Source organism: Cygnus atratus, chromosome 16 (genome assembly GCF_013377495.2).
Source record: "Cygnus atratus isolate AKBS03 ecotype Queensland, Australia chromosome 16, CAtr_DNAZoo_HiC_assembly, whole genome shotgun sequence".
In the NCBI taxonomy this organism is placed as follows: domain Eukaryota; kingdom Metazoa; phylum Chordata; class Aves; order Anseriformes; family Anatidae; genus Cygnus; species Cygnus atratus.
In genome coordinates this window covers 7983898-8105204 of record NC_066377.1, presented here as the reverse complement: position 1 = coordinate 8105204, position 121307 = coordinate 7983898, and the positions used below count along the sequence as shown (strand labels likewise).

Below are 121307 nucleotides of genomic sequence, written 5' to 3'. Positions count from 1 at the left end.
TGCCATTTTGTCTCCCCCAGCCGCCATTTTGTCTCCCCCCAGCTGCCATTTGTCCCCCCAGCCGCCATTTTGTCTCCCCCTAGCCACCATTTTGTCTCCCCCAGCCACCATTTTGTCCCCCAGCTGCCATTTTGTCTCCCCCAGCCGCCATTTTGTCTCCCCCCAGCTGCCATTTGTCCCCCCCAGCCGCCCTTTTGCTGCCCCAGCTGCCATCTTGACTCCCAGCCGCCATCTTGTTGCCTGGCCCCACAGCACTGACATCCCTGTGCCTCACTCCCTCTCACAGTGCCTTGCCTGTGGCAGGACGCTGACCTTTCAGCTTGCCCAAATTCTTCTCCTTTTTCCTGTAGGGCATTGTTTTGTGCAGATTTTCTACAGCTGGTGGTTTTCATCCAGGATACTAGGCTTTAGTGATGTAATTCCACCAGTCCCATCTCTGCCCTGCCTTCCTCTGTGAGCATGTGTGGTGTACTTACTGCAGCTTGTTAGAGAGCGTGTTTTAATAGTTGAAAATATTAAATGACTGTGTGGTTGTAGGGCAAACCACAGACCTCAACAGTAAATAGCTAAATAGCTATTAATAGCTAAAATCTTATCACTCTTTTCTTGTTCGTTGTTTAGACAGCATCGATATTAACTACAGTCTCTGTATGGAAAATCTACTAATGTATTCACTATCTTCAATTTTTAGGGTCCCAGTCCAAGTGGACTGGATGTTTAAAAGCATGTAATAGTTGGAGGCTGCAGCTGCAGTGTTTTTGTGTTCAGCCCTGCTGAAAGCTGGCAGCCGTGTTTGTACAGGGCACTGAGCAGCTGAGGGGACTGAAGCGCCAGTGGTGATGCCAGCAACAGCCGCTGTGTGGGCTTGGGGCTGCCACCCCCTAAGGAGTGATGGGCTCTTGTCTACCCTACATGGAAAGTGGAACACGCAGAGTTTTAAATCACTGCCTGTTTAGTCCTTTGGGGACATTTTTAGGGAGCTTGGGTAGCTTGATATGCCTTCTGGGTAGATGTGGTGGTATCTGTTTCTGCCTTCCCTGTGGTGTCTAAAAACCTTCCTCTTGATGCTGTTCATGCTTATGTCCAGTATATTCGCCTGTGTATCTGACTTAGGCACCAATGTAGGATGAGAAATTTTAGTTTTTGAATTGAAATTTCTTTCCTTCCTCCATGCTTGGCCTTCGGATTTTTTTTTCTTTTTCTGGAAGGAAGGAAGGAAAAGCATTGAACTTCTGTTTACCTCATTTTGTTTGAACAGAGCCCTGTGTGTTAACTCTCCTCCGCACAATGAAACTCTGTACAGTGAATTGGCTAAGTGGGTCCTTATTCAGGATCATTCATCACCATGGCATGGCCTCATGCATACATGGCAGATTTACATCATTGAAACTGAGGAATAAAAACAAAAGGCCCATGATCTGAAGGAAGGGCTGTCATTATTTATGAAGCGCCAGTAATGTGCTGAGGGTGAGATGAAGATCTGATCAGCCTGGCCTCTCGGCTCGCCCTGCAAGGGTGCTGGTGGCAGAGTGACACACAGCTGGTGGCTGCAGCAAGGACAAACATGCTCAGCAACTCAGGGCTTCTTAAAGGCGTTTTGAACACTAGACGCTCCGCTTCAAAAAATGGGGCACGTGTATGGGAAGTAAGTCTAATGGTGAGTACAGACAACAAAATGAGTTAAAGGAAATAGTGTTACTGTTGCACTTCCTTGTTTGAAACCTCAGCACCTTAACGAGGCCAGGGAGCCCCAGTGATAGTTCCAAATCCCTGTGTTTCTTCACCTGCTTTTGATCTCACTGTAGCAATGTTCATTTTGTCCAAGTAAAATAAATGTCCTCGCAAATGTCTGAGAGGAAGTGAAGAATGGAAAACATGCTCGTTGGAGTCAGCAATTTGCCCCATTTGGGGGCTCATATATATATATATATATATATATATATATATACACCTTCTCTTCTGTCTCTCTGCTGTGTGTTATGGAGGGACCAGCAGCAGCTCTTGCCCATACCTGCAAGCCAGGCTCAGGCCAACTTTATGAGGAGCATCCTTAGAATGCTGCTGGGCTGGGCGCATGGCACTCACTGTCAGCTAGCACATGCTGCTCATTCACAAATTCTCAGCTTTTTCATAGCAATGGCAATGCTTGCTCAACAACCCACTGCCAGGCCTTGAGGAAGCCCGATCCCTATCCCTGGATCCTCATGGTTTTTGTTAAAGGAGAAATTGCATCTTTTGGCACTGGTCGGGAAGAGAGTTCTTCTGTTTTCCGAGGCATTGCTTTTCAGTGAGTGTCTCCAGCTGCAGCACACCCCTTCAGTCAGGGCACTGACTCATGCTTTTTGCCATCACAATAAATCTGTTTTCATAAACAAAATTAAGTGCACTGTGTTTATTCGTTAGGGAGATTTAAAGTTAGATGTCTCTCAGCAACCATGAAAAATGTTTCATGGGATGAAATTCTCCTCCTTCCCCTCTTTTCTCTTTTTACAGCTAATGAAAATAGATTTGGGACACTAGCCCGATGCTATCAGTGGGCTCTTTCTGTGCATGCTGATGTGCAACACGGTGACTGAAGAGACGGTGCTGACTATTCAGCTGCAGTACATCTCAGAGAGTCACAGCTCTAGAGAGGTATACTTAAAAATTACACAAAGATGAACAAGAAAAAATGTGACAGGTTAATGAAATAGGCTTTAAACATTGCTCCACATAAGCACAGTGCAGATGAGGGGTCCTGGCTTGCCGGTCAGGGAGAGAAGCTTGTCTGGCACATGGTGCCAGCTCTCCAAAAGCCTCTGTGCCAGTGGCTCTCTTATGGATGGTTTTGTGTAGGACTGATCCTGCTTCTGGTCCTGGGTGAAGCCAGGTGAGGCAGCTTGCTGAGAGAGCCCTGGGGGAGCAGCCGGCTCTGCTGCTGTTCTCCCGACCGTGCCCATATCACCCCCAGCCTTCTCCTCTCCTTCCCACAGTGGGAATGCAGCTGGACCCAGCCCCGTATGCTAAGTTTGACAAAATGCAGTTTGCCTCCAGTGTTGGTAAGTTCTGGGCTGGGTCTGCAGCAAGGTGAGAAGTACGTACAGCACAGACTCCCCACTTCATGGCTCTCACTCCCCACTGCTGAGGCTCCTACACTTGCTGCCACCTGTGATTACTGATGCGGTGGTGACATCAATGTTTTCCTCATTAAGGACTGGACTAATGTCCCCAATACAATTTGAAAGGAAAGAAAAGTCTTCAATGGTTAGGCCTGAAATAAAATTAAATCACATGGAAACTGTATGAGAGAGTTCATGTAATAAGGTAGATAAACTGTGGGACTAAAACAATCCCTGTGCTCTCATACAGAATAAGTGTAAAGGAAAGTAGGAACCAAGAGATGGTATGAGGCATGTGAGAAGTCAGAATCCAATTAAAGTAATAAATAAGCCTCTGTAATTCATGCAAGTTTTAACTCAAGCTTCCAGACCAACAGATTCTGCATCTTGGTCAGCTATAGCAATGCAGAGGGAAAAATGCCAAGTTTTATTAAGCATTATTAACACGTATAAATTCTAATGCAAGCTCAAGAAAATGAACTGGATCAGAATGAGCAAATCCGTACAGGGACATGTCTTGTTCATTTCAGCCTGCTAATACAGATTTACTCCCTAACGTTTGTTGCCTAGTACCATATTTTTCAGTGTACCACTGTGATGGGATACCCCATTCTCCCTTGGAAATTTGGTTTGTACTATAGAATCCAAATCAGAGACTTGCAAACCATCTCCTGACCTGAGCTCATGCTTCCATTCAGATTGCTTTAATCCTGTAGAAGAGAAGAAAAAAATAATCCGCAAACCAGTGGTGAGCAGCAAGGGAAGCAGTTCAGCTGGGCAGGTATAATGTCAATATACATGGAGCGTAATCCCAGCATCTGAAAGAGCAAGATCTGGGACTTAACACTGATTAACAAAACCACATTATTACAGGGTGGAAAATATATCTTGAATTTCTACTCATAACAACTCCCCAGTGCCTTCTTTATTAGCATGCAAATTTTGTACCCATTGAAGAGGAAATAAACTTGGAATTTGCTGTCTTTGCAGCAAATGTAGAAGGTATTTTGGCCATTCTCGCAATCCCATTTTCTACCACATACCATAAGTAAAGTGAATACCTTTCACTTGTACTTGAGAGCCATAAATCAGAAACAAAAGACAGAAGAATAACAGGGTGGTGTTTCTCCTTCTCGTGTACCAGGCACCTGGTGCCAACAGCAACAATGTCAATATGAACTGTGGTTTCCGTGCCAGACTATTATACGGGTCTCTGGTGTGGCGGTTGCTTACCTTTCAGCGCTCAGCACCAGCCCATGCTTGCCAGCCCCATGTCTTTTTTGGGCCATTCCTCAGTACAAGATGCTTGCAGCCTTCTCATACTTAATAAATCGGGGGCAGGAGGAGCATGGCTTTTGATCTGGGCTCAGACTACGGTTAACTGGGTTTTGTCCCTGGTTATTCCAGTTGCTGGAGCTGGCACTTTGGTGAGTCCCTTCCCCATGCCTCAGGTTTGCCATCTGTGCAACCAAGGTTATAACATTTCCTTGAGAAATTTATGCTGTGTGGATGAAGAGCACTGGATAAGACCAAGGAATTTTGTAATTTTAAAATTTTACAATGTTTTCATTTCTCTGTGATTGACAGCTAACGCAGGGGGGTCTTCTGGCTTAGGTTCCCACATGGAAAATTGGGTATATTGATTCATATAAGAGTTTATTGGCTAGAAGAGCATCTTGTCTCCAAAAGCATAACCAGGTGGACTTCCTACTAAATACTTACAAGCATGTGAATGTGCATAATTCTTTTAGGGAGCCATCTTATCCTGCAGCCATTCTTAAATTGTTGCATCTCCAGACAGCATTTCAGGTCTCTTCTGTTGCAGTTTCACTTGGATTCTTCCATCACTGAACAATGTGCTGAGTAAAGTGGTGGTCAGGTTAATTTTCGGCTGCCACCAGGTCAGCCCCTGACTGCAGTTGCTTATGAACCATCTGCCAGGTGACCCTCACTCAGAAGTGAACCATCCTCACCTTCTGTCAGTTCCACGCCTGGAGCCGTACCAGCGCCTGGGGGACACGAGGCGAGAGCCACCACCAGCTGCGAACAGGAGGTGAGTGGCTCCCAAAGGCCTTTGACACCTTTTCTAAAACAGCCTGTCAGGTTTCAAACCTTCTTATGTCTGAAACTAAAGAAACACAATGCAGAGGAGATCTCATCAGGCACATGATGGGCTCCTAGTCCCCAGACGGGGCTGCTTCTCTGTCAGGGGCAGGTCCAAAGGTTTCAACGGGCCAAAGCATCCAGCAGGGTTGAACGTGGTACCCTGGAGTGCCAGCCAGGGAAAGTTCACGCTCAAACCTGGTGTCACATATTTGAAACAAAATTTGTCACTCAGGTTTGGAGGATGGAGAAGATGCCTGGTTATTCTCCATGCTGCATTTTTTTTCTCGACTGAGAATAAAAACCAGTATGACACTGAGCAGGTATTGTCTCAAAAAAAAAAAAAAGCACCCTTGTCCTCAGATTTTCTTTTTGCTCAGCAAATCCCTTTTATTTCCTAAGTTCTTCTGATGGAGCTCTCGCCATGTCCCTGGGTAAGAAAAACAAAGCAGCTAAGCCTTCTTCATTAGTCGTATTTCGGAGGGCCTGAGGCTGGCCAGCAAGATCTGGCTTTATCAGATACAGCTTTAGGAAAGCAGATTTGTCCTGGACCATAATGAATACAAAATAGATCTTGTTTAGATGTAGCTCTTTAGTTATAAAAAACACATGTTTAGTTTAACCTGTCTCTAAAGAATGGAGGGATAATTAAAGAAAAGGTTAATTGCTGCCAAACCCACTTGGTTTTCTGTGACCCAGAGAAATTGTGGGGGCTGAATTCAGAGCCTGTCCTTCTTTCATTCATGTTCACAACAGCTCTGCTTTGCACCACCACTGGAGGCTGTGGCAGCCCTCCAGCCCGCAGCGCTGCGCCTCCTGCCCCGCGGCTGCGGTGTGTCCCGGCTGGCGGGCCCTTCCCCTACGGTTTTCCCATCTGTGAAATGGGGCTATTGGCTCCTGGCGGCTGACAGGAGTGTGCGGTACGGGGGAAAGGAGAGGAGAAAAAGTCCAGGAAGTCACACAGCCATTGCAGCAGCTGTGTAAACAGTGGTTTAATAAAGGGCTGCTGCAATTAATAGAAAAGGCATCACCCACTCTCATCGCCCGCTGCCTGCTGCATGAGACATGGTGGCAGAGCTCAGCCCGGTGAAACGCGCCGCTTTCTTAGGAGGGAACTAACCGGCACGAGGTAGATCAAGCTGCATGGAAGACTGGAAAAACAAGGTTTTCCAGACAAAATAGTTTTCACAATCATGAAACACTTACTAGTCTTGGCATGGCCTTGCGCGAGCTGGGGAAGGATGGCTGGGAAGCCCTGCAGGGGCGGGTGGGGGGTTGTCTGCCTGCCCACGTCTCGGCATTGGAAATGCAGTGTGTCCGTGCCCCGTGCCTGGAAAAGTGGGTGTCTGTCTGCAGGGGGAGTAACCCCCAGAGCTTCGCCCGGCAGTGCTGCTTGCTGCCTTTTTCTGGGGAGGAAGCACACTCCTTCACCAGCAAACGCAGCTGGGGCACGGGCTGAGGGTGCAATGTGTGACGGCGCAGCGTGCGAGGGTGCTACATGTAAGGGTGCTACATGCAAGCATGTGGGGTGCAAGGGTGCTGCATTCCCCCGTGCAGAGGTGCTCCGTGCACCATGCAGGCTGCACCAGGCGTGCTGCCAGCAGGCCCCGTGCCCCCGCCTGTCCCTGCACGCCCGGTTGCAGCGGGGCCGGGGGTGCCGCGGGCGGCGCCGTGCGGCAGCTGTGAGCGCTGCCCTGCAGGTGGCAGTGCTCTGCTGTGCTGCGGCCGGGCGCCGAGACGCTGCCTCGTACTGCTTCCTTGCTGGGGGGGGGGGGGGGGGGGGGGGCAACAAAAAAAAAGGACGACCTAAAGAGCAAATTTTATACAGCCTTTGCTTTGGCCCCAGCCTCAGCCCAGAGGGAGCAGTGCTGTTGTAAGGCACGGGATTACATGTCCCAGTCCCGTACAAAAGCCTTGGAAATGTAAGATATGTGGGCATGGTTCAATTACATTTCTTCCTTCCACTTATTTCTTGTATTATATGGCCTTTTGAAAAGTAAATGAAGCCAAAACGATTTTTTTGCAAAAGCCCTACATACATAGCCAGCAAGGATGCCGATTTATGGAACTATTTGAGTTTAGAATGGGGAAAAAGAAAAATAATAGGGAAAGACGGGCACTTCAGTGCTTAATGGTAGACTAAGCTATTCGGTAGAGATTTCAACTCCGAAAGGAAAGGTCTCTGCTTCCCTCCTCCCTTTGCCGTTAGTGAAGCCTGACATGAAAAAGCTTAGAAATTAAACATCTGTTAGGCTCAGATTTCAGTGGCTTGCCCGTGCTGATATAATCAGCCATCTGAGAAGGTTTTCCTGACAATACCCTGCTTTCAATAAGGTTATATAAAGTGTCCATGAAAAATTTACTTAGGCCGACATAAACCGTCCGGACTGTTCCTCCCGCCAGCCGTAAGGCCCCACCAAGTATTTGATAAATGAAGAGCAGCCACAGGGAGCAGGTCACGCTGGAGCCCTTCGTATCATGCAGAGGCAGGATCCTGGCAGTCAGCACTGCTTCACTTCCACTGGGCTGTAGCCGGTGGCATAGGAAATGAATAAATTCTCCTCACTGTCAGGGCCGTGTACTCTTACCCAGCACTGCGCTGGGCTGGCATAGCCCATTTGTCATGCTCTGTGAGGCCCAGCAGCTGTGCTGCCCTTGGGGGTCCCCATACAACACCCAAGCAGGCTCCTGAGCTGCTGGCTGTTAGCACCCGCAGCACCTGCGCTATAGGCCGGGAGGAATCCACTCTATAAATTAGCCTGGGAAGCTTTGTGAATGAGCAGGACTAGCCCAGGGCTCCCGCTGCACAGAAATGACACAAATGAAGCCCCATTTCCCATGGGCTTTCTCCATAATCTGGAAATCCTTTAATTTTATTTTGGGATGGGCAAAGTTTGATGGTAGTTGCAGCAAGCCTGCCAAGCCCGTTTGTCCTTCCTGCACAGGCAATGAGACGTGAGGATGCCTGTTGGCAGCTGGGAGGGGTTACAGGCTTCTGAATTTTTGATGGCCGTGAATGCCTCAGGTTCACTTGGTGTGAAAAGTTGTCACATGGATTTGTGACAACTTCTGCCATTACAAAAAAAGCAAAAAATGATGTAGTTGACAAAAAAGTCACTGATATCACCTGTCAGGACTAATACGGATCAAACTCGCTTCCCCCTGCGGTTACCTCAGGCTGTCATTAAAGCTCTGCCACAAGCTCACAGCACCCGCGGCGCAGCTCAGCACTGGCAGATTTCCCCCAGCAGGGACGGGGAGGGCTCCGCACTGCGTGTCCCTGTCTGCTGCCAGCCTCCAGCAGCACATCGGGAGAGGAGGGTCCTCCCATCGCAGGGCATAAATGCCACAGCTGGTGGAGGAAGTTTTGTTGCACTTTTTGTTTGGTTTCTCAAGGAACCGAGGCTGCTCGTGCCCCGTGCCCTAGCTGTGGCCTGTAGGTTTGGGCCTGAAAGTCCATTTCATCCAAAATCCCTAAGCAAAGGTGAGCTCTCAGAACTAGTTAGCAAACTGACTGTAATGCACAAATAAATCCATCCTTTTACTATTTATATGCCTGTGGCAGATGTTGTTTCTGTTTCATTTGCCTGCCTTTCTTGCTGTGCTCTGGCTCTGTACTCTCCCACTTGATTTCGGCTGCAATTTCGGTCCTACCCTCGGCTGAATAAAGAGGTGCCTTTGTACTGCAGTCACCTCCAGTGGATATATTTGGCCAATTTGTGTGCAGCGCTGCTCCTGCCAGCCTCTCCCGCCTCCCGCTTCCCCCAGGCCTTTAGGTTAAGTGGTTCCTCACAACCTCAGCAATTTTGCTGTGCCAGCAGTCTTGCCCTTTGGTTTAGCAGGAGCTGAAATCCTCTGTATGGGCTCCCCTGCCCTAAGTCTCTGCATAAATAAAAATAATTCCAGCCCCTGTCCAACATGACTTCACGGAGATGACAGCTGCCTGCAGAGCAGAGGGTCCAGACAAGAAGGGGTTTCAGCAGGGACAGAGATGACAAGAATAGGTTCATGGGGAGCTCATCTTTTCTGAGCCACACACTGTTAGGGGTTGAGTGTGGCCACCTGAGCAAACCAGTGATGATGTATTTAGAAAAGAATCTGGTATGAAGCTGAAAGGCAGCTTCTTAAATCGAGTAAATTACATTTGTATTAAAAACAACAAAAAAAAAGAACTTGTAAATCATGTGTTTACACAATTGAGCACGCGAGCAAACAAGGTCTCATAAGAAACCCAGATGTTCATTAGAAATGTGAATTGTTCTTCCTTGCTGCTACCATGAAAAGTAAACTGGGAAAAAAGTCAGCTATTTTGAAGGGATATAAAGGAGTGAGTTAAGTCTACAAAATCCAGGAAATTTCCCGTTAAGACTAAAAATCTGGGGTACTATGGTAGTTTTGTAATTCGGACCCAAGATATAAATTAAAGCCAGAGTATCGGGTCAGGTGCTCAAGTTCTCAGCCCTTAGCTGTGGAATTTCCAGGTTAAGTTACTTAAATTTTCCTGTTGCTGAATAAAGCTAAAATCCTGTGTGCCATATATTTGCTCATCATAAAATGTTCTCTCCTAGCCAGTAACAGCTTCTTTGTTGGCGAAGCCTGTCTGGTTTATGAGCTTCCCAGCCTTTGTACAGCGTACTGGGAGTTAAGAACTTCCACATGGCTCTTGCTCTGAGGCTTTTGTGAATAAGCAAAGCAAAGCGCTTGCTCTATGTCCAACAAACGCATCAAATATGGTTTGAATTCTCTGTTTTTAAATGCAAAGGATAATATTGATTCTGTTAAGGTAAATGTCTTTAATTGTATGCTATATAAACTTGACTCTTACCGAGACATAATGGGCTCTGGGCATCCTTCCAGCACAGCAGTATGAAAACATGTCTCTTGGTGTCTCCAATACCGAAATGCAGAATTAAGATTTAGTTGAACAAAAATTTAACAGAGCACATCCCCAGTCTCTAAAAAACTTAGACGACTATGGAAGGACACTTACTCAGACAAATTAATGCTATAGCAAGGCAAAACCCCTGTGGAGTACCTGCTGATGTGGATTGTCTCATGCTTTTTACTGGGGTGGGGGAATAGCAAATGAAGAAGTTCATTAAGTTAACGGTCTATGAATCAATCTCATCTACAGAAGCTGAATGGGATCTTAATTCACGGGGATACTGGGCATCACATTTACAAAGAAGGACTCCATACTCTGAAATCCTAAGGCACGCCATTGTGTTAAGAAGGCTGGTGAAGACAAGAAGACTGGGTGACTTGGCATTAGTTTATAAAGGAAGATAAAGGTATTTAAGAATAAACCAAACACTCATGCAGCAGATGATATCCTCTCATTTATTGCTAAACTACCATAGTACAGGCAATATATAAAAAATATTTTACAGATGATAGCAAAAAAATTATTACATTGGAGGTTAACAATGTTGTCATAGGAATGTGAATTATATAAACCCTTTTTCAGTTCTTAAAATTAGTCTTTCAAACAAACAGTTTAATTAAAAAGACATCTGTTAGAATAATTTGAGAGATGCGTATCTGTTAACTTCGGGTTTTTCCTTGACATATGGGCAGGGCTTCAACAAGGACACTTGGACTTCTTGAGGTGGGGGGAACAATTCATAATTACACGCACACACACACACACACACACACACGGGTCCCAGTTAGGCCACCACTATTAAGACTCTGCAGTACCTTGACTATGTTCCCAGGTCTCACCGCACTCCTGTAGTAAGGCACTGAACCAGCACCGGTAAAATGATGGCAGTTTAATCCTTAGAGCTCTGCAAGAATAACTGGTTATTCTACCATCACGTATCTGGGTACGTGTGACATAATACAAACACAGGGATCATTATCCATTTTTGTGACTCAGTCATTCCAGAACTTTCTACCCAATTTCCCTATTTTAAGAGAGTTATTGAAAAGAAACTTAAAATATTAACTTCTCCCCAGATAACCACTCACTCACAGCCTATTATGAAGTATTAGATTATATGATGTACCAGCATCTTCATTTCAAATTTTTATTGTAGCGTGGGTCAGGTCCCCATTTTTTAAATTATTTCATTATTTTTTATCTACATGAGGAACAATGAAAATGGTTAAACAAATCTTAAACAGACCATAATGGTTTAGACACTGATTGGCAGAAATTACTACCGGCTATCACCTGCTGCAGTTATAAAGTAGCAGACATTAAAGACCGATGCCAACATTCAAAATGTGGGTTATTCATTCTGAACTGAGATGAATAAAGAACTATAATTTCCCATGTTTGGTGGCAGATAGCTGCCTTACATTTACATGTACGAAATCATTGCAATGTAAACGACAAGGAAAACAAACAGTTGATTTCTAGAGAATTTGCAGTTCACCCGTTCTTCACCTGACGTAGGCACCTCTTCCTATTGCATAGGAGTATGTAATATAAATAACAAACACTTGGAATTGCAGGTAAACTGGAACTTCAGGTGATTTTATGTGGTGCAAGATTTATGAAGATGTGAATCGACTTAAGATTTGAAATTAAGATACTCATTTTCTTGAATCCCAGATGGCAGATAATTGTTCTCTATTAAGAAGCAATTTGGAAAGAATCGTAGGGAAAAAAGTCAGATTGAAATATTTAGAAACATACTTCCAAAGTGTTTAAAGCTGGCTTTGAAGTCTTTGGAAAATGTATCAAATGCATTTTTTTAGGACAATAACAATTCAACAGCAATTGCATAGAAAATTAATACACTCAGAAAAATGAAAATTGATCCTTTATAAATACTATTCTTAATCCAAAAGGTGTTGCATATTTGGTCAGACAAAAAGCATAGACTTTTTTTGTAAAGATATGGATTACAAAATATACTTTAAAAACATGCTAGCTAATTTGAGAACTGTTTTAGATATGTTATCAAGCAGCAGCATTTTATACAATAGAGAATAACATAGTGCTGGTTTTGGAAATATTCTACATTCAGAAAATGCTGTATTCCTACCAGAAGAATGGAGTGATACATATTTACATGGATACAAATAAAGCAAGTGCAAAAACCATGGCTCTTCTACATTCTTTCTACCAATAAAAACACATACATTAGACACTTTCAATCCATTGCTGTTCAGATCTTACATTTTGCTCATTCTCATGGAGAAAAACAAAAACAGGACTTCATATTTCATTGCAAGTATCTTCACAAGCAATTACTCTTCTGGCAAACCGTTCTTCCAACACCCATAACTGACAAAAAAAAAATAAAAAATCTTCCTGATATCTGTCCACTCCCATTCCACTCTTAGACTGTTTACATATCATGAATGATGATTTTATTCTACGTATTCATATATTTGATGCAGACGTTTATAGAAGCTCATCCTGTATTTGCAGCCAAAGCTTTGATGGAAAAATGGAAGTTAAAAAAAAATGCACACACACGCACAAAAAAAAAAAAAAAAGAGATGAACTTTGAGTTCCAATGAGCCCCATGCACTTCACATGGTATAACTTTGATGGAAAATGCATTAGAGTTGTTCACCCTGTAGACAATATATTTGGAGGCCTTTGGTACAATGGCAGGAAGGCACTGTGGTGAAACATTCAGATAACTGAGGAAAGACAGAGTTTCCTCATGTGCAAATATGGCTATCTTCCAGATAAAGTGAGAACAAATTACTCATAAAATGGTATTAACTCTTCCAAGGTTAAGCTAATGCTTCTACAGAAAGAGAGCAAGGTGTATTATGCAACAAAATATTAATACTGGAAAAACACTGCTCAGCAAGAACAGGAAATAATTTAGTACTGTATATTTTGAAGTTCTTCAGCCTAGCTATATAATTTTAACATAGCAGTTTTCTTTTTAAAAAAAGAGACAACAATGCATAACGCTATGTCTGAGGATACTCCTTTTCTTCAGAAATAAATATAAAGCTGATTAAAGCTGTATTATTTAACTAATGGTGGCACGTAAGAGCAGATAGAGTAGCACAGCCTGACCTCATGTAGCTGTAAATAAAACCACTAAAATGTAGTCTATATTATATACATCTTATGAACACTTGATCCACTAGCTGGCTCCATGTGCCTGCATAGGTCTGCCTGACTGGAGCCAATTTGTGTAGGATTGTGATCGAAGTTTGTAATGCTGTGTGTGTTCATACAGAAGCATATAAGTGTGTGTATATATATATTATAACCATATATACTTATATGGTTATATTATATAATTATGCATGTATATGCACGTACACAAACACACATCCAGATTAGTATCTATGCCTTAAAAATGAGGAAGAAATACTGCTAGTGCAAGCACGAGTAAAGCACTTGTAGCATATATATTTAAAAAAAAAATAAATTCCTCTCTCTCTCTCTACAGCAAACTGCCTGAAAGAACACATACAAGCAGTGTATATCTTATCTTTCAGTTGTAGATCTCATGTTTAATGGTGCATCCTGCACAGTAGCTTCAGTGGAGCACTGCAGGGGCTCAGGGCGTCTGCCTGCATGCATCCCTTTCAAAGCTTAAAAGCTTTTGCTATGGGTCCGTACTTTTCTTGTCTGCTTTACACATTTATGCTTCATAGAAAAAAGGGGAGAAGGATGCTTAAATGATCACCAGGGGACAGAGGCAAAAATTTAAAATTAAAGTCAGTCCAGATCCTGAACACACATACTACAGTTGCATGTTGCGGGAGGAAAGTTGCTAGTGGATTTGGTGTGCAGCTATCTGACTTAAAGAGCAGATGTTCATCTGTATAAAGAGGATTATTGACAGTCAGTTACTATTGGCAATCACCAAATAAGCAGTAATATGTTCAGACCACATCTATGTGTCTAGAGATTTGCAAAGAAGTTCACATTCTTTGATATTTTATTTGAAATCCAGCAAGAGAAATGTTTCTGTCACTTATTTGGGGATTTATTTATTTATTGTGAATGGGTTTGTTTTGTTTTGTTTTTTAAATTTCTCCTATACCTTAATCTTGCAGGTTGGATTGGGGAAAACTAGATGGTCGTTTTTGGCAGTGAACCCTGTGAAACTGTTCTTTTGCTCAGCCGCACTAAAGAATTTCTGACAGGCAACTTTTGTCCTTAGGAATTTTTCAAAATTGTCCAAAATGTCAAACTGCATTAAAAATCCATAATATATGGCAGATTCTGGCAATATGGCAGTTTAAAAACAATTCAAAATAGCTTATTTGAGGCATGTGAGCCAGCTGAAATGCTATACAGTATAAGTGCTGTTTAACAATCACTAACTCCCCCATACAGAGGCCATTTCAGCTAGTCCAAGCCTCAGTTTTGTTCCTGCAAAAGTCAGTAGAAAAAAGGCCATTGACTTCTGCAGTGACAGGCTGAGGCTCGGCTCCGCTGGCAGCTGTACTTCCCGGTGCAGCACTTGGTGCTCACATGAGCACCAGCATGTGTCATCCTCAACCAGAGACCTGCAGGGACCTCTCCTTGGTGTTGCTGAAATGGGAGCCAGGGGACTTGTTCTGCGACAAAAGATTTCAGTCTCACCAAGCAGGTAACGCCTGCTTCAAGGGGGAAAAGAAGCAAACTTCTCAAACCGTGATATTAATGTGAGTTTGGGATTTGCAATGAAGAATGGCTCTGCTCTGGTTATGGATCTAGGCTTAGTTGAAACCAGAGCTTAGAGCTGCTCTTGTGAAATTCAGCTTTCAGGTTAAGATTGTAGCTGAGGCTAGGGTCGGATGTTCTGGAAAGTCTCATGCTTCTGTCCCTCACTTCCATCTCTCTCCTTGCAGAGTTTGAGTGTCACCTTTAAGTGGCAGAAATTTTTTTTTCTCAATACTCCTGAAAAGATTTCTGTTGAACTGAGTCTGTAGGGTTTGTGCGAGTAGGCAGCTGCTCTGCTGGTCTTCTGTACTCATATAACCTAATTCCTACTGTGAGCATGTGGGCACATTGGTAATCAGCAAAGTCTGCTGTGAAACAACTGAGAACAGGGTAGTTTCACCGTGTTTTCTAGAACAGAGCTCAGGCTCTGCACTCATAACAAATACCAGCTTTCCTCTTATACAAAACCACTAAAGATTACTATGTACTGCCTACAATATTATGGTGACTTTTTACTGCAGATTTTTTATTGACTCTGGATACCTTTTTATAACAGTGGGGTACCAAAGACACACCGAAATGTTATAAACTTGCTAGCTGTACAACTGCAAGTGGCAGAAGTTCTCTCTTATTGTGATAAGCATGTGTCACTACATTATATTCAGACACATGAAGCAAAACATAACAAACATACTAACTTGTGTGGAAATTTAACCTTTCCAGAAGTTGCTGGTAGCTTTTCAAAGCTAAAGAGACAAGGTGTATATAAGGAAGTGTATACTTTTTCTGGAACATATGGCTTCTGTAAAATGCAAATATTTTTGCAGCTTTGCGGCTTTGTGTGGTTAAACATTACAGCTGCTGAGACAAGGTACCAGCCAACAGCAGGTTCTGTGTGAAAAGAAACAGCAACAATTTGTAAGGGAGAAAATATCTAAGATGTGTTGATACACAGCCTAAATATTAATGAGAGTAAATCATAAAAATCTTTGGGTTTACTGTAACTCCTATATATTAATTTCTGTTTTATGTGAGTTTATTTTACCTTGGGACGGGTGTTACAACTAATGAATTGCTCTTTTCACTGGTTCTCTGCAAGCATCCTTCTCTGTCAAATTCCTATCCAGTCAGACAAGAAAAAAATGGAGAAGACTCCTGGATTCAGCTGATAGCTACTGTTTGAAATACTGATCACAGTGCTCAGGGTCAGAAAATACAGCTTTTGCTCCCAGGTTGGATAAAGGCCGAGTAAGCTTGGGCTGCCTCAGTTTCCTACAACAAAAAATTTTTTCAGAAGGGCTTTGTGACCTGGAGGGCAAATTGTTGTTAGTGAACTGCAAAATGTTGCTATTCTGTTATGGAGTATGTTACTCTTTCTTCCCTCATTTCCCACCCCACCCAAATAAGCACTAATATATAATCTCCCTTGCTTTGTGTGGCGTTCAGGAGTGACATCTTACTTCTCCCTTATTAGTCAGATAGATTGATTGATACATAGCTAGATATTTTGCAGCAGGCTTGAAGAGTTTCCTCAGACAGATGCTCCGTTACATGAGAACAATACGATCTTTGGACAAAAGGAAGGGTGTCCTTTTCGGTGTTTACAGAGAGAGGTGGCGAGTTGCTTAGTCAAGGCTGTCAGCTTGATGCCAATACATTGTTCCTTGCATTGAATTGCTGCCTTGAGATGAACAGTTAAGGAAGCAGGAGGTTGCAGGGGCACTGGAAGGATCTAAGAGGTCAGTTATGGAAGGATTCGGTAAAAGTTGTCTCACAAATCTCTTCTTCTATGTCTGATTTCTGGCAGGGAGTCCAGAAAATTCCTTCCTGATAATTTCATTAACTGTGAAGTAAAAGAAAGAGGAAGAAATGTTAGAGCACTTTCAAAGTCATGAGAAGTAAAAGCAATCCTTGGGCAGTTTGCTGTTAAGCTGAAAACGTCCCCTCTCTATTGATAACGTAATTCTTTTGATTTAAATGTTAAAATTTTAGCCTAATAATGCAGGCTACATGTTTTTGGTAAGCAAGGGGGAAGGAGAGGAGAGAGAGGGTTTACACAGTGTTTGCCATGCTTCAAGTACCATGAAAACACAACTGACAACTTGTACCATGTGTCCAATACATGCTACGTCCCCTATGTAACACAACTCCTTCACAGACATTTCCTTTACCCGCATAAAATAAATAAATAAAAATCTCTAAGTGTCTGAGCATTTTAACATTTTTCACTAGGATGAAATGAGAGTATTCTGAAAAGAGAAGGGCCAGATTTGGACGAAATATAGTGGATAGTGCTGAAAACACTGAGACTGCAATTCAGGTGCAAAAAAGCATTGGCTTTTTTGTGTTCATTTTCTTTTGAAAAATCTCACTGTAGACTTTATTTGATCTACATTTTCATTCTAGTTTGTTTGTAGATTGTAGCATAAGCAAACTTCCATACAATGCTATAAGAGTCTGGGGACAGGCTTGGAAATAAAGCTCAAGAGAAGACACTGAATCACTTCAGTCTCTGTTTAAAAAGAACTGAACAGTATTACATTTTGTACACAACAGCTGTCCTCTCCTGTACACCTTTCACATGCTTGCCTAAAGTACCCTTTGGTACCTCCTGGCACAACTTTTCTTTCTAGGCAGTGATTTTGTTACGAGAGAGACCTAACACATGAGTGTGTTGGTGCAAAACTCCAGAACTGCCTGTCTGGGGGCTCCATTTCCATGTAGCTCCTTGGCACTGTATTCACAGGGGCAGGGGGGGATTGCCAACTTTGGAAACTGCTTATTTACTCTAAGAAATTTGCCTTAAAAACAAAGACCAAATTTTCTAAGGTTTCAGATCCCGAATCTAAATGATTTCACCCCATTGATATTTCAGGGCTAAGACAAGGACTATGTCAAAGCTGAGCAGATCCTCACCCAAGCCTGATTAACTGTCAGGTATGAAGCTGTAAGACTCCACAACACTTAAGCTTGTTTCTAACAAATGATTACGAAAAATAGTAATTATCATAGTATTTCACCAACAAGTAAATATGGTGCCCAATCTTGTATTGTCTCTGGGAGAACACATGCATTAATTTATAACAGTAAGACTAATACTAGTACTAGCAGTGAGATAAAAGAAGCGGGCACCCACTCTCACGGGGTCATTTCCTTTCTAACAACAATGGAATTTATCTCAGAAAAAAATAAAATCTATGGTTTATGCGAAGCTCAACACTGTTGCTATACAGCTATCTGGTGTGGCTGGATGTACTTCTCAAGGACTGCACATCTGCACAGAGCAGTGTAGGTGCTGGGTGGGAGGAGCAGGGCAGCAGTCCTCTGAGTTTCCAGGTGCCCCATGCCCTGTGCTGATGGAGGATGAGGAGGGGGCTGAAGGCTCTGCAGGGTCTCACTGGAGAAGCCCACCCATGGGCTGGGGAGCACAGCAGTGCGGTGAGCTGCCCTGGTCTCTGCCGTGTGCTCTGACACAAGGCTCATTCCATCCCTCCGGGCTCAAAAATCCCCCTGTGAGCAGCCTGGATTTCAGCTCTTCTTTCTCATTCCAGCCAGGAATGCCTGGTTTCAATCAGATTGGTGCCTGCTGAGGAGCACATGGACCAAAAATAGGTGTCTGACAGCCTGGCCTCTCCTGCTGCCCAGCTTTCTGCTGCCACTGTCACCTGGTGGCCTCTGCCCTCAGCCTTTTGGGTGAATCCATGCCCATGAAGCACATCGCGGTGGGGGATTTGGTTATTGCTCCTCTGCAGTGCAAGCAAGCAACCAGAGGGAGGTGAGGTTGGTCTACTTTCAGGCCAAGCCCTCCTGCAGCTCAGTCAGAAGAGCTTCCTGTTTGCTCTACCCAGGAAATGAGAGGAGCAGGTCTTCAATGGAAATTTTTCAGTCTCAGCTAAAAATAGCAGTGAGGTAAAAGAAGTGGGCACCCACTCTCACAGGGTCATTTCCTTTCTAAAAACAAGTGGGCTGAGGCTGCAGGCCGATTTATTTATTGACAGGTTTGTTTGAGCTGCCAGCACACCAAAAATGCTGTGTACGAGTTTCCTTTCATACAATGCAGCTACCACTTACGGAAACATCAGAGCCAAGTCATCTTGGTCTAAGATGGGTTAAATATTAGGTGAACGAGCAGGTAATTAATGGCGTTTGCTAACCCCATAGCCTTCTGAGGGGTCCCTTTCTGGTGCATTTCTCAGGCTGAGCTTCAGGCGAAGCGAAAGCTGTCGAGCAGCAATAGCAAACCGCGAGCGCTGAGCCCAGCCAGCGCAGTCCCACTCGCGGCTCCAGGCAGGTGGGACGATGTGGTGACGGGGCTTACTCAGCCTGCAGCCTTCACTTTCCCTCCTGCATGCTGCCTTGGAGGTCAGCGGTAGGTTTTGTGGGCTGAGGTTGTAGACGGACAGCAATCTGAAGAGAGCTAGAGTTGCAGGGGGATGTGGAACATCCGCCCTGTAGAGGGGCTGCAGGACCACGCTCGAGGACACAGCTGGGCTCTCTCTGTGTGAGCTCTTACAGGTTGCAAATTGGGGTTTTGTTGTATCTGAATGACAAGGTCGCTCCCTGTCATCAGTTGGCCTGAATGTCTTGTACTCACCCTGAATTCCAGCTAAACCCATGTGGTGAGGGGAGTGAGGGGCAATTTAGGCTCGGCTACACTGGAGCTCCAAGGGAAGGATGTGTCAGTCAATGACTGCCCAAGCACAAAAAGCTCTAATCTACACCCAGAGCCCCTAAACCTAATAGCCATGTTACAAGTGGATCCCAAGGCAGGTATCGCTTTCCCAGCTTGGAGTCACTTCCACACAGCCTGGTGACATCACCCATCTTCAGCGCATCTGCTCCAGAGATTTTGGGAGCACTTGGATCCAGACTGAGGTGTAATCTCAGCGACTTGGGTTTCAATAGCAGGGTGAACAAAACCAGCAAACTGAGACATATCTAAACTTCAGAGGAAGCTGAGATCATGCACGGAACTTGCTATTCTGAAGTCCCACCTATCTTTTTTTGGTAACATGGTTAAAATGTCTCTCAAGTATCGGTTCTCATTATTTGCTCATTTCTAGCTGCGAGGAAATAAATAGAGATAACATGATTAATAAATAAAATGTTATTTAAGGTGCCTGGCATGTGGCAGCTCTGGAGCACACTGTTGTTGATCCATTTAATGAGCGAGAACTAATTACATGGGGACATGAGGACATATGCGAAGATTATGAAAGATTAAATCATAAAAAATGTATTGAAATTACAGCTGACGTCAGCCATCCAGACCAAGGAAATGCCTAGTGTGGCCTGAATCTCTTCAGCATATCCTGTTAGATACTGCTGTTGTATGGGTATTGCAACAGCTCTGGTGCTTGGAGATCCCCAAGTCAGCTTGGGAGACTGGCTAAAATCACAGAGGGATGTCTGCGTTATTCTAATCACCCAGCTTTGATGGGTTACAGTCAGTCTCTCAGGCTCCGCTTCTCAAAGACGTTTAAGACTCTAATTCGCATCCTCTCAGATAGAAATCTGGAGTGTATTCGCCTGTGGGATGATAGTGGGTTGTATTAAATACCGAGCTTTGACTAGTAGTCCAGAGACAGAAAACAGTCTCCAGTTTTAGCTGGCAAAGAGTCAGGCTCCTTGTAATTGATTATATACATGCACACACTCATATGCATGCGTGCGCGTGCACACATCCACACACGCATTGGAATAACAACTCTACTAGCGTTATTCCGTGTATGTGTCTGGAATAACACCAGCGGAGTCAACGCTGTCACAGCACTGTATCCGCTGCAGTGTCTGGGGTTTTGGGATCCTCTTAGAGCGAAGGTCCCATCGGAGGAGGCAAAGCCAACCTCCCGTGGGTCGTTCCCTGCACCACGCTGCTGGGCACGGATCCCACACATTCCCCTTTGCTCTGCCAGTGTGGCCAAGAGGCATTTTATGTGTGCAGCCAACACAAGGCTCACGGGGAGGGACTGATGGCATTTCAGGGACCAGGGAGGGAAGTTGAACCCTGAGCTTTTAGCGTGCCATGAAGACGTGACCAGGCAAACTGTGGTCCTAGCGTGGTTCTGGGTGCTGCCTGGGGACAGCAGGATGCTTCGGCCCAGCATGCACAGCCCCGTCTCTCCTTTCCTGCCCACCAAGCCCCAGCTAATGCAGGACAGCTCTGTGGTACACACGTAGGGAAGAAAAAGAATGAAAAAAATTAAAGTAAATTAAATAAGATTTTAAACCCTCTAAGCCAAATAAAAAGGGGCATGACTTTTTAATTGAAAAAATAAATAAATAAAGGTTAAGAGAAACACACAGCTGGAGAAAAGGCAGAAAAATACCAATTACCTTTCTTTTTGATTGCTTGGATCAAAGATCACAGTCATTCTTTTTCATATAATGTTTTGTATCCAGCTAAGGTGTGTATCTATCAGCTCTGAAAAAGATTTGCAAAACCATTTTTGAGAAAAAAAAAGTAACCTTTGGCCTATGTTGCAAGGCCAAATGTTACAGTTTTCAGCTACTCTTTCATTTTGTGCTTTAATTTATTAAAAGGACATTTCAGCATATACAATACATAAGGCAGAACGTAACCACTGACCTTTGTTTGCTCAGATCCAGCACTAGATTTTACTTTTTTTCCCCTCTTTTCTCAACTGATATTATCTAAAAATAAGTATGCAAAAAATTACACTCCTAAATTGATCAGAAAACATACGAGAAATGCTGGTAATTTGATCTGAGACTTCAGAGGCACAGGAGGTCCATGTGTCTGTGAGTCAGGTCAAAGACTAGTCACTGCCTTTTGCAAAACTCAGTTGTATTATCATCTTTGTGGCCCAAATAAAGCATGACACATTTATGCCAGATCAAAAGTCAGTCCCTTCTTTCAAATGAGAGATCTAAGCACAGTGGCTGTGTAAATTACACTTTGCTTGAGTTGTAAGGAACAGGAAAGATATGTGCAAAGAAGTTATGCAAGTTACAGTCTTTCCTTCAAATACAAATGAAGATTTTTTTTTTTCTCACAAAATGGCAATATTTAAGATTCTGAATCTTTTTTTTTTTCTATCTGATCTTTTTAGATTTCTTCTGAATGCATCATGAAAGCATTTGGCACTTCCCACAAAACCATGTGGAAATTAAAAAATTATTCCAATATTAAGGAGGAAAAAGTGCTTCTTAAAAACTAAGCTAGTTTTGAGTACAAGATTCAGAAGTGCCTCTGCTGCTGGATTTCAGGTGACTATATATAGAAGAGAAATATTTTAGTTGGCTCCCTCAGATTGTGCAGCCACGTATCATACACTGGAACCTACCACTCAGTACACAGCCTATTTTATATTCTGCATCCTGGAAAATCAGCCTCTGCACATGCAAGCAGAGCAACTAATTGACTGGTAAATACAAACTTAGGTGTATCAGGCACAAGGAGCCCAAGTCCAACAAACTGTCTTGGGGAAAAATACTGGGGTGGGGGGATGTTTTTATAAATCAACAGCAATGAAAGGCTTTTTCTGGAAAATTGGGACAGATAACTGCCAAGAGGTGCTCAGCTGTAAAGCTTTGCTTTAATTGCATCTCCACCTCCCCAAAGGTTTTTTCTCCTTATTGAAATAATGTCAGGAGAAGCACCCCGGAACTTTTTTGGCCTGTATTGTAATCTATCTCTGTGAACTATAAGCCTCTTTAACGCCATCCAGCTCAACAGCAATCGTGTCATCTCTGTTACTTATGCAAACTCTTGGAAGAAGTTACTGATCTCAAACTAAGTGAGCCCCAAACTGATTCAAGTCCCGTGATGCATTTTTGCTACAATAGTTTCAATAGACTGAAAACCCATCGGCATCTTTCCATGAATTTAACATCATAATATAGATATCTGATGGAAAACAGAATCTAAATAAAATACATATTTTTGGCTAAAGCCTGTCCCAACTGAAATCAATAGCTAAACTCCTTGCGATTCACAGGATCTGTATTTCGCTCACGCCATTTAACTAACCTCCCCTTCTATTTCAGTAAGCTTCCAGAGTGAGGTGTAAAAAAAAAAGATCGCTATCTATGGTACCATCCTACCCAAAATCTTTAACAGGAAGCTGCGTGTTTCTGCAGCAAAAGAGCAGAAAATAAAGATAGCATTGCTATTAAAAAAAAAAAAAAGTGTCCTAAATTCACTGTACATCAAAAGTATCAAGAAGGAAATACTCAAAACACACATCTCTCCATGACGACACCCCAGAACTTTTAAGGATTTTCTAAGCACTTCCACTATTGTCAGCCTGCTTCCAGAAAAGACCAAAAGCCTATTGCTATGAAACATCTGTGTTAAAACTGTGAGGAAAAAGTGTGACCTAGTGGTTAAGGCACAACTGGACAGTGGGACTCGCAGCCTGGAGCTCTGCTATGCCGTCATCTTGCCATGTCGCGCTGGCCAAGTCCAAAGTTTTCCCAAAGGACCAGCTCTATCAAAGGTTTGCTTGAGTCTGAAAAATGCAGACAGACTGTGAAGGTCACACTTGGGGAACTTAAATACTTCACAGAAGTATTTAACAAAAGTCTAACAGAGAAAAAAACAGCCTGGGATGATGATGACCTGGAAGGAAAGGAGCCTGTGTGATGATGACACAGAACGAGCCTGTACGGAGCGTGTGGACATAGTGGAGAGCACTTCATTTTCAAAATACTCCTACAGGGATGCTATAAAGTCCTTAGGTAGCTTGAATCCCAAACTACCAAAAGCATGAGATGCTGAGCTCAGGCACTCTAAGCATCCTTATAGCCACCAAGGTAAGACAGCAAAATAACGCCTCTAAACCCACAATCATCAGTCAGTGTTGGAGCACTCACTATCTCTAAAAATTAGGTCCTAAGTATTTCTACTGGGGTGATCAACATTGAGCCAACATAGGTTACCAGGAGCACACTGAAGACAGTGATCTGGCTTCGTTTTATGGCATCCAAAGCCAGGAGACTACGGAGCATCCCTCACCCCGGGGACGCCATGTCCTGGCAGCCCCTGGGTACCACTGTATGAAGCTGGCTGCTCTCTCCACTGACGGTGTGGGAAGCCGGGGCCTGGCATCCCAGGGCAGCAGGTACCGAGTACCTTCCTTGAGTACCTTCCTTCAGACGGGCATCCCCCTGCTTTTGTTTATCCATGCACAATCCTCAGGCAAAGTTGCTACTCTGCAAACGGCGCCCTCCAGGCACTTTCTTCCCAGTGATACAAAGCAAAGTGAGCAGTTCCAGGGGAAAGAACACAGAGCACTTTGCACGCGTGGAGATAATGTGGAACCCGCGCTGCTTTCCCTGTACTACACGCCATGGGGTCTGTCCCGGTTTGCCATGCTTCACTTCAGCCCGTTACACAAATGGTTACAATCTTGTAAATCAGTAATAAGTTGCACCTGAACCTGTAAGTGATTAGTAAAAAATCATTACACTTCCATGGCCAGAGGACTTTCACACAGTTAATCAGTTAAGAAGAGAACTGGGTGTTAACGGGTTGTTTAATTCCCTGGTAGACCAGTTTATTGAGACCCCCATAACAAGAGGACTGAAATCAGAAGTGCAAACAATGTATGGAAGAATTATATTGCCTACAAACGACATTCTGTCCTGGAGAAACAGGTACCAAATGTTGCACTAAGGTGAGCTGAAGGAAGGAATTCGAGGACTGATCAGGTGCCATCTGTGGTGGCTTCTCCTACTGAACCCAGTTGAATCCTTGTTTCAATCTATTGGAAATCAATGAGTTGAGTTTTCTAGGCACTTTCTCCATGAACCAGGAAACAGAGGTTATGTGGTATCTGCAGGATACACACACACTAGCTTTCTCATCCTGGGTTGTTGACTGGAATGGCAAGAGAAAGAGCAAATTTTGCTCCAGAGTGTGATTTCCTGTTCGCTTGATGAATTTCACTATTTAAACATCATTTTTTTAATCTGAAGATTCTAAGATAGGTGCAAACTCTGTTTACACATCGACTGGAGGAGGAATCTGTGCCAGCTGGCAATGAGAAAAGTGCACCTTCAGGCAAAACACTGTGCACTTTCCCTCCTGCCCTGGGAGCTCTACCACTGCAGGAAGCCTTTGGAGCTCATCTGCAGGGTCACTTTTCACACTGGTATAAAAACCCTTACTGTAGAGTACCCCATCTCGGTCACTGCATGGCTACAATGAGGAGAGGCGCCCCATCGAACTGGGGTGTTTCTGTAAGTACCAGTCTCAGCACCCTTTTTCTGCCTCCTCCTCAGCACTGCACATGCTGAAACCAAATCCGAGTGATGGCAACTGGGGTGGTCCCCAGCACCAGGCCTGGGTTACCTGACACGGGACTGCCTCTGAATGTTAATGGTGACGCTGCCAGGAACCATATGAATAAAAAGGAAAAACTCTTGTATTATTAAATTTGCTGAGAGGACAATAAATATGCTGTTTGTTTACCAGATAAACCCTTTAAGTCTGCTCGGTCACTCTGTGTAAGGCATTCCATAGTGTCTGACAGCTTGGTGAAGTTCTTCCAGGAGTCTAAGTAGCCACTTTGGGAAGCATACCTTGAAAGTGGAAAACTAGATCAGCCTGGGTGTGAGGAGGAACTCCAGGCCACCGTGGATTTGGTTTGTAGTAGCTTTCCATAACAAAGTCTTTTTTTAACTGACTTTCTTTCTGCTCACATATATTTAGATATGACTTTCATTCTGCAATACTCTGGTGCCAGATAGTTTTGGCTGAAACTGTAAGGGGTGGACACGTGTTTGAGTCATGCAGTTGGCTCTCTCTAGTTGATAGTTAGTAAGTTACTGAGAAAAAATGAAGTTTGTATTTAGTTTTAGTTAACATGCAATGAGACCAAGTGAAATATTCCAAGCAGAAGATGCACATCATAAATACATATACAAAAACTTATACCAGAACGGGATGGAGTTCATTTTCTTAAGCCACATTAGTTGGCTAAACAAATACAGAAATTCTGCACTGATGGACTGAAGCTTGAAAAATACAAGGCAGGAGGCTCCGCTTTCTCACTCCTAACTCTTGATCTAACTCTGTGGCTGCTGCTGCAAAGCACTGCGGGGGGAACTGTGCTCGCATCTATTTCTGTGAGCGGGCCTTGGACCTTGTGAATTTGCTACAAAACTGCTGAGATAAGCAGCGCCATTTGGTATTAGTATCTATTTCTTTTAGATTAAAAACAGCAAAACCAAAGGAGGTTGGTGATGATTTTTTTCTACAGTAGCTTGCACCTCGTGGTCTGAACACTAATGAAATTTGTAGCAGATACCGCAATGCCTCTAAAATAGTACCTGCCGGCAGGAAAAGCACACAGGAGACAGCACTGTTTATTCACATGGCACTTTGCAGTTTTATCGTTCTCCTAGACTTAACCTATTTACTGAGAGGTGATATGAGTCATTCAGCAAAGTGTTTGAAAAACAGACAGAGAAAAAAGAATGGACGGGAGAAAGCTATGTTTTACAGGAAATAATTGGGGGGTAGGAACCGAAGAATAGTTACAGCATGTTCAGGATTAGTTGAAAGTAACGAGAATAGGCAATGCTGCTGCTTTTTATATTTCTGTCACAAAGGAACTACCAGAACAAATATTTAATTGAGGGGAAACAAACCATTTAACAAATATTTAATTGAGGAGAAACAAACCATACTACCCTTCCCTTAAGGCAGTTTTGCAGGGGATGAACAGTCAATAATGTAATCTATTTTCCTCCCTTGAGCACTTGTGCTTATGTCTATTAATCCAGACAACTATTTACTGGCTCTAATTCTCTGGCATCTTATCTTCTGCAGCGTCTTAACTTTGTAAGAGTCCCTGCTGAAGGGCTTGTGGATTCTTGCAGAATCTGGTCCTCTCCAGCAAACCAGGTTTCCTTCTGAACGTGTCTGAACTGAGTTTTGAAGCTGGTTCTCAGGAGAAAACAGCCAGCAGAAAGCCATTGTCCAAGGGAACAGGAGAGATGCGCAAATGGCCTATGAACAACTGCGAGATAGACCAAGCCTTCCTATGCAACAGGCATGCAAATGACCTTCTGCTTGCAATTACTCTGCTTTCACAAACAACTTCGCAACAGCGAGCACGAAGAAGGCATATGTTTCTGATGTGCCTTATTTTAAAGAGGATTTGGGGCAGTAGGCATACTGTTCTTAGTGCAAAACACTGAGCATGGGGACATATGAAATCACTTTTGCATAGATTACTTTTCTATCACAATTCCACATCCTTCAGCAAATGCATGCTTGGGAGCAGGTTCTTCCCCTCTGCATTAGGCACTGAGTGGTGAGTGCTGTTTTCAGAGCACTGCTGTCAGGAAAGTGATCACTGCACTGCAGGTGATGGAAAGGGACAGGGTAGGGAGGTCTGCAGGTCTGGGTAATGGGAGCCCATGACAACAGAGCAAGTAACTTTGGGGCTACAGTTACACGCCCCAAGTTCACTGGAAAGAAGCCAGACCATTAAGTATTTAAGTGGTTACTGACAGAGTGTTACAATTCACATAAAACAATGTCAAGGAGGTGCCACATACAACATGCTGCCTGTCGGCCCACATCCATCTGTTAGCTTTTATTTTGCTCTTTGACTGTAAGCCCTTTGAGGCAGCAACTGTTTGTTGTTGTGTTGGTTTTTTATCTTAGGAGTCAATACAGCATCTGTCACAATGGAGAGCTCATCCATGAGGGGTTTTCTACCATACCAAAATACAATGATAAAAATAATACTATGGAGCGTACGGACAGAATAGAGACTGTGATGAAGTGAGAGGGAGAACTAATTATAAGAGACACCTGTAACTCCAAACAGAGTGCAAAGAGTACGGGGAGCAGACACTGTAGCTCACTTTGCATCTCACCTCAAGAAGGCCGGGAAGCTCTGACAGTAAATGGCCTGAGAACATAAGAAAAATGCATGTGCATCATCTGTAGACTTAAAACTTTCAGTTTGAGTCAATGACACAAACAATAAAACTTTTGTTCTCAATATGAAAAGAAAAGAGAAGGGGGGATATAAATTACCAGAAACAGAGCTGAGCTCCTCCATGTCCAATAGCTGCTGAGGTGACTATCTTTAGCTGAAGAGCAGCCAGAGCTATGGAGGCTGGGCAATTTCCAACTTCACCACAATAGCAATAACCTACATTTGTTCAGACATTAGTCCTCAATTATTTGCAGACCTCCCATCCCAATTCTAGATCAAGACATAGGAACAACCACCCAAAGAGACTGCCCCAGGGAATCCTTCCCCGGATGTAATGAGCCGTCCTGAATTTTCCAACTGTGAGGTCTCCGAGCTGTGTGGATCCCCGTGCGACCCAGGCAGGATGCGAGGCGCTCTGCTCAGCGCTGCGTCTCAGGGGCACGCTGTAAGTACCTAGCAAGACTGTCCTAATCCGTCCCAAGTTCTCATCAGCTGTATGACAACGTTCTCCTTTATGCACGAGTTTGCACAGCCAGCTCACGAGCCCCGCGTCTGTAGCTCATATTGAACCTATTAGTTTGCATTTAACCATCCATTGCTACATTTCCTGGGTGAATTCCAACCAAATGGCGAAGGCTTTGGAACCACATGGTGATAAAACACCCTCTTGCCTAAAATAAAGATAAAACTTTCTTACGTGTGATATGATCTCATCTGACTACAGAACACTTTCAAAAGCAATTGGCAGGCCATTCCTTCGGCAAGGAACGTGGACTGAACGGGAACGCTGCTCGTCCTGCAGTTGGGGAACCAGCCACAGACAGCTGGAAGACACAGCAGTAGCAAATTTGAAGGCCAAGCTCACAATAACTCTTTCTGAGTGGTCTCAGAAGGAGAGCAATTGCCAACACGGATGAAATGCCCTGGCTAACACACACAGCATAACAGAATAATATGAAGCCACTGGTATCTTCCTCAAGGCCAGATTTTTAAAGCTATCTGGGTAGCTAACTGTCAGCTAAATCACTGTGGATGAGACAACTACCCACTCTAAAAATAATCAATTATACAAAGACACGAGCATGCATCGCCTCTCAGAATCTGGCCCAACCTCTACCACCATGACAGAGAAGATGGAACAAATGTTGGTGAACAACAGAGAAATCCTACAAGAGGAACTGAGGGTTGTCTTTTAGGATGCCGAGGAGAGATGGGAAGGTTTTTGTAGCAGCAAGGGCTGAATCAATGCTGCCTCCTTGCACGCTCCTTGCAGCATCACCACGAGGAAGGCTCACAGTGCAGCACCACCACAGACCGCCACTGCACAGTGCTGCCATAACCTGAGTGCAGCAGCAGGAAAACAGGCAGGTGCCCAGTAAAGGGAAGGGAAGTTTTCAGGTATGAAAAAACGCCCCCTCAAGAGACCTAAAAATGAAAGTAATTACTGGTGGGAAAAGATAAACTGTCCAAGAAGCTGGGTCTTTCCCTTTTGCAGCCAAGAAGATAAAACACGTTCCTGGTTTTAGTGGGTGGCGAAGCCACAACGATTTCAGAGCAGGCTCACACTGCCGTGGGTGCCGGGAGAGGGTGAAAGGAGCCTCGCAGAGCTGAAAACTCCCCACGCCGTGCTGCGGGTGCCCGGTCAACTGCGGGGGGCTCCGCTGAGCAGCAAGCATTTCGTCCACAGCCAAGCCAGCAGCCGGCATCCCTGTGGGGCCGTCAGCATGCGGGGTGATGCCCTGCAGGTCACGAAGGGAGCTTTCCTCCTGGGGCTGCCCCAGGCACGGCTGGAAGCAACACTGAGAATAACGGCACAGTTTATACTGGGGCTGTAAATCGCTGCTGCAAATAGTGACAGCCAGCTGAGTCTCCAGAGAGGGTTTGGTCACTGCTGACCCTGGCTGAGATCTGAAGGGTGACCTAGATACAGAGGGCTGCAGCCTCTCACCTGCAAAGACGGGCAATTTTTATGGTTCAAGAGGCTGGCCATCTCCAGTAGGCACTCCCCGCTTCTCTCCCAGATGGGGTGTCCCAGAAACGTCCCCTGGTTGCAGTTCTTGTTTGCCTGCCTGGACAAGGCACTCAACTGCATGGGGGCAGCATCAGAAGGGGAAAAGAGCAACACGAGAGTGGTTTGTTTGGTTTGTTCTTTTTTTTTTTTTTTCATTCCGAAATGTCATCTGCATCCAGCTGTTAGTATTTTGGAAATCTGCTCGGTTTTGTTTTCCTCGTGTGGTTCAGCATGGCTGATGCTCCAGCTGCAAAACCTCAGCTGCCAGTGAGCCTGCTTAAAGCAGCTCTGCAGGAAAGTCCATGTCCCAGCCAGCACCTTCCTCTCCTGGGGTCCTGGGGGCAGCCTCTTCATCACCCTAAGGGGAACGGTGCTCAACTCCACCATAACCACACAAGAGGAGAGCGAGGTGGTCAGGACCTACACAGTAGGTGTCTCCAGCAAATGACGTGGCAGAGAAAGTATTTCGGTTGCAGCCAACTGCATCTTGACCCCAATAGCTTCTGCTTTTTGTGAAAGTATCACAATGCCTACACCACGAAATGCAGCATAATAAATGCACTGCAGATTGATAAACTTTCAAACACTGTGGCATTGCTTGCAGGTTTTCTGATTCCTTTTTTTTTTTTTAATCCCATACTGTTATGAGTATAATCTATGTTATCTGTAAAAAGGCCATGATTCAGCAGCAGGACAGGTTATACGTGATGAATTTACCCAGCACACGTCCCTTCCAGTACTTCTCCCACGCCCATTGCAGTTGCCTGCTCTCTCCTGAGACCACAACAGTATCCTCATTTTTCCCCTGACCCCGGAGCAGACACCCCCTGCTACAGCCAGAGAATAGCAGGAGAGCGTGCAGAGTGCCTTGAAAGGGCAGGAGAGTGTGCAGAGACTTCCAAGGAATGAGCTTAGAATGGGGTGTGGGTTACACACGTGAAAACACCGTGATTAAGTAAAGTTAAGGGATGGGGCTTTATTATTGAAATAACTTTCATGTGACAGCTGAACCCCAAGTACCCAGTTTTTATCCACACAACTTTATTCTATACTAAGTCTCTCAGTGACATGGACGAAATCATCCTGCACTGAACAGTCAGGTAAACGCAACCCCTGCTAAATGTAGCCTGATCACATCATCGGCCCTTCCACGTCTTTCCCGTTCGTCCCAAGCAATGATGGAAACAAAGCGGGGTGATTACTAACCCCTGCTGATGAGATTTACCAAGTAAGCTCTAAGAGAAAGCATAAGCTGTACAAGTGCCTTTGTTGCAGGAGAGGCATTCAGAGGCGTGCTAGGCGGGTGCTCAGCACTATCCTGCAAACCAACAGGAGAAATGCTGGGAAAAGAGCAAACTTTGTTTTCCACGTGGCTGGAGAAGCAGTACCTGTGCATCCCTGGCAGGGGTAGGACAGCCCAGCAGGCAGGGATGTGCCCCCACAGCCCAGCCTCTGAGTGCCCTAAGTCCCAGGGGAAAAGGAGTAGACACAACCCTCTTTAGCGAATCCCTGCCTCCTGCAGATAAGCACATCATAGCAGAAGATAAACAAAGCTGAAAAGTAAATGCGTAAATATATAGTGTGGGCTGCTTGGAAGGTCACTAACCCAGAGGAGAAGGGATTACTTTAATTTCCCTTTTACCTGGAAACAAAAATAAACTGAGAAAACCAAATAACTTCAGCATCACTTTAAAGAGCTGGAAAAAAAACCCTCTCTGAGAAGGGGGACAGTCGAGAACGCCTCGCTGGACGCGTGCTCTTTGCCTTCCCCCATAAGCAGGACTTTGTGTGTCTTTCACCGAGGCTGGCCTGGATGCATGCACAGCGCGGGAGAGGCGGGCCGAGGAGTGAGAGGACGTGAAGTTTGCTGTGCTGTCCAGAAGATGAAAACACTAGTGCTGTTTATAGAGGGAAACCCAATTCGTCAGCCCAAATGAATTCCTGTGCTAATCCATGCAGGCTTCATGTTTTCCACCAGCCCCAGCCACTGTAAAGACTATCTTTAGGAGGCACAGTGTGTTTGGAAAGGAGCAGCTGGAAAGAGGGGACGTTTATGCCAGCTTGGAAGGCTTTCTGGTATGGAAAAAGAGGAATGCTCTCTTGGGTCTCCCCACAAAATTAAAGCATCTTCATCCAGAGCAAAACGATGCCAAGCACAACAAACAAAAGCGGCTTTCCCCAACTCTCCTGGGCAGCCTCGCTCCAGGGTTCACAATGGTTTCCATAGAACTTGTTTTGCTATCAAAACAAATTTGATCTATCCAGGCACGATGGCGCGCACTGTTTTCTGAAGAAAAGAAAATTAATTTTCTCACTTCTTTGTCAGCCAGAGAATTTTTGTCCAGGTGCCACAGACAGGGACTCCCCAGATAACTGGTGCATCTGCCGGTCAGCTGAAGGCAGTGTGCATCTCAAAAAGAAAAAAAACCTCGAGAGGTTTTGGTCCGTGTACACGGCATGACGGAGCTCCCTTCGCTGCAGAGGCAGGGGCAGAGCCGGGCCCTGGCTAATTGCTCTCGTTCCTTGGCCTGGGAGGCAGCCCGAGCAGAGCGTGGCTGTATGGCAACGCGTGCTTCCTGTAATAAACCAGCCATCAACTGCGTGCATCTCTCATTGCATTCACGGGAGGAAATGAATGTCTTGTTCTATTGACCACAGTCTGTTGAAATGCTTGTAAATATTACAGTCTAACTGTGATTAAGGGCTAGATTGCTCGCATGGCCGGGGTACGCGGCCCCTCGAGAGCTGCGCTGGAATGTCACATGCAGGAAAGGCTCCTTCCAGCCCTCCTGCACGGACACTCACGCTCAGCAGTGGTTTCTGAAAAGCAGAGATGATTTTCTGCACGACAGACTAGGCTGGAGGAGCGCTAAAAGCTACATCTACACCAAGACCATTAGCAGAACCGCCTGAATTTTGGGTAAGTCTTAATCTTGATCTGAAACTTGCACTAGTCTGGAAGTTGGGAAGAGCTATGAAATGTCAACAAGTGTAAAACAAAGCTCCAGAAGTAGTAATTTTAAAAACTGACATAACAATCATTTTGTGGGCTTTTTATTTTAATAATAACCTATAAAAATTATATGGAAGAAAAAGTGTATTGAAATCCATGGTATTTTTTAAAAGAAAATGTCTGTAGAAGCTACTTGAAGACATGAGGCTGCAGGAAGACCTTAGGAGAGGCCCAAGGCAGCCCACCTAGCCGAAAATCTTCCCCCAGAGTTTGTCCGCTGGTAATCAGTACCCTGGTGTGCTTTCCAAGGAAGAAAACAGCACCGCACTCAAAGCAAATGTATGTGTGCATTTCCTTGTGCACAAGGAAAATTGAAATGATTTTAAAGAAAAAAGATGCACAAACCAGAAGATAACTAAAAAACTACAAATCTTTAAAGTTCTGCTCTGATTTGCCTCAGTCCTCTGATTTCAGCCAAGCCAGTTTGCTCCCCAGACCTGCCCTGAGTGGTCAGTGCTCACGTTCACAGACTATTTCCAGCCTTTTGCAAGCACCAGTTTGTACAAATTTACAATTACTTCATATCCAAGGACTTGAACCAGGGGACTCCTCAAAGCCATACAGACAACTTCCTAGGTTGGCGACCACTTACCTACAGAAATGCTGGGCCTTATTTTGGGGTTTTGGCTGACCTGTGAATTGGGTGCTGTGCCCCACGTGCCCCTTCCCCTGCAAGCAGAGGCTGAAGGTGCTGCCCGTGGGCAGTCTGGATGCAGAGAGCTGCACAGAGCGTCTGATTTCAGGAGCCCTCCAACACCAGGACCTTCACAGACACCTCCGGAGAAGCGCCCTGCTGCCTCCGGGTAGGAGCTGGAATCCCAGAGGGGGCTGGTGAGTACCTGGCCCGAGCACCGGGAGGTGTCTGACCATAAAGCAAGGCAGTGCCTGGCACATCACTTGGCTTCCTCTGGCCTTGTGGCTCCCGAGGCTCCCGGAGCTGAGCTCTTACAAAATAACCGATGCCGCGTTGCTCATAATGCCAGCCATTTCACCCAGGGAGGTTTAACTGTCACAATACTTTCACCACCGACTCCCATACTTCTGAAGTGGCTCCCCCTTCATTTAGTCATTCTCACTCTTTCCAAAGAAACTTAGAAACCACCTAAATAAACCAGCACCAATTGAGACACTGCAAATGTCATAAGAGTCATTCATGTGTCTCACTATTTGTCCTACATTTGACTCGATTCATTCACGAATGATGAAGTCATTCATCATTAAGAAACCAAACCAAACCACACCACAATTTGGGAATCTTTGACTAGGCTCCCCTGGCAGAGAAGATCAGAGGGGATGATTGCAAACTCACACTCCTCTAATTTACTGCTTCTTTCGCCCTGGTCCAAATTATTCTTTGCGCGTTAAAAGTGAAGGTTCAGAGTCCCTGCACAAAGGAAGAGCAAGCATAAGCACTGGAAAAGGACTAAATGATGCTGTCACTTTGCTGTGATATCACCTGGTTATTTCTGCACGGCCTCGAGGTTTTCTGGTCAAGCAGTGCACCCTGGTGCACAAACAGGGCTGGCATGTCTGTGCTGCCAGTGCCCCCCCACCAGCCAGGAGTCAAGGCATGGCCAACACAGGCAGCTGGATGGCAGCACAGCACGGCCCGCTCTGACCTTTACTTTGACACCTGACAATTATCCACGTGGAAAAACTCTCCCTCAGATGCAAACGTATCCCTCCAGCGTCCATGGGCAAAAGTCAATAAGTTTTCTCACTAAATCTAGTTCAATTACGATTTCACTCTAAAGAAATCATGTTTGTTCAGCTAGCTGTGGGCAGAGTTTAGTCTGTATTTTGGAATGCAAACAGACTCCAAATTAAAAACCCACAAAAGGACATGGCATGATTAAAATGGGAACTGCGTGGATTAGGAGAACCTGCAGGAAGATGAAGAGTGTTAGGCCAGCTTCTCACTTAGCGAGTTAGTGTTGCTCTGCTGAGTCACATGGGCATCACCCTTGAAGTCCTTTGATCCTCAGTGCTCTTACTCCAGGTTAGAGTAGCTGAAGATTTAACTCTTCTGTATCTCACAAAATCCACTGGCTAAATCTAACCCAGGTTCAAAGTCAACGTTATCAGGCCATTAGTCACGTGAATAGAGAGCTCAGATATTTAATTGCCGAACAGAATGTAGTCTTCGTAGCAGACGTGCACCTAAACTGGAGAACAGGAAAGCTTCCAAAGTCGGGAGTACTTGGATTTAGGGTTTTTGCACAGACCCCTTTCAGAGAGAGGATCCATCTGTGAAATTCACAGCTGGATGTACGCCCAGATTTCTGTGCTTGCAAAATTGAAGCATGGGGACTTGGAGTGATGACTCAGACACAACTGCATTGTTTATGCATTTTAGCTTGGCTTTTACCTTCCTCTGTTTTCTTCTTGGTAAACACGGAGAAAGAGTGTGAAAGTTAGCAGCTGGATGGAAATTCAAATTAGAAGCTAATATGCTGGGAAGGGAGTTTCATGGTCTTCACAAATTTGCTTTGCTCCCCTATCTCTGCCTCGCCTGCTGGCAGGACTACAGATGTGCTGCTTGTTTTTCAAATCACAGAAGTAGAAATGACCTATTAGGTCATTTAGTACCTCTCATAGCCAATGCAGAATTGTCTTCTTGTGCATTTGTCCAGTCTGCTTTTAAAATTCCTCTAAAAACACACTGCATCCAAATTACAGCAGAGAAATCTCTTGGAACTGGTGAGTAAGCAGCACTATAAAATGATCTGCGAGTATAAGGCCATAGCAGCTTCTGCTGGGCAGAAAAGCTCTCACTAATTAGAGCTAAATTAGCTCTCATTATTTAGAGCTCTTGTAAGAATATTGTGTTTCATGGGAAATTCAGATGATTTATCCTCTTTTTTTAAGTGCTCAGGGATTTATAAATAATCAGTATTGTATTTTTTAAGAAATAAAGTATGAAAACCAGGTGGAAAAAAAAGAAAATTTTAAATTAACCACCTATAGGACTTCATTCTTGTGTGAAAAAAAATCTATATGGACCAGAAGCCCCACACCAGCTATCCACGCTGCCTGGCAGTACTCAGCTGGAAGGGTTCTGTTTGTGTGAATAACGCTGCGAATCCAGCTATTCTTCTGTAGCTTTAGACTTTATAACTGGCTTTCAGCTTGCACCATAAATAGCCTGTATATCTTTAAGATGCTTAATTTTGCCAGGCATCTTATTTCACAATAGTTAAACGCGCAGATGTTGTCCAAATTTTTCAAAGCAGCAGGGCTCTTTGCAGCTGCTTGCAAGATTTCAGAAGTGCAGTTTGAAGATGGCTTGAGCTGCCTTTTCACTCGCCCTCTCAGCGGGAGCAGAATCCTCCCATTATACTGTGCTGGAAGGGGAGAAAACTTCCTTCTCCTACCTTTGCACATTCTTAACATGAACTCAATTTGTAACAAATGAAACTGCAAAGAGCAGCAATGCCAAATGCAGGCGCTCAGGGCTCATGAGTCAGGCACCTAATAACCATGAGATTGGTTTTAAAAGCAGGCAATCACCCCCCCCGCCCCCAAAATTGCATCATTTTTGCATGCCTGGGTTTTGAAAGATCAAAACACTGAGGCTCCTAATTTTAATGTTTTATATTTTCTTGGCTTAGATTTGAAAAGATCACTAAGAGCAAAAACCTCTCATATTTTGCTGCAGTCACCTGCACAGGGACTTTAAATCACTAAGAATATTCCAAGGCTCACAATGAAATTGCAAAGAATGAGCAAAATCTTTGAGCTGCCATGTAGATGCAAGCCTGTTCACATGTATATGCAGTTACATAGTACTAATTTTAAAGGGGAGATAACAAGATAAACCATGAGGACAAGTACACACCTAGCTGCTAGTTTAGCTCTCAGGGAGGGCACAGCTCCCCCCCGCAGCGCATCTTTTTAATAAACGAATCCAGCACGTTGCATCATCTTTGCTGGGAGTTACCAACATCAGGATTCATTTTGAGGTGGTAAAGGCACAAAGCTGAGCTGGTGCAATTACTGCCCATGTTGCGTATGCGAATCCATTGGGTTATGTAGGCTGCAGCTACCCCTACAAGCTCAGCCAGCTGAGCGGCACTGGTGCTGCCGGTGAAGCCCTCCCCATGCGGATGTACAAAAGGCTTTCAGTGGAGCAGCTGGTGGTGGTTCCCTGCCTTGGCACCAGCTGTGCTGATCCCAGCGCTTTTACACCAACGGAGCTGTGTCTATACAAGGGCTCATACCATAATAGCTGTGTTAGCAAAAGAAAAAAAATCAACCACCTTAACCAGCATAGTTCTGTGGTAAGCTGCCTAAGTGTAAATCAAGCCTTGTTAAAGGCTTCCAGAAAGCACTCCTCTAGTTCAAGGCAAAACGGTGAATTCAGCTCTAGGAGTTAACCCCCTTTCCTGCTTTTGCACACTTTTCTTATGAAAGTGCTATCTGCACATTTCTTGCGTCTCATTTCCAAAGGCCCATTTAAAAATAATATTGTCAAAACAGTCATGACTTTGCCTGAACTAAAAGACTTTCTGTGTAGAGCCCTCAGTGTCACCCCTAGCTGACAGGAAGACCACTGATTCATTTTTCTTACACCCTGTATTTGCTCGTGTGACAGCTTTGCTCTTTCTCCAAGCTTTGCCCTAAGAAATGAGGGTGTTTCTAACAGCCACACCTGTTCTCAGTGACAGGTAACGTACTGCTTGCCAGCAGTCACTCATTCACTTCTAGAAAGCGGATAGCACACTTTGATATACACGGTATGAAAAGAGTGAGTCTGATGGAAAGACAGAAAAAGGAGCGAGTAGCTCTGCCGTGCCTCCCGTCGGTACCTCAGTGCTTTCACAGCCTGGGGGGCATTTCCAGGCAATGGCCCCAAGGTGCTGTTGGTACCCCCACATCTGCAGGAAGGACGTGGCTGGGGGACCTGGCAGCGTAGGATGCTCGAGGCTAGTTTGGTTTTAGCAGCGCCATTCTGCATCACCTTGGGCAACTCAGCAGCTCCATGCCCCCGCTTTGTCCAACTTGTAAGAGCTGGGGGAAAGCCTTGCCTGCTTCCTTCTGCTGTGGAATTGTTTTAATTCATTACTGTTCCTCTGCACTGAACGAACAGTGTCACTGGACTGAAAAATGTTATTGTTGTTATCCCTTTAAACTGAAAGTGGATTGAAGGAATAAAAGTAGATGTATGGTCTGTTTTGGCAGATGTCTTCCAACAGATGGGTGTCTATGGTCGTCTTTATAAGAGCTGTCTGCTGTCTGTGATTCAGACCGTCTAAGGAATGCCATGAGCGTGGAGTAAATGGACAGCAAGTCTGGGAAAGGACTTTATTGTGGTTTAGAAGCTTTCAATTCCCAACTGCATGAACAAGTTCTTTTTTTCAAGTAATTCTGCCAGTATTTCAAAACTATCATTGAAAATTGCTTGATGCCTTCTGAAAACTAAGTGCTTTCTGCTGATAACAGTCCGCTGTTTAAGTCTTCAAACGGTGGCATGCCTTCCACCAGCAAATCGCCAGGATTGGGCTTTATTGTCTTGGTGCATGGGTTGCTGGTGGGACCCTGCCCACTGAGGCACGGAGCAAGCTTTCACGTACCCATCCTGCACTGTCAGTTCTTGGCGGCGGTGCCTGTGGTCTCCTAATGGAGTCTGCATGTTCTTTTGAACAGGAAACGCTTTGTAACACAACTTGCCTGTGGGCACTTACTGCACCAATTAAAGATTCCTGAGCTCGAGAACAAAGAGGTGCCAGTGGAACTATGGTTTTAATCACTTGATTCATTTTCTTCCTTCCTCCACTGCTGATTTTAGATGTATGTGTTGTTTTTTTTTTCTCACTTTTCTTTGTTTTGCATGTTTTTAGGTGGCAGGACAGCCACTCAGAACTACTGGGAAAAGAGCGTTTTTGAAAAAGGGCTGAATTTTCAAATAGTGAATTATTTCTAGAGGTGAAGAGCAACATCAGATGCCTGTCTGCCATAACAACACTAATACTTAGCTCTTATTCAAGTATGCAGCCATTTCTTTTCTTCCTGAGAGTCCATGTGAGTTTTAGTAACATGAATTAATTAAATGCTTAACTGTACTAGAAGAAAGGATAACAAGATTCATTTTATTAATGGTAAACTGAGGTACAGAGAAGTAAAATATGTTGCGAAAGACCATGCTCAGACACAACCCAGGAGACCTGCCTCTTGATAGAAAGATCCTTCTACTTCCCAACAGCAGACCACGGGCTCTGGGGAGCAGAGCCACCTTTTTGTTCTTTTTTCACATCACATCTAGCAAAAGCAAGACTCTGGAACACGAATGAGGGACTTGGGTCCTAACACAAGCATACAATAACAGTGATCCAGACATAAAGCATGTAGTGTACCCAAGGAGTGGCATCAAGTCCCAGCAGAGAACAGAAAATCTGGAATAAAGTGAGTCAGAGCATCAGGAATGAGTCTGATGAATACCCTGATTTGCTAGAGTGCTTGAGCAAAACACGGTGGAGAACGTACATGCTTCACTCTTAGTCAAACCCTGTCTGAGCAGAAATGACCACACCTTCTATGAAAAGTAGTTCTAATTAAAAACAGAGCGTGCCTTTTTTTGATGCAAACTGTTGCCCTTACTGAACGACAGCCCATTTGCAACATGCAAATTCCCTCCTGTCTAAAGCACCAGGAAACAGGAACATTTCCCCCCTGCCCTGGATTGCTCTTCTCCTCTGTGCATTTGATGAGCGTAGATGCACGATGTGGACAAATATAAATCAAACTACAACGTGTTCCCACAGCCACCATCTTCTGTGCTTCCTGGCCAGGAGATCAATACAGTGCTACAAGAGAAAGGCAGCTTCTCTGCAGCTGGCCGGATCCCTGCCCTCTGTTAGTGCTGCTCCGCTGCTCAATAATGCACGGAGGGTGTAAATTGCCTTCACCTTGCAGCTGAGGTTCCCCCTGCACAGGGAAATCCCCAGCTGGCACCAAGCTGAGAGGGTTGGTGGCTCTGTGCCACCCTCGCCATGCAGGGACTGGGGAGGAGGGTGAGGATGCTCGTGCCATGCTGCTGCCTGAGCTGAAACCCCAAAAGACTTCTGGCTTTGAGGTGAGGACGGTGCCCTGCAGACAGTGGCAGAGCATCCTCCTTCCCCCAGCCTGTGCTCACCCTCTCCTCTCATCCACACACGTGTCAGTGGATGCAGGCTCCTGAGGCACATGTGGGACCAGCGCAGATGCAGAGTAGGCAGCGAGAGACCAGTGCTGGCAGGAAGGAGGTCAGAGCCTGGCTGCTGCTTATGCAGGGCTGACACAGTAGCTTTGCTTCCCCAGGGGAGCTGGGGTTTCCTGGAGGTGCTCAGCCCTGGGCCTGACAGCTATGTGGCTACAGAGAGAAAAGCTGCTCGGAAAAGGTTTTTCCTGTCCACGGAGGAAAGAAGAGATTTGCATTTGATTTCATGCCACTGTGGGTTCAGACTGCACATTTTCTTGCAGTTGAATGAAAGAAAGAACACAAAAAGAAAAAGGAGAGAGCTGGCACATTCCGAGTAAGGGCAATGGTTACTGAGGTGGCGAGCAGAACTCCCAAACTGACAGGTTGCTTGTAGTGAAGGTGATTGAAAGTGCCGGGTGATTTACAGGCACCACACTGCACACACTGCAAATTCATTTTCTGAAGAACTATCTGCCGCATCTGAAATTTTCTGTGAAATACATGAATTCACTCTAAAGCATCTCTGCTGATCAGCAGTCTGATTAACCACTACACAGCCATCTGCCTTGCTTCTCTCCTCCCCATTAAAGATTACTGGTGCACCAAAAATAATTTAGAGATCCTGTATCAAACAGACAGTTCTGAGTGTCAGATGTGGTTAGATAGTTATCATTTGAATAATGACAATCGTTTTTCTTTGTAAAGTAAAAAGCGCACAACATGACAGCCGAACCTAAAGGAAGGACTAAATCTCAGGCAGGCAAGTTGGTAACATGCAAGACAACAGCTACACGTCCGTTTATTTGTATGGGAAGACCCAACCCCATGCTTTACACTGAACCTCTACGAGGCACTTGTAGATCGTGTCGCATCTGAGAGCTTTGTCTGCGATGCATTTCCCCTCCTATTGCTCTTGTCACACGATCGCTGTCTCTCTGTGTCTCAGATGGGAACTGCAGCACACGGCGGCTGAGCAGCTGCCCCAGGCTGTGCAGCAAACCCCTGGCTCTGCAGCAAACCCCTGGCTCTGCAGCAGGGGCACAGGGCACGGCCGCAGCCCCCAGCCCCGGTCACCCTCGCTCTCCATCCTGCCCCTACAGAAGTCAGCACCGATGGATTTTGGGTGGTGTTGGAAATAATTATTTTTTTTTACAGGACTTTTGCTTTAAATAGCTAAGCCGATTGTTCTGAACGTCCCGGAAGAACGCAGCTCTACTTGTTAAGGTTTTGTGCTTGGTGGTGTAGCGTTTACCACTGTGGCTGGCTTTGGTTATGAACAATATGAAAATGAGGCCTCATCTGAAACATGCTGAGCACTCGCTTTTCCTACGGTATTCACTTGCATTTGAACTAACTAATCGCTTCTTGCCAGCATTACCTGTTGAGTCCTGAGGGTTTTCCTGACCATGGCTTATCCTCTCTCCCAAAATATTTCCAACAGCAATGGGCCTCTGAAGCAGAAGTGTGCAATAAATGCTTCTCTGCCAATCTTTCATGCGTAGTCCTTTCCTCTGGGGATCCCTGTTCACTTTTTCATATCAAAAAGTTACAGATCTATCTATCTATGTATTGTTTGTTGGACAGAGAAATGGTGCATGGAGGAATATGTATATGGAGATACACATATGGGAGGCAACATCCAACCTGCATCAGTCTCCCTGCTGGCTGCTTTTCCAAACCCAGCCTCTGGGACTCTAGAGCTCCAGCCTTCCTTCCAGCAACCACACACTTTGCCATTTGGCCTTGCAGGGGAAAGGTGAGAAATTGCGAGTGGGCTGCATAGGCTGGGCAGGGCACCTGCTGCCCTAAGGAAGCACAGGTAAGAGGAGAAAAGGACAAAGGTCTCCTTCAAACAAAGCATATCACAGATCTCCACATCTGCAGTATGGTCAGAAATGTGTTACAGACACGCTAAAGTTGTCATGAAGGTAGCCAGTATGGCTGGCACCAGTTATGCAGCTGCTATGCGCAGAGCTCCTTGCACACAGCACAACCAACCGGAGAAGACAGGCCAACGTTTGCCATCAACTGCCTTAAGGTCCTCGCTGTTTCAGCTGTGCTACTCAACCTGCAGAGCTTACAGCCTCGAGAGCTACGGTCACATGTTTGGCAGTAATCCTCCTGTGGAGGTGGAACTGGCTGTTATCTTTACACGGCAGGATGTAAAGAGAGATTAGGCGTGCTAAGCCCCGAATCTTATGTGCCCCGTGGAGCAGTGAAGACTCTGAGAAAAGAACAAACCATGGGCTCAGAAAGAAGGCTAAATACCTTTTTTTTTTCAGCAGCAGCAGAGAAGAAAATAGTGAAGGGTCCTGCCAGCAATGGCAGTTGGAAGAAGTAAATAGAAACAGTAATTGTGTTATCTATGAGATGTTATTCTTGGTCACTTCCAGGAGAGCTCAAACAATGGGACACTGTACCCTCTGTGAGAGGGAACAGCTCCAGCAATGAGGAACTGAGGGAGCAGGGCTCGTCCCAGGTCACACAAGAAGTTCATGGCAGAGCTGAGAATAGAAGCAAAGCCCAGAACACCAGGGCTGTGCGCTAACCACGAAGGCAAAGGATGAGAGCTGAGAAGAGGAGGTCAGAACTACAGAGAGGGTCGAAAGCTGGACTGTCAGCAGAAATATGGAGAAAGAAGAACAAAGATGAGGGAGGAGGAAGATGGGGGAAGGGAAGAGGAGAGAAGGGAAGCGAGAGACACCAAAACAGCCATTGCCTAAGAGTCTGTACACCAGTGGCACTGCAGCGCACTCATGCCAAGCCTAGCTGGGGAACCATCATCTCAGCATCTATCCATGAAAAATCACAGCAAGGCCTAACAGCTCACTTTATCTCAGAATAGCTTTCTGGATAAAAGGGATTTGAGGGTAAAGCCTCCATAATCCTTTGGGTTTGGTTTCTTTTAATACTATAAAGCACAAAAATAAACTTTCTAGTTAGGAAAAATATGGCTTTTGTTATGTTCTGAGTCATTTTCCCCCAGCAGCAAACAGAGTGGCTTTTCAATTTAAGCCTTGAACATTTCAGAATCAAATGTTTTGCAAAGTCCTAAAGTAAATCACAGTTTTCCGAGTCAGACGTCTAACTAATGTAAACTCACTGAGGTCAGTACGGAGGCTGTATGTAACCAAACTCACCTTGCTCGACTTGAGTGGCAGAATTGATAAATTAATCTCTAGTCTGAAATCAGTTCGGAATGACCCAGTCAGCCAAGCAGAAGCCTGGAACTTCATTTCTAACTTGCTGCTATTCTGCCTAATGGCTTCTCTTAGCAGAGGTCAAGCACATCCCTTGTGAGCCATGCTCTATTTACATGTTTCTGGCCTGATTCAAAACCCATTGAAATTAATTTCGCAGTCCATTTTGGGAGTTCATTTAAGTGGACTTTGGCTCTACTCTAAAGTCTGCTAGCTTTAACTTCAAGTTTCATTCTTTTTATTTCTTTTACAAGGTTTGTACCGAGTATTTCTAGAGATGTGGAAGAAGCTCTCAGTTTCTCATATTAAAAGTACCTCAGAACAGAGAGTTCAGTTTTATCATCAGAAAGATTATCTTGCTTTCTTATCATGCCCCATTCCCTGAACGGGAAGTGGATTTTTCTTAGCTGTTTTCTTGCAGATCTAGCAAATCTCCTAAATCAAATTCACAGTTAAAGCCCAATTCAACACTTCTCTTCAGACAAAGATACTAGTAAAAACTCTCCAGATTTTACAGTCATGGCACCCAAAATGTATCACCTGCATTTCAAACAGAGAGAAACAGACTCGACTGCTCGACTAACGGGCTCTACTCTGCCCACAAAAGCAGCAAGGAAGACTGTAGATGATACAACCACAGAGCACTCAGTACCTGAATCTAAGAAAATAAAACTTCCACAGGCACAATTTCACAACTCTAGGTAGGTAACTGCAGGAAAAATCTCAGACTACTGGGTGCTTGCAAACCACAAAACTGTGCACATTCACAGGATCAAATCATGCATGCAGTTACCTAGACTGTAAGGACAGGAGCAGTGAATATATGTGAAAGTCAGGTCTGTATGCTATGAGTAAGAGCATCATATATTTGCAGCAATATATCCAGCAACCGCACTCTGCTCCACTAAAATCAATGTAGGTTTTGCTACTCGCCTTTATGATTGCAGCAGCCAGCTGCAAATACTAACTTTGCATTGATTTCCTCTTGCAAGGAACAGTGACACTACTTTAATGAAAGAACCAATCAACCAGTTTGCCAATAGCTGCCTACCTAAGAATAAGCAGGATATGTTCAAAGCTTTACTCTAACTTATATTCATTCCTAAAGTCTAAATCTGCTGGGCTCACCACAAAGAAACAGCATTGTTTTACTTATCAATGTCCTACTGTTCATCTAGAACATCTGCAATAGTTTTGCCTGCAGCACTACCCCATTCATTACAGGCCTTGATAGACTCTTCAATGGGCTTTTTTTGGTACGAAATGTACAAAAGCGTTTTACAGAGTGTACTTTGCCCTGGTATGAATAATAAAAAATAATTTAAAAGTGCATTTTGTTTCAGTTTCTCCATTTTCCAAACTAATGCTTGGCAAAGGGAAACAAAATGGCAACAGCTTGAAACCTGACAGCTCACTCCATGTCACAAAGCAAGACAGACGGTTTCTGCAGAACACTCTGTTTTTTGCTCATTTGCCAGAGTCCATTGCCATCTACCAAAAATGCAACTGATGAAAGACCAAAACTTACTTTTATGAGCAAACAGCAAATACACATCAAAAGGAGGCCACGTTGTTTTTGTGACAAGGAACAGGTGGGATCTCTAAGTCATGAACTTTCCCCCTCCCTCCAATGAACCAATGAACCCGTAAAAGAGATGAGCAGTGCTTACCGTCGTCCAGATATGCTTGGTCCAGGTTCTGTTCCTGTTTAATAGTGACTCCAGCTGGTAATACTTCTTTCTGGTCGCTGACTGGTGGTCCATTTTTTGCTGCTCGTTGGCCTGAAGCTGTCTGCTGCTGGATCACAGTAGGATATGAACTCGGACTTAACCTTTGTGCTTGACTAACTTGGGGCTGGCTGGGTCTTGCAACATTGGATGTGAAATTTTCACAGCACATGATGTGCTGAAATTCTTGGTGACTTCCACACCTCAGCTGCTGGTTGGTTGGAGAATAGTGAATCACTGGAGAAGACTGCTGGTTGCCTGGAGAGTGGTGGAGCACTGCTGAAGTTTGGCCTGGAGAACCAGCATGCACCAGCACTGACCTATGGGCATCTGAAATAGCAACTGGTGTAGCCATCAAACTGGATTGCTGGTAGCCCAGTTGGCTTGGGCTAAGGCTCTTGCTTCTTTGGTATATTACAGCAGCCGGATTCTGCTGATGGTATCGCGAATCAGGAGAAGAAAGGCCTGAGCGCAACTGCTGGCAGGGAGCCATAGTGGCCACAAGACAGGAAGGGGATTCGGTGACCATTGTGTGCTGTGAATAGTATGGCTGTGTTACTGTTCCCAGACCACTGTGTACTGTATTGCAGATTAAGGCTGGATCATAGTCATCAATGGGCTCTGTTTTGATTGATGGTACTAGAACAAAGCATGCAAAGGATGTTATTTGTAACAGGCTGATGAGGAACAGAGAGGTTTTCCTTGGAGTAATAAGAGACTTAAGCCATTTACAAGATTTGCATGTGCGAGCCCGTATCTCACAGGCATTGAGCTTAATAAATATGCAATCAAGGGAAGCTTTCTCTTGAAAGCGCTTTGTACTAAGATATTCCTGAAAATCTTTAATCAACTATTTAACCACAAATTTCTGAAATTTGAAAAGTACAATATTTTAGCTCATATATTAACTCATTGAAGGGCCATTCTGGAACATATGCAAAATAACAAGCCCATAGATAAGTGTTTCTTGTAGTACTTGCATCTCAAAGCAAGACTGAGTAAATAGAAATCCTATGACGTCAACAACTGCTAATTTTTCTGTCAAACATTTAGCTAGTGACCAAAAGCAGAATTTAATTATTTTAGGGCTTTCTTTTAGTTCCTTTGTTACATGTAACTTCCCCAGCACTGAGAGCTGAAGACCTTTCTGACACCATCATTTAAAAGACTGTGATTTACTACAAGTTGTATAAATCTTGGTGTGGATAAACAATGGTCCTCTAAAGACAAATTCTGACATTTCTCATGCTTATTCTGTCAAATCTTCATCAAAATTTGATACAGAAATACCGCGCAATGGAAACTATATAATGGTCATGCAACAGGGTTATTTTGGGGAAGTATAAGGTTTTCTACTCTGAAGTGGTCTATTTCAGAGATTGTATTGAAATAGTATTGTACTTCTCAATACTGTTCTCCTATTCTATAGGAGAACAATTTAGCAACTATATGAAACCTTTATATCAGTGATGTCCTAATACAGTTCTTAAATTCGGGGAGAGGAGCAAAAATTTTTAGGCTAGAGGAGGCTGAAATAAGAACCAGAATGAATGTTTGCCTGTCCTTAGAAACCAGCCAAATTAAGACATCAATTTAAAGCTTGCAAAAAATCTGGTACTATTATTTTATGCTTTCTGGTTTCCACAAGCACAATACTCCAATTTTCTCACAATATTTTTATCCCAGCCAAAGCTGAGAAATTCTGGGAATCTCATTAGTAATCCTGTTGCGTTTATTGTGAGATTGCTCACCAGTTCCCAAGAGGAAGAACATCAGAAAAGCATTCATATTTTTCTCAACCAGCCTCATTCTGAAGAATATATATTGCTCTTCTTCCTCCACACCAAGCCCTTGTTACATTTTCCCAGATCTGATGTTATCTTACTGTCGTACAGGTCAACTGTGTACTGCTCCCACTGAAGTTGCTGGCAAACTGCCATCAAGTGAATAAGGCAGAATCAGCTCATTGCCAAGATAACTGTCCCCTTACATTTATGGGAAATTCCTGATCCTAAATCACATGCACCCTTTAAACCAAACAGTAGCTGATGCTTAGCTGCACTCAGCTGATTAAAACAGTAACATTTAGATCCTCAGATAATGGCAACAAAACAACATAGCAGAAAATAAAATCTTGCTCATGAGAACAAGGCAACCACTTGCTCTGTCCTTGACAATTACCTGGGTGATAGGTAAAATGCTGGGGCTGGCTTCTTTTTCTTTTACCATTGATGACATAGAAATTCACCTTCACAGGTGTGCGAATGTGCTTGTTCCGGTACTCTGGTATTTCTACAAAAAGCATGCTCTGAAACAATGAAAGGTGACAGTACAGAGTTAGTAACTGAGGCTGACAGCAGATTGTTGGGTATGTCTCTCACATTGCATGTCCAGAGATAAAGGAAGGTAAACCTTCCAATTCATCCCTATAAAGAAGGGTATGTGAGGAAGAAAGGAAAAAAGGGCAGATGGTGAAAAACTGCAAGATTTTTGGCATTATGGTTTCTATGTACTGTATCCTCTGTGGTACTTGATGTTGTCCTGAACTTGGAGAGAGAAGTCTCAGCTACAAATAAAACACACAGAATGGTGGTAAATACAGCAGTGCTGTTAGCCATTCTGTGCTTGATAAACAAGTATTGCTGGCAAACTCCCATCAAGTGAATGAAGCGGGATCAGCCCATTGCCAAGACAACTGTCCCCTTAAATTTATGGGAAATGCAACAAAATATTTCCTTATGGCAAATGCAACAAATATTGCAGATTTCCCTCCATGTGTTAGAATAAACTAGATTATTCTATAGGCTTCTTACTTATAGACAGCCGGATCCTGCTTCCATGGAAATTAACAGCGTCTCATTCTCTTCCGCAAGGACAGGCATGGCCCATGGCAATGCAAGTGCTAGCTCCTAAATGCACTGAACAACTACAGTAAGGTCCCATTACGCAAAGTGAACAATGAGGCCTATTCCCTTGAAAGATCAACGTTAATTTTAAATACTATAGTGCAGATCCTGTCCTCCAGAGTACAGAGTACCCAAGACTTCCATACAGGCGAAAGGAAGTCAGTATAGCCAGCATCCTGCAGAGGACTCTTTCAAAACTGGGCTGATACAATAGAGTCTTCTGCAAGAACACAAAATCTAGCAGTTATTCAATTTGCTGTGGGTTACTGCTAAATGAATAGTTTCTTTTTGCAACACATCTACTGCTGAAGCATTTGACATTTGGTCATCACAGCAGTCAGATAGCTGCTCTTTCTGCTTTTGAGACGCTCTTTGAAAACTATCCCTTGAATACAAGTTGCTGTCTGAGAAGCTCAACGAGGGGACATCCAATGTTTTGCATACTTACAGGCTGGCTCTTATCTTTATCCACTGTTGCCTCCATTTCCCAGATCTGCTGTCCATCTGGAAGAATATCACAGTATTAATGTAACTATCTTTTTTTTAATCATAAAGCTTGACTTAAAAAGTAAAAAAATAAAAAAAAAATCAAGGACAAATTAAGGGCATCAGGTCAGCAAAGCTCTCAAAATTTACTTAATTTCAAGAACCTTCCCAGTTATAACCAAAAGGAACAGCATTTAATTTAAACACATCATTGAACACTTCTCTCGCCAGGAAAAGACTTACGTACATATTAAAATTAAATGTTTATGTAGAAATTAAGCAAACCGAGGAATGAAACATTCTGCACAGGTGCACCATCTGCTTTTTGCCAGACTTGATTTCAGCCAAATTTACTTGATGAAGGGCACCAGAAGGTCAAATAACTCATTAATGGTCATAGTGGGTCAAGGGCTCAGCAAACGTTTTGCTGTTTTAAGCTAACATAGCTCCCCACCAGTGTGGTAGGAGACAGGCTGGGTGAGGAGGAGAAGAAAGGACTAGATAGAAATCCAGCTCTGGCACCGGTTGCATGGAGAGTGAAGCATGCAAACTGAGCCGCTTCGGGGCTGACTTGTAGAGCTGGTGCACAGTGAAACTGGCAGATGCTCTGAATTCTCACCGGAGCTTAGGTTTTTCTTGAAGTAGTTCAACAGGGACAGATTCTTGCCGTAATTGGGAAACCAGATACGTAGGATACTTGATTTCTATTTGCATGCCTTCTCACTATTTATACTCATTTCTCGTATGTGCAATATGAAACCTCAGCACACGATACCAAACAATACGACTCCTCTGACCAAGGAATAAGCCCAACACCTCCACCAGTGGATCTGCACCTCTGTGCTGCCACCACTGCTACAGAAAAGCCACCAGCACTCCTGCCTGAAGTCCCTGCACAGGACCAAATATTCACCAGGCTTGGAGTAAAAGCACCTCACGACACGTACAACAGCCTCTGCCTTCAGCCCTCACGAAGTCTTCCTGCTCTTAATTACACTGCAGCTCGTACCCATTCTGAGTTACACAAAATGGTATTTATAAAGTAAAATAAAATATAATCCCCTTGTATGTAATGCCAAAGTAACCCAGTGCTGTAAGTACATGAGCAGTCACAGGACATTTGTACCCAGACAGGGTGCTTCGCCTGGCTACAAAGGTTTCTTAAATCTACTGTCGCTCACAATTCCCAGAAATACTTCTTAGCAATGCCTTCCTTATTGGTTTTTAGATTTTAATCTCTACCCCTTTGATTTTAAATTCTGCTGAGTCTTTCAGCCAATCAATTTTCAGAAGAAAAATACCAATGGGAAAAAAAAATTTGCCTCGTACCTTTCTGAAAGTTTGATTTTAAAATGAACAGGGGACACGTAGCCAGGCTAACTGACGGGCTCTGAAGTACCGCAGCCGCTGGGCTGGTGTTTGCGTTAAAGGGGGGGAAATCGCAGGGGTTCCCCTCCTGCTTGCCCAGGTCTGGCAGCACAGGGTAAAGGCTCATAAAAACACTTCTCAGAGGACTTTTTATTTTTCCTGATTCTTGGAAATTCTGCAAAAGCTGCTTTTGTCCTCTGTTATTTAAGCACTTCTGCTTCTGGCGAAAAGGGAAATGAAAGAGTATTTTTAAATGCATTTTGCATTTTTTCTGTTGCTTTCTCTTTGTTCTCTGCTCCGCAGACAATGAGCTGACAGATGTGCTTGGCTCTCAGGACAGCATCTCCCGGAGAAGGGCTCAAGCCGCTGCTCCGCACCACAGACACTCCATCGCTTCATCCCTGGGCCCCAGCGTGCCCAGTGAACCTGGCAGGCCCATGCCTCCCCTGGTATCCCATCCCCAAGAAACCTCTGCTACATTCCGGCCCCCAAACACTCACGAGGAGGAGGAGGGTTTCCCTGGATCAGTTGCCCACAGTGTGCCCCTTCCTCCCTCCAATCCTGCCCGGTCCCCGGGTGTTTCCCTTAGCTCCGTGCATTTCTTGCTTGCATGCACACACAAAACAGCACCGCTGCAGCATGACGTCCAAACACCTTGCTCCTGTACTGCCACTGCATTTTGGTGCACAGAGAAAACACAAAATAACTCTGACTTTTCTCTCTTTGCAGCATCTCAAGTCCCTCCCCTGTGAGTCAGTCGTCTTGTCCACGCTAGCATGTGGATCGGTGACGGCAGGCGGGGAGGAATGGCCAGAGCGAGCAGTGTAATTAGAGCCAGCAAGCCTCTCGCCTGGTTTGCTGTTTAGCCCTAACATCCCAGAGGACCGCCGTGCAAATGAATGGAAAGTATTCCATTATTTAATAATAAGCATTTGCTTCAGCCACTGCTCTGGACTGTTCCAGGTTAAATCCATACCCCTGTTAATGCAGCTAATGCTTCACCGTGGCTGGAATGGTAAACACTTCGGGAAAGTGGGAGGCTGTGGGTTTAATCCTGCAGATACTAAATGCACCGTCTGATGACAGCACAATTAATACTTAATGGGGGGATTCCCCTTCGAGATGATTTTTGTGAAAAGAAACCATCACAATAGCTGTTAAGGAACCTCCCCACATCCCCCAAAACAACCCCAAAAGAGAAATTTTTATAGTACTTTGAGGAAGAGAGGTGGTAAAAGAAAACCAGAAGACACGACAAAATAAGAGCTCTAATAGAGACGTGCATCAGGAACAGTCTAAGCAATGCAATATGAAGATGTCCTGACAGCAAGGCCAGCCAAGTGGGAATACTTGACACTGTTTTTCCTCCAGGCAGAATGTTTTCATCTTTGTTCCTGTACTGCTAAATTCAAACAGTCTGTGCAGATGCAGCAGAACTAACTTCACATAGAAGGTAGAAATCAAAAGGATTTCCGAAATGCAAAAAATAAAGGAGAAATAGGCCTCAAAGTCATCTGCCGTACTCACGAGGCCTGTGAAGCACATGCAACCACAATCACAGTTGATTTGGTTTAGTAACTGAGCCACTGAAATTGCACTAAAAGCTAATGAAGCCAACCATAAAAATCAAATGATGTTTAGGCAGAGTCCAAAGTCTAGGGGGATTAAGAATGAGAATAAGCCCAACCGAACAAGAAATAAATGTATTAGGGGTTATCATCCTAATGATGATGGATGCTTCTGTTTGGATATATTCATGCTTGCAGCGGGCTAAACAGGTTCCTAGCAAGTCTGTCAGCAGCATCGTCCCTGTTCTTTAAGCTCCAAAGCCCTGTTGAATATAAGCACTCCACAGCTTACTTGCTGACCTTTATGCTTAAATATCATGATGTGGCTCCATCTGTCTCACTGCTTCACTTTTATAGTTATGAACGTACAAACTTTAGTTCGAGGTAATTAGTATTTGCTTTTCCTTTAATCCCTCTGGATAGGCATGTTACAGTGAGCTTTTAGCAGAAGGATGCAGGAAGCTGTGAATAAAGTGAAAAATACAAGCACGTGCAGAAATACCTCTCTGCTCTAACCTATCCTTTTATAATCAAGGGTAAATCTTTTGATTACTCGCACTCAGACAGTTAACAGACAGCAGGAACAGTAAATTAAGAAGAATTCTAAGGTCCACCTGTAGGACAATTACAGGAAATTTTGAACAGAGAAAACTCGCACCAAACTGTCAGCACATTTATAATTTTTTTTAATGCGCATAAATTGGAGTTTTTTTGAGGGAGGGGAAAAGTAAAGTGAATGTTTCAAGGAAGTCATCAGCAAAAATGTGATTTTTACTGTAAGGATGTGCTAAAAACCACAGTGCTGATATGATGGTGGAGCACGGACCCAGTACAAAAACAGCGTCACGATGTGCACGCTCAGGAGCAGGCCCTTTTCTCCGGCATCAGGGTTGCGACCCAAGTGGTGCCTAAATGCCGCATGTGCATTTTGTTCTGAGCAGGAGGCTGGGCTCAACGACCTCCGGAGGTCCATTCTGGCTTTAATTATCCCATAATTCTGTCATGCCACATACGAGGTAAATGACTGGTCCTCTCCCTGCCTGTAGACAGAGAAGATTAATCCCCAGCTTAACTGGTAACTTAATATAAAGTCTACAAGTACAGATAATTGTGTATAATTAAACCTGCACTAACAGTGAAAAAGTAAGAAAACTACAAAAGCACAACAGCATCATTTTTGCTGAAGTATTTCAAAGATGCAGAGAGCGTGTGCTGGGCTGTCCTGGGAGCGATACGCGCCAGCCAGAGCACTGCAAGGATGTCCTGGTATGTGCAGGGATCACGTGGGAGCTCAGTGCCAGGTCCACGTGTGTGGTGTGTCTCAAATTCCACCTCCCCAATGGGGAATTCAATCCATGTCTCTGAAAAGAGCGGTAGTTCCACTCAAGATGATAAAATATTTTTGGATGTGGACCCTGAGGTCTTACCAGCCATGGCTGCCTCACGCAATATTTTTACTGTTGTGGTTCCCTGCTCGTTTAATGGTTTGTCTTAGTTGGCAAGTCTTTAACACCACAGGTCAGTTAAATGTTCAGGAAATAGAGATTTTTGTGCTGCTTCAGGGCTATGAGACTTAGCATTAAACCCCGATGAGAGATCTGATTGTGTCAGCACTCTTTGGAGGAATGAATGAGTTGTTGGAAGAAAGTAATTCTACCCTCTCTAGCTCAAACCATGATCATACCAAAAGTCTTGCTCCAAACTTTGGGGAAAATCAAAACGTCAGTCTGCATTAGGAACATTTTGGGTGATTCTCTGCAGCCCCATATAGGGCTTTTTTTAATTAGCCAATTAAAGGTTTTTCTGAACCAGTTACAGCCTTTACACATTATTCACGATCCCTTACTCATGACTCTGGGGTCAGTAACTAGCAGAGAAACAAACTTACTGCTTTATTTGAACAAGCATGACTGATGGACTGAGAGGTTCAGGAAATTTTCTTTGCAGCTCTCTCCAACTGAAGACTAAGTGCACTATTGTGCCGACTCTGTATGTGATTCTGTGCCTGCATGTGATTTTATGCTTGAAAATGTACATTGCTTTTTCAGTCAAGCATTACACAAATTACTTAATGAACAACCTGTTACCTTTTTCCCAGGCAGCAAACCATGCAAGTTCCCCAAAGAAATGGAGCCTGGTAGCCAGTGGGGCAGCTGCCCTCGCTACACATTTCTGCAGAGTTCCCTTTGGGCTTGCAATGAATTGTCCCTATTCACTGTGACTTTTGGAAAGTCCTCCAAAAACGCACAGCAATTATATCCGTGAGGTTTTATCGGTACATGACAGGCATCTCTGGAAAACAGGCAAGTCTTTTTAAGCCACCCCAAGAACAAAGCTAGTAACAATGAACACTTTCCAGAAAAACAGACACTACTTCTGGGATGTGGAAACCTTATAGGCAGGGGAAAACGCACACAAAATCTCTTGCTCTTTTGGGGGATGAATTCTGGTTTCAGCTGGGAAGTTATTCTGCTTCATGTCAGTGCAAGGTTGCTCAGCATTACACCTGAGCAGTTGCTGCTTCCTAAGCTTTTACTTCAGAATAGTTTTCAAACTTTAGAGCAAACGCAGCATGAATGAATTTACAACTTGCAAAAGAAGAGCTATTGACTTTTTCACTGACTCTGATTTCTGTGGATTTCTTTTTCTTGCTGAAGTGAGACTGCCCACTGCAGTTAGTGAAGCTCTGTTTATGATGAGCTGAGGCCAATGCCTTCATTTTACTGAGGACGTGAGTTTGAGTCACTAAGGCCAAAGATACAAGTCAAGGTCTGGGAGGTAAAAGGCCAATGGATTAGTCATCCGCCATCCAGCCCAGCCCCAAATCTGACATTTTGCACAGTGAGAACAAGTCTAGAGAAGATTTCTCCCCAGCTATTGTTGAGGAATTCAATTCACACTAAAATAAAACATAAATACAGTAGTTGAGCAGTGAAGCAGCAGGGGCAGTCTGTCATCCCAGAGCTCTTCCAAATAATTCCTTATGCCAATTCATCAAAATAGATTTGTCGTTTTTTTAAGATTATACGTGTGTGTTTGTGTGTGTCTGTGTATAAATTATTAAACAAAAGCTCGTCTCAAAATAAAACCACTGGGAACCTCCATGTAATAAAATGAGTCACACCAGGATGTGATGACTAAGTGGGAGAATAGGGAATTCCACTCCCCGTGCCAGCTTTTTACATGATCAATTTTCTGTCAACAGGTGATGGGAGCTTGTCTCTCTGCCTTTTGTTTATTCCCAGAATTGTTATTATTATTTAATATTCTCTTTAAACAATTAAGATTCAAAGCTGAATAATCAGGACCAGGCACACTTCCACTAGGCGCCCCCATAGTAAACAGCAAGCCAGGGAATCCAGGCCAGTAGTGGCTGCCTGTGTTAATAAGGATTTACCAGCTGTAAAATTCCAAAATCTTGTGTCATACGGGGAAACCTTCCAAAACACTGGATTCCACCCTGTCTCGCTGAGTCTCTAACAGCTATGGCAACTCCGTTTCTGCAGCCACACACTTTTGCATTTTTGTGTGCGTGATCCTTAGATTTTTTCCTGTTTTGCAGTGTTTTTCTGAGATCCCCAGCTTAATGCCTAACAATTGTCCTGAGGGACTACAAGAACACCTGGGGCAGGCAGCACATTTCAGCCATGGGGTAAACCTGTGGGCAGAAAGATCTGCTGGGCTTTCATCAGCAATATCAAGAAAAAGCAGGTGTCACATTTACCCTGAAACCCTTTCATCTACATAGCAAAAAAGGGAAAACTCAAATCTGCCTTACTTTATACACTTGTCACTCTTCAAAATGATGGGATTTGCTGTATGCCTTCCTCTTTTGCTTAGAAAGAGCAAACAGAGCAGAAACCCAAAGAAAACAAAACCATCCTGACCCTCCCCAGTTCTGACACCTTTTTGCATGAACAACTACCAAGCAGGTCCTCTGCTCTGGTTTGCAGCCACTTAAATGTGCTGCACTGCAAGGCATAATAAGGACGGGAGATTAACCTGTAAGGTGATCACCTTTAGCTAATGTAAAAATCAGATGTGCCTCTCAACACAGAGATCAATAATGTACTCCACTGGTTCAATCCATCGCTCTGTCGATTTAGAGTGGATCCAGCACCCAGCTTTAAATGCTAGACTCCAGCCACAAACTGAGCAGAGCAGAGAAAGTGGTGGTGCGTGTGTGCTGTCTGAACTACTAAGGAAAGAGCAAGATAGCAAATATATTTCATATACTGTCTACAGAACTTCATGTTGCAAACAAATGGAATAATTTCAGATTGCAGTACCGCTCTCGCTTTTGCTACCTCTGTAACTACTCCCAAAGACTTGTGCTTTCTTCCTCAGACTTTTCCATAAAAACAAACAAACAAGAAAACCACAGTAGTTTGTTTCTTTGCTTTTTCCCCAGATGCTGGGCTTTCGTCTCAGGTTAAGATACCTTAAAAACCTAAACTGTAATGGATGTTCATCAGTGTGTGTGGCTGAGTTAGGATCCAGGTTCTAAGATATGTCCTGCTCCCCTCAATTCTCCACAACTTAAATCTTCTTTTTCAGTTCATTAGTTTAGAAATTCAGTAAGAGAACTGGAGCTTGGAGCTTGCATGAAAGATTTACGGTTATTTGCTGGATTCAGACAGAAAACATCTCAGTTGGATGGATATGAGAAAAAAATGAAAGTTTTAAAAGGTTTTAGGTTTCTCTTTTATCTTTAATTTGTCTGAGTAAATTGCATCATTAATTTTGCATCATTAAGTTCAAAGAGATAATTGTCGAAAATAGTTTGCTATTTTTTGCATTCCCCAGGACATTTTTTTGATCATTCACGAAATTGTCAGACTACTAACTGGCATCTAGTTCCCTGTTTGGGGCACGGTGAGAAATTTCAGACTTGACATAACAGAATAGGGGAACATTACTCTTGCCAGTCTTACAGTTTCCTTTCACATCTCCCACAAAAGATTCTAATCTTCAACCCTGGTTCCTCACTATTATCAAAACCAATATACAAGCCACCTTCTTTTCACATTGTATGTGTCATAATGCCTTCCCATCACAGTTTTCTACAGCGAATTGTCTTGTCCAAAAGATTGTCTCATACTCCAAGTCATTTGACTGACTTCGAGCAGATACATATCAACTTACACAATTAAAACAAGTATGGGCTGTAAAAGGCATCTACTGCATAGATAAGAACATGCAATAGGGGCTTTACTCATAATAAAGTGTAAGACAGTATGTGCCTTGGGATTCCTGGGTCTGGAGCAACACTGACTCTGGACTCAGATTGATAGCATAATTGGGTCCAACTTCTTGTGCTTTATAAACAAGAATTTTTCTAGAGAGTGTAAATCTCAAAATCTGCTAGCTTGCAATGTAAAAGGAATACTGAAAAGTGCAAGTCTAAGAGCAAAATCCCTACAAAACAATCCCTGCTTGTTTGCTTTTAAAACTGAAAGGAGTATATTTCAAAGAAATGATTTGCCTAGAGTTAAAATAAAGCACATCTGCAATGAGAGATGTACAGAAGTGCTGGAAATCAGAGAGACAGTGTAAAGAAGTAGAGATATCATTAGAACAGTTATTGGCATTATTGTTATTTCAGTAATAGGCAAGCCATGGCAAAAACATAAGTGCTTCTGCGCACGTGACACGCTGCAGTTAGTATAGGTGGACGTGCAAAGAGAGCCCACCTCCATTTTGCACACTGTGCAGACGAAAGCTTCAGCTTGCCAAGGACACCAATTTCCAGTGCAGCTGGGTGTGCACATTGAACACAGCAGTCCTGATCCTGCCCTGCGGTGAGGTCTCCTGAAACTGGCAGATGTTCAAGTATGTTCACCTGCTCTACCTATTAGCGTCCTAAGAAACCACAGTCATAAGAACATCCCTGAGGTGACAGACAGACACATAAAGGAACTCAAGGGAAAAAGAAACTAGAACTCCATTGCTTGAATCTAGAGGCTGGAAGGATTTATTTTTGTTAAATGGACTTTGAGTGTCCATGCTTCAGCGCCCTTGACAGCTGCATCAGTTCAAAGGGTGCAGAGAGCACCACCTCCTCTCTTTACACTGTGTAGCTGAATTGAAAGATTTATGGTGGATCTACTCCAAAGATGTACGCTTTCTGTTTGGGTTGTTCCTCCACCACCCACATTGTCCTAGCGATGATTCATGATGTCCATGTGGCCACCATAAGAGTTTGGCAGGGGAAAGCACAGTCCATTTGCACTTTTCTCCTGGACCAACACGAAACTTCTCTATCACTCACAGCACAGCAGCAGTAACCAGTACACAAATGGGAATAAACAGAATGCAACCAACTGCATCTGATTTGCAAATTATTACGTGATAATTAAAACAAATAAGAAGGGGGATTCCAAACCTTTTTTTTTCTTTTTTTTACTGCATTGTAAGATACAGGCCCTAACTAACACCCTCGACCTTTAGCATATTCAAAACCCTTAACAGCCACAAGACTGCTTTCCAAACTCTCTCTTCCAGATCACAACTGACAGAATACATGCACTTCCAAAATCTCTCTGTACAATCCCATCCAGTTGCTTCCCCTGACCTATTTTTATTCAGATGCGCTCAGTTAGGTTTCTCTGAGTTCAGATCTTCTAACTCCTTGAACCCAATTCTGCTTTTTTGTCCTGACTCTCTAATTCATGAGCTCCTCTGCCCTACAGCAGCTGAGGATTACAATTGTTCATCAGAAATAAGTAACCTTAAAAAGAACATAAAACTATAATGCTTGCATGTTGGTAAACCTTATCATTAAGAAAATTAATGTCATTTAGTCATCAGCAGTTCAAACACAAGTGCTTTATCCCCCTGCTCACAGACAAAGCACTGAGCTCCAGCCCCTTCAGTTCGCTTCCTGCTGCCATTTCCTGTCGCAAGCCTAAAATGAGTCTTTTACAGACTTCTTGGTGGCAAGTTAATTGCACTAGTTTTAGTATAATACAAAAAGGCAGCTATTTTCATAACGACATCCCAGCGTAATTTTGGGAATATTCTTTATTTTCCAGGTATTTCTAGTGGAAAATATACATATGTTATAGAGAAGTAAAAAGTATTCATTATTGTTCTTAGGAGCATGTTGTATTTTGGTCACAAGTATGAGCAGTTCTACATTTCTCTCTGTCGAAAATAGTGAGTGAAGAATTGCCTACAAAATCCAGGGGAAACTGAAGTATGTTTTGAGCATTCATCTGAAGGGTAAAACCTAATTTACAACTGTGAGACCCAAGAGCAGTTCACTCAGTTGTGTAAGTCACAGAGACTTCAATCTCAGCACCTGGATTGTTGCAGACACTAATCCAGACCCCAGGCTCAAGGTACACCCAGATGGTAGAGCGTCTGTGAAACACTGAACAGGAGAACATCTCGCTGCACAGAGGTTTTTTTTAAGGGACAAAAAAAAAAAAAAAGTCTTGCTACTCTCATCTTAAACACCAGGCAAACAAGCCTAGCCAAGGCCCTCTGCAGAGTACAACATGCTGAAAGCTATTAGATGCTTTTCCACACTGCTGCTCTCTCCCTTGCCATTACTGGTAGAGCTAAAACTGGTGTCAAAAGTGGGAAATCAAACACCACTTTCTAGCACAGACAAGGCTTTTGAGCTATTAAAAAGAAACTCAGAGAAAACTGCATTCCCCCGAGAGGTGGTGCACCTTCCTGCCTTCACAGAGGTACAATTCTTTCTGAGGCTCCCTGGGGCAGCGCTGAGAGCTGGGAGAGGACGCGACAATGGCAGGGTCACGCGAGCAGTGTGCTATCCACCCACCAGAATGTTTATTGTGGCTTAGTTTGCTGCTGAGCAGCTTATCAGAGCTTTCTGCACAGTGCTGTGCAGACAGGAGCTGCAGCGAGCGAGCTCTCCGAGGTGAGTGCAATATCCACCTCCTCCTTCCACCCAGCGACATTTCTAATTGAGAACTGGGCTGTAGAACCAGCCCTTTTTGTTCTGTGTTCCTGTAGTCTAATGCAACAACAACTAAGTAAGGCCACGGCAATAATTAAAATAGTCTACAGTTTATAAAGGGAGAAGCTGAAAGTCCCAGGTGTGTAAGATCCTAAGTTTCAGGCTCTCTGGGACACTTAATGACCTCTACAAGCCATGCACAAAGGCTTAATTCTCCATCTACTGCAGTCAGTTGAAGTCACATCAGCCCCTGTGTGATTTGCATATCCAGATAAGCTTTAACGTTCCTTGCCTTAATGTACACCTATTACAGAAAGCAATCTTCACATTAAAAGCACTTCGTGGCATATCTGCAAGAGGCATTGCTACATTATAACACGGTGCATGGACACACAGAGAGCTATCAAGCCTGCAGCATGGCGCAGAGTCCCCTAGACACACTACATACCACCATGCACACACTTCTCATCCAGACCAAAGCCTTGAATCAGGTCTCCCGTCCTCTAAATTCCCCCTTTGCCAATCATTTATTCAAAGTCCGGCAGCCTGAGACTGACCACAGAGATGGCCAGGGAGCAGTGCAGGATATGGAACACCGGCATGCAAATCTCCGCTCCAGACTGGGCACTGCTGCTGGGATAAGCCATGGCTCTCCACTACCAGGAGGTAAAAAAAGAAACAAAAAAATGCAGTTTCCCCAGCAGTGAAGAAAAGCTTTAGATTTAGTGTGGAAAATGTTGTTGTTCTTTTTACTTTCTAACATCTGTTCCAGCCAAAGCCTTCTCTGCTCTCATATGGAAATAGGGGCTGGGCATTTCAGATGTTTCCTCGAAATGGCATTAAGAGCTACCTCTTTTTTAGTGTATCATCTCCTTTAGTTACTGCAAAACATTCTTGGGACAGGTACTGTTGCGGGCTGCCAAGCATGTTCCCATGCACCTTCACGATTCGCTGACATCGACGGAACAGTGGCAGCACAGTGGGAAGGAATTAATACATGGTCTTAAAAGGAAATAAAGGGTGCCAAGAAAATTGCTCTGACTGCACAGGCTCATCAGAACCTTCACAGTTCAGAGGCCTAGTGGCCTAGCAGCTCTCCTTCTTGCTGGGAAACAGCATGGCTTGCTGGAGCTGTGGGAAGAAAGTGGGACCTCCAGCATGGTTTTTGTTCCCCCACTTCACCAGCTGATGCCCACATATATTAATGTTTGACTTGCTTTTTGCCAAAAGCATTACCCCATAAATCACCCACATGCTGTTCACTTGGGTGATGCTATTTCTTAAATCCCTTCTTGCAAGTCACTGGATATATTGCTTAGGCTTTCTCTGCCTTAGTTTACTGACAGAAAACTTAGGAACAGTGTGTTTTCTTAGCAATGCAAAGGGACTGTGAAGTTTAAATTTAAATTGCTCTTTTACTTTTTTTATTATTGTTATTTTTACTCTTGCTGCTCTTTTGTACTGCAGAGTCCTTTGTCTCACTAAAACAAACAGGAGTAAAGGATGGCAGAGTCTGGTCTTTCATATTGCAAGATGCTTTTCTGATCCCCAGATGCTGTTATTATCCTTGCAGAGCACATTATTCCAAACACAAAAATCAAGCCTAATGAAGGGTAAGTTAAACAAGTCCAGACCATTTACAAAGAACAAATGTCATTTTGCAAAAGCCCTAAGAAATCCAATAAAATACACATCCTGCCTAGTGAGGTGAGAGGAAATGCCTGTATGCATATGATATTAGAAAAGAAACAATTCTGCTCTGAGTAAACAGGTAACTAACTACAGCAGAATGCATTTGTTTGTGTTTCCACCTGTAAACAAGAAAATCTGGATTTCTGCTGCCCACCTGAACCATTAGACCATGCTAAGCATATTTTCTAGGGTAAGGTATTCTTTGAGTCAGAAATCAAGTGGTATTTATTACGGCATGCCATTGTGAAAACACAATAAAGAGAGTTCAGCAAAGGCAGTAGAGGTGATGCTAGGCAACCAAATAACTCCCAGTAACCAGTCATTATTCCTATTATTTATATTCATCCAACACCAACTAGGGCTTGGGACCATCTTGTATTGTCTCTGTGCAAGTTAAGCAAATAAACAGCCAAGATGAAAAGAGAAGAGAGATAATCTGTAATCTGCTAGTCATTCCCTCTTTGTGATTGCTCAAGAGCTAGCAATAATACCCCCAAAAATTGGCAAAACATATTTTAAAACATGCAGCTCTATTGGAAAAAAAATACTGTGCTATAACAGGGAACTTTTCTCTCTGAATTGAATTTGATTTGTTTTGCTACAAGTCTGAGCCTTCCTTTTGTGAGTTCTTCATGTATCTGGTGTACATGGTTGTGCAGTGCCAGCCTGCACAGACAGCAGGACAGATGCATGGGTGTGCGCAGGTTTAGATAGCTGCATGATTTAACCTGATGCCTCAGTTTGCAATGGCAATGCTGAGGTGATGCAAACCTGTACACGTGGAAGTAGTGCAAATTTCAACTGTATTTCAGGGGTATGTGGTAAAGTTAGAGACAAATTCTTCAGAGACCTGAGCAGCTGCCTGCCTGGGGATAATTGAAAGAGAAAGAAGCTTTACAGAAGCAGGCCCTTAGTCAATAAAATATATTTTTATATGTGTTTTGTGACATTTTGGATTATTTTCCATTTAATCTCAGCACGTTTCACAGGCTTGAATTTCATTTGCCTGTGGAGGCACTGTTTCCCCTCACACTGTGGGGAAATATATATTTCTGTTTATGCTTAAAAGAGTTCTTTTTAAGAAGTGATATGAAAACTATCAATGTGGAAACTATCAATGTTGAAAATATCTGAAAAAATATGGAAGATGCAGTAATGTGTTCTTGTGTCTCAATATGTGTATAAAAATAATTTTACTTTGATATCAAAATACATATTACACACATTTTTCTCTCACAGACTTCTAAGGACAGAAGCCCCAACCTCTGCCTATAGTTCACTTCAATAAAAATGGTCATTTCAATTGTTATTTCTATAGTAATGTTTACAAAACATGAGATCAAATAAGCATAAGGGAACATGTAACGTTCATTTAATGTCTTTGATAATGTACCCTTTTTCTGCTGATTCCCAATGTCTATATTCTTGTGAACCTTCCCCATGACATGGCTTTGATTTACTTTCCAACAGTGCCTGCAAGGCCGACGATACAGATGTGAGCTCCCAGGGCTAATTTTACTCACAAGGTTACCTCAAGAGATTTGGTTTTACTTGGCAGAACTTGAATGGGATTACTCACTGGAGTAGAGTTACTCACGAGCAAAAATCTTAGAACAATATCATGAGACACAACAGTACTGCAGGTTTGCCTTATCACATTAGGGAAAGTGAAGAAAAAAAATGCCCTACCTGAAGTTTTCTCTGTAAACACAACCTTGGACTCTGCTGTGAAATTTTGTCCAGTCAGAATCATCTGTTGTCCTCCATACACAAGGCAGCTGTCAATATCTTGTCTTTCAACCATTGGAAGTTCATGAGCAGACCTTTGGGCTGTGGACAAAATACAGACATGAATGAAATCAACTCTGTTTTACCAGCACTTTCCAAATCTTCCCAGAACTATCCACAGATCGATCTTGTCATCGTTACCATCCACTGACTGCCAAAGCAGCTTCTCCAGGGTGCTAAATTTAGGTTTGAGAGGGAAAAATAAACTTACTCAAGGCATTTTATTTGGAAACATTCAGGAGCTGGCTGCAGCGATTCAGCTGTGCTGGCCTTACTCCTTGTCCTTGAAAAAGGACAGCTTGGATGAATGAGCTGGAACTTGCCCATGTCTGTTTCCAAATAAATAGCCAAATTTTCAAGTGCAGGCACACTACAGTCCTGGAGCCCAAAAATTCCACCTGCAGAGAGGATTCCACTGAATAACACTGAATTCCTTCAGAAAAAAAATAAAAATAAACCCTTTCTACAAAAGCTCAATGCTTCTCACAGAGACCAGGCCCAATGTTGGGCCTGGCACAGTCTGGTTGCCAACAGAATCACCGTCTCCATGTGCACACAGCAGGCCTCACACACAACCAGAGGCGCAATCACAAAGCTGCATGTGTACAAGCAGGCCCCAGCTTTATTATTCTTTTCCTCATCAGTCAGAAAACCAGGACAGCACCATCTCTCCGCCTTTGGTCCTCTCAACCCATTAAAATGGCCATTTGCATGGTCAGGAAAGCTTTGGAGAGTCCTGGTTACCACCCCTACCATCCTGTTTCAACTCTTTGCTAACAAGCAGCAGGAGCTGAACAAAGTGAAGATGCGAGAATTGTTCCCTGCAACACAAACAGCTGGAAAATATCAGGAGCTTCCCTGCGAGCAGACCAGGTGGGCAGCAATTCGGGTCTGGTGAACTGTGAGTTCATGACCTGCACTCAAACTCCTCCAGATTCATCCACCCCAACTGGAAAGGCCTCCAGAGGATGCCGCTCATCTATTTAACAGCTGCCTTGGCTGGGTTTTAACTTTCTCTGACAAAGAGCCTGTTCCCAAGAGACCCCGAGCGTTTGTGTCTTCCCTTCACTGAACACCATTCACCACTGAGCCAAAACTAAAGAAATGTTAACCTGTATGTTCAGTGCTGGGCCTCCACTCGCACACAGGCGAGGCTGCGGTCCAGGCACCCTTTTACTGCTCTGAAACCTTCAGAGAGCCGAAAATCCAACAGCTCTTGGCTGCAGCAAGAGCTGCACAAACTCTTTCACTGCATCAAAAACAAAGCTGGGGTATTTGGTGGGAAAACATAAACGTTAAACCGTGTAGACAGGTGTCTGTGGGAGAGGGGAACAAGGCTTTTTTCTCGTTAGAAATACAGATAAGTCAATATTCGTAACTTTCTTGTGCCGTTTGAGAGGCATTTTTTAAAATCTATTTAAAACAACCTTATGACTCATTGTTCCCTTCAAATATATTACAACAGCTGGGCTAAGATACTGCCAATTAAGAATATATATTCAGATTATTTTCACAGAAGCTGCTAATTTCTTTCACATGGCTCCATGATTAATTCCTATCCCTAAATACTCATGCTTTTGATGAGTTCATAATTGGATTTATCACAAAGGTTTGTAACCTCAAAGGCTTACAAGTAAATAGCAATAAGCAAAACCATGTCTACAACACTCACTCAAGAGAAAATGTATTTAAACTTTGCCCTGAATGCTCTTTATTCCTATTCAATCCACAAGTTTCACTTCAAGAGTGTCCCAAATTGTCAAAATTGCAGATTAAACTACGTCTTCTGCAGATTTAGTGTCTTAATAGAGAGCTTTGTACCTGACATCCCACTGACCAGTGGTTCTCAAGGCTTTTTCAGGATGAGGAAGGACAAATTTTAGCCTGGAAATAACCATCTGACTCATCTTAAATACATCTGGAACTAGGCAAGTTGGAAATCACTGCCGAAAACCAAGTCTCTATCCAACTTCCATAGAGCGCAGTGTTTGTGTATGCTGCAACCTACCAGGGAGCTGGGGAGGACAGCAGGTTCACTGGGGAGCCTGTGCATCCATGCTCCTCAGAAACCCCAAACCCTGCTGCTCTCCTCAGCTGAGCTGGGCAGCCGAGCAGTGCCGCCTGGAAGCCTGCAGTGGGCAGAGGAGTGTTGGGATTTCCCTGATGCAGCCCCATGCTGGCCAGCAGTAGCCAGGCTGGTGCAAAGCTACATTCAGGCACAGCTACAGCACAAGCAGGCTACTGGCATCTCCAGAAGTGCTTTCACCCAGGCCCAGAATTAGTCATACCCGTAGGTGTAAAAACCCACATCTGCTTTAGATGTGCAGCAGAACAATGTCATTTAGAAATCTTCCAGCTGAGTTTCACAGTGCAGACATCATGCTAATGGGAGGAATGGGCTAAAGGTGGAGGAATTTAGGTACCTACTGAGCATCAGGCTTCCTACTGCATGTTTTGTCTGCACTCTTCTCCCACTGGGTGGTTTGCAAACCATTTTGTAAGAAAATTTAAAAATTAAAAAATTTCATTTTCCAAGATCTTATTTTTCTCCCAGGTCTGCAAGGAGAGCCCCCTATTTCCCATTTTCACTAAAAAGGAGGCTCAAGGTTCAGCATGGAGCTGCCTCAATAGGATCACTTTATTTTTCTCTGCAAGAAATATTAATTGCCAATAAATCCCCTTCCTCTAAGGCTCACGATGGGTGGACTGCATGCAATAATTTCACACTATTCCTTCTCTTCCCCCAGGGGTTGGCACTTCATAAAGTGACCTACAGCTACTGGAGTTTATGAGCTTTGAATAAACAAAACGCTGTTGATTTAACCAGTTGGGGTGTTTACTTTCAATAGCAACAGTTACTGACATAAGGCAGCAAAGCAAATGCTATAGAAATACTCACACTTGGCCTGAAGCAGTGTGTCAACCTATTAACAGGGGACATTATTTTTCTATTTTATTTGACTGTCTGCAAATCAAGATGTCATGGATGCACAGTGCCAAGAAACACAATGTGCACAGTGACATGAGAGAGAGAAAGGCAGCTGCTGTCCCAGCCACTGCACCACCTCCAGGCACCCCCAGCCAGGAGGGATGTGGCCCCTGCACCTCCTCCCCTGCCCACAGCACCCAGGGGCCTGCATGTCGCTGCCAGGTCATGAGGCTTGTCCCCTTGGTCCCCATCCCTGTGGCAGCTGGTGGCGGAAGCGTAAAGACGGCCTAAACATCTGGGCTGGTGGGTTATGTACATGGGATGCACAAGCCTGCAGGCTGACCACAAGAAATGTGCCAAGGCTCGGAGGTGGTGTTTCTTGCTTCCCCACCTGCTCACAGCACCTACAATCACTCCTTTTTTGTCAGAGGTTACTGGGCTTCGAGGAAGAAAAAGGGATATTTTGAGACAACTGACTACTTGGATACATCTATTGTGGCTCCAAATTCTCCCCAGGGGAGTGTTACCTGTATGTGCCCCTTAGGGAATTGCAATTCTGCCTGAGAGCCCCTCTTGCTCCCCATCAGTGCTCCTCCACACATCCCCTTGATGAGCAGCTCCGGCCCTGCCTGAGCATTGTGTTTCCTTCCACCGATTTGGAGAGCTTCCAAGCACTGCCTTGTCTTGCCCAAAGGCTGACTCGTTTTATGAGGAGTCTTAACTGAAGCTAAATGTATCTTAACAGCCTCTGGAGAGGAACCGTCTAGGCAATCTTTCTCCCTGCATATGCAAGAAGAGCAAGGGCCAGATCAGGGAATTGACATGATCTGCCTCTCGGGAGGAACAGGCTTGTGAACTCTGCGCAGAGCAGCAGGTCTGACGGTCACTTGCAGAGCAGATACTCCATAGCCCCCATGTATTAGCACAGCTTCTCAATATCTTAGTCTGCGGACTGACTGAAGGCCTCCATGCAGACTTCTGTGTAAGCAGAGGCCAAAGAATAGCTTCTCCATGCCACCTGACACCTGCAACACCAGATCCAGAGCTTAAATTGACCTGTTGTCCCTATAACTGACTCTATAGTTGAGCGCAGTTCAGGAGAGATCTTATTCTGGGTGGTCACAAGGAGCAGGGCTGAGGACCACCTGCAGTGCAGCAAGGACAAAGCTAGCATTACCCCTAATTACCTCTAACTGCCTTCACAAGCCAAGTAAACTAAAACTTGGATATTCAAAAGGGGGGGGGGGGGCGGGTCAGAACTTGCATCCCAGCACAGCGGTCCCCCCCAGGCCAAATGTCCAGGTCTCTCTTTGGACACCCTGTCCTGGGCTCACTCAGCTTTCTGGAAGCCTTTGAGCCGTGACTCACTGCCCCTAACACGTCTTTCCAAACCCCCAGAGGCTCTTGGCTCAAGCGACTGATTCCTCTTGGATTGGAGAAGGGCAAGTAGAGCTGCCTGTCTGATGGTTAAATAAATAAATAAATAAATCCCAAACTCTAGAAGCAATAGCAGAGCCTTAACAGCAGCATAATTTGTTGTGGGATTAATTCTTCCACTTCAGTGCAAACCTTAATGAGCCAAAGTAAATATCTCTTTCCTCTTGTCACACTGTGTTTATTTACTGTGAACTGCTTGCCTGCGGTAGGATTGATAGGAGCAGTGCTCCTGTGCCCAGTGCCTATCCAACATGTTAACGTCCTGAGAGACTCTGATCCCATTCATCACTTGCTGAAGCACCCTGAGCTCTCAGGGTGGGCACAGAAGCAAAGGGCGGGGAGCTGCAGCGTGGGAGCTGGGGGAGGACCAAGGAGAGGAGACATCTCTAGCAGGCAGGCAGGCACCAGCAATGCACCCCATCGAGGAACAACCTCATAACTGGAGGGGTGGGAGGATTACCTCCTGGTAGGAGTATTGGGGAGCTGAAGGCTTAAGTGAGAATCAAGTAAATAAAGCAAACTCCCAGCCCTTGTGATGTGAAACCTTGAAAATGTGATTCAAATGCTACCAAAAGAAGAACCCCCATATGGGATGACAACAGTTTCCAATTTGTTGCCAGCAAGACTTAATCAGCAGTTTGTACAGAGCCATCCAAGAAAAAAGCACCAAAAATAGAGGGCTTTTCTCCACCTCCTTCTCTGCACATAATTTATTTCATGATGCCCTTGCGAAGGAGGAGTGACAAGCACTGATGGCAGCAGTGTCAGATAAGTATGATACTTTCTATGAACTGCAGCCAGCTCACCAAAACAGCATGTGATTAATGACAGGAAAACCATGGCCTCGGTTCACTTCTCTGTCGATCATCTCTGCGGGCATGCACAGCATTTCCCTTTAATCCCTTGTGGAGGAGATCTGCTGAGCTTAAATTATGCTCAGAAATCCATGGTCTGCGTAATAAGCTGGGTCGCTTGCTTTTACCAGCAGCACTACTGCAAAAAGGGTGAGCATTTTCCTTCTGACAGACTTTCCAGGTTAAAATCTTTCAATGGCATGTTAAAAGTGGCAAAGGATGTCAGAATTAACTTCAAATTAGGAGAGAGAAATTTTACTTTATGAAAGGCACCAGGTTTTGTGTCAGCTGTAGTTATGGCAAACTGCATGGCTGTCTTGAAGTTGAAATGAAAGGGGGAAAAAATTCCTTTAATTCATCTGGAAACCATGCTACTCTCACAATAATCTTGCTTCTGGGTAAAATTGCAATGGGCACCTCTCAGGTGCAAATAGACCACTTGCTTCTGCTTTTTTATCTCGGTAAACCAGACCTGCTTCTTGCCTGCCGTTGTATTCCAACCAGCACAACTCACGGCCGAGGAAAAGCACTCCCTGCTTTGCCAAGACAACATTCTTTTGAATGACTAGCTCTTTCCTCTGTAGTTATTAATGTGTCAAGTATCATAGGCTCAGATTGTCTAATACGATGGGAAAATCTACTAGAAGGAGAGAAAAATAAAGGAAACTTCCAGGGAAATTGATTAAAGGGAAATTAGATATTTGACCCAATTTAATGGAACAAAATACTGTCAATAATAGAAACTATTTTAAATTCCTCGGATGGACACACTGTTCTTTAGTAATAAGTTTTGTTTGTTTTGTTTTTACCACCGTGGAATATCTATTATAAGAACAAGATTTTAGAACCTTTCTCTCTCTCATGCCAAGTGCCATCACTTGCATTTTAATGCATTCACGAGCACAGTTTAGTTTCAGCAAACATGGATTATATGAAACAAGAACTGTGAGACACTTTGGGAAGCTTTAAGCACAATCCACTAGAATAAAAACTGTGACACAGTATGAGTGGTACTCCTCATCTTACATTCACATCTCAAAGACGTTTGCATAGAGCGATTTTTGGTTGCCGCAGCATGGAGTAAACCAGGCAGCCTAACGGGTGCTTATGTGGCTACTCTGAAATCCCTTCAATGCTGCTTCTTTCCTGCTCCACGGATATTTCAGCTGAGGAGTAGAGACATGACTCCACCGATACTCACCAAGAAACGAGCCTCAGCTCACACTGAACAGCAAATCAAAGGAAACAAACAGAACTAATATTGCAGATGTTGTCTGAATAGTTTGAGAATAATGATCAGGTCTGCAAATACCAAAAACCCTCTGCGGCAATTCACTGAGTGGCTTTTTATTAGGGCTGCATGTGAAGGGACAAGTTAACTCTGTAACCCTTCAATCCCTTGTGTCACAGCAGCTGTGTGTTAGCAGTTCTGTGATAGCCACTCAGATTTCAGACATGCTGCCGTGCTGATGACAATATTGTATTTTGGCACCAAAGAACTGTGATTGCAAACTGCTTAGTTCTAATTATATTTTCAAGACATTGAGAGATTAGAATTCACATTTAGACTCAGACTTCAGGTCATTTCTGTCAAGTTTTCAGATCCAAGAAGCTTATGCCTGAGCAGCAGCTCTTTACTGCAGCACAGGATGGTGGCCAGGGGATACTCACATGCAAGCACCTGCACCCCGTGCTGCTGGAGCATTCTTGCCCTGCCTCTGCACCAGGTTCAGAGTGAGCCCTGCCTGTCCCAGCAAGAGCTCACCCTCATGAGTTAACCATATGCCTAAAACAGATCTGCACAGTCAGGGATGTGCATGTGGACATGTACAGCTGCAGCAGGAATAACCCTGCAGACATGCACAGGCAGGGAGTGGGGCCATGCTGCATGATGCTGCACGGACCCAATGGCTGAGATTATGGGGACAACTCACCTAGCTCGTGTGGGCTTGCTGCCATTGCAGGGTGTCAGCGTGGAACAATGACCAGGAGAAGAGATTTTTCTCACCTTTCCAGCACCACACCTCAAAGACCGTGGCTTTTTCTATCCCTACCTGAGTGATAGCCTGTTGCTACAATTATCAGAGGACTTTCAAATGCCTTTGTCTCCTCAGTGGCTTCAGAGTGAATCAACAGGCAAAAGGAGAGAAAAGCTGCAAGCTGCTGAATGTGCAGACATGTCTGGATATGAGGTCCATTTTGAGGCATAACTGATCATTTAACAACATAGCACCTCCATGGTCCTCCCACACAGCTGCCTGGGGAGGAACTTGCTCCGGATGATTCTTTGAACCTGTGAAATCCCCTCCTAAAACCTGTCAAGTGCTGAATGTGACGCAGATGAGGTGGAACCAAATCGCCCCCTAGAAAAGCAGATACTTCTCCGTTCTTGCTTCATTGCAGCTAATGATCTGCTGACACCAGTGGGAGTGTTTAGCTGAGATCTGCTTCTGCTGAGGAGAGCACTCAGATGTTCTGTTGGTAGCAACAGTGCTCTCGAGGGAACCCCACTGGTGAGGCCAGTTATCTTAAAGCTGCTACTTACTGAGGGTTTCCCAGTGGGATGTTATTAACAGCTACCAGACAGGAGAGATCTCAGGAGAGAGGCTCCAGGGACAAGGACTCCCAAGTGGCCATGTCAAAAAACTGAAAAGCAAACAGTGATGAAACAGAGAATCCCAGCAGCACAGAAAGGGGGGGATGGGATGCAAGGACAAAATGTCTCGAAGTCCCAGCGTGCCCCTTCTGCTACACCAGGGCTCATCAGCAGGTCTCCTGGGCTTATCTCAGTGCTGTCTGTGAGAAACTTAGATTATGACCTCTAGTGTGATTTAGCCTGCATTACTAGCGCCGGCTGAACCAGTTAATATTTTTAACCTTCTTCCTAGAACCTGGCTGCGATCAGAAAGTGCTAGTGAAGTGCAAAAACACTGTAAATGTGTAACATACATTCTAAATGGAAGAGGCTTACTTCTCCAGGTTACTTTATACTCTATTTCCGTGAGTTCAGAAAAGCACAGTTCTCATATGTCTTTTGTTGTCTGCTAAGCAGCCCAACATTTTCTTAATTTCAATTTAATTATAATAAACTTATAAAAAAGCCACAAACTAATAACCTGACTCTTGGCTTGTTTTATGCCTCTAGGACTCATCAAAGCAAACATCTCAGAATAAGTGCCTAGACATCTTAAACAAGCCGTTGCAAATAGCAGTCATTGCACAGGCAAATGAGGTGTGCACATACCATTCGGAAAATGTGATCTTATTCTGTAAACCGTGACCGGATTTCTGCTTGAACGCTCTTTGATGATGGGCACAAATACAGTGTGCTGTCGTGAGTACTAGAAATGCCTAGCTCACTCTTCCTGAAAGCAGTGTTTGCTTTTACTGTAGGAGACTGGAATAACGGGTGTGATCGGTGGGCTCACACACAACCCAGGGCCCATCCACCTTCCGCTCTGGACCCACGCTGGTTATCTGTACAGCGGATGTAAAAGTCACACCCAGAGTTCCCCCACCCGAGTAAGTCCCCATTGCAGGCAGACATGGGCTGCTTTCACTTGGAAAAGAAATTGAGGGAGAAGCCAGGTGATCCTTCACTGCGATTCCCTTCTTATCAACAATATTGCAGTTTACTGAATGTTTCCTTTAGCAAATAGGCCTTTGTTTCAGCAGGTACATGTCTGGGGTGGAGGCTGCTATTGTTTCAGGCATCTGGTCCCATAGAGGATCTTGTTTCCTGTGGAGACAGGTGGTGGCTACTCCCACTGTTCTCCCTTCCCATCACAGTGCCCAGAGCCTTCACACAGATGGTAAAATGCTGAGAGTTGGTATCCTCTCATAAAAATTGCCAAGAGATCATACATATCCATCATCCTCTCCTTAGTCTTGCCTTGTTTATTCGCTTCTACTGTTTTTTTCAATAATTCACTAGTCACAATTTGTCTTGATTTTAAATCCAAAATTGGCTCCTCTCTTATAATAAGTAGTTGTTATTTAAGTAAAGCCTGCATCTCAATAAATACACACGAGAAACTCTTCAATGACTTTCTTCACATAACTTATGGCAAGATAGGTTCTGCTAAAGGGGTGAGTCATTCAGCAAAGGGACAGGAAAACTGTTCATTTTGTATTTGTGAAATCCCCAAACCACTGAAAAGGCACCATTTATCAACAAAAAGCATCACAGGATGCACATAAACCAGCGCAGTGGGTGGAGCCCTTCCAGAAATGACTTCGACCCTGGGGGCACCTTGCTGGAGGCCTGTCTTTCTCAGGATCCAGTACGTTAAAATGAGTGGGAGGTGCAGGTTTCTCAGTTTACACACTTATAGAATTTGCTCCCCAGAAATCAAAACTGCAAGCTTTCTTCTGTCCCTCAGGGGAATACCAGAATAACCTGGGCTTTCCCTCCTTCAGCTGCAGCCTCCTGAGCTGCACACTCCTCAGCACCATCATCTAGAAAAAACAACAACCAGTATGTGCTCAAGCCTTGAAATCCAACCTGTTCTCCATTTCATTTGCCACCCCACGTCTGTATTCAAAGCCTCCAACCACCAGCTTGTAGATAACAAGTTCTGGTTGTGCCGCCACTACAAATATGACCACTCCCGGGAAGGCAGGCAGTGTGCACACTCCTGCACAAACAGGCAGGATGCATATAAGCCCCATATGCACACCCACACTGGCTGCCTGCAAATCTCAGGAGGTACTTACAGCATTCAATGGGGTTTGATGCTGCTTGCAGAGAGATGATCCTGCCGTTGGACTCGGGGATGTGCACGCGGAAGACGAGCCGGACACGGGTGTTCTTCCTGCCAATGTCTGTCTCGCCCTTACGCAGCTCAATGTCCGCGTTCCTCAGCTTCAAAATCCCCGCACAGTCGATGCTGCCAAACATACAAACTATTCAGAGCAGGCACAGCCTGGTAGCAAAGAAGATTCTTCTCTGCTCCCATTCACCACAGCCCTTCACAAAGGGAGGATGTCAGGAGAAGGACAGGGCTGAACAGCAATGAGAGGATGAGGGCTGCTGAAACCAGCATTGCTACTTAACATTAACCAGTACATACACACTGGTTAACTTCTCAGGAGCCCCGCATAGCCTAGCAAACTTGTCTACAGCAGAGCCCGGGCAAGAAGAAGCACCAATTAACAGTTACAGGATCTGAGCTCAGCAACAGTCCTCAGAGAGTGCAGTGAGTATTAACAGGCACTGCCAAACTGGTTTGATATCAACTTGAAAGACACCATACATTTCATATGAATTAAAATCACATTTGGTGAGGATACACCCCGAGCTGTTTCCTACACCCACACTGTTCCTCACTACTGTATATGTTCAGGGCTTTATTATTCCATGGTTACTTGTTAGGAACAGACAATCACGTTCCATTTAGCACTTGGCTGCTTAAATTTGAGATGTGGGCTTTTATTTATATCCTTGGGTGCAGAGGGAAGGATAAGCCTGAAGGAAAGGGAGAAATGAGGTATATATTCTGGGGGAAAAAAAAAAAAAAAGATATACAAAGAAAGAATGTGGATTTTGCGATGAAGTAGGGGGGCTTAAAAACATAGTTGCTCTGCCAAGTTTGTCAGTATCCTCTGAAGGATGGAGATACAGCTCTTCCCTCTGCAGAGCAATCACTCTCGTGCTGCCTGGCACACATTCAAGCCCAAAGTTTCAGACTGGTGCCCACTTCATCCCTCTGCCTTCATAAAACTGGAAGAAATAATACATTAAAGATGTGCCTGTACTTGCTTTTCTGGTAAACTATTACAACAGGAGAGTGCGATTTCATGGCCAGAGCACTTGGCTGAGTTCAGGAGAGATGTTTTCTATTCCGTTAACTGTTGTAAAATGTAATGTACACTTTTCATGCACTGTCTACTTACTGCTCCTTGTTTCTCATTGTGTCCCTGCAGCATATGGACTTTATGGACTTGAGATTCATGTCTCATTTTTCTTAGTGCCATACCAAGCCATTCTAACTTTGAATATGACTGGCAATTATAGTGCAGTTCCTGAAGCAGTTGGGGCAAATAGCAAAAATGCATACATGGTAACTCTTTGAGCAGCTTTAACCAGGTGCTTGTAACCGTCTGTTCATACCTTTGTAAAAAGAGTCTTAAATTCATGCTTTGGAAAGGGGAGTCCTTCCAGAGCAGACATCTTTATTCATTTAAGTGACTGCTTTCCATAGGAGCAGGAATTTCAACATGCCACAACTTTGCTAATAAAAATAAAAATGCTTACGTTGCTTTCATGTTGTTTTTGGGTTCCAGTGGGATCTCTAAAACTTTGGTGTTGCCTATGATTTTTTCATAGCTCGTGGTGGTGACAGTTTTTCCTGTAATGCGATGGACTTGATAGAAAGCATGGGGTTTAAGTATCCGTTCGTCTGCTGTCCCAATGAAGATCTGAAGACCCAAGGGTTTGTTCTCCATGTAACCATGAAGCTGGCAAGACATTAAAAATCTATTATCACACACGGGGGTTGCAATGCTCTCATTTCAGGAAACTAAACAGATCTACAGACATCTACACAGACATGGAGATATAGATAGATAGAACTACACATGTAGTACAGACTCTTCCCTGCTCTCAGGGACAGACAACCTCTTAAGAGTACTTTCTTGTACATTGTACCAGGGAAAGGAGTTAATGGAAAATAATGGTTATAATACTAGATATATCAAGAAGGAAAAAATTCCAGACAAGCTCTCCATTACCAGAAATTTGTTGGTTGTCTCCAAAATGTTTTGATAAATACCCTCAAAAGGTACATTTTTTAGTACTTTTGTGTATTTCACAGTGACTGAATCCTAAATGAGGTTCAAAAGATTTTTCTCTGTGGGGTGGATAAAGCTGTAAAAGCAGAGGTGGTCCCCTGCACCTGCAGCCCTGGGCATGGCTTCCTGCTTCCCATCAGCAGGAAACACAGCAAGAACAGAGTCCCCTGCTTACACTCCTGCAGGTATAAATTGTACCTTCTACAGACCTTATTAAAGGTATTGGAGTTAGGGGTCTTTGAATTGGGCCCTGTGTGACATTCAACTTGTAAACCCCGGTGTCTGTCCAGCCTAGCGTACAGTAAAATGACTTTGCCTCTGCACAGCTTATGATTCCTTCTTCAACTGCTGTAAAAATACTTTTAAAAACCCTAAACAGGAGGTATCTAGCAATTGTGTCTGTGATTTTGAGAACTGAAATGTTAAACTATGTATAAACATTTCAGAAATTAACAATCCCTGTCACGTCTCTTTCTCCGGCCTTGGCATGTGCAAGGCCCAAACTCCACAGCTGTCCCATTTCCCTGTTTACCTCACAACTGACACAAGATGCCTGCCTTCATCTTCATAGCTCTGCCCTTCTCTTTGTCCTCTCATTTTCTACCCAGTTATGAACGTATTTTCCCAGACTTCCCAAATCCAGTCCTAAATGCCAGCATCAGCTTCTCAAATGCTCACAGCATTGTATTTTCTGCCCACCTGCCTCTTCCCTCAGGGAGGATGTTCCCTTTTAACATCCACATCTCTACGCCACAAAGCTCTCTGTCTGCAAGATTCTTAAATAGTCTTAATAGGAAATATATTCTTTTTCTCATGAAATCACTTATGTGGGCTTGAGTCACTGCTCCTTGCAACTCATTCTTCCCTCAGGATGGTTCGCCTTCAGCCACTTTTCTTGCCTTACGCTAAAATACTATCTGTACAGGTAGAGATGGCCTTTTTGTTCTGTGACACAAGGAGGTCTTGGTTGACCTTAGAGGTGGGGACCTCTACAGTTCAAAGACATTAACAGACTCTTCTGTACCAAATGACATGCTCCTAAACAGTATTTGCTGCAAGAGAACCAATAAAGCCAGAATTTCTCCATAGGCCAGGAGACAAGGAAATATCTTCTTCTCTATTAACATTCAAAATCACAAATCAAACCATTCTGAATTTTTCACGTAACCAAAAATGAAAAACAGACATTTATTTACCACATAGCCAATGATCTAGCTGAAAGGGAACTTTATGGTCTGAGACTCACTGAATTTGTTTTCAATTATTCTGTCCACATACAAAACCTTGATGAAGCCATACAAAGCAAATAGTACTGGAAGATCACAGAAAAGGAAGATTAAGCTAATGGTATTCATGGCCAAACTTTTTTTTTTTTTTTTTTTTTTTTTAATTTTTACCAGTCAGCAGGAGGTATCTCTGCACAGAAGGACTAATTCCACCCCCGGAAGGGGACCACATGCAGCATTAATGCAATCCTGGCAGCCTTCCTTCAGTATGGCAAATGTAAAGCGACACTCACTCTTCTGAGCTATCATTATTATCTAGCACATATTTGCAAGGCACACAAAGACAGGGTCTACGCCCCAGAGATCTTGCAACCCAAGGGCCCAAATGTGCAGCCTCCATTCACATGAATACCTCCACTGAAGCCAACAGGCCTTGAGAACAGGTCATGCATGAAAGAATTACAGAACCCGTCCCTGCCACAGACCATACACCTATAATAACTCAGTCACACAAGTACTTCAGTAGGCTGTTAGGAGGGAAAAAAGGATCCAAGTCTGCACCAATGTGCTGGTAGGCTCTTAGAGCGAGGCGGCGGAGGAGCAGAGCTGGGCTCCAAGGGCAAGTCTTGGTGTTGAAGGAGCAGCATTGCCAAGAATGATGGCCATGAGGAGATTCAGAAATGTGCCGAGTGAGGTGAAAAGTTAGAGGACTAAAGCTGTTAGAGGTCACAATGACAGATCTATCGGGAACAGACCTGAATGTACAAATTATCCCCTGCTTACCCATGAGGAGGCCCGCTAAGCCCAGGTCCTCTGGGAGCCATACTGAAACCCAGCCTAAGGACAATACTTTCAAAATCCAAGATTTCCTGGCCTTCAGTGAAAAGCCATTGTATCAGAAAAGGCCATATTGTCTTTACAAGGGGAGAGGGAGAAGAGAGGAGGAGCTTTTAAGTACTAAGCATGGTTATTGTCACGCCTGATGGAATAATTGTCAATCCAGCTGGGATGACAAGAGGACTCTTTGGACTGGAACAGTGGCTACAGCGACAGCAACACAGCACTCGTTCTGTCTACAAACTGGCAGAGCAAAACCCCAGAGTTATTGATGGGAGACTGGAATGGAAGAAAACAGGTAATAAATTACAAAAGAAAATTTGCCCCAAGTGAGCACAGTCAGTAGCAGCTGTAACAGAACTGGCAACGTACACAGGTTTTAAAACTGGCCAACTTTAAAACTAATTGTAAGTGGTGTTTTTCCTCATGTATAGAGTGAGTTCCCAAGGTAAAAACTACTCCTGGTCTTCTAATAATAAGAATGTCCCTAGTTGTGTCTGTGTAAATGTATACATAGTTAAAAAAAGGAAAGGAGTCGACTGTCTGTTCATATGGTAACATCTGTGTCACCTGTGGGACAAGGGGGTACAAAACACAAAGTAAAAGAACTTCTGGTCCTTCACAGAACAAGACTTTAAATAAATCACTTGATCAGTGGAAGAAAGTATGGTAATTACTTGGTAATTTATGACATTATGACAATGCTTTGGGATGACATCACCATAAAATCAAAATAGCATTATAAAAAGCAAATACAACGAGAAAAATACAAGAAAGCATCAGGCACCCCAATTTAAAAGTGTACGTCCTTATCTTAACTGTTTATATTTTACATTTTAAAGGATAATAAGTAAAGGTGATTTTTAGCATAAGCATTTACATCTATCATTCATATGCTAAGAATACATCAGGATGACTTAGGAACAACGACTGAAGATGGACAAGCTCACAGAACTGCTCCAGGCACATTAAAGTCAGAGTTTTACACACAGTTTTGCCAATAATTCACTATATAGCTTTAGTCATGTCATATAACCTCTCTGTTTATTTGTAACAGGGCAATAGTGATGCTAACCCTTTTTCATGAGGACAGGAAGGAGTTAATATTTTGTGCTGCATTTTTATACAGAGAAATTCATTGTGAGCTAGAATGAAAGAACACATTAGGGCTTTGTTTCAGATACACCTTTCCTCAAAACTGAACCGGGAGAGACTGCTACTCTCCACAAACACTCACCTCCGCCACGCTAGGCAGCTACTTTACAACTTAACCAGAAAGCCGATCCTTCCTTTGGTGGCACAAAGAAGGAGAAAAAGCAACCCTGAAAGAACCCTACAGAGAAGCAAAGACTTAAGACGTTTTTAAGTAACAACTCTGATGTTCATCTTTTCCTTCCTCAGCAACAACCAAGCCCCTGTAACGTCTCCGTTTCCCACTCCACTCTTTTGCTCATCTCTCGGAAAGGGAGAGCCCAGCACGCACTGCAGCAAGCTGCAACTGCCCAAGGGGAGCGCCCAACGCTTCGCTGCTCACTCAGGCGAACTGGGAGATTCACCACAGACAAGAGCAGGGGACCAGCACTGTGCCAAGGTGCTTTCTTACCATCTTTCTCACTTGTTTCAGTGAAGAAAAAGAATTCATCTGGATTTCAGTTTTGAGAGAGTGAGAATGAATAGAGAACTCTGGAAGGAAATAATTTTGTGTATTATAAGGTGAGCTATTCACAATAAAACTCCCCCAAACTGTATACAGATCGAGCTGGAAAAAAACCAACACCTTTGAGTCACATTTGCCACAAGGGGAAAGAGAAGCCAGACATGATGTGTACCTTTCCATACTCTATTTTGGGATTTTAAGATCCTATTTCTTTCAGTTGAAAGATTTTTCTTAAACTTTACTTTTGCATAACTCTTATAATATTAACATAGCCAGACATGGGCTGGTCTGTGACCTGAGGAAATGCAAAGCACTTTGGCAGATAAACAAATAACATCATTCAGAAAACAAGGAGACTTTTCTTGCTCGGTTTGCTGCTTTGATTGGGTTTCTAAACAAAATGGAAATTTGTGGCATGATCAGAATCATCAGCTCACCTCTGCATAAACAAAATTAATTCATTCTACACTTCATCCATGGATCAATAACAGTCAAATTTGGGAGAGGGGGTAGTTAACTGCCATTTTCAGAATGGCACATATGCAATTCTGCATGCAAAACATGAGCAGATATGCCATTAGCTGCTGTGCGTGAGCAGTCCAGTTACCCACCCAAACACAATTCCTGTGATGGTACAGGGAACCACAGCCATTAAGACCACCACTGAGACCACGCGCATTAGGCATGTGAAAGAATGATTTTTTTTTTTTCCTGAACTATTTCTAAACTCATGTCCTCTTACAAATTGAGAGCCCGGCCCCAAATACATAGCCACTTACTGAGAAAGTTTGAAAATCAAGTCTAAATCAATCCCTGTTCCAGTATTCAGATAAAACAAACCCTGCAGCTGCAGTTTGCATAATCTCTGGCTGTGGGGATTTAAAAACATTGGTTCACCTTTGCAGTACTGTGTAAACAGCAAACCTCTTTGCAGAAGCAAAGTCTGCAACACTGCTTAGCTATGTTTTCTGGTAACTGAGTGATAAATTGACAGCAGAGTCAAAAAGAAGGGTGAATTCCTTAAGATTCTATAGGTGGTCACCAACAGATACAACATATGCACATAAAGAGGGAACTTAGGAACTCTGGAATTTAGATCTTTGAGTCTTGGACATATGTAATTGAATTTAAATATTAATGTAGTATATAGAGAACTGCATTATTAGCAAGAGATAGGAAGAGCAGACGGAGGGAAGTATTCTTAAATGGGGAAGCCAAGGCATAGAGATGCAGTGATTTGCCAGGCCCCACAGGGGATTAGCACAGTGAGAAACCAGAGGTCCCATCCCTGCCATGCTCTGCTTCACTGCAGGGGCTGCCAACCTCTTTCTACCATGAGCACTGATTGTGCTGACACCCCTCACCAGCTGTACAACCTTGTTTTCTGCTATTATTGCTAGTTTCCACATTTCCCTTTTTAATTGACAGGTTTCAGAGCCAAATTTTCTTGAGAATTTCTAGCTCAGTGTTGCACATCTGCAAGCTAGGTACCTGGTCTGCTTGCAAACAGGGATGGACTTTGTGAGACAACAGCAGGAGCATCTGCAAGTCTTAAATGCACCTTCGGAGAGCCCCATTGAGAACCTGCGTGATGCAGTCTGTGCGCTACAGACTCTGATCGCCTTCGAGAGCAGAATGGAATAATTTGTTTCCCATTCAACCCAGCAGAGCTTTGCTTGTCAGGGATTGAGGTCTTTTTCCCCTGTGGGGTATAAAGCTGCATCTTTAAAGCTGATTGTGCACATCTTCCTGTCTAGACAACACAAGCTACTGCCAAAAGGAGAGTATAAAACTGGGGAATGAATTCACTAGCCATGGTGTTTTTATTTGCCTGAAACTAATCAGCTCTCCTGCTTGTTGCACCTCACCATAACAGGAGGCTTGGTCTATTAACTGCTGCATATTACTTGCTATCTCCCCATGGAAGTCATTTCAGCTTCCCTCTGAACGGGGTGTGCATGTGTGTGGTCAGCTTTGAAAATAACGCCGTGGTGATTCAGAGAGATGGTCATCAGCCATTGGTGAAAAGTGGGAAAACAGAGCTCGACTGGCAACGTTTAATTAGAACCAAATACAAAGCCGCGTGAGAAATCGCTTCCTCCTACTGCTTCCCTTTTCCTGCTGTATAGGAGAAGATAAGAAAGCACTTACAGGCTCGCCCCTCGGCGCACAAGGAGCAGCATGAGGTCTCGGCGCCGGCTGCTGGAGGAAGGAGCCCCCACTCCCAACTCCCACCTTCCTCCTGAAGCAGCCAGACTGCAGAGCTAAGCCTGTGCCTCAAGGGATTTGATACCACAAATTATTCCCCTGCCCAGACTCTTCATCAGCCCTGATGCTGTTTTTCATGCCAGAAAGCGTTTTAGGACAATCCGCAGGAGAGCAGAGGAAGATGTGCTTGTCTCAGTAGCCCCTGCTTGCCACAGCATTTCTGCGGCGCCTCTTCAGTTGGTTTCCTGGTTGAAGGAACTTTGTGTTTTGGATTTGATCATTAATTCCTATCATTAATACTTTTTGGCTGCAACAATTTCAAGGATTTTTTGGGGGGTCTTTATTCAACAGCACTCTGAGATGGAAATTTATATTGTCTCGGGAGAGTGGCATATCAATAGCTGTCAGTAATTAACACAAAGACCTCATCCAGACACTGTAACATGTAGTGGCTTGCCTGCCTGCTTTCGTTTGAGCTGACATTGAGCAATAAAGTTGAAACTTGTCACATGTTTTTGTTCAATTTGATGTACTTGGGACATAGCAAAAGAACGCAAACCAGAAGGAAATCCCTGCCTCGGTTCTTTTTACTCCTCACTGAAGCAGTCTAAAAAGGCCTCAGAAGATAATCCTTTGAACATCTGATTCTGCTAAATGATGAGTTTTTATTATATTTGATTTTAAACATCCCTTATTTTGGTGACAATTTTGTCAGAATTCCAAGGACTGAATCTCATTTACACTGCTGTTCCTTACAGTAAATGACAACCAGGCTCCCAGTGCCTAACTGGGCGTTCTGCTTCCACCAAGGGTTAAAACAGCAGCCTGGGGCAGAGAAGGCAGGTCTCAGGAAAAAGCACTTAAGGGTCAAAGCAGGCTTCGGTTCCAAATCATTTTGACGCTGACCACACTTTGCAACATGGGCAAGCTTTTGCCTCTTTGTGCCTCAATTTCCCTATGTCTGTGAAGAGCTGCTTGTTTTCAAGGTGCTTTGACTTTCATTGCTTAAAGTTTAGACAAAAAAATAGACACTATGCATCTAACTGCATCTCACTGATATGGAGACTGGGAAGGCAGGATTTTTATATTTGAGTGAAAATACGATTTTTTTCATACTAAGAAAACTATCTGCGTAGTTAGTCAGCTTCCATGCACACTCAAGACAAAAGATTTCAACTTCCCTGAGCAAGAAAGAACTCTCTGCCACAAGCAAAGCTGAGGGTACAAATCTGCTGATTTCACCAGAATTGCACTGCCATCTCCCAGCACAGAGCTCTGCCACCAGCTAGCCACGTCATTCCTTGCCAGCTGCGGGAGGCTCGGTGCGGACCAGCCTCAACGAGGTTGGAGCAGAATGAAGGTAGCAAGCAGAGATGTTTTTCTGTCACTTAACCCTGCAGCTTCCCCTGCCACAATTATTTTGCCCTTCCTGGCAGAGTACACAGTCCCAGGTAGAGCACGCTGTGCAACCAAGAGGTGGCACAAAGCTTGAGAGCAACCAAGATAAGGGGAGAAATGGGACAGAGGCAGCAGCAAGAGCATCTTGTAATCTGCTGGAAGCCTCAAGGTTTCAACAGTTGTTTCAGAAAGAAATAGAGACCCTAGAAAATTTTCACCAAGAAGCTCCGGGAGGAGCCCAGCCCCTTTCCCTCCAAGCAGGCATAAGCCCAGTGACATGACTCTCTCCAGAGACACAGACACCCACCTGCAGGTCCTCGCTCGGAGCAAGGCACTTTCTATTAAATAGGAATGGGTCTTGAGAGAAGGAGAGGGAAACTGGAGGCTTTGCTGCATGGTGGAGCCCATGCACAGAGTGCCCAGATGTGAATTTAGAGGATGCTAGCTGCTCTGCATGAACAACTTCTGCAGATACTTGAGCGCAGCCTGAACAGGATGAGTTATGTAGGCGTTACTGCTGTATGTGTCCACATTCATGGCAAACAGCCACGAATTCAGCCTCTGGTTTGCTGCACACTGACTCCTGCATGTACAGTCTGTCAGTTAAAGCACACATGAAAGAGTAACCTAAATCTTGGATCTGCCTAATCCGGACAAGGAATAACTGAGGCTGCCTGCATCTCACAGGCATCATCCTCAGACTTGGCTGGTATACTTGCCTTCCCCTCACCTCTGCCAAAATTACTTTCCATCAAAAGCAATGTATTTTGACTTGGGCTCCATTTTCATTTTGAGACAAAAAGTTGCAATGAGAACCATTCAGTCATCTCTAACACAAGACACATGGTAAGATCCAGCTGCTCCCTTGAGGTACGTGGTTCTCTGGTCACCTGCATCTCTGCACCCCAACTGTAAAAGGGAGCGATCCTCCCTGGCTCTCTGCTAGGGGCGAGATGCACTCATTCAGCACATAACCTCTTTGTGAGGGACAGCATCCCTTTCACAGGGACATGCAGACTCAGTTTAACAACTTCAAGCAACAGAGGATGCAGCTTACGTCCAGGTAAATTCTCCCAATAGCTAATTATCCTTACTGTTGTCCAGCAGTTCTCCTCTTGCATTAATGGTAGAGAAGGCATATGAGCCAGCTCTTCCTCTTATCTTTGTTTATTAGATATCATATTTAATATTCCCTATTATTCAGTCCAGTCCCATATCTTAACAAAAGCCACTTTCAGGCTCAATCATGTTTTCCTACACTACTTCCGATTTATCTAGTAATTTAATTTCCTCAGTGTTTCCAGCAAACTCTCAGTTAGACAGATCCGAAGGTACAGCCACGCTACCAGTACGCTACCACGACAGCGTGCGGGGTACCAACTCATCTCCCCGTGCATTTGACAGGATAGTAGTTTTAAAGAGAATTTCTCAGATATTCCTAAAACCAAGGTCTACACTTTCAGAACTGCACATCGATCCCTGCAATAGCACATGTAAACACAGTAAATGTACCCACGAACCAACAGCTCAGAGCTCAAAAGGCACATACAATCAATCACCACAGTTGTGCAAACAAGCCCAGTAATCCTGCAGGTTAATTAGGCATGATGCATGCAGACAATTTGTCACACGCTGTTCTCAAGTTGGGGGCAGAATCCCTGCAAGGTCCAAAAGCAGCGAGGAGCCAACACAAGGCTCCCACTCGCTACAAAAAGGAAGTAAAGGCAACGAGATCAGTACGGAGACATGGCACAGCACGAGCCAGCTTAGCTGCACACATCCAGGGCAGCTTGCAGAGGCCAAACACTTACGGAAGTGCAAACATCCCCCTTCATCCTGGACCTCTGACTTCCCCTTCACTGAACAGGAGGATGGGCTGAGAAAGAGAAACCCAACCACCCCTATGTCCCCAGCGGTAAATCATCTGGGCAGGCTAGTTTTCATTTCAGCAGGAACACATCTCTAATCTAGCCCTGCTTGTGAGAGTGTGAATTACGATATCAAGCTGTGATTTGGTTTTGAGTTTCCATCAAAGGTTCTGGTTTCACTAATAAGCAAAATAATTAGTTGAATGTTGGAAGTCACACACACAACTCAAGGCCCCATGGGAAGCCTAGCCTAGAAAACAAAGTCGTCTTTGACTTGGAAACCACAAGAAAACACATACGGCAAAATTCAAATATAAAAGGAAAGTGAACATACATTTGTTATTTCAAAGCAGCTCCCGTGTGTTCCAATAACAACTCCACAATTACAGCTTCTTTTTAATAATAAAAAATAATAATAAAGAGAGAGAGAGGCAGTGAAAGGCACCACAGTTTTAAAAGTTAAAACCCAGGGGGAGGAGGGGTGCACTGTGCTGACTGGGTCCCCCCCTCTGTACCCTCCCTGCAGCTTCCCTGCCTAAAAGACCAGAAACAAGGAGGAGCCCAGCACGCGTGGCACAGCACCGGCTGTGACGGGTCCCTGCGCTGCCTCTGTCCCAGCACTGGTGCTTTGTAGACCTGGTCTATATTTGGATCCTGTACTAAATTCAACATTTGGGTAACACATTTTATTTTTACCATTATAATCAAGCCCATAAAGGAGATGTAATTACGGCAGTGGGATGATAGCTCAATGATATCAGGATTACCTCCCCCCGCTTGGCCTCTGAAATGAGGCCCACAGGGGACATCTATTTCCACACAGCTGAGGGCCATCTTGTGCCCACTTTGCCCATTGCTGCCATGCTGGAGGTCACTGCTCCTAAACCTCTGTCAGAGGAACTGTCAGCAGCTTCTGACATTGTGTGTGCCAAGAGCAGAGGAGACTGAGGACCTCACTGGTGTCCTAGACATCTGTGCTGGCAGGGCTCTTGTTAAATAAATACAACTCCCGGGTGATTTGAGGATATTGGCAGGGGCTGAAGTCTCAGAGCACTTGAGATTTCTCCCCACCCCGCTCTGAGGAGGAAGTGGGGGAAGGAGGTGCCCCCGAAGCTCTGACCTGGAGGACAGATCTCCTCCTGTCTCTCGGCCTCATTGCTCAGCTTAACCCGTCATGTTCCACTCAACACTGACCCCAGGACTTCACAGCAGTGGAAGCAGTCACAGGGAGCTTGTTCCCCTGCCCACAGGGGCCGAGGGCTCCAGAGGAGGCAGGAGAAAGCTGCGTGGGGTGCGCATATGAAGCCGCCGAGCCCTGCAGCGGAGCTGGGCCCAAGCGCGGGGCTGCCACTTCCTGGGGAAGCGCCCAAACCGCTGCGATGCGACTTCGAGGCGGGAGCACGGTCCCAGCACCACTCGGCCCTTGGCGCCGGCCTCGCAGACAGGCCGCCACGGCTGCTCACTGCAAAGGCTCTGCTCTCCCCGAACACCGAGCAGGCCCCAGCCCCAGCCGGCTGGCTGCTCCGGTCAGGCTGTGTGCCGTGAATAGGGCGCTGCCTTTAAAAATGGGGGCCCGAGACACAAGCGTGCTCGGCTGCTTTGCAAATTGGTTGTGCTGAATCGATTCAGTTATCTGACACAAGCGGTGTAAAATGACGGGTTTGTAGATGAAAAACTGAGTTAATGCAGCGAGAGTGTGACAGCGAGAGATGCAAGTAAGTTACCGATTACCTCTGTGCTTGTTTTCATTCAGAAGGCTTTGAGCCTTTTGTAAAGATAAATTAGAGAAGTTAATACATCAGGGAAGGCTTTGCTAAGATGGCAATAAAAACAAAATACCAGAGTTAGGCATGCTCCTTTGAGAAAATTACTACAAATTACTGCGCCAAAGAGCTGTGTAAAACACTGGGGACTGTTTACAGCAAGACAAGTCCAAAACACACAGGCATTTGAGGGAAAAATTAGAAACAAAGGGTTTAAAAAAAAATCTTATTTACCTCTCTGACCCCCAAGACTTAGCTGAGTTCTTAAACAGATTCTCAACAAAATAATATACTTTGGCATCTCTATAGACCATGGCAGATACACAACTGAAACTGATGCCCTGTGCCACTGCTCTCAATTATATGCAGCAGTAAATCACACATTTATCAGCACTGATCAACTGCAAGGACCCTGAGTACTTCAGAATGTGGGAAAACAATTATGTGAAATGGGACCGTCTTTTATACACGTGGACCACAACATATGTAAATGCAACCATTTCTAATGGAGCAAGTACAGATCCAGAGTACGTGCACAATTATTTCCATAAATCAACTGCTCATCTTCCTTTAAAACTTGTCTTTCCTTCAAGGCAAGTGAAAGGGAAAGGAAAAGGGCTCCACTTAGAACTCCCTGAAATATCACACTATTGTGTGAAACTTAATTTCCATCTTGAAAAAAGTCTGCTTCCATGCAAAGCAATAGGACAAAAACAGAACCACCAAGCTTTCCAAATATATTTAAAAAAATACTTTTATGGCTTTTAAGGGACCAGAGGCTCTGCTCAATGGGGTGAAGTTCATTCATATCTAGTCTTTGCTACTGAAAAGGTCTTTCCTTTTCAACACCATCTTAAACAGTTCAAATACAGGAGAACCTTTGCTGAAGAATTGAACATCTGTCTCCCTGAAACAGAGAGGTTCTTACTGTGACATTTTCCTGTGTGCAGTAGAAATACACCTATGCCAGCATCCAGTGTTACTCAAGTGCTACCACATGTCCTGCTTCCTCTTGAAAACAGGATAGCAAGAAATGCCAACAACACCAAAATTTTGATTTCTTCAAAGAGGTGGGAGTTCCTATAATGCTGGGTGGGATCTCATGGAATTATCTAGTTCATGTCTCCTGTCCCAAGCAGAATACAAATATATCCATGTACTTCCTAGTAGATGTTTTAAAAGCATGCAAAGAATGAGACTGTACTCCTCTGAGCAGGCAGCACTACTGCGGGGTGAACTTGGACTGAGCTAGGTTTGTTTTTGCATTTCCATCTCAAACCCCATCACATCCACAAACTCTTTACGCAGAAGCAGCCTCTACCTAGTGGACAGCCTCTTTCAGAGTCTTGATGTGAGCAGTTAATCCTCAACTTCAATGAAAAGGAGTTGGGAAGCAAGAAAACAATCATGTCTACCCCTCCTCTGCTATTTCAGCAACTGGATGGCCCTGCAAGAAGGTAACTGCGTGCAAACTTCAGCTTTATCCTTGCTACTTGGGATTTCCTTGCTGTTTTCAGTGATGTGCCAGTGTGTGTCCACCAGATGTCTAAGTGTTCGCATTCAACTAACATCTCTAAAATGCAAGCTTAAGTTTCTCTGTAGTTAATAGCAAACTGCAGTTTTCCCCAAAGAATGATTCAGAACACCTAAACTGGAAGCCTACACTTCTCCATGTCTCTAGAAGGTCTCTGAAGTTAGATGGTGTGAACATTACATGGGATGAATGGCTTCTTTCTTCCTTCCCCAGGTAAACAAAGTAAATGGCCTCTTCCGTATGGCCCAGCTAACCAGACATTTTGATTAATCAGACTTCTCCTGCCAAACTTGGAGTGCACAACTTGGTGCAGAGCACAAACTCTCGGGGCTAGACACGTGAAAAAGAGGAAGCAGCATCAGAAAGATAAACCACAAGATAAGGCCTAGAGGATATGAGATCTGCTGGTCTGTAGCTTCAGCACACCCAAAAGAAGAAACTTGCATGCAAAATGCAGTTTTCAAAAAATAAATATTGCAAACTAACATCATGCTGGAAAAACTAGTCAACATTTCTTCCTCCAGAAGGCTCGGCTGGATAGTCACATGAAGGGTTAATTTTATGGGAAATCAGAAAAGTCAGAAAAAAAAATTAAGTCATTATGTTTTAGAAAAGGTAATCAAAATAAGCTGTCTATTGAACGTGGTTGTAAAACATAGTAACGTGAATGGGATGTTCAGCCTCAGTATAAATCCCACCGCTTTGGTGGGGTTCTCACACTCGGGGCAAGTTTGGCTTCTCAGTGTTTAAGTCCAAATGCTTAAGAGACAGCACTGGATTCAAGAAAGTTGGCATGGAGGGGTCCTAGCGCTCAAAAAAAACTAAACAAACAAAAAAACACAAACCAAAATTTAAAAAAAAAAGGTGGTTGGTGTGCTCATGTCTGACATTTTGAGAGTGCAGCAAGTTCCCAGCATAAGGTCTGCAGCACGCAGGAGAACTGCAGCCCCGTCATCCCTGTGTAAACATTGCCATTCCTGCTCTGGGGCTGAAAACAGATACAACTTGTTGAAAAGTAATGTAATTTAGTTTCCTTGCAACCAGTTGCCTCTAACTCAAGCAGGCTTTCCTCAGCTTTAAAAATCTCTCCTGTTTCATTTTGTCTGTTGCTGTACTGTTGGAATCTGACAGGAACACAAAAGTTAAAATGCACTGAGGGGAAAGAAGAAGAGAAGCTTGAAGCCAAATAACTTATGACATGAAAGCTTTGGATTTTACTAGCCTTCATGAGTTTCAGATGTCATAAACCATACAGGTGCAACTATCTCATTGCTCATAGTACCCATATGATCTCTGTTATGTTAAAGTGAACACAAATCCAACAAATACTTCCAGGTTTATAATAAACCTTCATAAAGAAACTGTCCATATTCCCCCCCACATGCAGGCACAGCTGTGCAGAGGCACATCTGCTTGGGAGACTTTAACGTGGATCTTTGTATTTACAGTTTAAAATCTTTAAGCTGGATAGCAAATTGTGATAAAACTAGGAATATCAGCTCCTATCTCCAACAGAAAATATAAATCCCTTTTTTGACAGATATTGATTACAGGAAGGAAACAAAACACTTTTATTTCCCCATGTGACAAGAAAGTCATTCGCTGTAATAAACATCCGGTTGATAGGAACATATTGGGAAGGTAAATGATATTATATGTAAGCAAACTGAGAAATGAGCAAGTGCTGATTGGACATACAGTTCACGTTTCCATGTAGCTTCCAACACACTGTGGTGGGTTTGTCAGATTTATGGACTAAAAAAATTGTATATATTAAGTTATGGCAAATGTGATTACTATTTATTATCCGGCACCCTTTGCTCAAGTATCCAGTCCATATGTGCAAGTCCAGCTCAACAGAAATAAACAAATTCATTGATTTAACAATTAATGGCTTGATTTTAAAAGGGGCTGACCGGCAGCGTAATATTTAGTGTTTGAAGTTAAACACAAATCAAACCAGTGAAATTACTGGTATTGATCACATGCTTAAAATTGAGCATAAACTTCAGCATTTTCCTGTCTCAGGCTTGCTACAGAAAGTCATGAGTGTGATGGGAACATCTGTAGGATGCACTCTGACTTTGCTTATTGAAAGCTGTAGCTGATCTGGACAGTTGCTATACATGATTACCAGCAATATCACACGAACACCTTGCAACCCTGGCCAAAAGCTTGGCTTTCCTTCCGGAATGGCACTGTCTGAAATCAGGAGGAAATGAGTAAAAAACCTGATGTGGCCCCAAATGGCTACCGTCGGGCTACTTAGCCATTTTTGTACCTTGGACTTTGCACGGTGAAGGAAAAGCCCCTTCACCCTCTTCAGCAGAGTAATGAATCAGCTCAGAGGGCCAAATTTTGTCACTTCCAGCCTGTCAGCTTGGATTCTGTTCACTGATTTCAGTAGCATGAGTTCCCTTCTCACAAGCATAGCTAGGACCAGAACTGAACTCCTAGTAGCAATAAATAATACCTCAGAGATAAAATTTTGTTTCTATACTGACATCAGCCCAATTCAGGAGGGAGTTCCTGCTTAAACTCATTCACCCTTTCTCTACAGAGTTACAGTCAGTAAACACATCCTCTCTGCAGTCACAGCCTTTATAGAGCCCAAACTTTCTTGAACTCATCCCCACTGCTACATAATTTGTTGCCCTCCTATCTCCTTATCACACAACAGCTACAGCTAGTGCAATTTCCTATTGGTGCCACACATCCAGGACAAAAAGAAGGCAGCGTTACCACAGATGACGAGCAGAACAGCATGCAAGGTGGGACACAGCATAAGCAAGTGACATAAAAACAGGAGAGGATTGAAATGGATGTGCCGAGTGCTTGGATCCCACACTGGTGAAGTTCCCATTTAAATGTAGGTCAGAGAAGGCCCTACAGCCAGAGGGCAGCTTTGCCTTCCTTTAAACTTCAAGGGAACTTGTGTGAGTCTCATACAATTTGGTTGTATGGACCGGAGAGGAGTTGAAGTTCAATACAGCCAGGAATACCAATAGCACCTCCCTGCTGCAGGGACAGACGAGTCTGTTCTCAAGATAAAACGGGTTCAGGTGGAATACAGGGCATCTGGACACCTTATGACAGAGCTAGGTCACAGGACTTTTAACATCTAGCCCAGAAAAGGTAGCAAATATTTTTGTTCAGTTTCTAAGCTTTCACAAGCTAATCCAAACTAACTTTCCAAACTTCTAGAAATTCACCACCATCCAACTTCAGACATTTTACGCACGCCTACTACAAACACATGCAGTACCACAAGCTCCCCTGTTTCGGGGGAAAAGCCCCCAGCAAGAGTTTCAAAAATAAGGCCAGCCCCATTTTTTTTCTCCATGCAAGTAATCTCCAGACCCTTACCTGAACGACGGGATGGCCTCCGGTCGGTGCCTTGACTGCCCCTCGGCTCCCCTCCGTCTCGTAGTGCGCACGGTGGTGAGGCTTGGGCTGCACTTCGATCCGCAGCTCGTAGGAGCCGGACTGGCTGGAGAGAGGCCACTCAAGGGGTGGGAGCGACTGGACGGGCAAACTGGGCAGAGAGAGACCAGATAAGCTGAAGCCTTTCAGCACTTTATTTCCCAAAGACCTGAGCTGTTTGTCCTCCGAGAACACCAATGGGCTGCTCCTGCTAACAAGTTCAGGAGTTTGTTATTAGTTTCAGTGATCGCGTGCTGTCCTGCTCACGTTTGATTACAAACCTAGATGAAATTCTGGACAAACACAGCAATTTCTGTGGGCCCACCTGGCAGAAGTAAGGCACCTCCATGTTCTTAAATAGAGATATCCATACCTGTCGCATTATTTCAAAGATTCCCCTCTTTTATCTAACTTTGCTGCGCGTCTTGAGTTTTGAACACGGGTATATGCACTGTGAAACATTATCTCCATTTGCCATTACTTACCAGTTGTGTAAATTAGTAACACTGTATGATTTTCACAGCTAATAAGATGCAGAAGAATAAAGTGCAAAATAGTCTTTCCCGATAATAGTTCTCCTGTTATCAAAATACACAAGAGCTTACCACGTGAGATGAATACAGTGAAACATACAATTTGAGCTTGCACTGCATTTTAACCAACTCCAACTTTGTGAGTATAAACTGCTGCCAGGACTGATCTAACAAGTCACAGAAAATCACAATCTATGTGACTTCTTCCTCTTGCAATTTGCGTTTCCCAGGTCCGGAGCAGCACGGGGTAACCCCAGCGTGGGGACAACTGTGCTGACACAAGGGATGGCAGGTCTGATAGGATTCCAGATGCGACTGGAGGTGGAGTCACATATTTGGAAATCACCATTCTGGCAGATACACAACAAACGGGGTCCAAACTGGTGTGCTGCTGAGTGCTGCCAGTGCCAGATAATGGAGTTAAAGAGGGTCATGCAAGTGACTGAGATTTTGGTTAGATGGCAATTAACAAATTAACAACCAACAATAAGTCACTTGGAGTAGAACGAATGTTCAGTCTGACTTGGAGCAGCATGCTCTATTCTGACTTGGGAAACATTTAAAGTATTTTTATCCTTTATGGAAATGTGTAAGCAAGACATTTGCTGAATTTAAAAAAACAACCAAACCATTCTCTTTAAAAGTAGCTGGATGGAATGAGAACATTTACCCTTTGTCAAAGGCTGTTTGGAATCTGCTTTTTATATAAATAGTTTAGCAAACTGATATGAATTTGTTGCATGACATGGTACCAATGAACCACTTCGATGATGCTTCTTCCAAACCCAGATCCTTCATCTCTTGGAGGGATTGGGTTCACATGAACCAGGGCCATCCCTGAGCACTTAACTTTGCTCTGCAGCAGGATCTGGCCCATGGGAAAACTCCCTAGGGATCATCATACACTAGACAGGGCATGATACCATGAGAAACACACAGCCACAAGAAGCATTACATACCTGCAGATAGGAATTGCCGGCATCAGTTGTTTTGTCCAGGATGGAGGAACCAACAAAATCGATTCTGGGGCTGAGTTTCTCCTGTCCTCCTGCTCACAAGGCCCATGGAAGTCAACAGTCTGAAAGACGTGACATGGAATGCTGTTTTTGTGGGAAGGCATGGACGAAGGGTCAGGGCTGGTTTTCCAAATTTTCGTGGGAACACCACAGGAAGGATCTGTAGGGAGGCTGTTCATAGCATCCATGGAAATAGAAGCGGTGGGCAACTGCGTGTAAGTAACTGAAGAGCTGTCTTCCCTCAGTGAGATGCGAGGAGAAGATTGTGGAGAGGGGGTCCTTGACTGTCGTGGAGAAGTGGAAGGCAGCTGAGTATTGTAGAGCTCAGTGCAAGAGTACCTCCGTTTTGCACCTGGTGACGAAGACCTTGAGTTGGGACGGGGTGATGGTGAATGTTGTCCCAAGCAGGTTTCCTCCGTGATGCTTGTTCGTGGTGACATTATTGGAGAGGTTCTAGGAGAATAATGAGTATGGATGTTTTGAAACTGCGGACAAAGGTCATCACTAGGACCATTATTTGGTGAAACACATGGTGATGTGCAAGGAGATAAATTTGTCTCTGAAATGAAACTTGCAGAGGAGCCGCTACTAGCTGGGCTCAAACACAGTGGTTCTCTGTAGCCCTCAAAGCCAGGGACAGGCAGGGTAACCCTCGGGCTAGCGGTAGCTGAGTTTGACTGATGTTCTACCAAAAGAACATCTGTGTCTCTGCTGCGGTAGGGACCCCCTGAATGAATCAGTTCAGGATATGGAGTAATTTCAATCCTAGGGCTCGGAGCAGAGGCCCCTGCAGCGTTGGCAGGGTTTGTAGGTGTTGTCCCTATGCTATCTGGCTGTCCATATCTGCCCATGGGATCTGCAGAAAGGCTAGAAAAAGGCAGGGGGCATGGCTTGAGGCCACAGTCCAAGACATCATGAGCGTATGCAACTCCAGAGGGTGGGCTGTTGGTTTTATGTGGAGTCGGTTCTTCTGGAAAAAGAAGGGTCTCTTTAAGACTATAAATATTATTACAGAAGCTGAGCAATCATGGATTAAAATATGCATATTTATAAACTGACTGTGATCTGATATTAGGTAAATATTTGTTTAATATTAACTGCAATTAATGCTTGTGAAAAGTACTGGATTAAGAGCCAGGGAAGCTCAAGTGCTCAGAGCAGATGCAGCATGGACAGAAGCACTGCAAACTCCTCCACGCTGCCCTGTCGGGCTCCCACTACCTGAGCTAGAGGGGTCACCTGGAAGGGTAGGCAGCACATCAGCCTCTCTGCCCATTTAGACACGGGCCTTCCTACTCATTTTGCCGACTATGTCCATTAGCATCAACTGAAATGTTGTGATGCCGGTCAATTTTTGTCAGCTACAAGCTGGAGTGAGACCATCACATCATGAAACCCCTTCCAAATAGACCTACATAAAACCAAAAGGTTAAGGAACAGCTTTTGGTGAAAAGAGAAAAGTGTTTCTTACACAGTAAAGCCCAGCCAAAAAAGGTTTCATGAAACCAATGCTGAGTTCAAGCTCAGCATTAAAAAGTCAATTCTGTGTGAAGATTTGTTTGGCCATACCACGTCAACAAGTTTTGGTAACAGGTTTCACATAAAAAAGCACCGGATGATCAGAAAACACATTCACAAAGATTTGTTAGAAAAGAAAGAGATAGAATCCAACCCATGTTTACAGGCAATCACTTTCTAATTTCAGCTCAGAGGAGGATTATAAAGTACAGGAAAACAGGTAAGTGTTCAGTGGAACCCTCACTCCTGGTACAAAAATTCTCAATTCTTAGAGATTCTCCATTTTGCAAACTGCCCCCAGACTGCAGAGCATAGGGATGCTTCTAGGCAAGAGCAGAATTCCCACCAGTATCACTGAGCCCAGCTTGGATCTCATCCCAGCACCCCATCGGGCGCTTAATGCCAGGGGCATCTGAAAGTGAGTCATGCCAGGTATCCCCGGGACAGACTCCTCGATGAACATCAGCTCCAGTAGTTTCCCTAGCCTAGGAGCTGAATAATATTTGTCATTACACAAGAACATGCAGGATATCACCACAAATTTTATGTTTTTAAAGACTTTAACGTATCCAGCAGGAAATACTTGAAACAGCACGGTTTGAAATTAACTTGCTTTATCTGTTCACCCTTGGGCACAGATCAGTATGTGTCACAGGCAAAGAGTTTTTTGGTTCCAACATTTTCTCTAAGTCCTACATGAGACAGCATTTCCTCTGAGCAATAGCATTGTCCATAAAGCCAGGTAGGAGCCAACCATACTTTTTGCAAAAGCAGCAAAAGGCTGTAGTGAAATTTCTACACAGAGATTGTCATTTAATTTCAGGGGTTTTCTGGTATCTTTCAGTTTTAAATCCTTCTTAATGTGAAAGCAAAATCCACCACAGATTGGGTCTGTAGTGAAAAGTTCAAAGCCATCTTTATTTTTTGATTATGAACCTGTTTTTCTCCTCCAAAGTGGCAGCATTTCCCTAGTCATTAGCTCCATTAGGGATTTTTTCTTAAAATTAACTCAGCTTTAAGATTGTGTAAATGAAGACAGAGTCTCAGTGTGGACTACTACTACTACTTTTTGTGCTGAAAGTTTTGCAAAACCTGGAGAAAACTCCACTTAAAGAAAAATTTAGCAGGAAATGCTGAACTTCAGTGTTTATTGGACAACACCAGCCTGCCAACCAAACAAACCAACACACAGAATTTCTACATGACAGGATCAGAGACAACTGGAAGAGTCCAGCTTGCAGAGTCCTTAAGGTTCCTTCTGGCTTTTAATCCCAGCACGTAGCTGCTTGGGGAATAGGGAAAACAGCAACGAGTAACTGAATTTTGAGCTGAACATTTTTTAGCACCGTTATCTCAGATATCAGAGCTTTGGCATTCACAGGAATTCATGTGCCATTCACATCACTCAAATTCTGTCACATCATGCCTAGATACTGGTGCTGTGATTCACTGTGAATTAAACTCATCCCTCCTTAGGGCTCAACAGAGCAACACGCCTCCTCACAGTCACACAAAACATCACTCCCACTGCTTTCAGAAGAATCATTCAGATTCAAATTGATGCAAGCAAGCAAAATCAGCACCAAACAGAGCAAAGATTGACATCAAGACTCGAGACAGGATTCACACAGCAATCAGTAATCGCAAAAAACCTCTCCAGGCTGAGCAGCTTCACATCAAGGAACAGGCGGCCGTTTCAGTTCCCCATTCAACAGACTGCTGTAATAGCTGCCCCCACCGCACACGTTAAACCCTACTATCTATGCCATTAGCTGCCAGGTAAACATACAAGAGGGAAATAACAACAGCTCCTCACAACGTATGTTATGCAGTGAAGCCAGCGTGTTCAGATTTGTGTCAAGGGGATAGGGGGGCAACAACAACCTATTTATGTGTGCATGTGTAACTTTTAAAGTTTTGTGAATAGCAAACACATACATCCTGCATTTTGCTCATTAAAAAACAGGCTTTAGATTATTTATATTTTTTTTCTTTCCTTTTTCCTGAAATAATGTGTTATTAAGCACCTTCAATACAAGCACTTTCATCCTGGCTATCCACCCTCCAAGAGGATCCATACCCCAGATATTAATGACAATATTTCGGCACAACAGCAAGCTGCAACACGACCGTGCCTTCATGCAGCATTCTTCCCAGAGCACTCCAAAGTGCTTCACAGGCCACGCAAGCCGGGATTGCTCACCCCTCGCTAGCCGGGAGTAAGCCAGGCAGGCACCCTTTGCCAAGCAGACAACACCCACAGCCTTCCTCAGAGCAAAAATATTTAGCTTCCCCCCCGCTATACACACACATACACACATGTTGAATTATTGATAAAGCGGGCGGCAGCACTGGGACGTGGGCAGTGCTGCAGACGAGTACGGCTCAGCCTGTGGCCCGCGTCAGGTCAGGGAGCCCCTGGGCTCGGGGCGGGGGCGGCTCCATGCGGCCTGGAGACGCTGCCGGGCCCTGACGCATCGGCCTGGCTTCTGCTGGACCTGGGGCTTGAAGGTTTTTTTGGGAGATCTCCCAGGCCTGTGTAGCTTCAGAGCTACAATGAAATCACTGTCCCAGGCGCTGTTGCCCACGCCTGTGGCGTCACAGTCTGTTGCCGCAGAAACGCCTGTGATGCTACAACGCAACACTCTGACTTCACAGGGGAGGGAGAAGGGGCGCTTGGGTGAAGCAGTGAGTGCTGCTTTCCTGAAATAAATGGCTCTTCCACTGACAGCAGCAGAAATTTTGGCTCATGCTTCAGCAGGAGCAGGACTGGCTGCTCAGCTTGCTGCCGATATGCCCAGGATCCACTCGGGGAAGGGGAGGACGCAAGCCAACATCCCACTTCCCCATGCAAGTGCCATGGGAGTTTGTTTTCCCAAACAACGTCAGGAGACAGGGGAGGCAGGGGTCAGGGAAAGGTTGTTCCCCTCCTGCTTTCCCTCTGCATTCACACGCACCAGCCTGAACGCAGAGCAGCCCCAGGCACGGCCCCAGGGATGGCAGTGTATCTCACGGGTGCTTCTCCCTGGCATGGGGACTAACAGCTGCCCCCATGAGCTTGGCTGGGGTGCCAGGAGCAGAGGACAGCCCCCTGCAGGGCTCCCTGAGGAGGCGAGGGGCCATTGCATCCCCCTACAAGGGGACCATTATGATCAATGGACCTAGCACGCGTGTTCTACAAGAACTGAAGTAGCTTTGCAACCTGTGTGGAAGTCCTGGTGGCACAGCTTTGCACCCAGTGTTGTGCCACCTTCAAGGATTCATCTACTCCAGCATCCCAACACACAGACGGAGCTCTTCTTGTGAAGGACTGCCCTCTCCACTGCTTTTCTGACCGCAGCTGGACAGACATCTCAGGGAGCGACCCAGAGCAGCACAGCACAGCCCCCCTGACACCCCTCTTTCTGCCCCTGTCACTACAGGGCTTCCCCACCTCCCTTCACTTGGGCACTGCTCAGTCTCTCAGCCTTAGCTTTCACTGCTGACTCATCCTCTGATTCACTAACAAAATATCCTTCTTGCTTGAAAGGGAGTTAAAAGAAAGAAAGCTTCACATCCAAACAGCACCGGTGCCTCCCCACATCCTCAGTCAGCGTCAGTGCAAACTGTCAGCAGACTGACTTCACTACTCCCCTCTGGTACCCAAGCCTCATGGCTAGCGAAGGCCTACCTCCAAGCCCTGCGGGAGGGATCGCATCCAAGCTGACAGCTCTTTATTTCCCGCTTTGTTCCTCAGTCTTTATTCAGTTAAAAGTTCACAAGATGATCTTTCCTCTTCTCACAATAGGAAATGGAAGCAGAACTCTGTATGCTACCACCTTATAAATAAACAGCACACCAGCTCCTATAGACACATGAATGCTGCAGGCAGCTCAACTAACCATCTGGTGGCTGGGCCACCTCCCCAGGTGCTCACATTGGGAGCAATTACCATGAAGAGTAAAAAGGTGAAAAAGATCAATGGATTTAAGTTTCAAAGGATTTAACTTTTCACACACCTCTGAAAGAGGAAAACCTGTACTGAGGCCTGCTGGGCCCAGGAGATTTCCCAAGTCTGGCCCGACGCACGCCAGTGCGTGCACACATGGGTTTGCAGCGGCCCACCCTGTGCTGTTTGTTAAACAAGGCAGCAACTTCAAAGCCATTCAGTCAGCCAAATGTGACCTTGCCAATTAGCATGAAATTAGGGAATAACAGATCACCAGAGCAACTGCATTCCACAATGGGTTCATACAAATCATCATCTAAGAAAAGCTAAAGATAGCCGTGTGCGGGACAAGGGAGCCAAGGGAACGCAGGGGAGAAGCTCGGTTTTGACCTCACACCCGTTTGCTATGATTTAAATGGAGTTACTTATTTGCATAAGTAAGACAGTCCTAAAAATTTTTAATTACTTAATATAATTTCATGGCCAGTCCGGAGCTTTTTTTCATTTTTCAAAAGCTGAGTATTCTGATATTTACTCTAGCTGCCTGGAAGCTCAAAGTGAAAGTTGGTTTCCTGAGTGAAATCTGGTATTCTCTGTTACATGTGCATATCTGTTTCCTTACTGTACGGCTGCTGCTGAACACTGCGTCCTGTGTTACTGAGGCAGTTACCAGCAAGCATTTTTCCCCTTTTAATAGATTTGTACTGGGGAGAAAAAGAAGGAATGAGGCAATCAAATTATACAGCGTTTGACAACTACAAGAGGTAGCAATGTCCCTGTGAGTCTATCTACATGAAAACAAGCATTTGGAAGAATATTAATATTTACAGATGCTCCCTGCTTCTCCTCTCTATAATATACATAGCCACATGCTTGAAGATTCTTATTGCAAGAATCAATGTAAAGGCTGCTAAACTACAGCAAAGGCTTGAGCCTATGAGAAAATCCTCCTTCCGACCGCCACTCTCACCTGTTGTCTTAGGGCAGGATTTCTCTGGAACCTTATTAAAAGGTGGGTTTTGTTTGAATTTTAAGTTTCAGAACTCCACTCAGAGGATCACTTCACAGAAGGGTTAACCTCAAGTATCAAAAAAAGATGTGCTAGTGCTATCTATCAGTGGATCAATCATCCCGTGGTGAACACAGAACAAAAATACAAGAATTAACCTGCAAAAGCAGAGCAGAGCAGAGGTTTGGTTTTCAGGTTTTTTGTCTCTCATAGTGGAGAGACGATACAAAACGTTTGTCAGAACATATTCATCAGGGAATCCTATTTGCAGAAGCTAGTTCAAATTCTCATTTAGGGTCTGCCATTCCTTTTGCAGAGGAGTTGTAACCTTGCTGGGAGGTTCAGCAGGTGCAACTACTTTCTGTCAATCCCCTCTGAGAAACAAAGATATTCAGCACCTTTCAAATTTGAAATTAGATAAAACTTGGGATAGCACTAGCAATGCCTCCACATGTCTCTCTGAAGGGCATGAATCTAACACACAGTTTAAAAGGACAGTAAGCATCTTCCACGCCTAAGCGAAACCATGACTTCAACCTAGCAGCCAGGACACCGGCTTTGCACAAGTTCCAAAGCCATTCACCTGGGCACTTCTTGGAGTTCAGCCTGCTAAAGGCAGACATGTCTGGTTTGAAAATACCAAGGAGAAGATAGCTAATTAAAGTCTGGCAAGTAAGGGTGAAAGTAAAAGGCACATGGAAAATGGCACTGTGTACAACACTCCTGCTTATGGAAATGGTTGGTTTCAAGAGGAATATCTAATATTAATAATATTGACCGTAGGATTTTTATTTACCCTTTTTTCCTCTGTTGCTTTTATAGCAGTCCATGTTCCTGTTGTCTCAGGCACACATAAGCACTCCTGAATGCCAGCTGCTTTCAGTAAGAATATTTCTGGCATTTCCATGGCAACAAGTTGTGATATAGATCCTACTTTTAAAACACAAGCTTAGGTGGATACTGTCAAATCACCACCTTTTAAAAAATTGTTTATCAGGAATAAACTTTTGTCCCAATCCATTTCTAGAGCCCTAGATTTCCATTTGTTTCATTAACTATTTTTAATTACTTTTAGCATGTTTGCAGAGATTTGTTATTATAGGACTTGTCGTGAGCTGTGGGTGGAGCTGCCCAGACTGAGGAAACCAGAGCCTCTTTCAAATGGGCTTTGAACATAGGAACCAGACTCAAATACGGGGATCCTCGCTCAGACACTCCTATGGTTTTGGTTCCATTTTGAATCCTCCACTGAAAGGGACTTGTTTTCCTAACTGCAGTTCAGATGAGGCCAGAATCTCACATGAACAACACGCATCATTTACCACCAGCATGTGGATAAAGCCCTTCCTTAACATTTGAACATTTTCTGTTCTCGTGTAAACATGCTTTAATCTTTTGTACATTAAAGGTCACGGATGTATACTGGATTGCTTACAGACTCGAGCTGGTGCCTTTTCAAAGCAAGAGAGAATGTTCTCCAGATTACAATGCCAGTATATATGACTGTGATTTTTTTTTATGCTAATGATTTCCATCTTTGGAACAAACAAAATTACTACTAATTATGGTTTCCAGTCATTCAAATGTGGAGAAAGCAGGCTCAAGAAGGAAGTTACTTCTACTACAAGCGTACACTGCTCTGCATTTATGCGGTTGAGAAGATTAAACTTTCTACCCCCCACCTACGCACTGTTATATTCTGTGGAACTTCCCACCTAAGGCCTCACAGCAGTACTCTCTATTGCAAAGATGTGAAAAAAATAGTATCTGAAACTTTCACTGAGAGCGAATGTATTTTCATTAAAATCGCTGACCTCTTCCCATCATGGATCTATTTTAGCATGGTTTGATATACATTAAACCTCGAAAGAAAATTCAGCTTTGGACATTGGATGACATTAGCCACCCTAACTCAGCTGCCATGCTGGTGCACGTTTGTATATGTGCGCATGTAAACAAAGACTAAAACTCAGTAACTGCTCTCCATTTTGCTAATGATGCCACAGTTCAGGCCTATTGGGTCTCCTTCACCTGCACCATCCCCTAGGAACACAGCATCTCTTTCTTCAAACGCCCTACCGAAACGCCACCTCTACTGTTCAGAATCAAAACGAGCGTGTCTTAGAAACGACATCCCAGCACTTCTTTCCTCTGGGTCCTGTCTCTTTCATCTGGTTTACACAGATCTGTATTTTATGGAGCTGGAAGTATCACTTTTTAGTATCATTAGCAGACAGAATCATCATTTAGAAAGTCAGGGAACACTTGTCACAATACTTTTAGTACCACAGACTTGCGTAAAGTCGGGAAAGTAGGAGAACAACCCACCACTTTTTTAAACAAACATATTTTTTTCAGTTTAACCAAAGTTTATGGTGTTTGAACCCAAACTGACAACCAGCTCGGCAGGGCCCCCTGCCACCCCAGCGTGCTGGGCAGCCCCACGCCAGCTCCCTAACTCTCCTCCTGGGCAGGGAGCTCCCAGCGCACCCTCTGCCGCCGTCAGGACGGCCACAAGGAAACCAACCGAAACGGGCGCTTCTCCTTCTCCTTCCCCAAGCCCTGCGATCCGCGGGGGCAGGACTTTGTCACTACCAGGCGAGTCCCAGCATCGCTCCGGCCACCACCGAGGCACCGCCGCCTGCTGCAGCCCGGACGGGCGCGGCCAGAGCGGCACCGGGAGGCAGCGGGGCATCGCACCCGGCCGCCATCCCGGCCAGGGGCTCGGCGGGGCGGGCAGGGGCCGGCAGCACCCCCGGCCCCTTCCTTTTCCCCCCGGCCCGGTGCCCGGGGGCCGCTGGGTCCGGCAGCGGCGGCCCCCGTCGGGGCGAGGCGGCGGCGCCCGGCTCCTCACCAACCTTCGATCGGCTTCAGGTAGTCGTAGTCGAAGAGGATGGAGAAGTCAAACTCCTCCTGGGGGCTGCCATCCCGGGCCGGCCCGGGGCCCGGCCCGGGGCCCCCTTCCTGCGGGTCGGGCTGCGGAGCCCGGGCAGCGGCGCTCATCGCGGCCAGAGCCCGGCGGGCAGCGGCGGGGAGCCCCGGAGGTGGCCTTCAACAGCGAGCGGAGAGAATTACAGGAATTACAGGGGATGAGAGGGTGGGGAACAAGTGAGAGAGAAAAAAAAATAAAATAAAAGAGGGGGAGGAAAAAAAAAAAAAGAAGGGAAAAAAAACTCTCGCAGGGGTCGCGCAGAGGCCGGCGCGGCTGCCCCCGACGGCGGGGTGCGGGCGAGGAAGCCCTGCGGCGGCCCACGAGGGGATGGCGAGATGAGCAGCGGCTGCTTCCTGCTCCCGAGCAGCCACCTGCCGCCCGGGGCCGCCCCCGCGGAGGAGGAGCCCGGCCCGGCTGCACCGCACCGGCCCCGGGGAAGGGTGGCTCCGGCCGGGGTGCTGGTGGCCGAGCGGGGCCCCTGGGAGGAGGAAGGAGAGGGGAAAGGGAAGCGCGGGGAAAGGGAAGAGCAGGGAAACGGCCTCGCACAGTGCTGGGGAGGCCCCATTGCCCGAGCTGCTCCCTGCCCTGTTACCCCAAGGCTTGCTGCTGAGGTTGGCAGGGGCTGTGGGCAGCTCAGGTGCTGCCCGAGCCTCCTCCAGGCTTCACACATCCCGGGCCATGTGCTCCTTCCCCTCGCCACAGGCAGGTTTCTGGGAGCAGCTCCTGCAGGCACAGACTGACCTCCCTTCACTAGAACGCCTTTAAAAACTCAAAGCCTGTCATGCACAAGGCCTCTGTTCTTCCCTGCCTTGCTCACAAACAGCATTTCACCCAGTGGGCCTCGCCGCCTTCCCTGCTGACCACAGCACCAGTGCTGCCAGCTTCCCCAGGTACCCCTCAGCCACCTGGGCCACATTGGCTGCATTCATCTTGTCTGCCCCGGGCACTTCCAGGGGCTGGTTGCCTCCTGCCGATAGCCCTTTGCCCCTCTGACGGCTGCTGCTATGAGCAGGCTTTACTCATGGGTACCTGGAGATCCTAAATTTGTGTGTTTAGAGCATCTGTGGTCAGAAGACTCTGTTCCCTCGCTTACCTGTTTGTATGGTTCCCTTTATTACTGAACGGATTGCTGTCACTGGGTCTGTGGCTTTGAAAAGCGCTCTTAGTCTGTAGACAGGGTAGGGAGGCAAAGGCAGAGAGACCAAGACCATTAAAAAGGTATTTTAGTGTTTACTTCAATTTGTTTTTATTTGCTAAGCCTAAAATGCCTACAAATCTGACCCTAAGTTACTTGCCTAAAGTCTGTTTCATAGCTCACATCAACCAGAATCTCTATGTTGAGGCTTATAACCTGCCACCTTCATCGTTAATATGGCCAGGCACATCATCACCTTCTCATCGCACTCTTTTGCTCCATCCTTTGCCAGTTCAGAGTGCGAGAACTGGACTTCTGTGCTTTGAAGCCACTTTCTGCGCTGAGCTGCTGCAGAAGCCCCCAGCAAGCCCTGTACCAGCCATTCGCCCAGCGGCAGCTACTGGGACGTGTAAGAGGCACCTATTGGTGACTGGAAACACTGCACCAGGCTTTCTGGTGTGAAGGGAGAGTGAGGGTAACTCCAAGGGCTCTGCTTTTGTGGCTGCATAAAGGCAGGTGGGGAGCAATCAGGCGGGAATTAGGCCTTCATGGCATTAATTCTTTACCTGAAAGTGGCAAGGGATAGGGATAGCAGACTTCCAGAAAGGGCAGGCGATCCAGCAGACCTGATGGGCTGGGTTTTTTACTAAGGTATTTACAGGAGATGGTTAGCTGGAAATACCGGGATCCCTGCTGGTATGTTCTGTCTATACATGTACCGCTGGGGCGCAATTTGAACAGGGAGAGGAAAGCCACTAGTCCACATTCACAGCCACCAGCTTAATGAGCGATTTCACTGCAGTCAGTGCCAGGTTTTAACTCAGCAGAGACTAAAAGGACAATATTTTTTTCTCGTGAACACACAATATACGAAGTAATACAATAGCTTCCTAGGACCAAGCTATTTGAACTTTCTCCTGCGCACCCTGCCAAAGCAGCCAGGAACAGCAATTAGCTGGGTTTCCGCATGGTCAGCAGGCAGCTTTGTGTGTGCACGCGCATGTGTACAAGCGGTGTGAAGAGCCCACAGGCTGTGTACATCTCCCTTTGTGCCACACGACGCTGCTTCCTGGCCCGATGTGGCTCCTTGCCTGGTGCAGGGACTGCTAAAGCCTGTTTTGAAACGGAGCCAGTGCTCTCTCTGTGGTTGAGCTGGAGACCACAGTAAAGTCTACCTCATCTGCTGCAGCGCTTCTTAATACTATACGAGGTGCTCGCACTGTAGCTTCTTACTGGTTCAGCCAGAGACGGGGCTCTGCTGCCGCCGGGCACAGACCAGGAAGCCTGCGCAGCCGCTGATTAGCGGTCTTGGCTACTGGGATTCAGAAATGAGGCCACCCCAGGAAGCTGCAGATGGGGTTGAGCTCCTACCCTCAGGAACGTGCATGGGGAACGGCAGGCTGCCGGCTCCTTGGGGAACATGTGCTGCTGTGTCTGAAAATGATTCCTTCTGAACTGTTTAAATTTGAAGGAAAAAATATATTAAATTGGTGTATTTATGTATCTGTTCTAAAATGATGCTTACCATTTGCTGGAGCACTAGCCTTTTATCATTAGCCCTTCTATTTAAAATTCATTAGAAAAACTAAATATACTTGCTGATCTTGGCTTAGCACTAAAGAGAGCTGTCATCCTTCCACCTAACAACACATGGAGCACGATTGGATAGCATCATTTATATTAGCCACAAAAAGAAAATATGTAAATGATAATATTAGCCTTTTTAAATAAGATATGGGTGACTGGCAGGAGAGCATGGGGAAATGACCCCAACTTCTGCTAAATCTTTATCCGATCCTTCATCCTATATTTCCTAGCCTGCCTGCAATCCGTTAAGAAGTTTTAAAGTTTTAAAGTTATCCTTAGCTACTCCTAGAATTAGTAATATTCCACAAACGGAAAATGTACCTTCTGCTTTCCAAGAGGACCATGTCATTCGAAATAGCTTCACTGCTAATTCATTGAATCATAAATTCTGACACTGGCGAGGAATTAGGGTGACAAGACAGCAATGAGAGAAGTGTTAGAGAAACGTAGGAATTAGCTCAGCTTGTAGGATTCAACTTTTTTTTTTTTCTCTCCCAGCAGACAACCTGACAGATGTCAAGGAGCAATAGCCACCAGGCACACAACTGACTGCGTTCCTCTGCTTCCTTCTGCAGCTCACGGGGCACGTGAGGACATTGGTCCCATATGCCCACTGAGCAGTATCATACAGGAATTGCAGTTTCCACAGACTCTGAGTACGTAGAGGTGTGAGTTATAATGTTATACCCTGTGAGCTGCCTTGGAACCTACCAATGTGTTATTTTGTGAGCAGAAGTGGTCCAAATCCACAAAATACAGATCTGGCCTAAATAGAAATGCATGAAACCATTACTAGGTGCAAGCAGCTGCAGAATTCAGATCAAGTGACAGCTGTAGTTTTTGGAGACCTCTAAGGACTGAGCATAGTTTTGCTGAGACCCAAAACATGCTCTTGAGCCAACAGTGAGAATAAAACATTATAAATTGTTTAAATTGTAGCTGTTATAACTACATAACTTACAAATACTGCCCTCAGTCTGTCATTAATAGTTAGCAATGGAGAAAAGACAGGAAAGCTACTAGGCTTAAGTAGTGCATGGACTCTTCTGCTCAATGCATGCACTCAGAAAAGGCATCCAGCCACTCCAAATCAAAGGAAAAACCCAAACAATGTGACAAACACTTCCTAGTGCTTGTTTTCCATTAAGGCTGGAGAGAAAGGCTAGAATACAGCGTCCAAGGACCGGAAATACTAGCTGCTTTCCCTAATTCTCAGTCTTTTCCGTATCAGGAACACTTCCTTTCTGCAAGGCTTCTCCATGTTTTCTCCTTTCACTGCTCTCAAAAGGCGACACAGCCACAAGTCCCCAGCCTCACTCACAGCTCCACTTGGGCCTGCAGCAGCCACATGAGAGCTCTGGGACTCAGCATCAACTCCTATCTTTCTGCAAAGCCATTTTCATCAGCCAGAAAGGTGCTTCAAGAAGTTAAGCAAAATCTGTCCTTGGCAGCATTAACAAAAATTGCAGCCACGTATACTTGCAGCAGCCTCTACACAGAGCAGAACTGGAAATACATTGCGCTGCCATTTCAGGGAACTGGAGAATGGAAGGAGTCCTTTTCCACATAGTTGGATCGGTGCTTGCCCTTGGCAGGGCTTTGCTTTAATAAACTTTAAAAGTATGTGAATACTGGGCTACCTAGATACTTGGGGACGAGAAGTCCAAAAACAAAGCTAAGAAAGAGTATTTTCTAGTGTAATACAAACTATGATTTAAAAAGTGCTTCACGTATTTCTCAGTGTTTAAATTCACTGCAGATCTAATTTATCATTTCCAATTTTCAGTTTCTACTTACACTGTTCCATTGTATTTCCTACACCAATAACTTCACTTATGCAAGTGAGTGGATGATGTTCCAAGCTGAAGAAAGATTTAGGCAATCTTCTCAGAAATATGGTGACTCTGCTAATTATTATGTGGACCACATGAAATGTAACTGGATCTGTAAAACTGTATTTTAAAGCCTCATATTAAACATTTTAAAAGAAAAAGAAGTTGAGAAAAAAATGTATTAAAAATGCTGCACCGCTATTTAGCAGCTAAAACCCAGAGAAAATACAAGTCAATATTGTCTTAAAAAATCTGAGAGTTCTACTGGTGTATGTGGCAAGCATTAGAAATTTAACAGGCAGCTAAAACTTGTAGATGGACTTAATCCAAGGTCTTTAAAATGAGCTCAGACTCTGAGTGACTGGTTGCTCAGTCTGGAGTGTGGGGAGGGCTATTAGAGAAAAAAAAGAGAGAGCAGGGAGAAATATTCTGGTACTTCCTTTAAAAGACACACATGCACACGCTACTATTCAATTTTGGGGTCAGGTTGAGTCAGAGATATTACCCCCCAATTTTAGGCTTAAAGTGGTTTGGCAAGAAAGGACAATGGAAAAATTGCTCATATCTCCGTGTTCCCATTAAGTTCTGAAGTCTGCTGTGCAAACCAAAGGAATGCACATATCATAGTTTAAAAAAATAGACTAAGCCAGTAGTGGAAAAGAAGCTCTAGGATATTATTATCCTTGGCTACTTCCAAAAAATGAATGATGAAACATTTCAGTTAGAATATCTATTGGAATGTCATAAAAGAGTGCTCCAATTATGTCAGTGTCCCATCTGTGAATGTGATTTCTGCCCTGTAAAAGAGACTCTGAAATGATTCACTGACTGCTAGCTGGTGTAACTGTCTCGCCTTGCACGCTTACCCATAGGAAAGGGCTACCTGGAGCGACAGAGCAGCAAGCGATGTGGGAAAACAGGATGACACAGGGACTCAGTCGCCTGATGAAAATCTCTGCTGTGTCTAGTACGTCCTGCTGACAGTTGCAGAAGCACAGCACAGGGGAGCAAAGCTGCTGAAGCATCCTTTTGCTAACAGCCTTAGGCTATGCAAAATCTTCATTCCCCATTCTGAACCTGCTCTAATAAAACGGGGCTAGAGCCCACAGTTACTAACCTATCTTTTACATACCCTACATTATTGAGACTCCTGCACTGTGCTGTGGGTGCAGAAATCCTCCCAAACCCAGAGCCTGATCCTGAAAGCGCCACGTCCTATTATTCACTCCTAGCAGTTTCATGCAGCTGTTTCTCTGGGGACAGGTTGGGAGCCAGACACGAAGCCGAGTCACTGTCAGACTCTGCTCCCATCGCTGCTGTGCCACGGACAGAAGCAAGCATTTTGCCTAAGGGAAAAACACATGCCTGGGCCCAGGAGCATATTCTTTCTGGAGCGTCTCCAGGCTGTGTCGTGTAGCTGACTGCACTGCTTGTCTGGCTACTGTGGTCTCAAATATTTGATCTGGAAAAAAAATCAGTGCTTTTCTTTTCAGTCGGTGACTGCAGGGCTCTGGGGAACATCCGCTCCTGGGGAAAGCGGGGATGCATAATAATGGAAGAAATTGTGGTAGGTGCCATCAGAGCTCTGCCCTGTGCTTTGGTACACCACTACCCTACAGGAGGTGAGAGCGTGACCTTGCCAACACCCAGAAGAGCAAGAAGTCTCCCATCTTCCCCCTTCCTGCCTTCTCTGCAGCAAAATAACTTCTCTGTGGTGTTATGAGAGTGACTAAGAGCAGCTGAGGTGCTCAGGAGAGAGGGAGTTGTGGCTGGACGAAGCCGAGGAGCAGGAGGCAAGGCGGTGGCCTGATCCTAAGGCGGTGCAAAGCCAGTCGGAGTCTTTCCATTGGCGCTAGCGAGTGCTCGGATGAGCCCTTTTGGGCGTACGCGTTAACGAGTGTGTTTTGGCAGGTGCCTGGGGAAGCTCGCTAAGGCAGGAGAAAATAAAACAGCCGCTGCTAAGAGCCCTTCAAACGCCTCCTACCCGGTAGCCCGAGCATCCCCTCCGCCGGCCCCGGCAGCGCCCGAGCCTGCGGCTCTGAGTCAGCGGCCGGCGGCAGGGCCAGCGCTGGCGGCCAGGGGCGGGAGCGGGCCGGGAGGCTGCGGGGCCGGGCGGGACCTAAAATGGAGCGAGGCCGTGGAAAAACGCTTCCCCCCCCCCCCCCGCCTCCCGCCCCTCTCCCGGCACAGCCCCGCGGGCCGGCAGCCCGCCGCTCTTGGAAAACCGCAACTCACCTGCGCTGCCCCCCCGCTGCGGCTCGGGGGCTGCGGGAGCGGGGGAGCAGCCGGCGGCCCCCGCCTCCACACACCCCCCCCGGCCTCCCCAGCGGTGCTTTCCCCCGGGGAGGGCTTTCCCAGCGCGGAGCGTCCTCCGCTTGGACCCGCTCCCGAGAGCTCCGGGCACGGAGCCCCCCCTCCCCGGAGCCCTGTCCCGTGCCCCGTTACCCCCTGCCCCTTGCACCCCTCCGCGCCCTCCCGCGAGGCCGCGCCCTGCCCCAGCCCCGCCGCGGGGATGGGATGGGGGGGACCCCGCGGAGGATGCCGCAGCCCCTTCCAGGCGGCGCCAGGCTCTAGGAAAGGGGCAGGGGACAAGGGACGGCGGCCGGGGGCCATCTCCGCGGGCTGCCGGCTCGGCCCCGCGGCGCAGCGGAAAGTTGCGCACCGCGCAGGGGGCGCGCACCGAGCGCTGGCGGCGGGGGCGGCTCCGCCTCTCGCCGCGCTTAACTCCTGCATCCACCGGCACCGCCGCCCGCAGGGGGGCCGGGAGGAACGGGGGCAACGAGCCCGCACCCCACCCGGCCCCGCTGCTCCCCCCTGGGGCAGCCGCGGGCGCCCCCCGCGCAATCCCCGCGCAATCCCCGGCCCGAGCCCAGCGGTGCCGGGGAAGCCGCCGGCGGTGCCCGGAGACGCGGCCGGGGGCAGGGGCGGAAGGGTTAAGCGGCCCGGGGGGTGTCAGCGAGCTCCTCGGGTGCTGGCTTGCAAGAGGAGTCCCTCTGGCTGAGGTTTAAAGGAGGGTTCTCTAGGCAGCTTTGCAGCCTCTTCACAGAGCGCGCTTCGACTCAAACCCAAACCCAGTCCCGTCCCTGCCCCGAGGGACCTTGTCGCCCTGAGAGCCCTCCTGCCCACCCTGCCGAGCGAGCCGAAAGCCGGCAGGAGGCACCTGGTCCACGGGGAGACCCCCGCACGGCCCTGGGAAAGGGAAAGGCACGGGAGGGCACGCACACAGCACACAGACACGCAGCACCCGAATAAGACCCTACCTTGATCCATAGACCTCATGATGTGGTGGTAATGTACCAGCCTGCAGGCAGTTTCTCTCTGCATCAGGAATTCAAAAATAAAAATAAAAAATAAAAAATAAATCAATAGCAGGGAAAAAAGAAAAAAAGAAAAAAAAAGTCTTCTTTAAACCATGTTCAACCAGTGCCACCCAGACAGAGGGAACCCCTCTTGCTCGCCTCCTCCGTTAAGTGTTTGGAGGTGCAAAGAGGGATCCGAACTGGGCTGAGCTTGTTCCTGAAGTGAAGTCAGTTCTCTGCTCTGAGATGAGGGTTACTAGAGAGGGAAAGGCCACTTCCTTCCCTGCTCCGAGTGTTTATAGTCTTTGAATGCTGTAAAATAACGGGATTCCCTCACTGTTTCCTCCTGTTTATCCCAGTGCCATGGAAACTCCTGGATGGCCGCCATCTCCCAAACTGAGGGCTTTCCTGCAAGCTTCACACTCAGGAATCCATGACGTCTCCAGCTCCGGGCCAAGGCAGCTCTGCGGCTTTCTCAGTCTGCAGCACAAGCACTTAATTGTTGAGCAGAAAGTTAGAGAGCGAGAAAGAAAGAAATATGGATGATGTTAAAAATCCCAGTGTGTGCTTTTTAAACAAAACTTGCAGGCACTGCAAAGCCTTTCAAAGCAACGGGGCTTCTGTGCAGAAGTTTTCCTTCTTCCCAGCAGAGACAAGCTCAGGCTGCTGCTGCTTTTACCTTTGAATAAATCATTCAGAAAACTCAGGTCCCAAGCTTGTATTTACGTCTTTTAAATTTGCCAGCACCCTATTAATACCCATCTTGTTACTGGCACAGGCTTTGGCTTCTAATTACCGCTGGTTCAATTCTTCACGGAGAAGATAAAAAAAAAAAAATCAGTTAATTTGTTTAGTGGCATTTCACAGACCTCTCTCTGTTTCTATTTTTAGATCCATTTAGAAGAGAGAGGAGCAACCCCATGGATTTCCATTGATACACGTGGAGCTTAGCAAGAATGAAATAGCCAAGGAAGCCTCTGAAACCAAGACAACCCGTGTGTGTTTACACATACTATGTATAAACAGGAAAATAAAGCAAAAGAAAACAGGAAAATAAAGTCAGAGATGCGAACCCTGTGCTGTCTCACAATGTATAGTTTTCACTGGCGTGTTAACAAGCATCTGCCTCTTGATTCTGTACGGGTTCAGTGCCTGCATGCAACTGGACTTGCATATATTTTTTTCCAGAAGCGATCATGAGCTCACATACGTAAACTGCTGCCTCGGGGATCGGGAGAGCTCTGCAGCTCCTCGGTGTTCGTGTCTAACCCCACCGAACGCTGCAACGTACCCTGTGAGCCGGGGTGGCTGCCGGGGTCAGCTGGAGCCCTGGGCAGCAGCGGGGAGTGAGTCACTGCACAGGGACTTGGCCCGGCGCTGCACGGAGGGCTGGCTGGCACCCGCACGGCGTTTCCATTTTTCACTCTCTGAGTCCCAAAATCGACTCGAAGGAGGTATCACAATCAAACTTTCTGCTTCTCTAGTTTGTTGTCTCGCAGGCTAGCAACTGCAGGCAGGCCAGGGAAACTCAGCACACCTCACTTTCCTAGCCTTTGTCATTTTTGGACGTGCAGAGGCGGAAATACCTTCCCCAGCTCCTCGCCCTGTTAATGCAATGTGCTTCCACTGAACCCTGAAGGTGCCGGGGAGCCCCCTCCCACGGCACAGCACCACCACCCCGTGGGGCTGAGCGGGGCTCGCAGCGAGCGCCAGCCCCCCCCGGGAGGGGAGCATCCCTCTCGCACACCCACCTGCTGCGGGGGGCTTTTAGGGAAACCTTTCCTCCTCATCCTGCAGAGGCCAAGCCCCGTGACCCCACTGCTCTCTGAGCAGCAAAGCTGGTTGCAGGCCTCGCTTTTTGGCTGCTGTCTAGCAGAGGTTTTCCTTCGCATTGCACCCGCACAGCGAAGCCATCACAAAGCCCCAGGCACGCAGCGTGGTGCTGGGGGATGGAACAGCAGGCAGGGAAGCACCAAAAAGCTGTGCCTCACACCAAACCTCACCCTGGAGGATTTGTCCTTTACCAGCCCTCCCCACGGGCTGCAGAGCAGCCCTGATATTTAGGAGCGAGATCCTGCAACCCCCCCCCCATGCACTGGCCCCAAGAGGTAGGTGCGAGTGCAACCCTGGACCCCCAGCTCCCCTGCAGGATGGGGCCGGTGCTGCTGCACCCAGCAGCTCTGCTCCTTTTCAGAGAGAAGTTTCATGCCTAAAGCTGGTTTGGCACATGCTCCAAGCCAGTTCATGACCAGATCCACCATTTGCATCACTTGAAGCAAAGTGAGCGCCACGTGGTTTCTATTTCCAAACATTAAGGGGGTGACGAGATTACTGCCTTGCTTGGAGAGAAGTGCAGAATCACTATTTTTGCATGACTTGCACCCCCACGCCCCCAGCCTCCTTACCACAGCACTACCCACCGCCCCCAGCATCACCTGCTATGCTTGCACTGGGAAATGCAGAGAGGGACTGAGGAGGGGGCTTCAGGTGAGGGGGAGCACTGCAGCAGAGCTGGGGTACAGGATCACAGCCGGGGCGAGCAGAGGGAGCAGCTGGGTACAGGATGGGGGGGGGACAGGCTGGGGGGGCCAAGGGCACCAGTCCCTGCCAAGGGTATCCCAGAGTGAGCGGAGAATGGGCGACCCCGATGGAAAGCTTCGCCTCATCCCACGCTGAGCTATAATCGGGGGAGCAGTCACGGCTCAGCGGTTATGGCACACAGGTTGGCTTCCCTAGTCTGGACCGTTTAAAAATACAATGTCTTTCTTTTAATAGCTCAGTTTGATCGGCTCCCGCTAGTTCACATGACAGGGTTTTCCTAAAATATCTTCTTCCACCAAGTTTTTTCCAACTTAAAAATGCTGAATCCTGCTACCCAAATTAAACTCAGTGCAAGGCGAAAAAAAAATAAATAAAGAAAGAAGTGAAAGAGGGCTGGCGGCTGCCTCCGGACTGCTAGCATTCCCCAAACCAGCATATGACACAACTGTAAGATTTCCAAGGCTTTTGGAGAGTTCAGCGAGAGAATCGTGTCCTCCACTGGCTGCAGCTTCCCCGCTGAGTTAAACTTTCCTGACGGAACCTTTCTCCATCTGGCTCCGGCTCGCAGCGCGTTGTGAGCGGCCGCGGAGGAGAAGGGGGATATAGTTCAAGTCTTATATAACTGTGCAGGCTGGATGCGGGGGCAGAGACTTTCCCTAGAAACGAGAGATTTTTATATATATATAGTTATTTTTAGCTTCCTTTTCAAAGGAAGGCCAAATACCTCCGACTTTCCTTTGCTTTCTTATTTTGGTATCACTAAGGGATTTTATTTTTGGAGGTAGGGAGCTATTAATAGCTAATATTTATAACTATTTATTCCCTCTTTAGGAGAATACTTCCTCTTCCTTTCAGGGGCATATTTTGGACCGCATCCCTACCCCCCAATAACAGACCCACCTCCCCACCTTGCGCACGGCAGCCCCCAGGATTTACCAAGAGGATGCCCGGCTTTGGGGCACAGAGCAGAGGGGAGGGAGCACATCTCCCAGCCCTGGCCTGCAGGCAGGTTTGGAAAACCGCTGCTGTCCCCGGGAGCAACCCGTCCTCAGTGCCGGGCGCCCAGCCGAGGAGGCTGAGCAAGGAGCTCCCTGCCTGTGAGAGGAGAGCTGCGGGCAGCTGGGGAGAGCCAGGAGCTGGCCCAAGGAGCGGGGAGCTGGGTCCTGGGGGTCCCGACGTCACCCCGCTGCACCTCCTACCAGGGAATGCTGCTGCCCCGTCGGCTCCACGCTGTTGGTCGGCATTAAAAATGAAATAGCTTTAAAAAAAACACAAATTCTCATGCTCTCCAGGAGATAAGACATCAAGGCTTCCTGAGGATGTGCTCTCAGGCCATCGGGGCAGCTGCCCGGAGAGTTTATCATAATAGACTTCATGGAGACATCTCTGTTTTCCACTTGCAAAGGTATTTCAGGCTCACAGCAACAATAAGTATTTTTTGACAAAAGCTGATCACCTTTCCAAAGTAAATACAGTTCTCTCCGAATCTGCCACAATGCACAACACACACTGAGCTCGATGCATTGCAGGCCGTAGGCAGAGCAGTGCCCGAACACCACATTTAGGCACCTGGGTATCGTCACTGCACCTAGCCCGGGCTCCCAAACCGAGCCCGAAAGGGACCAAACAATTCACTAGCTGCAGCTCGGCCTGCTTAAGCAGTGCTAACTGGCATCTTCCTCCGTATTCATAACAGTCCTAGAGCATCGTGACTACAGAAAGCACGGTACCAGCTTATTTCTGACAATGCACTTGTCTGAATAACATTCACTCACTCAATTAAGTTACAAACGGAGTGTCTGATCTTGTAACGAGCTCCACGTGGCCCGGGGAATCCACCCACATACAGCTCCGAGAGATTGGAACTAGAGCTGCTTGAATTTTTCCCATCAGAACATTTTTTCCAAATGAAAAATAGCTTTTCATCTAAAATGAAAATTGGTCAAAATTTTGTGTTGGTTTTTTTTCTATAAAAACTCAATAAACCGAAAGGCTATTTTTTGAGTTATAGTGTGTTATTTTTTTTCCTAAGAACTGGCTTTTAGTAAAAAGGATTCTGTTCATGAAAATTAAAAATAATTCTTATAAGTGAAGAATGATTTTTATTTTTTTTCCCCCTCAACAAAGGCAGTTTCAGAAAACAAAACCACAAATAAAAAAGATATTGAAGAAAGTGTAGAGAACATTCTTTCTCTTCCCCCTCCCCTCAAAAGTTTCCTGTAAAGGAAAAAATAAATGTCTTTCGACTCACTCACAGAACAATAGGGCCCCACTCTCACTGTCTTTAGTCAGGCAGCTCTTGAATTAGTGTTCTCTTATGGGACCAGGAGGATGTAATTATTTCAGCTGGCCCGATACAATTCCATCCCAGGCTTCAGTGTTCCGCTTTACCTATTACCTTGTCTGTCTCCTAGAAGTATTTAGGATTCCAGACAGACAGCAAAGCGTATTTGCAAAGCAGTTGCATGAGTTCAGAACCACTTGTATACGGAAATGTCTAACACCCTCACGTCAGGTTGCTTGTGAAAGGAGTAACGGATCTGCACCTGCAGAAAAACCTGTTCTGAGCTTCAGCCTCCTAAAAAAATGATTTTAGATTTTAAAAACCTGAAACCTCATTCTCCCCCTAAGGCTAAAGCCAAACCACACAGCCCGGATGCAGCACAGGTGCTCCCAGGGCAGTTGACCAGCACTTGTCCCCTTTGGGATGGTCCCCTTTGGGATGGCATCCTCCGGCCCTGCCAGCACCCCAAAACGTGCCCACCATGACCCAGCATCGCAGCCCAACTCTTACTGAAATCCCCACTCAGATCGACCCTGGCCCCTTCGATCTGCAGAGAGCCTACACTGAATCTCAAATAGGGAATTTTAAAGGCGTGGAAATTCATTTGCATGAGAGACGAAACAAGGTGGAGTGACCCTAGGTAGGACAGAAGGGAACAATTTTCTCCCTGGGAGGCTCTTTTTGACCTTGAGGAGTTTGCAGCACTGCACGAAGCACTGGAACAGCTGGGGCTGGGGGCACCAAGCCTGACCCCACCACCCCCTGCACATGCCAGGGCAGGGGCAAACCCAATCACGCAGCCAAAAACCTGCAGGTTTACAAGGGTTTTCCATGCTCAGTAGGGAAGATTTAGCTTGTGGCAGGATGAGGGAGTCAGCCAGGAAGGGCAAGGAACAGGGAAGGTACAGGTGGATTGTGAACTTTGCATGCAGCACCCAGACACAACAGCTTGGAAATAAAAGCAACGGATTGATTTACTGCCTTGTAAGTGGCACTAGGTCTTCTCCAAAGCTGAAATTCTCCTGGCGCCCTGATTTAGCAAACTTGTGCAGAGACGGATGTTTATGCGCCATGATTTATGCTTTTATCCAAACATCAAACATTGTTTGCAGGGAACACTTAAGCCTTCCAGATTGGCACTGCCTTAAAAACCACTATCAATGACGAGGTTAGCAGCTCTGAGGCTCTTTGCAAACAAGCAGGTAGGATAAAATTGAACTATAACTCTTTTTTTTTTTTAAGCAAGACTAGTTAAGCAAATAAGAACCCTAGACAACACCATAAAGATATTGGTTTCTTGCCAAAGATATTTTCTCTTTAAGAAAAGAAAACCGTAGGGCGTTCTTTGTTTTTGTTTTCCAAGATTTGAAGCTGAGGTTCAGAAGAGAGAGACGGCTGAAAGGAGCAATTACTCACTGCAGTAATTAGGAAGGACATTAGTCATGTTTGGGAGTTGGAGAGGTGCTTCTCTGTGCAGGGATGGCAAGTAAACAGCACGTAACCATTTACCTCTTTCTTTTAGAGCCTGAGCCCCTGTGACAGCAGTCACCAGGCCACATTTTGGGCTTTCCAGCAAACAGCCACACAGGTGAATGCCTGTTTTTGAACTCCTTAATGATGGATTTTTTAGCCCCATCAAGTTGCTACCTGGAAAACTCCCATTATTGATCATATCAGGATTAGAACTGCCTCGTGAATCTCCTGCCCTCTGCACAGCAGAGGACACACCCTCTGCACCGCTGCCCTTTGCACACCTGGAGCTGAGAGCAGAGGGGCTGGCGGACCCTGGGCACCCTCCCCTGCCTGCTGTGTGGCCAAGATCCTGCAGTGACCTGCCTGCAAGAGCCAGGCTGCAGCAGCAGCTGTCCTGCGGGCCTGCAGAGCTTTCAAAAAAGGAAAGCATTCACGGCTGAAAGCTAGCCCAGGAAGGACTTCACTCAGCAAACCTAGACAACGAAACCCACCATGCTCGCAGAACCCCTGCGCTCCAACACCCATACCTCTCAGCCACAGAATACAGCTGTGCTGGTGGATAACTCAAACCATCAGGCTGCTGTCTCACTACATAAAGTGATTCTTTCACGCAAGGTCAGAGTAAACTGTAGATTAAAGTGTATCTAAATACAAAACTACCACTTGCTATCAGGGCACTGGCAAAAATACAGGTATAAATAGATGGCGTTAGTTTTAGTTACATTAAGTCTGAAGTTGGCTTATTAATAACAACAACAATGAACTAATCCAATTAGACACCTGCACAGTAAGTTTAGGATGGAAACACTGATGCAATCAGCTACTATATCATATGATGGCTAAACTAAATAATGATAATAAAGAAAGGTTATGACTGTTTTTGAAAAGGTGGTTCTATGCCTTTAATATTGCCGCCAGGGCAAGGGAATCTGATATTACATCCTAAACACAATTTACGATTCATTACTGGGGCTCTGGCCACACCCGGCAGCTAATCTAGAATTTCACACATTTAATGAACTTCATACTTGAAATATGTGGTCTGTAAAATCTGATTTACACTGTTGTTAAAGTGGTTGGTGTTTGAAAGAAAATATATTTTAAAGTATGTATTTGTGCACAAAGTTGTTTTTTTCCTAAAAAAATCCAAACCCAGTCATTAATTTACCCCAAAGCACATAAAACGTTCCCTACAGAGTAATTTCTAGTGCAGTATTTCTTTCAGCACCTCAGATTTACTCCCTATGTTTCTTCAGGAGCAACTGCATTCAGTTATAGAAAGAAGTAGAGAGCCTTCACAATATAATTGCAGGTACTTTGGACAGTAAGTTAACTTGACAAGTCAGCTCATGATGGAGTCCAGGGTCTATAATTAGTGCTTACCTGCCACCATCATAAAAATGCTGCATTTGGTCAGTTCTTGCTTGAGCCATACAAGCCTTGCAATCCTAGTTCATTCAAGCGTGTTAGCTTTTTATTGGATGTTAACACCTGATATTTCCTTCAGGCTCTGGTTTTACTGAAGGCTTTGTCACATTACGTTCTTCGAAGCTGGAATGGCAACAGGAGCTGAAAGAAAGAAGAGCGGGAACATTTATAAATCACTGCCCCACATGCATCCTTATGGTGAAAGATCACAAAAGACATGAGGGCTGCTGAAGGAAATAGCTGTCACTCAGATGTGAAATACAAGATGTTTCTTTCTGTTGAAGACTATTTATGGTGAGTGCTGCACCTGTAAAAATTAGTTCCACACTTCAGTAACAAGGACTCAAAAGAATTAAACTTAAACAAAACCAGCCAGATTCCCTGGAGGTGCCAAGGAGCGTGACCCCCTCAGCGCACACCAGCCACGGATCTTCCACCAAAATATCAACATGATGCATCTGTCGATGCATCTGATTTTGGAACGATTTTCTCCCTAAGGGATTAGTGTTGCAAATAACAATTTTACTTTGCAAATTTGTTTTCTGGATCATTTCTCTTTGTATATAGGAAAGATCAGATGTCAAAATGTGATCAGCAAGAGCCTGAGGCTGCCTAGAAGCAAAACTGGGCAGCTTTGAATCAAACTTTAGCCCATAGACATTTGCCTGAGAAATTCTGGCACTGGTTGTAACCTAAAATGTAAACTGTCACTCGGGTTAATATATCTGGATCCAGCTAAAAGACAGCAATACATTCAGATAAACAAAAAGGAGGATGCTAAAGACTAGAAAGGGGTGTATCTGGGGAAAGAAAAATATATGAGGGTTGAGAACATCTAACCTTTGCCTTTTAGAAACTTCTTCATTTTACAGCCTAGCCATCAGGGTGGAGAAGGCCCAAGTTTCTATGCCACTCTGTGCATCATTGATAAATGCTTCTTTGGAGTAGCTCTCAGCAGAAAACAATGGCGTGGAACCTATTTAAAACTTGTCTTCTCTTTCTCCTTCTCCAGGGATTTTACTTACCTTGGACGTGGACAAATAGAGATGAAGGGAAGAATTGGTTATTAGTTTCCAGCTCACACTTCAGGGGGAAAGATTGCTTGCCCTTGTTTAATTTTATTCACCTTCAAACATTAAAATCACTCTTCTGTTTGTCATTGGGCTTGAAGTAATTGCTGCATGCTAGAAAGCCAAGATGGCCTATTAAATATTTAAAGCTACATTAATAAACAACAGGATGCGACTGCTCCAGTTACTTTCAAAAATTAAATTAAAGATCCCGAGTGCAGACCGAGTGACTTGTAAATACGTCTCGGTGCCCGGGCAGGAGCCCTGTGAGGACTGATGCCCACACCACAGCCCAGGGCAGCCATGGAGGTAAGCCCTGGCTGGGCAGGGTGGGTGCTGGTGTTTCCTGGGGCTTACTAACCATGAGAGCAGCTCCAACAGCATGCTCCCTCCTCACTCACATTGCAGGCTCGCGCCAAGGAAGCCTTGGCAAGAGAGTGGTTAAAACACTGGCTGCTCTTCACTGGGCCTCTGAAACTTTACAGCTCAGGGTGTGCTGGTTGTCAAACATAAGGAGAACAGGATGGAGCCTAATAGAGGTGCAGCTGGAGAGAGCAATAAACATTTCCAGCAACATCTCCAGGGCAAAGAAAGATCATACCTCGTAAGGGCCAAGAGGCCCGCTGGCAGCGCTGCCAGCCCTCAGTGGACGATGATGAGCTGCCTCACCGCCCGCTGCAGCCCAGGCCTCTCCTCAAGGGTCCGATCTTGTCAACTCTTGGAACGAGACTGAAGGGAATAAAACACAGTAAGAGCAACCCACTCAAGCTCCCAGATGTGAATCAGCACCCTGAGGTGCCCAGGAGAGCAGGCTGAGATGCAGAGCTTGCTGCCCGCTGTGACAGGCCCTGTGGCGCTGGCCCAGGCCTCAGGTGCAGCAGCGGCTGCAGGGTGTGGTGAGGCGCCGGGGACTGCTGTGTCAGGACAGAGATGCCGTCTGACAGAGGCAATGCCGATCCGTATAATGGTGCCTTTTAGTCACAACCTTTATACTGAACTTACAAACAGCACAGAGGAATTCCACCTCTGCAGACAGCATCCCCTTGGCCTTTTTGATAGGCTCAGCACCAGATGGCATTTCTTCTCATGGCAGTTGGAACGAGTTAACGTGCTCCATCGAGACCTGTGGTATTTCATATAATAGTCACAACAATTCTCATTTTAAATAGGAAATCTGATCAATAGCGATTTGTATAGCTTTTTGACAAGTTACACGATGGTGAAGTCTGCCACTGTACAACATAAATCGGAAGTGACATGTCTTAAAAGTGTAAGAGCCGGCACAAGACAGATCCATATCTAAAGGCAGAGAAATACAATGCCTACAGCAGAGCTGCAACACAACTTTTTTGGAGCAGATGCACAACACATGACTAAATATACTGTCTGATGAAATCACGAGCACGGGAGATGCCCCCATCCCGCGTGCCCACCAAGGTGCGTGCCCCAGGAGCACATCTGAGCTGACTAAGCAGAATCATGTAGCACCATCAATCCACCTCTGTTCAATACTCTTAATTTATATTGTGGGTAATTCTACTTTTACCCTGGTAAACAAGTCTCTGGACATAGTTAAACTACTCAGAGTGTACGTTTAAAATAAAATCTGTTTCACATAAAAGGACAAATGAGAATGACTATTACCCCCATCTTTAATGCGCTAAATTCTTTCGCACAGATTGTTCTTGTTACTACTTCTTTCTGTGAGAGAATCTGAACAGCACACAATATTCCTCCTTACGTGCACAATTACAGCAAGCCAAGAGAAGGAGACTTTAAAGTGGGAATGCTATGATTTTAAAGCCCTTTTTTGTAACCCACTCAGTCAATAACAGTTAGGTCCTAGGCCACAAAGGGAGAAAAAGCAGAAGAGGGAAGGACATTTTTCTGAAGGCCAAATCCTGCAAGTTGCTGATCACCTATAACTTTAATTACAAGAAGCAGAAACTCAAGAGATTCACTGTGTAACATAGACAGCCCCATACCACCCAGGGTTTTAGGGCAAGGAGATGCTCGCTTGTGGCCCCCGGAAGCCATGGAAGTTAAGCAGACATTAGGCTGATGCAGTTTTGTTACCGACTTTACGTAAGTGCTGGACCAGGACTTAGTGCTGCTAATCACTGCTGCCACGTGCAGCAAACTTCTTCCTTGCATTACCTTTTTGCAGTTACAGCAAAGCCATTTCTGCAATTAACTGCTGCTCACATTCTCAAACTCACCATTTACCATGGAGTTGCAAAACACTAGCCCTGATCCGCAGTCCCAATTTCAAGACAGAACAAGCCAGCAAAATTGTTAAATTGAGGTTTATCAAAACTCCAAATAACAGCAGTAGTTCTGTGTTTGCTTTTTTTTAAACTTCCAATCACATTCCTAATTTAAAAACAAACATTTGGATACACCACGGAACAAGTATCTTTCCTATATGATTGACTCTAACATGGGGATAAAGTCCAATATTCAAACAGGAAAATAATTTTGTACACCACGCTTTGCCGTGGGTTTTGGGTACAGCCCAGAGACCCCAGGTTCTCTGTGCCTGCCCCCATTTCCTATCTGTGAAACAGGAACAGCAGCAGCTACCTTCCTCTAGTAAACAGTTATCATGACAATGATATTTAATGCCATGCTAATGCAATGTAGAAGCAGCAGAGTACAGAAGTACAGCTGTCATTAACTGGAGCCATCGGAAGGAAGAGACAGAGGGCATATCAACAAGATTTTCTTCTTTATGAATGGCTTAAGGTGAGGTTCTGTATGTCTTCATGCCACACGTAAGGCTCAGGGCCATAATATGAAACCCAATTACCAGCCAGCACCTTTTTTTTGCCCTCCTCCCCTCCCTTTAAAGAAAAAAAGACACTAGTATATAATACAACCACAATTTGAAAAATAAGGCCACTGGCATTCTTTAGTAAAGCTTAAGCTGAAAACTTATCCCAGGATGCGTGATCTTCCAAAAATCTGCCAACCCCTGCAGTGTTCAAACTTCTTGTATGACCACAGCCACATGAAGAATGAAATTAAACCCCATGGAAATCTTTGACATTTCTACTATTATGCAATGTTTGGGTGAAAAAAAAAATTGCAGAAATTCTCCTTCCCTTTCCAGAGTGAGTTTAGAAAAACTATTTCTAGCTTTTTTTAATTACACATTTCACCATTAAAAAGAAACCGTCCATAAATTAAAAGAACCACTAACTAGGGCTTATGTAACCCATTT

General features: G+C 45.1%; 1 protein-coding gene across 6 annotated transcripts; it reads right to left on the bottom strand.

Annotated features, from left to right (window-relative positions):
- Positions 1 to 10520: 10520 nt before the first annotated feature.
- On the bottom strand, positions 10521 to 109560 carry NFATC2 (nuclear factor of activated T cells 2). Of its 6 annotated transcripts, XM_035548011.2 has the most exons (11): positions 109250 to 109560; positions 91992 to 93018; positions 90443 to 90611; positions 74050 to 74252; positions 72510 to 72682; positions 62475 to 62615; positions 48190 to 48245; positions 47017 to 47143; positions 44779 to 45474; positions 21121 to 21208; positions 16566 to 16627 (listed from the first exon to the last, which is right to left on the bottom strand). In XM_035548011.2, the coding sequence occupies exons 1-10, from the start codon at positions 109311 to 109313 to the stop codon at positions 21165 to 21167; spliced, it is 2700 nt and encodes an 899-aa protein (XP_035403904.1). In that variant the 5' UTR covers positions 109314 to 109560; the 3' UTR covers positions 16566 to 16627; positions 21121 to 21164. The 6 variants fall into 6 exon arrangements, with proteins under 6 accessions (XP_035403902.1, XP_035403903.1, XP_035403905.1 ...); XM_035548009.1 differs by lacking the exon at positions 21121 to 21208 and having other exon boundaries at positions 10521 to 16627; XM_035548010.2 differs by lacking the exon at positions 21121 to 21208 and having other exon boundaries at positions 10521 to 16627; positions 91992 to 93015; positions 109250 to 109559.
- Positions 109561 to 121307: the final 11747 nt, after the last annotated feature.

What these genes read in the sequence shown, in the direction of transcription:
- NFATC2 (XM_050713933.1), bottom strand. Translation starts at nt 101,506, where the DNA reads ATGAGCGCCGCTGCCCGGGCTCCGCAGCCCGACCCGCAGGAAGGGGGC. An exon ending in CCGGCAATTCCTATCTGCAG is followed by an intron (nt 90,612 to 91,991) that starts GTATGTAATGCT and finishes CTCTCTGCCCAG; the next exon opens with TTTGCCCGTCCAGTCGCTCC. An exon ending in ATAAAGATAAGAGCCAGCCT is followed by an intron (nt 47,144 to 48,189) that starts GTAAGTATGCAA and finishes TCATTGTTTCAG; the next exon opens with AGCATGCTTTTTGTAGAAAT.